The 144,179-nt window shown below is 34.9% G+C and overlaps 1 pseudogene; it reads right to left on the reverse strand.

The window, feature by feature from the left end:
- Positions 1-33,535: 33,535 nt before the first annotated feature.
- On the reverse strand, positions 33,536-35,379 carry LOC109026209 (afadin- and alpha-actinin-binding protein-like; annotated as a pseudogene).
- Positions 35,380-144,179: the final 108,800 nt, after the last annotated feature.

Raw genomic sequence — 144,179 nt, forward strand, 5'->3', positions numbered from 1 at the left:
TATGATTTTTAAAAAAACTGATATTCAAATGATTATAGAGTTTTTACTTATAAGTGCCTCAAACTGAAAATGACCCAAATGTCCCTCAGAAAGGAAGGATATACAAACTATGGTATACCCATATGATAGAATTCTACTCAGAAACATAAACTGGCAATCTATGAATCTGTGCAACAACATGAATATAATTTAAATGAATTATGTGAAATGTGAGGAGACATTTTTTAAAGTGACATTCTGTCTGATACCATTTATATGACATTTTGCAAAGGCAAAATTGTAGGAATCAGTAGTTTCTACAACTGAGGATACAAGTAATTGAGTATACCATGGCACACAGGATTATGAGGCCAATGGGACTGTTGTATATCTTTATTATGTTTGTAATCCCAAACATTATATGTTTGTCAACACTCACAAAATTATTCACTGAAAGTGGTGAATTTTCCTGTATATAAATTATTCCCTATTTTTAAAATAAAGTAAAAATAATTAGAAACAAAATGTTTCTAAGTAATTAGTAAATGTACTACATGAAAGTCCATTTATTTATAAGGTAAATGAAACTAGATTTTCTAAGAAGCAAGAAAAACATAGAAAAAAATGATTTACTATTTTTATAAAATAATCACAGCCACAACTAAAACATAACTTTGTTTACGGAAAAAATTATGACAATGACATTAATTCAGGCAAACACAAATAATATCATCTAAATGAGGTCTGTTTAGAAAGTTAAGAATACCTCTACATATGTTATTAACAGATACAAGAAACAGTTCAAATTGTCACAGTAAAGGATGAGGCAGTAGCAGTAATAGAAAATTTTAAAAAGTAAAGGGATAAGAAATGAAATCAAACTCAGAGGAGGAGGAGAAACAAGTGGAAGTATTTGAATGTTCCTAAATAAATGGGCACATTTCCAAAATATGAATAACATAAATAAAATAAGATATGATAAACTAAAATAAAGCATAAGTAAATACTGACATGTTTCTAAAACCAGTGTGTCCAAATGTTAACAACTAAAAAAATAAAGAAAAGATATGTTCTACAGTCCTCTAGATTTCTATGAGAAGGACTATGGCAGACCAGTACAAAAAATTCAATTGCAACTTCTGCCATTTCAGTCCAAATCTAGGTGCATGTTCTATAAATTTCATGTATCTTCTCTAAGATTCATCAGTTCATAGGCATATATTATCTACTATCTGTTGATGTCCTGTGCTGGGTGCTATGGCATAAACAAAGTATTACAGGATGTAAAGGCCAGAGTTTATATTTGTGGGAATTTAAGTAATCCACAAGAGACACTTCAAATCCTTTCTCTGTAAGAAAAAAATACACGCCCACATCCACACACCCTTTCTCTCTCACACAATCACATACATACACACACATACATATATATTCACAGACATATACACATATACAAATGTATAAATATGACCCATATTATCAGTTGTAGCATATGTATCAGATACAAAAATAATTATAGTATAAGAGTACCAAGATACTAACTATACCTTATTATATATTACATATTTTGCATTTTACTATAATCTTATCTGGTTCACATATATAATGTAATTTAATCTTTATAAATTTTCTGTATTTTGATCATTATTTTAGATAGTTATTTATTTTTAAAGGTTATCCAATAAACATACATGAATAACCCAAAATAAACCAAATACTGGAATTCTTAGTCCATTGTTCTCTTCGCTCTGCTACTTAGCTTGATACAGGCAATAAGTATCATATGGAAATATGGAGGAGAAAACTGCAAACAGGAAATAGTGACTGGCTAAAATTTTGTCATTAGAAATGTTCAAATTTCTAATGGTATAAAAAAAGTGAAATATGAGGAGATGACAGATACTATAGCAGGCTTGGAAGAGAAACAAAACTGCTAAGCATTAGAGAAGCTACTGGAAAAAAGTTAAGAAGGAAAAAATATAGTATTTAATGATGAAAATAAGTACAATGAGGAAAATGAAATAATAATTGGTTTTGGTGATCTGGCATCATTAAATATTTTTGATAGAGTTGTTAGAGTATCAGGGGAACCTGCCCCCAATATTTCAACATAGGTTCTTTCTGTTTTCCATAACTGTCAGCAGGCTGAGAAATAAGGAGAAAGAGTACAAAGAGAGGAATTTTACAGCTGGGCCTCCGTGGGTGACATCACATATCAGTAGGACCGTGATGCCCACCTGAGCTGCAAAACTAGCAGGTTTTTATTAAGGGTTTCAAAAGGGGAGGGGGTGTACGAATGGGGAGTGGGTCACAAAGATCACATGCTTCAAAGGGCAAAAAGGAGAACAAAGATCACATGCTTCTGAGGCCAATAAAGATCACAAGGCAAAGGGCAAAGCAAAGATCACAAGGCAAAGCACAAAATAAAAAACTCCTGATAAGGGTCTATGTTCAGCTGTGCACGTATTGTCTTGATAATACAACAACAGAAAACAGGGTTCAAGAGCAGAGAACCAGTCTGACCTCAAATTTACCAGGGTGGGGTTTCTTCCCCACCCTAATAAGCCTGAGGGTACTGTAGGAGACCAGGGCATATTTCAGTCCTTATCTCAACCACATAAGACAGACACTCCCAGAGCGGCCGTTTATATACCTCCCCCCAGGAATGCAATTCTTTTCCCAGAGTATTAATTATCAATATTCATTGCTAGGAAAAGAATTTAGCGATATCTCTCTTATGTGCACATCCATTTATAGGCTCTCTGCAAGAGAAAAATATGGCTCTATTCTGCCCGATCCTGCAGGCAGTCAGACCTTATGGTTGTTCTCGCTTGTTCCCTAAAATTGCTGTTATTCTGTTCTTTTTCAAGGGGCACTGATTTCATATTTTTCAAACACACATGTTTTACAATCAATTTGTACAGTTAGATAAAATTATCACAGTGGTTCTGAGGTGATGTACATCCCCAGCTTATGAAGATAACAGGATTAAGAGATTAAAATAAGACAGGTGTAAGAAATTATAAAAGTATTAATTTTGGGAACTGATGAATGTCCATATTAAAATGAAATATTCACAATTTATGTTCCTCTGCCACAGCTCCAGCCAGTCCCTCCATTCGGGGTCCCTGACTTCCCACAACATTAGAGTAAAAGATGGTTGCTCAGATGATTTACTAGAATATGTGAAGTGGAGGCCTTTGTTCCAAAGCTAGCAATATGCATTTTCCAACTTTTTGGTTTCTATTTGATATTGTCTTCTTCTGATTTAGTGATTGTATTTAATATTTGTGTTGATTACATTTTATAAATAAAAAATGTGGTATTGGTGTTCATTCATATTCATAATATATGTAGATCTCTATTCCTACAATTAACCACTCTTTCTCCATACAGCAAGATTCCTCCATTATCTCATGTCATGTTTGAAAAGAGAAACTAAATGAGAAAGTTAGTTATAAGGGATTATCTAGAGCAGTAAAGATGTATAAGAATGTATAAGGATCATGTGCATCAGGCATTTTTTTTTTTTTTGAGAAAGAGTCTCACTCTGTCACCAGACTGAAGTGCAATGGCGCAATCTCGGCTTACTGAAACCTCTGCCTCCAGGGTTCAGGTGATTCTCCTGCCTCAGCCTCCTGAGTAGGTGGGACTACCAACATGCACCACCACATCCAGCTAATTTTTGTATTTTTATTTGAGAAAGCATTTCACCATGTTGGCCAGGATGGTTTTGATCTCTTGACCTGGTGATCCACCCACCTTGGCCTCCCAAGGTGCATCAGGTAGTTTTTAAAATTCCACATTACTAGTTCTCTTATCCAATATTCAGAAATCAAAATCAGGTTGGGAAGGTATGAATACCACAGATTTTTATAAAATTGACTAGGTGATTCTAACACACAGTAAAATACTAGCAGCATTGCTCTACTTTATTTCCTCTACTACCATGATTTCCTTGGGAGCTAAGAATGAGGTTGAAAGATCCAGAAGCATTATGAGAAATGTGCTTCTGAGATTGCCCAAATGACTTAGTATGCATGAATAGAAAAAGTAGACAGAAACTCTAAATATCCACTTTCTCCATTGCAATCCCCCAAATGTATATTCTCTAAGCAAACAGTTATGGTAACCTTAGTGATTAGAAAAAATAGTATGCTCTGAAAATATTCAGCTCTTTACCTAAAATGGAATATGATGTTAAATTTGATGTTTGGTTTGGAAACTTGAATGAAAATGAAATGAAACAAGTCTATGAAGATTTTCTGCTAAGGATTCTCAATCAGTGAAATATATCCTCCGTGTTTCTCTTTTACTCCATTTTCTGTATTCAGTATTGCCCCAATTTAAAGTTTTAATAAGTTGATTGTATAAGAGAGTTTGAAAATATCATTATGATAATGGGGTACCAAAGGACAAAAAATCCCGTCAGCTTTAAGGCTTATGTCCACAGGATGTTAGTAGACATAAGTCCTCAAACTAATTTGCTGTTCTTTCAAGGTTTCTTTGTAATGAATCTTTCACAGACTTTTCCTGTCTCCTCACCCATCCATAGGAAGGAATTAAGCTATCGAGACTAGGGATCATCTATGTTTTGATCTTTTCAAAAAATACACAGCAACTTTATATTATGACATGATATTAATAAATATGTACTTAATTATTGTTACTGTAAAATGTTTACCTTTGTCACATCTTGAGTATAACAATAAGAGGTGGAAAAAAGTAGGAATTTTAACAGTGCGTTACTTCTAAAAGATAGAATTATAAATTCTTAAGCATACTGATTCGTTTTCTAAATAGGAGTTGAAGGGATACTACATTAGTGTTAAGAGAGACATTCTCAGATACTTTCAAACTTTCAGGTTGTTCATTAATAATTATTCTAGTGTTGTGACACATAAGAAGAAAAAATATATTGTCCTAATGTTCAGCAACATTTTCATCTTCATAATGGCTTGAGTACCTCCCAAGACTATTCATATCTTATAAGTGGATAAATAAAACCCTATCCCAAAGCATGGAAAAACAGCAAACACATCCTGTATGATTCCCCCAAAGATTCTCCCTTTACCAGTTTTATTTTTAAAATCTTGAAAGAAACAAAAGTTGATAAGCTGGTTTCATTCCAGGCTACGTGTTACTGCAATAAACCCTACCAGGAAAGACACATCAACACTTGTGCTAAGTGTTTCCCTGTCCAATAATAAAAATAATCTGTCTTAATTCATTTGTATTAAATCAATGGTGAGCTCTGGGGTTTCCTGTTAACTAACTAGCTTCATAGATTTTTGCTATATCAGTGCTAAAAATAATTTGAGACCATCTTCTCCTACTATTTTGCTAGTGGTGTAAGAAGGTGAAATTAAGAAATTAAGTAATTTATTCAAAACTTGATAGATAATCTGTGTTAATGAGTAAAAGTTTATCAACAGAGATTTTTGTTTTCTCCATTTGTCAAAATATGTCCATTTTAACCTACACATCTGGAGCCAATGAAGTCCCCTGTACTCATATTCTAACTCAAAGGAATGTATTCTTTCATTGGAAATGTCAGGCCAGTTAGAAAGAGAAGATGGTTATAACAAGCTGTTAAAGACATAATACCAGTAATCACCGAACTTTCACACTCAGCTGTTGAGAAGCTGTAGGCCACTGACATTAATTTTTTCCTAGAAACAGGATTAATTTTCCACAGAACGCTAGAGAACAAGCTCAAATATGCAGAGAAATCACATTGTTTAAGGATACTTCCAATAGATTTGCCTAGATTCTCTATTTCCTAACTTTCTGCTTTGGGCTCTTTTTCTTTCTTTTTTGGAGATGGGGTTTTGAGTCTGTCACCCAGGCTGGAGTGCAATGGTGCCATCTGGACTCACTGCAACCTCCGCCTCCTGGGTTCAAGAGATTCTCCTGCATCAGCCTCCAAACTAGCTGGGACTACAGGTGTGGACCACCCTGCCTGGCTAATTTTGTATTTTTAGTAGAGACAGGGTTTCACCATGGTGGCCTGGCCTGTCTCGAACTCCTGACCTCAAGTGATTTATGTGCCTCGACCTCCCAAAGTGCTGGGATTACAGTCATGAGCCACTGTGCCCTGCCTATCTTGGCCTCTTCTTGATGTCCATCTTGTGAAAGTTATTTAACCTGTCTTAAATTCCTTATCTGGAATGTCAGCACAATTATATCTACTACATACAGAATTGTTGTTAGGATATAATAAATGTATTGAGACAAATGTGTGAATTTCTTACCATAATGGCTAGCATATATTAGATGCCTAATAAATGTTATCTGTTGTGATATGTCTTAGTTCTTTCTGGCATTCAGCCTTTAGCATAATGCACACATTAGGTCCTGGCTTAATGTGCACTGATTATATGAATATATCTCACAACTATTTCTCCAAACATGTCCTCCTTATTTTCCTGTGTAATTTCTAAAAATATTTCTTTTATCTGGCAAACTCTTTTGTAATGAATCCTAAGCAAAACAGTCTGCTGACAGTCTTTATGATCAGGAACATTGTTTTAAAATTACTTTCATTCTGTATGGCAGTTTGGTTAGACATCCCATTATGTAATTGCTTATCATGAAAAGAATTCCAAAAGAGTTGAATTATTTCTGAAAAGATAATAACTCTATAGGAAAATATACTGTCAAAACATGTGTGTATGTATGTGTGTGTGAGTGTGTGTATTTTGTTCACACAAAGGAGTATATTGTCTGGCTTACATACTATTATTTCTGGGAAATTTTTGTTTGGAACTCACAAAATGTCATCTTTATTATGTTATCTAAATGTTAAATTTTTAAGTTAATTTTTGGTATCTTCTCATTGTACGTTTGCTTTAGCCAACTGCTCAGCTTTCTTTTTATTGCTTTTCAAAGTCCATTTGGCATGTTTCCATGCTCAAAGCTTTAGTTCTGTTCAAACACACATTCACAGTTCCATGTGTTTATTTGAGTTTTCTATAACATGAAAATATATGCTTTTATTCCTCTTACATAAAGCATACTTTTACTTCTTAAAACATATTAGGTTTTAGTTAACTTCTCGGTCTTTGAAATTTTAACTCCCAGGTTAATTGATCTTTATTTTCTTTTACTTTGTTTTTTGATCTTGAAAGAAGAAATGTATACGGATGAAACTATAATACAGAACATTGATCTCTCATTATCTCATTTCTTTCTTCTTTTCTTATATCATTACCAAATTAAATTAAGAAATCTGTAACCTCTTTATTTTATGTTATTCAGAAATATTTCATTCACATTATGTTTATTATTAATTATCATAATATACTTATTTAGTATTAGGATGTTATAAAAGGGACCTGAGATAAAATTATATTTAAACTATGGTAAAGGTTACAATCCTAGTCATCCACACTGACTATCTATCCACGTACTTTTGAAAATATGGTAGTAAATTAAAAGCTTGTTTTAATTGGAGGCATAGAGAAAGGCTAAATTATATCTACCAGCTTTTTATGACTATAACAACTTTTTAAAGGTTATATAGTCAAAGAATTCTGATCTCCTGCCTTCAATTCTATCATACGAGCAAATAAATAGACAAAAGGTAAAAATTCTATTGTTTCCATCTCACCTTGCCTCACAGGGTTCATTCATCTTGCATTAAGGGAGTTATACAAATTAAGCGTGATTGTGGTATGTTAGTCTTATAATTAGTATTTTCTAATTCTATTCAGAAGAGCCAACAACCTAGTGTTCTTAGTCACATTTGATCTACAAAGCAAGAAATTTACATGTGGTAAATGGCAGCACTTTCCAAAAGCAGTTAATCATTAAGGGAGAAGAAAGCCTCTTGGCATTTATTGTTCACAGCACAAGAGAAAGGTATTAATATGGCTCTAATTTTTCCATTCCAAAGGAATTTCTCCACAGTTTAACACAGATTAATGTTCAAATGCCATTAAGTGTTTCTATACCTTTCTGTTAAAGATTGGAGCCATTATTATACAAACTGATGAAAGTTTTGTGCTGAAAATACAGGTCAGGTAACATTTGAAGGTACAAAGAAGCAATCAGAGATTTAAAACTATTGCTTTGTTATCCTGCAGAGAAACAGGAGAACTTCTATTCTAGGAACTAATTAGCCACTAAATGAAAACGTCACTGACAAGTTGTCAGTAGTACCTTCTGCCTCTAGTTACCTGAAAAGAAATGGTCATGTCAACCTTAAATAACGAGATTTAGAAAACATAATTAAATATAGAGTTTATTCAAGCACAAAGCTTGAGGATAGCTGCCCAGAAACACCAACTCCAGACGAATAGGGTCAGCATTTCAAAGTGGAGAAGTTAAGTTTCACTTATATAGGCAAAGACAGAGAAGCTTCAGCACGAGTACATTTTCTATAAAACCAGTGTATATGCCACAGTGATTTGATTGTTCACCAGTTGTAACATTCCAAGAAATGTTACTTGATTACTCTGTGAGGAGAGGCAGTGATCTGAGAGGGCCTTGTCTCTGCCACCACTTGGTCCTCCTAATTATTTACAAGAAAAAAAAAAAAGCAAAAGTGGCAGCCACATGCCAGGTGACTCTGGCAGTATAGCCACATTCCTCTCAAGGCTCAGAATAATTTAAAGTTCCAACACCTTTATCTTAGAATTATTTTAGGTTTGTGTTATTTAAATTCACACCCATCATGGATGACTTTAATTTTTTTGAGACAGGTAAAGACCATTTTAGCAACTTGGACAAGCAGGAATTGCCCGATTTTTTCTGTAGCAGGAATTGAAACAAATGAAAGACTCACCATCAACCTAGCTATTACTCATGTATAGCAATGTTAGCCATTGACTTGTAAAATTAAAGTGGTAAAAGATGAAAGTAGGAGAATATACTGCAATTGAGAAGAAAAGTAAGCACTTCTGTAACAGTGATATTTTGAAGTGAAACTGAAATCTGATTACTTTTCATCTCTCCAGGTTTCAGACTTTGTGGTCATTTTCAATTGTGTTATTATGAGGTCAATTTTTTTTTTTCTTTTCCTTTATTCTCTTTTACCACCTCTTGCTTTTTTTGCCTTGTGTCATTAGTCCCATTTTTTTCCCCTATCCAAATGTCTACATTCTCCCCAAAGTAATGTCAGTGGCAATGTTTAGGTATGCTACTCTGCGAATCTGTTTTATAAGTAAAAAGGTCAATCACACTTTAAATAATGGTGACCTGACGTAAGTTACGTATACATATATTATATATGTTATATGTATATGTTATATGTGTGCGTGTGTGTGTGTGTATATATATAGATAGAGAGAGAGAGAGAGAAAGAACAGGTTGGCAGGTTGGACACAAAGAAAAGAAATGGTGGGACAAATTTTCATACTAATCAGCATTACTATTTAATGCTGATAATAATCAGCTTTAAATATAAATATCTTTTAAAATCAAGATGTCAGTCTTCCTCCAAGGACTTCTTGTGAAAGTGCTTTAAAAGTCTATTTAAATATAAGTGGTGTAAACTCAAAATAAAATTCTAAGCCCCTAGTTGACTAAAGAGACCATCTCTTAGCAAAGGGACCCCCTGGAGTAACCTTGAAAACTGAGTCATTGGCCATGATGCAATAGGGGATTGGAACAACCTCATTATACCCCCACCCTCCCTACGTAACCAGGATTAGCCTTTCTTGCCTAAGGACTTAACGGAAACCAGCCCTTTCAAAAGACTACACCAATGATATCAACAAACTACCTTATGCCACTCCTTTTTTTGCCTGATAAGAGACCACTGACCATGAAGTGGTTCTGGCCAGTCTGTAGACCACTGACCATGGAGTGGTTCTGGCCAGTCTGTAGCGAGTAGCGAGTATGCAGTAAGGGTTTTCATGATGCACCTTTTTTTTTTTTTTTTTTTGAGACGGAGTCTCGCTCTTTCGCCCAGGCGGGGGTGCAGTGGTGCTATCTCGGCTCACTGCAAGCTCCGCCTCCCGGGTTCACGCCATTCTCCTGCCTCAGCCTCCCGAGTAGCTGGGACTACAGGCACCCGCCACCACGCCCGGCTAATTTTTTGTATTTTTAGTAGACACGGGGTTTCATCCGTTAGCCAGGATGGTCTCGATCTCCTGACCTCGTGATCTGCCTGCCTTGGCCTCCCAAAGTGCTGGAATTACAGGCGTGAGCCACAACGCCTGGCCCATGTTGCATCTTTTGATGTCAGAGGGCTGAATACTCCCCTCTCAGATTATGCTAACACCATCACTTTTTGTACATGGGATCCATGAAGGGGCATAAAACTCAATTGCACATGCACACATTTCTCTTTTCATGAATATTAATGAATCCTCCTATGGCTTATTAAATTTGTATATTTGTCCACCTTCTGCAGCATAAATTCCTGTTCCCTTTGTCCATCCCTTAAAATGTCATTTCTGGCTTCAGGATGGAGGCTATGCTTCCCAGCCTGTCAGAATGTCCACCCTGCAGGCTGCATACCTTTAAAGCTCTCTTTTCTAAATGTATAAACCTCATCATTTTTTAGATCAGAGTAGTAATGTACATGTGCTGTTTCTATTATTAGTGTTATTTTTATGTCCCCTGATGCAAGCTAGATATATGATTTCCTCCCTTTTAACCATGCTCCATTTACATGTTTTTCTACATTGTAATATCAACCAGTTTGTAAATAAGGGCAATAAGGAAGTAGCTCCCATGTTATATTTCATTATTTTTGCAACTATTTAATAAAAAAATAAAAAATATTAAAGCAAACTAAGAAGAAAATGAACATTAGAATGAACCCTATGTTTTGGTACAGAAGTAAAGCTTGCTATTTGTGTTATTGAACAAGGTATTTGATCTTTACAACCTTTAATTTCTTCATTTCTAAATATAGAAATTGGCAGAGCTCAGAAAGCACTACCCCAAAGGACTTTGAGCTGAAAGAGATTGTGACAGCTTCAGAAGCAAGAAAGTCACTCTGACCTTTCCCCACCTTTCTCTGTAAGAGCTGGTCATAAAGGAATTTTCTGACCTACTTTTCCTGAAAGTTAGCCATTCCAGAGGGACCCTGAGCATACCCAGAGGGAAGGAATGCTACACAGAGAGGCCAAGAAGAATCTGGTTACCATAGGCTCACATAGGTAAGGGTAGGCGGGGGGACGGAAGGGATAAAGACAAGTTGGTTAATGGGTACAAAAATATGGCTGGGTAAAAGGAATATGTTGTAGTGTGCAATGGCACAATAAGGTGACTGCAGTTAAAAATAATTATTGTATACTTCAAAATAGCTAGAAGAGAGGTGTTGTAATGTTCCCAACACAAAGAAATGATAAAAGTCATACGTAATGGATATTACTCTGATTTGATCATTACACAGTCTATGCATGTATCAAAATAACACATGTACTGCCTACATATATACAATTATTATGGAGCCATAAAAAAGCAATAGAAATAGACAGCTCTTCCTATGTTTTCCATCCTCAGTCTACTACCATCAGATTCTAACTTTAGTCTAATCACATTTCTACATGGCTTTCCATTCTTCATCAATCCTAAGCATACATAACATTTTCTCTAGATCTTCGGGTCTTCATTTCTGAAGACTCTCATGTCAAGTAAAATTTTGATTGAATAAATTTGCTGTTTTTCTTTTGTTAGCTTGCCTTTTGTTGTATGAGTTGTGCAATGACCCTTATGATGACGAAGGATTGGTATCACACATTTTTGCCCCTACAAAATAATACCTAACTCAAATTCCTATGAAGCAGATTACATATGATGATTTTAAAATTATGCCAGACACATAATAGGTGCTTTATAAATACCACTAAAATAGGAATCAACCAATATTTTAATTTAATATATGCAATACTGACATAGAGTGATTCACTACCATTTTAGACATTTGCTTAAAAATTTTTGCTTACATTGTTGGACAGATGGAATCCAACAATTTCAACTGTATTTTCTAAGCACTGAGTGTAGAGCTCCATGCATTTGCTTTCAAAATCAGCTAGTAAATATAGCTCTTTGAGTATTTTAAAACACATACATACATATGCAATGCAAGTCTTTAAGAAGAAAAATATTAGTCTATGCTTCTTAAAAATATTATTTAAAAGAATATAAAACAAAATGAATAATAAGGATAACTTCAACCTGGTTAAGAAATCAAGAAACATTTATAATATCAAAAGAAAATAATATTTTCATTTTTCATTTTAATGTTAATTATAGTCTTGTTTACCTGTTGCTTTGCTTTATCCCGCAGGTCGCTATTCCTGACACATATTGATTCTTTTTCTCTGCTAGCATCTGATTTTACGTTATGTAACTAATTTCCGAGAAAAAATATTTGTTTTCTATATTATAATCATGTTGCCTCTTTTTGTTCAAAAAATAAATTCAAATGGACACTGGCTAAGATGAAGATTAAGTATAAATGTTTAATATTTCTATTTCTGAATTTTACTGGAATCAAAGGACAAAAAGAGAAGGATAATAAATTCTATAAAAATAGCATTAAAATCACCATCTGCTCTTAAAACTAAGAACGTCAGTTATATGCTAGATACTGAAAAAAATGCTATCAATAATTAAAACTACCTTCAGGTTAAAGGAAGTATTAAGCAGACTGTTAACACACTATGGCGAACAAAATTAATATTATTTTGAGAGGTAAGTAAAAAAATGTGGTAAAAGAAACTTACTAACACTCTTAATCAGGTAAAGATCAGACTGCTGAGCACTCCGTGGATTAGCCCATTCCCTGGGGCAACAGAGAGCTTCTTCCAGTAAACAAGGATCAAGTATATGCACAGCGATGTTGGCCACAGCAAGCTCTTTCCATAAATACCATCTACTGGTCTGTAGCTTGGACCCCATGGCCCAATATAAAACCTGCCAACAGAAATGCATAAGACTGCAAAAGCAAAGTCAATACATCTTAATCAGCATTCTCTTCAGTCACACCCTCCAGGGAGTGGGGAAAGGGAAAAAAAAACAAATCCTATCTGCACTGAAATAAAGACAAAAGTTAGAAGTACCAGTGTCTACAAATGAGAAGGAACCAGCACAAGAATTCTGGCACTATGAAAAATCTGAATGTTGTGACACTACCAAAGGATCACACTAGCTCTCCAGCAATGGTTCCTAAACAAAATGAAAATGCAGAAATGACAGATAAAGAATTCAAAATATGAATTGCAAGTAAGCTCAATGAGATCCAAGACAAGGTTGAAAATCAACACAAAGAAACTTCTTAATTAATCCAAGGAATGAGGGAAAATATAAAGATCTTAAAAAGTAGGTAATCAGAGCTTCTGGAATTGAAAAACTCACTTACGTAATTTCAAAATACAGTTGAAATCTTTATCAATAGACTGGACCAAGCAGAAGAAAGAATTGTAGGGCTCGAAGACCAGGGTTTTGAAATAACACACTTAGACAAAAGTAAAGAAAAAAGAACTTTTATAAATGAACAAAGTCTTTGAGAAATATAGTATCACGTAAAGTGACCACACTGTGAATTATTGGCATTCCTGAGAAAGAAGGAGAAAAAAATGAACAACCTGAAACACATATTTGAGGGAGTAATTCAAGAAAATTTTCTTAATATTGTTAGAGAAGTGGACATCTGAATACAAAAAATTCAGAGAATACCTATAAGCTACTACCCAAAATGAATATCACCAAGGCATATAGTCACCAGACTGTTCAAGGTCAACACTAAAGAAAACATTTTAAAGGCAACTAGTGAGAAAGGTCAGATCATGTATTACAGGAACCACATCAGGGTAACAGTGGACTTCTCAGCAGAAACCTTACAAGCCAGAAGATATTGTGGAGCCTGTTTTTGGCATTCTCAAACAAAAGAAATTGAAATCAAGACTTTCATATACCACCAAACAAAGTTTCATAAGCTATCAAAAAATAAAATAGTTTCCAGATAAGCAATAGCTTAGATAATTTGTCACCACTAGACCAGATCCTTCAGGGAGTTTTAAATGTAGAAATCCAATAATTAAACCTGTTACCACAGAAACACATTTAAGCACATAGCCCACAGACCCTATAAAGCAAATACACAATAGAAACTACAATGCAACCTGCTAACAACTTTATAATGGGATCAAAACCTCATATATCAATATTAATCTCAAATGTAAGTGATCTAAATGCCCCATTTAAAAGTCTCACAGTGGCAAGTTGTAGAATACAAAAAAGACCCATCCATCTACTGTGTTCAAGAGACCCATCTCACATGTAATGACATCCATAGACACAAGGTAAATAATTGAAGAAAGATACATCATGCAAACAGAAAACAAAAAAAGAGCAGCAACCACTATTATTATAACAAATAAAACAAACTTTGAACCAAAAAGAGGTAGTAAAAAGGGAAAAAAAGACGTTTTACCTGATGATAAAAAGATCAATTCAACAAGAAGTCTTCACTAACCTAAATACATATGCACCAAACATCAAAGGACCCAGAGTCATTAAACAAGTACTTACAGACTTACAAAAAACTGTAGATAGCAACACAATAATAATAGGGGATTTCAACACCCCACTGACAGCATTAGACAATCTCTGAGGCAGAAAACTTAAAAAGAAATTCTAGACTTCAATTGTAAACTTGCCCAGTGGAATCTAATAAACATCTACAGGATACTCCACCCATCTACCACAGAATATACATTCTTCTCATGTGCACACAGTACATACTCTAAGCTCAACTACATTCTTAGCCATAAAACAAGGCTTCATAAGTTAAAAAAAAAAATGGAAATCATACCAACCATCCTCTCGAACCAATAGAAAATAGAAACCAATTCCAAGAAGATCACTCAAAATGATACAAGTACATGCAAATTATACAACTTGCTCCTGCCTTACTTTTGGGTAAACAACAGAATTAAGGCAGAAATTAAAAAATATTATTTAAAATAAATGAAAACAGAGACACAGCTACCAAAATCTACGAGATGTAGCAATAGCAGTGTTAAAAGAAAGTTTATAGCATTAAATGCCTGCATTGAAAAGTTAGAAAGATCTCATTTAATGAACTAAAATCACACCTACAGGAACTAGAAAAACAAGAAAAAAATAACCCCAAAGCTAGTATAAAAAAAGAATTAATTAAAATCAGAGTAAAACTGAATGAAATTGAGACCCCAAACTCTTACAAAAGATCAATTTAAACAAAAGCTGCTTATTTAAATAGACAAACAAGATCAATAGACGGCTAGCTAGGTTAACAAAGAAACAAAGAGAGTAGATCTAAATAAGCACAATCAGAAATGACAAAGGTGACATTGCCACTGATCTCACAGAAATACAAAGGGTCCTCAGTGACTATAATGAACACCTCTAGGCACACAGACTAGAAAATCTAGAGCAAATGGATACATTGCTGGAAACGCACAAGCTCCCAAAATTGAATCAAGAAGAAACTGAAACTCTGAATAGATTCTGTAATTTAATCATTAATAAAAAACCTACCAATCAAGAAAAAGCCCTAGACTAGATGACTGTACAACTGAATTCTACAAGGCATACAAAGAAAAAATGGTACCAATTCTACTGAAGACATTCTGCTCTCCCGCCCCCCCAAAAAAATAAATCAAGGAAGGCCTCCTTTCTAAGTCATTCTATGAAGCCAGCATTACCCTGATGCCAAAAACCTGGCAAAGACACAACAATAAAAAAACTACAGGCCAATATCCTTGACATATATGCAAAAACCCTCAACAAAATACTAGCAAACCTAATCTGGCAGAATATTCAAAGTTAATTTATCATGATCAAGTAGACTTTATCCCTGAGATGCAAGGTTGCTTCAACATATACAAATCAATAAATGTGATTCACCCTATAAATAGAATTAAACCCAAAAATCCCATGATCATCTCAATGGAAGCAAAAGGGTTTTTGATAAACTCCAACATCTCTTATGTCTTTGACATCTTTTATCTCTTCATGATAAAAACTCTCAACAATCTAGGTATTGAAGGAATATACCTCAAAATAATGAGTCATTTATGACAAATCCACAGCCAACATCATACTCAATAGGCAAAAGATGGAAGCATTCCTATTAAGAACAGGAACAAAATAAGGGATGTTTATTCTCACCACTCCTGTTCAACATAGTATTAGAAGTCTTAGCCAGAGCAATCAGACGAGAGAAAGAAAAAAAAGGCATTCAAATAAATACAGAAGAAAAACTCTCTCTCTTTGCAGATGATATTCTTGCATACCTAAAAATACTAGGGACTCAATTAAAGGCTTTTAGAACCCATAAACAATTTCAGTAAAGTTTCAAGATTCAAATTTAATGTACAAAAATTTCTATACTCCAACAGGTTTGAAGCTGAGAGCCAAATCTAGAATGAAAACTTATTTACAATAGCCACAAACAATAAAATACCAAGGAATACATTTAGCAAAAAAGGTGAAAGATCTCTACAAGGAGAACTATAAAACACTGCTAAAAGAAATCAGAGATGACACAAATAAATGGGAAAACATTTTATACTCATGGAATGAAGACACAATATTATTAAAATTGCCAAAGTTCCTAAAGCAATTTATAGGTTCAGAACCGTTTCAAAGGCATGACATTACCCAATTCCAAACTACATTATAAGGCTATGGTAACTCTAACAGTATGGTAGTAGTACTAAAACAGACACACAAACCAATGGAACAGAATACAGAACCCAGAAATAAAGCTGCACACCTACCACCAACTGATTCTTGAAAAAAGTAAACAAAAAGTAACAACAGGGAAAGGACCACTTATTCAATAAACAGTACTGGAAGAACTGGCTAGCCATATGCAGAAGAATGAAACTGAATCCCCCCCACCCCATTTTTACCATAGACAAAAATTAACTCATGATAGATTAGATATTTAAATATAAGACCTCAAACTACATAAATTCTAGAAGAAAACCTAGGAAATACCATTCTAGATAGCTTAGGCAAAGAATTTATTGCTAAGTCCTCAGAAGTAATTCCAACAGAAGTAAAAGTTGGCAAGTAAGACCTAATTAAATGAAAGAGGTTTTGCACAGAAAAAGAAACTGTTAACAATGTAAACTGACAACCTATAGAATGGGAGGAAATATTCACAAACTATGTATCTGACAAATGTCTAATATCCAGAATCTATAAAGAACTTAAACACATCAGCAAGCAAAACCCAAACAAACAATAACAACAAAACATTTTAAAATGGGCAAAGGACATGAACAGGCACTTCTCAAAAAAGACATACAAGTGACTAACACACATATGAAAAAAAAAGTTCACCGTAAGAGAAATGTCAATCAAAACCACAATGAGATATCATCTCATACCAGTCAGAATGGCTATTGCTAAAAAGTAAAAAAAAAAAAGTAATAATAACAGATGTTGGAGAGGCTGTGGAAAAAAATGACATGCTTACACACTGTTCGTGGCGATGTAAATTAATTCAACCACTGTGGAAAACAGTTTGGAGATTTCTCAAAAATCTTAAAGCAGACCTGATATTTTACACGGCAATTTCATTACTGGGTATAAACCCAAAGGAAAATAAATCTTTCTGCCTAAAAGGCATGTTATGACATGTATATGTTCATTGCAGCACTACTCACAATAGCAAAGACATTGAATCAACCTAGGCACCCATGAAAGGTTGACTGGAAAAAGAAAATGTGACACACGTACACATGGAATACTACCTAGCCATAAACAAGAATGAAATCATGTCCTTCACATCAATATAGATGCAGTTGCAGGCTAGAATCCTAGGCAATTAACACAGGAACAGAAAACCAAATACTGCATTTCTCGCTTATACATGGGAACCAAGCACTCAGTACCCATGGACATAAAGATGGAAGCAATGGACACTGGGGACTAGTGGAATAGGGAAAGAAAAATGGGGTGAGGCCTGAGAGGACTGCCTATTGGGTGTGCTCACTGGGTGTCAGTGTCATTTGTATAACAAACCTAAGCATCACACAGTGTCCTAATGTGACAGGCCTTCACATATACCCCCTGAATCTAAAATAAAAGTTGAAATTATTTTTTTAAAAGAAAATGTGGTATGTATACACACAAGGGACTACTATTCAGCCATGAAAAGGATGAAATGTCATTTGACACAACTTGGATGAACCTGCAGGATATTATGTTAAGTGAAATAAGCTAGGCACAGAAAGACAAACACCTCATTATCACACCCATATTTGGAATCAAAAATCTTCATCTCATTGAAGTTGAGAGTAGAACAGTGGTTTCTAGAGCTGAGGAGAGGGGGGTTAGGGGAGATGAGAGGAGGTTGGTCAACAGGTACAATGTTACAGTGAGATAGAAGGAATAATTTCTGGTACTCTTGCATAGTATGGTGACAATAACAGTAATGCATAGTGTATTTCAAATAAGTAGAAGAATTCTGAATATTCTTACAATAAAAAGATGATAAATATCTATGGTGATGTGTGTGCTAATTATCATGATTTAATGATTATGTGTATATACATATTGAAACATTACATGTATACCATATAAATATGTATAATTATTATGTGACAATAAAATGTATTTTCAAATAGTATCATTTCATATATTCAGGGTTAAAATATATTACTAAAATTAATTTTATTTGTTTTCTCTTACTTTTTTAAGTAACTTTTTAAAATTACATGTGTGGCTCTATTTTGGGACTCACATTGTATTTCTGTTGGATGGTAGTTCTCTACAAAACAAAAACAAATAAAAATTGTCATGAACTTGATTACCCCTTGACAGGATAGCAACGTCAGGTAGAAAGCATGGGATGAGGATAGCGCCGTCAGGTAGAAAGCATGGGATGAGGATAGCGCCGTCAGGTAGAAAGCATTGCTTCCAAGATGTCTTAGTGATGCAGAGACAAATGAGCACAGGGTCCTGGCAAAGCAACCCTGGCTTATCTAACCGTTTCCATTCTTCATACGGGGGTTAAACACTCAGGACAGGAAACAACAGAATTTTACACATTTCATCTTAATTTCTAATGCTGTGTGAGTGTAGAATTCCTTGTATAAGTATGAGAAAACAGAATGCAATTATCAGATATATGAAAACATACAGCAATTCAAAAGAAGACACCGTGGGAAGAACCAAATCAAATGTCCAAATGTCTTTTTATTAAATAAAATCTCTTCATTCACAAACAAGAAGATACAATAGAACATCGTATCTATATAGCTAGAAAATGCAGACAAAGAGAAAAAAATGGACCAGGACGGAATGTGTGAAGACAAAAATATTTAAAACTAATATATCAAATATAGTGAAAGCAGAGGTGAATTTTCCAAAGAAATAATAAAGCTTAAGCTTTGGGGGCACCTCCCTAGCCAAGTCCGAGACTCTGGAAGATGCCTTGCAAGTTTGTATTAATGTCTTCATATTTGTTTAAAAAAAAAAAGAGAGTCCTCAGTTGTGTAAACATGAGGCTCTGCAATGCCTGTATCAGACCCTGGCACAGTGAAAGGCTAATTGTAATCTGCAATCATATATCTACCTCTACCCACAGATAGTCACTGAACACCTGATTTATATCAGGTAATCTGAGGAAGAGGTGGTGAGCCAATACACTGCTGACCTAGCCCCAATGGAACATGCTTTCTATTAAGTTGGTGCAAAAGTAATTGTGGGTTTTGCATTACAAATAAATACAAGTAATAGCAAAATCCACAATTACTTTTGCACCAACATAATGGATGGAAAAAACAGATTATACACATGCTATTGTAAATAAATAAATAAATAAATAGAGATCTACAGCAAACAAAACTAGTATAAAGAATTCACCTACCCAATATATCGGCTCATTCCATTTCTAATTGCCCAGTATTTAAAATATCCAATTGGGCTTCCAAGATATAATACACACATAAGTTAATTGATTCAATGTCTCACAGTAGACTATGTATTAATTTGAGAAATGAACACCATGAGTGATTCTCATAGTTTATGTATGTAAATACAAGTAAACATGAGTGCACAAATACACACAAGTATACACATATATGCACACATAAAGTTTCAATTTTATTATGGGGTTTTGGATATTTCATTTATCTTCTTTGAACTTAACCATGTTTTCAATAATTTGGGTACTAAATTGGTATTATGCTTTAATCAAAAGAAATATTATTAAAACCCTAAATTTTCTTCATAAAAAGTATTTTTCCTCTCAAAATGTCCTACTAGAGGAGTAGTGTGAATTTGTAAACATTGCTTGGAGTTGTATAGGTATGCAGGCAGAATTTCATAGACCATGTCACAGTTACAAGCTTGCCATGATTCCACAGCCATCTTCACATGCACTATCAATTTGCCTGGCCAGTTGGAAATAATAGATATGGAAGAGAAAGGAGGGTGGTGCTCCTCCTTTTCTGCTTCTCTAATTGACTGTGAAAAATGGATTCCTGCAACAATGTTGATCAAGCTTACTCTATTTGATATTATTTACCTGAAGAAGGGGACTTCTTTCAAAAACAAAGGGGAAAATGTAATGCAAAGGTAAATATATCAGCACATATATTAAATATTTTTATTTTATTTACCAAATGGAAGAAAAGGAAAAAAGAGGTAGGCTAATGGCACACCGAAGAATAATTGAAAACATGTTTAATCATTTGTTTGTCCACAAAGCAAAGGACAAATGCAAATTTGATTACAAAGAGTGGTGGAAAAGGTAAACAACAGTTTGGAAATTATTTCTAGTTATTCTTCAGAATCAGTGAATAAAGAAAAAAAGTATGAAAATAATAATGAATTAAAATGTGTGTTTCCTTGTTAAAGTGAAATGATTTTGGGGTGCTGAAAGTGAACCCCATATTTCTCCCCACTTTCAGATAATTGCCTGATTTATGGCTACTGATACAATGATTGCCATATCCAGGTTTTAGAGTCAAATAGTTTATGACTCGGTACTGTGTGCTGCCAGGCTAATCTTTCCTGTTGGCAAATCTCCACATGGTTTGACTGAGGGTCACCAGGTAGCTTTCCATGCTCAAAATTTGCCTGCTCTGTAGGTGTCAAATAACCAGACATTCTATTAGGGGGAATTCTTTCCTATGGAATAAAGTATTAAATGCTAATATGAGGAAGTAGAAAAATATAAAAGCACCGTCCACATTTAATACATGATTAAAACATACTGAATACTTTGCAAGTGGTTGATAACCAAGAGCAAGAACTCACTTGGAATCGGGGTTACAGCAAATAAGTTTTGATAGGCAACATGTGGAGAGACCAAGAAGAGCCTCAATGTGATGGCAAAGTTGAGATGGAAGAAACATGTCAGGGATAGGATGGGGACCTAACTGTATAAATGAGGATAATGAAAAGGGAAAGAGGTTTTATATATGGAAAATAACTTTATCTATAGCTAGCAGTAACTGAGATTGCTTAGTCTAATAAAAGGTGACTGGAAGTAGGTGATTGGTAGAGGTTAAAAAATAAAAGGCAGTCTGGTAGAAAATGGAGTCAACTATTTGAGAGTCCTACAAGAAAAATTCAAAACGAATATGAACAGACTATATTGAGGCAAGTAAATATCAGACTAAAACATTCAATTAGCTTACCAGTGGCTTCCTTTTCTATCACATATATTTCTCCTTTTCCTCTAGACATCTATATACACATAGCTGATCTCTCTGTGGGTAGAGGGAGACTTATTCTGACCCTCTTTAATTTCTCTCTGATTCAATGATGGCAATGAAAAATGAAACTTAATATCATCTTAAGAGGAGAAAATACCAAATGATATCAATTTGTATACGTCACATGTTAGGTCCTAGAGAAGCAGATGCTGAGACTGAGTTTTTAATGCAAAATGTTGGTAAGGGATCAACATCAGTAAGCAGAAGGGACGAAAACAGATTGAGTAGAGGGAGGAGTGAAAGTGCATCAAAGGCCAAACAAATAATCAGAGAACTTGGTGAGGAGCTCTGGAGCAAGGATTGTCTACAACACTGTCGCACTACAGGCTGAAATAGATGAGATCTTTTTACCAGGGGTCACCAGAATATGGTCAGCCTGCCACATGTTTTTTATAGTCTGTGAGCTAAGACTATTTTTTTTTTTACATTTTTAAATAGTTAAAAAAGGCAAAAGGATATTTTCTGACATGAAAATTATATGAAATTCAAATTTAAATGTGCATAAATACAGTTTTATTGGTACATAGCCATGCTCATCCATTATGTATTATCCATGGCTGTTTATGAGCTACAACAGCAAAATCGAGTAGTTTGTGGCAGAGTCTCTACTGCTCATGTACCTTAAAACACTTGCTGTTTGCTTTTTAATGGGAAACATTTGTAAATTCCTCCTTAATTCTCCTGCTTTACTGGGTCACAGGTAAGAGTAACTCTTGGGAGAAAGCCCTCTGCTACTGAGTCAAACCCTGAAAAAGCTGACAACCAGAAGCTGTTTTCAGATCGCACTCCAGAGCTGGACAGCCAGCCCTTCTTTTAAAAGGTTATGCTGCCATAACCTGTCTACCATAATGCTAATTTCCACAGATCACATACTAAATGCCAGCGATTCCAACTAGCTTTTGACGAATACACTATTGTCAAATAAAATCTGTTTTGCAGTTATTCCAACATATGACGTGATCAGAGATTTTAATGTAATAGAAAAACAAACTTTTTATTCAAGATGTCTTTCGTCAAAGAATTTGGACCCTATTGGCAATGGTTAGCATTTTAAAGACTTAAAAATCTGCTTTCCAATTATATTATTTTGAAAGAGATTTATTGAATAAGTGCAGAAGTTGTTATAAAAAATATGTGGACATATTTATCTTCAACAAACGTTTAATTATTACACATAAGAGTGCTATAAGACTTGTCAAATATCAAGTATTGTACTGTTTTTATTGAAGAACTGGCCTTGCACATTTTCCAGAGTTCCAAAAAATGTCTAATTGCTTCAGAGTTTTCCCTCCCTGATTATTATTTCCTCTTGTTCCCTTAGTTACTTTCATGGGTTCTATTTCAAAGCTTTTTCCTATAATAGATTGTGCTTTTGTCATTATTTTCTCTGAGAAATCAGATTTGGCTCTCCCATTTTTACCCCTAATTAAAATTTTTGGTCTAATTGCAGTGTATTTCATTAGTTCTTACAGAACACATGAGCTTGAAAGAGGGTTTTCACTATTGGTTTAATGTTGAATAATATGCAGGCATCTAATAAGCACTGTCCATATTAAGACTATTTTGTCAAAGTTCTCCTTAGTCCATTTGCACATTGGCCAGGAAGACTGCATCAAATTCCAAGGAAGAGTTTGGATTTCAGGTCCCAAGATCTAAAGAGTTAATTCTAAAAGTTAATTTTCATTGGATTAAAAACAATCAAGAACGGCAAGATAATTAGGTTATTTAAATGCAAGTCTGACAAAGATGGAGGTAAGAAGTATTGAAAGGATTAAAAAATTATCTGATAGCTAAAACAGTAAAGTCATATTATTAATTTGTCTTTTGAAATTAGCACTTTTAATTCAACAATATAATGTGGAAATTTGAGAAGAAATAGTTTGCAATTGTGTTTACTTTACAATTGGCCAATGTTTCTCACTGTTCCTCATTCTCAATCTGTATTTTCTTCTTCTTTTCAGAGGTAATTTTTACATAAACTTCATGTACAATTAGGTGTGGAGAGTAGCTTTATTGCCTAAAGAACATGCTCCCTGCTAGAAGAGAATCAGCCAAGTCAAATAACAGAAAGACTCTACAACGTTAATGAGATTAACAATGACCCATTGGGAGATATAGCTAATGCTAGATGACGAGTTAATGGGCGCAGCGCACCAGCATGGCACATGTATACATATGTAACTAAACTGCACAATGTGCACATGTACCCTAGAACTTAAAGTATAATAATAAAAGACAAAAAAAAAAAGAATTAAACTGTCTCAACCTAGAATTTAAATGACAGCAAAAACAATATAGTTCTGAATAGCCAAGCAAGTTATTCAATATCCTTATTTTAAAAAAAATAGAGAATCTAGTTAACTGGGGGAAGAGTATGTTTTTTAAAAAGTAAGATTCTTTTGAATAAACCAATTGTAATTTTAAAAAAAACAATAAAACAAAAAAACAATGACCCAGTTTTCAGATTACACATATCCTATTTGTTGATTCACCTGACACTATTTTTTTTCATTTAATGACAATGTTAAGTGCCATGTGCATGTTTGAGAGAAGAGCTTTTCAAGAAAGAACAACTACTGCAAATTTCCTGAGGTAGGACTACGAGTATCCTAGGGAAAGCAAAGGGGCATTGTGGATGGAACTCAGTAAGTGATGCAACACACAGTAGGACATTGAATAGGACATGAGAATGATTCGTGAGAGAGTCAATGGATTAATTCATGCACAGCTATAGGTGATTGTAAGGGTTGTTAAAGACTGCTAAGGGTTAAGGTTTGACTTAATTTACAAACTAATAAGTGAGCCTGCCTCAGTTTCAGAGGTGTTGAGAGAAGCAATGAGACTTCTGCGTAAGAGAAAATGGACTTTATTACTCACAGAAAGGCAGGCAGTATGCACTTCATGTTCATACCTGTGTCTTACGCTTCCTAAGTCTTACAGAAGCAATATCAAGTGGCCCAGATGGACACTGCAAACACAGTAGCATAGTAGCTACAGATGAGAAATCCTGAATTTAGAAAACTTCTTTCTTAGAGTTCTCCAGATAAACAGAACCAATAGGATATATACACACATATATGTATATATCCTATTGGTTCATATATACATAATTTTACAGATATGGTTTTTATATCTATATTATGATTTTATATATATGATTTTTACATATATTTATGATTATATGTGTATAAATATAATCTGTTTATGTGTATATATATATGTACAGAGAAGACAGAGAGGATTTATTATAATCATGTAGGATTTATTGTGAACACAGAGGCTAAGAAAGCTCACAATCTGCTGTCAACAAGCTGGAGACCTAGGAAAGCTGGTGTCGTAGATCAGACTGAGTCCAAAGACCTGAAAGCCAGATGACAGACAGTCATAAGCTGAGAGCTGGAGAAGCCTGATGTCCCAGCTCATAAGTTAGGCAGATAGCAAATTCTTCCTTCCTCCCCCTTTTTGTTCTATTCGGGCCCTCAACAGATTCAATGATGCCCACCCACATTGAGGAGGGTAGTCTGCTTTACTCAGTCAACCTATTCAAATGCTAATCTCATCTCAGAAATAAGGTTTAGCCAATATCTGGGCACCCCATGGTCTAACAAAATTGAAACATAAGGTTAACCATCAAAACTTCCAATCATATGAGGGGGCAGCTAGCAAACTGTGCCAACTTTTACCCTGAAAGGAAACAGTATCTTTTATTGTCCTGTTTCAGAAACAAATATTTCCTCTGCCCTAGAGGAAGACACTATCTCTATCATCCAAGGATGCTTATTATGCAAACAAGAGATCCATCGACAACTGTTTCACAAAAAGGATTTTAGCATTTACTGTGGGTAAAATGAATAGCCGTTGCAAGCATTTTCTTTAAAAAAAAGAGTGACATGGTGTGATTTTCGTTTTAGAAGATTTACTCTGGCTACTGTGTTAAGAATATACCCATGAGAATCAATGGTAAAAGCTGTGAGATCAATAAGGGCAAAAGATGATAGCACATCGACCAGATGGTAAAAGCAGCAATAGTAAGAAGTACTTTGATTGTGTATATAGTTCGAAATTAAATCCCATAGGATTTATTGATGGATTGGTCATGGGGTATAAGAAAAAGAATGGAGCAAAATTTGAAGTTCCTACTAAACAAGATTGGGAGGATTTTAGGTGAAGAGGATTTGCAAGGGAGTGAAATAATTTCAGTTTAAGTCACATAGAGTTTGAGATGTGTATTAGATATCCAAGTGAGATATTAGGTAGAGAGATGAATGTGTTAATCTGGAATTTGGAAAAGAGATCTAGGTTGGACACACACACATACACGCACACACACACACGCACACACACACACACACACACTATTCTGCTTATCTACCTCCTGTCTGCTCTGCTGCTTTCATTTTATTGCTTGATAATCAGTTCTCATGGCTCTTAATCTACCACTTCTCTAAGTGTGTTCTTTGTGCTTCCTCCTAGAGTAGCCCCTCTTCAGATTATTACCTTTACATCTAAAGGACAATTATTTATTTTTCTCATTGATCCTCACAAGTTTGAGCTCTCTCGAGTACAATTCATATTAATCAAGCTCATCTGCTTCATTCCAGACTGGGCCGGTGGAAAGCTAGAAAACAGATCACTTTCGCAGGCCCAGATTTTAGGTAATGGGATATAATTATCTTAAACTCAACATGTTGGCATTTAGCTTCATTTCATTCCTGTTGCTCCTCTGTTCCTGGGATTTTTGATTGGTGTAAGTGAATTCTGTTCCTCTGGGATTTTTGATTGGTATATAAGTGTATTTCTGATTAAGTTCCTAGTAGCCATCTTGAACTCCTATTTTATAACCAACTTCTTCATGTCCTTTCCTATTTTTTGTTTGTTTGTTTTGTTTTTTGAGATGGAGTCTCGCTCTGTCACCAGGCTGGAGTGCAGTGGCGCAATCTCGGCTCACTGCAAGCTCCGCCTCCCGGGTTCACTCTATTCTCCTGCCTCAGCCTCCCCAGTAGCTGGAACTACAGGCGCCTGCTGCCACGCCCGGCTAATTTTTTGTATCTTTTAGTAGAGACGGGGTTTCACCGTGTTAGCCAGGATGGTCTCGATCTCCTCACCTCGTGATCCGCCCGCCTCGGCCTCCCAAAGTGCTAGGATTACAGGCGTGAGCCACCGCGCCCGGTCCTGTCCTTTCCTTTTTTTACCTTAGATTCTGATTTAGTTTTTAGGGTTTTGTTAGTTTCCTCAGGAGCTACATTCTGATGCTGAACCTGAGCCCAGTTGATGGGACAATGCCATCTATTTAAAAATTTCATAATTGTTTATCCTACCTAAAATGTTTTCAATTATTATTTAATATTAATGTATGCAAACTACTCATGTCTCAGTTACCAACATAATTGGCTATTGCAATTCAATTCTCTAGATTTCCTGTTGACTTTTAGTACTAATTGTTTTCTAGCACTATTATCTGTCATCTAGAACATGCTGTCTATTTGTCTGAACTGCCTTACAAAACTTTGAGGTAGACCTGTACCTCTAGTACCATCCCATCCCTGTGGTGGAGAATAAAAAGGAAATGGAAATTTAGATTCTTCTCTTCTCAAATAGTTGTTTGGGGATAAAATGATAAAGAAGATACGTATTAGTTTTATCATCCCAGGGCTTAATTTTTTTTTTACAACAACGCAACTAGACAAATAAATCAATACATTTATTGAATATAATTGTTACCAATACTAAGAATTAGATTGAGACTGTGATGAAAGCTTATGACAGAGATTTCTTACGTAGGGATATTGAGGCTGAGATGAGTGAGGGATAGTTTCCAGCAACTGTCAATATAACTTGAAACAAGGAGAAACAGAAGGTGGCAAAATAAAAAGTAGGGGAATGATTCCAGATTTCCAAGTAGAGTAAGTAACTTTATGAACACTATACAATACGGATGACTAAGACAAATGGAAGCAGCCAATTATAGTGGAGCAGAAAAAAAACAAAAAGAGTGCTGGAGAGAGTTATATGAGATAAGCTAAACCTAAGTGGTAAGTAGGGGACCCAAATATACAGGCCTTTGGAGTCCAGGATAAAAATTTTGAACATTATTGGGAAGTCCTAAATAATTTTAAACATGTCGTAATCAGGATTGCACTTGTAAAATTAATCTGGTTATATCAATAGAGATTAGATTAGGGTTTTTTTTTAAATCCCCTCAAAAATAGTGGATTTTGCAGAGAATCAAAAGAAAAAATGTGAGTTGCACTTCTATTATGGTACTGGATTTTGAGAGAAATGGATGGTTTCAAGATGACTCAGTAATTACAATAAATAGTATATGGCCACGCATGGTGGCTCACATCTATAATCCCAGCACTTTTGGAGGCCGACGTGGGTGGATGGCTTGAGCCCAGGAGTTCCAGACCAGCCTGGGCAACATGCGGGGAAACCTAGTCTCCACAAAAATTGCAAAATTAGTTTAGTCAGGCATGATAGTGTGCACTCAGCCTGGGAGGCAGAATGAGACCTTGCCACAAAAAACAAACAAACAAACAAACAAACAAAAAAAAAAAAAAACAGAGGAAGAAGAAGGAAAAAAAAGGAATAGCATAACTGATTAATGGGATATATTAGGTGAGGAAAAGCTAAATGTCAGATTTCTTCTTTGACTTCTAAAAAGTTGCCCCTGACTTTTACTAAGACAGGAAACAGTAGAGGAGGAGAAGATTAGAATAAGAAAGATAATTTACTCGTGGATGTATTGAAATTCATGTGAATGTCTCAACTTGAAATTCACTTCAGAGATTCTCTAATATCCAGATATAAATGAAGATTAAATAAAAATGGCTATACCCTTTTTTTAGGAGAAAAACATTTGTTTATTGCTAGACTTGACAATCACATTGCCATCATTTATATTGAAACATTCATCAATCTCCTATTCTTTTATTCTAAAACAGTTATTATTAATAACCTATTCATTTACTCTAAAGCACTTATCAATTTAGCTATCATGTTTAATTCATAGCAATAATACTACGTTATAAGACATTTTACTAAAATATTAGACTACTTACCTGCCCATTTTTTGATAAACTTTCTATTTTGAAATAATTTTATATTTTGCAAATATAGTTGCAAAAGATAGTACAGAATTCTGTTATACTATTTTATTATACAATTTCTATTCATGGAACTTATCATTATTATAGGCATATTTTTATTTGCACAGTTTTATTGATTCAGTGTGTTTTTTTCATTAAAGTATGAAGGCACCAGTCATACTGTCTTGCTCACCACTTTATACCTAAAAAATAGCAGGTATTCAATAAATATGTATTGAATTAACAAAAAGCTAAAAATATAAAGTTGTAAGCCATTTGCTTATAGATAATATTTGAGACCTTGGAATATATGAAATGATTGTGAACGCCGAATATCTGAGACAGCTTTCAGTTAATTTAGAAAGTTTATTTTGCCAACGTTGAGGATGTACCCGTGACACAGCCTCAGGAGGTCCTGATGACATGTGCCGAAGGTGGTCGGGGCAAGCATAGCTTGGTTTTATACATTTTAGGGAGACAGGAAACATCAATCAATATATATATAAGATGTCCATTGATCATGTCCAGAAAGGCGGGGCAACTCAAGCAGGGAGAGGGCTTCCAATTCATAGATAGATGAGAAAAAAGCAGTTGCATTCTTTTGAGTTTCCGATTAGCTTTTTGAAAGGAGGCAGTCAGATATGCATTTATCTCAGTGAACAGAGGGATGACTTTAAATAGAATGGGAGGCAGATTGGCACTAAGCAGTTCCCAGCTTGGCTTTTCCCTTCAGCTTAGTGATTTGGGGAGCCCCAAGACTTAATTTCCTGTCACATGACTTAACAAGGATATTAACGATATAAGCACGGGTAAAAGAATATAAGCCACAAATAAAAATAAAAATTACAGAAGGATCTGCCAGAGCAGGAAGGAAATAAGAAGCCTCTGTATCCTAAAAATAAAGAGTGTTTTATGAAGTAAATATTTGTGCTAAGCAATGCAGAGACTTAAAAGTCATGGAGGAATTTCTATATTCCTGAGAGATATATTGATGTGAAAGTCACTGTTTGTTTGTTTGTTTGTTTGTTTGTTTGTTTGTTTTGTGAGACCTGATATGGCAAAGTGATGGAGACAGAAGGCTAATTGTCGTGGGTTCAGAGTTGAGTAGGAGGTGACGAAATGGTTGCAGAGGTGGTTATGCTTTACAGTATGTGGTTATAAAGGAGAGGAGGGAGATAAGGAAGCTACTCAAGGGGATGACTGATTAAGAGCTTCTTCTTCTACAGTTTGCCTGTACCTATTAAGATGACTTTTTACCTGTTAAAATACATTTTATTTCACACTCTCCAGCTAGTGCATTTGAACAAGTTTCTAGCATCTGATCTTGAGTGAACAGAACCTTGATTATGACTCACAGGGCCACCTGTCAATCCTTAAGAACTTAATGGTTACATTGTGTAGAATTTCCCATAAAAACGTGTTATCCTTCAACATTTTCCTAGAAAGCACAAATAATTAAATAAATAAAAATACTTCACTTTGTTACTAGTAATGAGGCAGGAGAACAGGGTCTGGAGGCAGGGAACATAAGTCTTACTCTTGCTGACTTTCTAGAACTAAATCAAATGGAAACACTTCAACTATGACAGAAAATATCCTCTCCAGTTACCTAGGGCTCACACAGAGTAAATGACTTTGCAACTTTACTTCATCCTCTTTATTTACATAGGATGTAGACCAAGTAAACAAAGGAAACCACTAGAGGGTATTTAAACCTCAGAAAATTCTGTAACAGGCTCTTGAGCCCGTATGCTCAGACTCGCTCCCACCCTGTGGAGTGTACCTTCATTTTCAATAAATCTCTGCTTCTGTTGCTTCCTTCTTTCCTTGTTTTGTTTGTGCATTTTGTCCAGTTCTTTGTCCAAGGTACCAAGAACCTGGACATCTTCAACAAGTAACAGAAACGAATTTAAACTTGCGTTGAGAAAGTTCTTTCTGTAACTCTAACATCGATAAGGGTATTTTAGAGCAAGGCAACATTCCAAAACATTGTTCCCTATGCTCTGAGAAGATGTAGAATTAACCAACTTTTTGTTTTAAAGACACCTAAAATATCTGAAATCAAGTTGTTATTTATCAAGGAAATTGTGTTACTTTGCAATGGTGTCTTCTTAAAAGAGAAGGCTAAAATAATCTAATTATTTTCCATTAATGAAATGGAGATGCTTCAGATTAGCCTTTGAAGAAGAATGTTATGTGAACAGCAACACACACACACATACACACACACAGACACACACAATCTCATCAGGAATTTCAGTAGTAAAATCACTTCTAAATCAGATTAACCCTAAATTAGAGGGTCCCATGTTTTTCCAGGATAGATCTAGAGTGAACATTTTGTTTTTGACAGAACACAGTTAGCATGCTTCCTGAGATCCTAGAGGATTAGAAAGAAATCTCTTGAAAAAGGTATTCACTCATTGTAATATGTAATGATCCTCACCTTATACTCAACTGGGTAACAAATTAGTTGTTGATGTATAGCTGACTACGTGCATTATTGTCTAAATTGGGCACATTGACAATCAAAAGGAATTACATTAATTATTATGGCAAGAAAACAGGGGTAAACTGAGATTTTTCCAGGCAACCATTTTAAGTATAGTCACATAAATTATTTATGTACTCCTATTTTCTCTCCTAATAAGTGAACAATAGCAAGCTAAGATAACCTCCCTCAGCCCTGGTTTGACAGTCCGTAATATATGCACACTTCCTAGAGTAGTCATGATGATAAAACCTGAAATTTATTAAATAACTTCGAGAATACTAAAAACTCTCTGTATTTGGATTTATATTTGTATATGTATATGTGTTTTTGTATCTAAACTGCATATTTTTATTATTTAAGTTGTAAATACTAAGAGGGCAGTAATTTGTCTTACTCAGCACTGATACTGTGTAATATTTAGTCATTCATTTTTAGATTACTGACAATTTTCTATTACTTTTCTTCTAAATTCTTCAATGTGATCAGGCATAACTTTATCATTGAAATGAAAACTAACTGAATTTTTTTATGACTTGCAGTGTCTGAAAACTGGCAGTTATTTCTTTTTTGGAAAAAACATAGAAATGAAAATATCAGGAAGAAAGAAAAAAGAAGGAATATGAAATAGAACAAAAAAAGTCTTAAGAGAATGTTGATCTATTGCTCACTATACAATTTGCTAATTTTTGACGAGATATTTGAGAAACACGTTTATTCATTGTTAGGTGTTCAATACCACAAATGTGAACAATGTTAGACATTTTAAAATGAAAAAGATATAATTTTGGCTCCAGATAATGATCCAGGGTATAATTTTTCCACAAGTTTCTTGAAGAGGGCAATATGTTTCATGATGAAAGGATTCCATTGTCAAGTAAATTTGAAAAACCTTAATTAAGCAAATGTAAAGAGGTTAAAATTTCTTTGTTATTTTTGTTGACTTTCTCCTATATGATTTCTCAAAAACTTTAATGTTTAATGCATGTTGTTAATTTCCAGAGGGAAAGGAAATACGAGTCATTTTTCAAACTGAGTTAACTACAGAACACATTTTGAAGAATTCTCATTTAATGACTTGCAGTGCCCTCAGGAGTTCTCACTGTGGCCATACAAATCATTTGTCCAGACTTTGAAACTATGGCTGGGTAGAGGAAACCTGAATCATTTAAATTCTGTTTTCTCGATATATAGAAAGTTTAACTCCTTCAACTTCTTATTCTAACTTATGAAAATATTCAGTTTTATTACTCTTTACCTTTAAATTGTGACTAAAAATATCCAATCACAATCTATAAAAAATCCAATCACAACCTATATTTATTTCCATGACACCCAAACATTAGGAATAGTACTCAACATATTGGCTATATGTGTCAGCTTCTAAATAAAGCAAGAATATATATTTTCTTTTGCAAAGCTTGCAAGTCATCGTAGGTCTAAATCTCAGAATACGAAACACCCAAATAAAGAAGCTCTTCAGAGGGATTATTTATTTATGTCTTAGATTTTTATTGCTTGGCATTTTCCTATTTTCTTATGCTCTCTCTTATCCTGGAAGAAAGCAAAAGCATGGCTAGGTGAGATTATGTGTTAGCACTCTACAAAATCTCTGGCCTTGCTTTGCAAAATGTCTTCAGTATTGAAAGAGGAAAGACACATTTTTCACTGGTAATTATTTAGTAAATAAAGTATTCTCTGTCTGGTATAGACTCTATGATGCAATTTTAAATTACTCTGTTTGGGCAATTAATCAAAATATACAGGGGTGCTAAAATATTAATATTTTGGCTATTCCAAGATTATTTTCTTCATGAAGGAGTCTGGCATGCCACAGAGAGTTCTGCTTCTTGGGCCACAAGACTGTCCGTTAGTCCTCAAACCCTCAGTACCATGGGCTGCAAGAATGGATCAAGTTCTGCTGAGGCAAAGTTTTTTGCAAACATGGCTTTTCACAAGAAATTTAAATTGTTAGTTACTCTGTAGATATGTTCAAATCTTCTCTGCTGCCACTTTGGTGTAACTGATCTTCCTGCCTCTGAATGTCCTCCCCTCAAAGCCGATATACTGCTAAGTTATAAGCAAAGACCTGACCATGTAACCCTCCCCCTTAGCTCTGGTGCCTTCTTATTACCTACAGAGCAATTATATATCAAGGCTCGGCTTATGTTAATAACTTTACAGAGCTTTTTATTTCTTTTTTTTTTTTTGTATTAGTGGATATAATTGACTTCAACTTAGAAGTGAAATGTGGTGAATAGGTTAATGAAAAGAAATTCCAGTCCCCATGTCTAAGGTAAGTCATCTTTTTCTCCACGAGAAATTGTGTGGGTCAGGGAGCATGTAATATGGTAATCTTCCTATGATGCAGGTCTTGCTGTCATGCTTCATTTCTCGTTTGTAGATTCTCTTTCAACATGATTTGGTTCAGTTTATTCAGGAGTTATATTCAGTACATTTATTGAAGTATGTTCAGATACACAGGAATGCATCTGAAAAGAAATCTTCAGTAGAAGGTGAAGCAAGAAGACATTCAGTAAGTTTAGACACGCAAACTGGAGACCATTACGCGCACACTGAGGTTTCCTTTCCATTGCCTGGAGTGCACTGTAAGATTGTCCCGATCAGAACTTCCTCAGAAGACACTGAAAAGTTTAACATTTTTTGAGTTCTGGTGGTTAATGGTAGTCATATCTAAAAGCTGTTGCTTTAATCAACTGGCTCTTGTTTTTTTCTTTTTTTCTTTTTTTTTTTTTTTTTTGCAAACACGTTTCTCTCCAAACCTAGGTGAATAGCGGCTTCTGTAAAGCTTCATCTTTCTCTCTGAAAATTATTTTTTTGCTCTTTAAAAAGGGGCCATCATTTGTGGCATCCCTTTTCTTCCAAATAACAGTCTCATAATAGTGCAGTGGTATCATCATCACAACCAGTAGTGAGGTGTTGCTGTAAAAGTTGCTGCTGAGTTTTAATCATTTCTTTACATTTCTGAATTTCTAATTTGAGTTTTTCAGCTTCCTGTTCATGGTCTTGTTTTGAGATTAAATCTTCATCATTAAATTTTCTAAGTGTACCTTTGAAACGTGGCTACCAAGTTTTTCTCCATGACTTTTCAAAATTCCCCACTGTTTTCTGATGCTGTTTGTAGGCTGTTCTCTCACAGTTTCACAGGAAAGTTCCCAGATACTGTCTCTGCTCATTTCCCAGCATCTTCTTCAACATCTGAGATAACAGTTCCTGTACTACCATCTTCTCTTTCTCTAGGTTTCTTTTGAGGAGAAAGAAGAAAAAACATATCCTTTTCCATTTGGTGAAGAAACTTCTTCATTATCAGCATTTTCCATTAGGAATTGTTTGTGACAATACTCATAATCATTCAAGATAATTTTATACATTTCATCAAATTCCTGACTTCTGTCTTACCAGTTTTCCAGAGGCCTCTTTTTCCATCAGCTCTCCCCACATTATTTAAAATGTCTAAAGCTATTTTTAATTCTTTTTTGTTCATAAAAGGTTGATGTAGACTTTCCTTCAGTTTGTTATATTCACACTCTTTTCATATCATATCATGATAATACTGAATAGCTCAATTTACAATAATGTTTTGTAATTTCTGTACCTTATCCTTCTCATTTTTCAATAGCTGATTCAAATTCCTGTTCTTGCATTGTAACAGTCTCTTTCCTGAAGCTCAATCATTTCCCTCTTGGAGGTTTCCAGTTTCTTAAGTTTCATTTAGCAGTTCTGTAGATGGTCCATGTCACCTCCCAGTTCCAGGTTCTGTGTTTCCTGAGCTACAAGGTCCTTCTACTGAAGTAGTAGTAGCTCATTCATATAATTTAAAAGAGCTGCCATATTTATTTCTTTCTATCTCTTTACCTTTGGATCCTTCACATAATTGAGGAAAGCCAAAAGTAGTCAATTCTGGATCAAGATATAAATACTCTGTTAAATATTATCATTTATGCAGAAGGCACCAACAAAAGATGTGCACATTTTTAAATAAAACTATTGAGGAACATGACACTTGCTATAAGTATAAACTTGGTGGTGATATCTTTGCTTCTGAGCTATACTTAGAGAGAGTTTTGCTTTGTGAAGACAGACCTGGGTTTGTAACAGCCATCCAGTCTCTCATGGCTATCTCTATAGCCAGGATTCCTGAGGAACTAGTTCAACAGTGAAACATGTAGTCCAGCTGTTGTCAATCTTTTATGCAGGCATCTCTTCTTATGTTTCCCCTGAGGATTAAGTGAGATAATACATAAAATAGTTAGCACACTGCTTGGTTCATGGAACACAAATCATTAATGTTAGCTATCATCATCATCATCAGCTAGACACAGATCAGCTAGACACAGGACTGTTTAGTATAAATGACAGGATATTGAAACCTCCACGGCCGTCAGAAGTGGCAGTGAGTTGCTGCTGGGTGTCCTAGCTCACCTCCCGCAGCATTGAAGGGTCAGGAAAAGTGGAATGGAATGTAGGGCCTTGCGCTGGTGGCCCCTCCTTCCAGGCTTTTATTTATTTTAGAAAACTATTACTCCAAACCCAGCTCAGAGGTTTTTTATTTTTGTTTGTTTTTTTGTTTGTTTTGACAGTCGCCCAAGGCTGGAGCACAGTGGCATGATCTTGGCTCACTGCAACCTCCGCCTCTCAGGTTCAACCAATTCTCCTTCCTCAGCCTCCCAAGTAGCTGGGATTACAGGCGTGTGCCACCACGGCCAGCTAATTTTTGTATTTTTAGTAGAGACGGGGTTTCACCATGTTGGCCAGGCTGGTCTTGAACTCCTGAAGTCAGGTGATCTGCCTGCCTCGGCCTCGTAAAGTGCTAGGATTACAGGCGTGAGCCACCACGCCCAGCTGCTCTGAGATTTTTATGTTCTTTGATTTATCATTCATGCAATCAAAACTTTTCAGTTCATATTATTTATATTTAAGTCTTTATTCAATTAATGTTCATTGAACATCTCTTCTGTGCCTGGCACTTTTCAAGACACTGAGGATATATTGAGGAAAAAAGGAGACATAAAAGAAGATAAAATCCTGTGGCTTCATAGAGTTTAGCTTGTATTGGCGTAGGAAAAAAGTAAAACATATAAGCGAAATACGTAATGTATTAGAAAGTAAATACTGCAGATTAAATGTGAGGAATGACATTGGAGCGCACAAAGAAGTGTTTAAAGTTTGGTTTAATTTTATACTGGGTGGATTAGGATAAGTCTCCTGAGATGGTAGCATTTCAGCAAAGTTTGTGGGACAGGTGGAGGTGGGACACGTGGGGAAAGCTATATGGCTTTTTAGAGGAAAGGCCAGTGCAAAGGACATGGGGTGGGAAAAGGTCTCATATATTTGGGTAACAACTAGAAAATTAGTGTTGCTACATCAGGATGAACAAGGAGAGTGATAAGAAAAAAAATAAGACTCAAGAAGTAAAGAGGACCCAGATGGCATAGTGCCCTCTAGGTGATTAAAGCACTATGGGCTTTTACTCTAAATGAGATAGTAAGATACACCCAATGAGATGATAAAACCATAGAGTATTTGAGCAGCAGTGAGGACTGTTTTTCTCCATGTTTTTATTTTTCCTGCTATTTTGGTTCCACTAATACTTTGGGTGGCCATTAACAACAGTAGTATGTTTCTCAAGATTAGGTTCCTTGAAGAGGAGATTCATTTCTTCACACATAGTAGGGATTCTATAAAGCATTTACTCTATGACTATCAGTCGACACATTTTTATTAAGGGCAATTTCACATATTTAAATATTCAATTACCAAAAATCATGGAGTAACATTCTAATTAGATGACTAAAAATCAATTGAAGGAGAACAAATTGTTTGAAGCACTCTATCTAATGCATTTTATCTGCAGCATTTTTCCCCAGATATCATACTCTGTTAGGATTAATCACACAACAATCCCAAAGCAGTTTGCACTATATGAAGTACTTTTAAAATAGTTTGTTGTAAAAGTTACATTTTTTTCTGTTATAAATTATTCTAACTTCACAAATATGCCCAAAACACATTACCTAATATTTTGACCTGTAAACATAAAATTGCCATTTTAGAAACATTTAGAGGAGTGTTTACAGTTAAACTAATTTATTTTTTCACATATCCTATTATTACTTATTTATTTATTTATTTTTATTTTAAGTTCCAGAATACATTTGCAGAATGTGCAGGTTTGTTACACAGGTATACATGTGCCATGGTGGTTTGCTGCACCTATCAACCGCTCATCTAGGTTTTAAGCCCCACATGCAATAGGTATTTGTCCCAACGTTCTCCCGCCCCTTAACCCCCAACCCCTATGTTTTTCCCCTCCCTGCGTCCATGTAATGCTCCTTGTTCAACTCCCACTTATGAGTGAGAACATGTGGTATTTGGTTTTCTGTTCCTGTGTTAGTTTGCTGACAAAGGTGGCTTCAAACTTCATCCATGTCTCTACAAAGGGCATGATCTCATTCTTTTCTTTGGCTGCATAGTATTCCATGGTGTATATGTGCCATATACTCTTTATCCAGTCAATCATTGATAGCCATTTGGGTTGGTTCCAAGTCTTTGCTATTGTGACTAGTGCGGCAATAAACAGACATGTGCATATATCTTTGTAGCAAAATGATTTATAATCCTTTGGGTATATATCTAGTAATGGGATTGCTGGGTCAAATGTTATTTCTGGTTCCAGATCCTTGAGGAATCGCCACACTGTCTTCCACAATGGTTGAACTAATTTACACTCCCACCAACAGTCTAAAAGTGTTCCTATTTCTCTACAGCCTCACTAGCATCTATTGTTCCTGAATTTTTAATAATCGCCATTCTGACTGGCATGAGATGACACCTCATTGTGATTTTGATTTGCATTTCTCTAATGACCTTTGATATTGAGCTTCTTTTTCATATGTTTGTTGGCCGCATAAATGTCTTCTCTTGAGAAGTGTCTGTTCATATCCTTTGCCCACTTTTTGATGGGGTTGTTTGGTTTTTCCTTGTAAATTTGTTTAAGTTCCTTCTAGATTCTGGATATTAGACCTTTGTCAGATAGGTGGATTGCAACCATTTTCTCCCATTCTGTAGGTTGCCTGTTCACTCTGATGCTAGTTTCTTTTGCTGTGCAGAAGTTCTTTAGTTTAATTAGATCCCATTTGTCAATTTTGGCTTTTGTTGCAATTGCTTTTGGTGTTTTAATCATGAAGTCTTTGCCCATGCCTATGTCCTTAATGGTATTACCTAGGTTTTCTTCTAGGGTTTTTATGGTTTGGGGTTTTACATTTAAGTATTTAATCCATCTTGAGTTAATTTTTGTATAAGGTGTAAGGAAGGGGTCCAGTTTCTGTTACCCGCATATAGCCAGCTAGTTTTCCCAGCACCATTTATTAAATAAGGAATCCTTTCCCCATTGTTTCTTTTTGTCAGGATTGTCGAAGATCAGATGGTTGTAGATGTGTGGTGTTATTTCTGAGGTCTCTGTTCTGTTCCATTGGACTATATATCTGTTTTGGTACCAGTACATGCTGTTTTGATTGTTGTAGCCTTGTAGTACATTTTGAAGTCAGGTAGAGTGATGCCTCCAGCATTGCTCTTTTTGCTTAGGATTGTCTTGGCTATATGGGCTCTTTTTTAGTTCCATATGAAATTTAAAGTAGTTTTTTCTAATTCTGTGAAGAAAGTCAATGGTAGCTTGATGGGAATAGCATTGAATCTATAAATTACTTTGGGCAGTATGGCCATTTTCATGATATTGACTCTTCCTATCCATGAGCATAAAATGTTTTTCCATTTGTTTGTGTCTCATTTCCTCGAGCAGTGGTTTGTAGTTCTCCTTGAAGACATACTTCACATCCCGTGTAAGTTGTATTCCCAGGTATTTTGTTGTCTTTGTAGCACTTGTGAATGGGAGTTCATTCATGATTTGGCTCTCTGTCTGTTATTGGTGTATAGGAATGCTTGTGGTTTTTGCACATTGATTTTGTATCCTGAGACTTTCCTGACATTGCTTATCAGTTTAAGTAGTTTCGGGGCTGAGATAATGGGGTTTTCTAAATACACAACCATGTCACCTGCAAACAGAAACAATTTGACTTCCCCTCTTCCTATTTGAATACGCTTTATTTCTTTCTCTTGCCTGATTACCCTGGCCAGAACTTCCAGTACTATGAAGAGGAGTGGCGAGAGAGAGCATCCTTTACTTGTGCTGGTTTTCAAAGGGAATGCCTCCAGCTTTTGCCCATTCAGTATGATATTGGCAATGGGTTTGTCATAAATAGCTCTTATGATTTTGAGATATGTTTCATCAATACCAAGTTTATTGAGAGTTTTTAACATGAACACATGTCCTATTATTACTAATAGCATATGAGTCTGTAGTTTTACAGAACAAAAGAAACTATTTGTAACTTTGAACATTTTTCATTTTTATGTTTTAATTGAAAAAATTAAAAGAAATAAGAAGCATTTCTCCCTTGGGATTGAAAATAATGAAGAGTTTAAAGTAACATTTAGTAGTTAGCTTGGGGGTGACCAGTTCTGAAGACATGTTTTAGTCATTTTTAACTCTCTAACATAGATCTCTGTGACTAATATTTGTGCTTGTGTTTCTCTCACAATTAAATCATATATTTAGTCACAGAGTGTATAGCAAGAGAATATCTGTTATGTCCTCACTCATCCTGTCAACTTCACACTCAGCACATGAAAATGAGAATGGTTAATGTCATTGAAAGTCCAGCAGTGAACAAAACAAAAACAATATGTTTTCATAGGATTTATGTTCTAGTGGAGGGAGAAAGAGTAAAATAAATAAAATATATTACTGAATTATTTAGTACCTTATTTTGGTAGTATGTTGTTAATTATGGAATGTTAGTACAGGTTAGTCCAGGAATTGTTTGCTCTTATAGGGGTTACTAAAGTGTTATAACTTGGACTTATAAAATGGCTCAGGGTCTTTTCTTAGGCTGGGATTCCCTGAAAATAGAGTCTGAAGCAAAGCCTCATTCGTACTAACCTATTGGAGAGTGTGATCCCTAGGAGGAGGAGTGAGCGAATATCAGAATAAATTAGAGAAGGCGAGGGAGACCTAATGTGGGGATATATTGCTTAACTGGATATTGCTTGATATCAAGAACAACTGATTTCTCCCTTAGTAAAATAATCTTTGAAGAGGCTGTTTAAATGACTGCTCTGCAGACAGTTCCTCCAAAAGAAGAAAGAGAGAAGAATTTATCCAGTGGTTTCCATATCCAGCAGACCAACATTTTTTTGCCATGGTTACTCACGACTTGGTGTAGACAGGGAAGCCCAGAGCTAGAGGCCAGTGACTTACGGAGTGAGCGGAGTGAAGGCATTGTCTGGCAGGTCTGCATCATTGTAATGAGAACTCATGTAAAGCTACTCATCAGGACAACTGAAAAGAGAAGAGACAGGTGAGTCCAAAAATGTCTGAGTTGGTGCTTAAGAGGTGTCTGAAATAGCCTTCAACCCTACTTTAACCAGACAAACAGGAGGCTTTATTGGTTTTACATACATGAGTTTACCATAAATTTTGCCAAAAAAAAGGGAAAAGTTAAAATGACCGATCTGTCTCAAGCCTCAGTTATTTTAAAATGAAGAAACTGAGACCTAGAAGAGTAAATTGACTTAGTTTCAGCTAAATCAATGAACTGTCAGTATTGAGTTCTTCTCAGCAATATACAGTTTGATGTTTACTGAGAATGTGTTCTTTATAAAGCCCTTGTTGTTTGAATGGTTTTTGTTTTTTTTTTCTGCAATATCCACAGATTATAGGTAAAAAAGGAATCTTCACATTTATTTGATGCTCCAAGGGCCTGAAGTCTAATGCATCTTTAGTTTATATGATTCGCATAATATTCACTAGGCAAATTGGCATGCTAATGTTAATTGTAATTAAGATTCCCAGACTGAAAGTTTATTAATTGCACAGAAAGAACAACATAAATTGTTTTAATCAAAATGAAATATTTCCTGCTATCTCCAGCTGGACATGAGTTCTCTTCATTTCCTGTTATTTGCAGGCCAATTGTGGCCTTTAGCTACTTACTTATTAAGAAAAAAATGCGATTTTGGAGTTGTCTTTTTCTTCCTATAAACTTGTGAGCACCTGTATGTGTCAATGGAAGAACAGTGCCTGGTTTGGCAATATACAACACAAGTTTATGTCTCTACACTCCTATTCATACTGCAGATTAAATTATGTTGTTTCCCTGAAACTCACTCTTCTTGTTTGTAAAATTGTATAATACACTCAACACAGGGTTCATAAGCAGATCTCACGTATTAAACTGTGGAAAGCAGTTTAATACGAACTTCGGAAAGCGTTTTTAATGTGCTATTTGAATAGTAAGTTTCAAAGATAACAGCCTAAATAATATTCCATATAAAATAGACATTTTTGTTTGATAAATTGAGGCAAAGTAATATAAACAAAAAAACAGCGAGATTAGACCTTGGGCTCTGGTAGTTATTGATTGAGATTTTATTTGGCCAAAATGGAATAAAATTTAAACTTAAAATTTTAGAAGTATCTGCAAATGTCCTCTGCGGTTCTGACTGTAAAGGCCCAATTATAATTTAGTTATAAAACTTTTATGTTTTGGTAATCCTTCCATAACTCTTAGGCAGAATTAAGTATTTTAAGTAAATATGTAATGTTTTGTGTATAATTTTGAAAATCAGTGCAATAATTATCAGCTAAAAATTAAAAGTAAGCCATTTTCCAGTTTAAACTAAATATTTAATCAGTTTTATACTTAGACCATTTCTAGTGGATTGCAAGTTATCTGTATATTCTTTTATTAAAAATAACAATAACTGTATCTTTTTATATCTGCCAATTATTCCACATGAATGTAAATATTATACTGACAATCTTAAAATAGATCACTTTTTGCTGAATAAATTTCATCTATTTTCCTAAATTTAGCAGATCTTATTCTTATGCAAAATAATGCTCTGCACATATCTATTCCTTCATTACTTAATTCAATATCAGAGAAATGGTATTTTGGTGATTTAAAAAGTTGTATGTTTTTAAAGAGTATATTCTAATATACTAAGTCAATGGTTTTTTTGCTAACAGGTTTCTTGCTAATGCTTTTTTAATCTGTACTTAAAGGCAAACAATAAATTAATCAGATTAAACTCTCTTCCTTCTGCCTTTTGGAAAGTTGTGTCCTTTGGAAGGATGTAGATTGCCATAATCATCCATCAAGGAACTACACATACCAGAATAGAGCAATGGTCTCAAAACTAAACTTTCTATAGATAGACCAGACACAACAATTTCACTTCTGGTGATAGGGCATACATGTGTTTTAAAATCTAATATATCTTTGAAATGTTGTCATGTATTTGCCTACTTGCTATTCATTAAATAACAAACATTTATTGCATATCTACTTCCTGACAAATATTGTGATAGATATTGTGAATAAAGGTAAATGTGGTCAGGGCCTCTGCCTCATGGAATTTCTATTCTATACCAAGGACAGAAAAATAGACAAATAACTACAATGTTGGGTGATAAGTATCATAAAATATTTACCATAAAGGTTCATTTGATAAGTAAAATTCATTTGATTAGAAACATTATAAAACAAGATCTTTATAAACTTAAATGTATATTTTTGCTTAAAGCTTTCATAAGGGGTGTGTGTGTGTGTGTGTGTGTCTGTGTGCATGCATGTATGTTTTCTACATAGCATGTAAGAATTATTTTCCTGCCTCTAAATGCATACACCTATCTTGCCTCACTCTGTTTTTATTCTTCCTATCTTGAGTGACAAAAGATTCTGTCTACTCTTACCACTCTACTTACGTTTTGCAACTACCCTTTCTTATTTTCTTGCAAAACTCACTCTTGTGTTATCTTCTCTATCCCTTAAATGAAATGTCCACAAACTTTTTTTTTAAAGGCCAGATAGTATTTTCCTGTAAAAGGCCAGTATTTTAGGCTTTGTGAGTCATGGAACCTCTTTTGCAACCATTCAACTCTGCCAGTGTGGTATTGAAGCAGCCATAGGCCATATGTAGATGAATTAGTTTAGTTGAGTTCCAATAAAACTTTATTTATAAAAACAAATAGTAGCCTGGATTTGTCCCATGAATTATAGTTAGCTGATCCTTAAAGAATAAACTTCTCTGTCTGTTGGGTTATTTTTAACTTTAATCAAATGTATTCTAATATCAACCATCAAAAAAGGAAAGTTTACAAAAAGTTGTCCATGTAACATTAGTTCAGTATTTTAGACCTGTAATCAAGCTTAAACAAATAAAACCTGTCACATATATAACTTTCCTCCAATATTGACAAATATACTTTCATAAGCACCATGTAGGCCAAATTTGAATTCCGAATTTGGGGCTTTTCTGGAGTTCCACATCAGAAATGATGGCAGAGAGACCAAATGCCATTCATATTCTCTTTCATTTGTTACTTCCTTCCTTTCCATCTGAAGGACATAAGTTCTCACCTCCTCATGACTAAAAGAGTTTGACTTGCTTTTAGGAAGGTGAACTTGGAGATTAATTTCCTTCAAGTTCTGGACCAAGCCTGGGACCATGTGGTCAGACAAATCTAGGTTCCAAGGTACCAGCGCATGTTCGAGAAAGGGCAGTGCAGTGCTTGGGCGGGCACATTCTCTTGGCTACATGGTTTCCTTACTCTTTAGGGAAAGGTGAGGCTAGAGAAGGGCCAGAGTTGGGCCTGTTAAAGTGTAGGGTCCAGGGCAAGAACCCCTTTTATTGGGGTCTAGATGCACTGAGCCCAGGAGAACACTTGTGTCTTCATTAAGGAAACTAGATGATATTTTTTGGCTTTTGTTATAGGTTGAATTGTGCCTCCTCCATACCTCCAAATTCCTATGTTGAAATATTAATCCCTAGTACTCTAGAATGTGACCTTATTTGGAAATAGGGTGATTGCAGATGTAATTATTTAAGATGAGGTCACACTGGAGTAGGATGGGTTGTGAATCCAATATAACAGATATTCTTATTAAAAGGGAAAAGTTGGGCATGGATATACATACAGTGAAAATGCCATGTAAAGATGAAGGCAGGGTTTGGGGTGTTGTTTTTAATAAGACAAGGAATGCAAAATTCCATCCCGAAACAAACAGAAGCTAGGCTAGTGGCATGGAATAGACTCTCTCACACAGTCCTCAGGAGGAGCTAACCCTTCTGGCATCTTGATCATGGACTTTAAGACTCCAGAATTGTGAGACAACAAATTTCTGTTGTGTAAGCCACCCAGTGTGTTGCACTTTGTCATGGTGACTCTAGTAAACTAATACATTTCCTTAAAGAGCTATTCTTGACAAGTGCTTCTAAATAGTTACCTTTCATTTAGTTTTAGTTATTGTTCTCTTGTTTGTTACTCTTGGAAATAGCAAAAAATTGTAATTATATCTTATCTATTCTTGTATATTCATTTGTTAATGTATGTCTCTGTCACTGTATAGCGTTTCTACATTGTAGCTGCACCTGGGCAGGATCAATGTCTGTTTGATCGCTACAGCCTTAATGGCACGTAGTAAAATGATGAGCATTAGACAGAATACATGCAACAAACCTTTTGTGAATAAATAAAAGAATGAAAAAGAGAAAGAAAGGAAGAAAAGAAGAAGAGAGAAGAAAATGAAAAAAAGACATTTAGGAATATTATATGACTTCAACTCATTTATGTAGAACCATCCATTGTTCCTCAACATTTAATATTAATGCATCATCCTATAATTCTGAAAGCAAGGGAAAGAGCCATGGGTGTTAAGACTTTATTAAGTGAAGAACTGAATAAACAACTATCTCAGAGTCCTAGAAGTAGTTGGATTAAAGGATTCATCAAGGGATCAATTTAAGCATAAATAAGTCTATATTAGCCAAACTGCCAACATCTTATATAATTTTAAATTATGTAACATGACCTATGTCATCCAAGCTACACTCATGCACTTATTAACTCATTCATTTTTCCTTCATTCATTTGAGAAATATTTTTAAGTTCTCAAATACTTTCAGATATGGAATAGATGAGTGGAAAAATAAAACAAAGGTTCTTGGAATTTATATTTGATATAGGTTAGGGCAAAAATATTATACATAAATAAGTTATATAATAATTTCAGAGGTGACTATTCCTATATAAAATGGAAAATAGTAAGACAGGATAAAGAGGCAGGGTAGTGTGGTTTGTGTTAAAATTTTGAATGTGGTAGTCAGCAAAATATTCCTTTTAAGGAGCTGATAATCAAAGATGTGAAGGAGGTGACACAGTTACCAATTTTTCTGAAGGAAAGATAAGACAATCAAAGTGAAGACCCTAAGATGGAAATATACAGGCATGTAAAAACAACAACAACAAAACAGTAGGGAGGGCAGTGTGGTTGAATGGAATGAAGGAGCAGGAGATCACTGAGGTGTGTTCAGAGAGGTAATAGGCTTGGTGGGGAGAAGACTGATCATGTAGGGTCTCACAGCCCTTCAAGTATCTACACTTGGCAATATAAAAATAAAATTCATCAGAACATATTTGTGTTTGAGGGACTTTAATAGTAATTTAATCTCTCTTCTTTTTTTTTTTAACTTTATAAAGAAAATGGAGCCAGAGACATTAAGATGAATGCTAAAAGTCACATGGCCTTTACCAGGCGCGATGGCTCACACCTGTAATCCCAGCACTTTGGGAGGCCGAGGCAGGCAGATCACCTAAGGTTGGGAGTTCAAGACCGGCCTCACCAACATGGAGAAAACCCCTTCTCTACAAAAAATACAAAATTAGCTGGGCATGGTGGTGCATGCCTGTAATCCCAGCTACTAGGGAGGCTGAGGCAGGAGAATCGCTTGAACCGGGGAGGTGGAGGTTGTCGTGAGCCAAGATTTATGCCATTACACTCCAGCCTGGGCAACAAGAGCGAAACTCTGTCAAAAAAAAAAAAAAAAAAAAAAAAAAAAAGACACATGGCTAATTTGACCAGGCACTGAAAGCTGTCTGATAGAACTGTGTACTGTCCCAAATATTGTCAGTACTGGTGCCTCTAGCTCAGTGGTTGCCAAAATACAATGTGATTAGAATCACCTATAGGGCTTGTTAAAACACAGAATGTTCAGCTCCATGCTCAGCATTTCTGGTTCATTAAGTCTTGAACTGGATCCTGAGAAGTTTCATTTCAAACAAGTTTTCAAGTGGTGCTCATAATGATGGTTTGGGAGCCACGCGTTGAGAACCACCATCTAGAATAAATTATAAATTGACATTCTATATCAGCAATAGAACAGGAATTACATGTTTTGATTTCATACAAAACTGTAGTCGTTTAAATAAATTGTAATGTCATGGAAGTGAAAAAATCTTCCTTGTATGTCCTTTGCTAATCTAATATATCTTCCTTCCAGGTATGGTAATCTAGAACTTGCACCATCTGTTTCTTTTCCACCTATCTGACCTCTTTACTATCTTCCATTTTCCTAATTACCAATTTCCAGCTTCCTTTTAGAATTTTGTTTTTTAATCAGACTGATATATCCCAGAATTGACAACAGAACGAAAAAGAATATATGATATATGAGTTACATGGTATTGAGCCCCAATTAGTTCATTGTCCCTAAAGCAAGTCAATATAGTTTTTTTTCCATTTTACAATTTTAAATTCTCTTGGAAATGCATTAGCATGAGAACATCTAATAATTTTGTCTACAGCAGAGTAGATAACACAACTTTTCCTCAAGATTGGAGAATATCCAGCCCTGTATGGATTTTTATGTCATTATATAAAGCTATAGGAGCCAAACATCAATAAACAACATTAAAAAAAAAACAGTCTTGAGAATTACACCAGTGTCATCCAGATAGAAAGCAATTTCAAACCAATCTGGGAAAATTGTTTTCCAGGCTCTTAAGCAGTTTCAAGTTTTCTTGGCCAGACACTTTGGAGGACTTTTCTGACATTTTTCTACATTAAATCTACATTAAATTTCTACATTAAAATCTAGAAAGTCAGAGGAATAAAATAATTTGAGTAAATTAAATACAGACACTACTTATCTAATGGATGTACAATAAATTATCAGGTCTTGTTATTTATACTTTCTAACCATTTTTAGGATTCTTCTCTTCCTAAATATTCCTGATTCCCTTATCTTTTTCTTGGATATTTGTAGTATCTTCCTTCTTCAAAACAAATTATTCAGCCAATTTGAACTACTTCTGTATTCATGAATACACCATACACTGTTTAATGCTTCAGATCCTTAGTACAGTTGTTTACTCTCCCTAGAGCACCCTTATTCTGTCTTCATGGAAAATCATTATTCATCCCTCAGTTAATACTGGTATATGCCGGAAGGCCACATGTGCCATATTCTATTTATCAAACCTAGTCACAAGATCAACTATGACTTCAGGAGGTTAGAAAACTAGATCTCAAAACTCTGAATATAAGGAGTATTGCAAGGTGTGTGTATACTGCAATGGGATGGATTTTTAGCCTTTAAACAATCTACTACTATCTTAGTCTGTTTTGTGCTACTACAACAGAATACCTGAGACTGGGTAATTTATAAACTGTAGAAGTTTATTTGGCACACAGTTCTAGAGGCTGGGAAGTTCAAGATCAAGGGGTCACATCTGGTGAGAACCTTCTTGCTTCATCATATCAGGGTAGAAGGCTGAAGGGAAAGTAAACATGTACAAGAGAAAGAGGAAAAGAGGCCAAAGTCATCCTCTCATCAGGAATCCACTCCCACAATAACTAACCCACCCTCACAATAAACGCATGAATCTGTTCATGAAGGCAGAGCCCTCATGACTGAGTCACCACTTAAAGGTCCCACCTCTCAAAACTATTGCATTGGGGATTAAGAGTTCAATACAAGAACTTTGCGTGGGGCGGGATGGGGGTCGTCACTTTCAAATCATAGCAATCACATTCTGCCCTTTGGGTACAAAGTATTCACATTTACTCCACAGGTGATATTTGCTAAACCTTTCCCAGAACACCTCCTAATATCATCCTAATTATAGCATTAGGCTCAATATTCACAATCTCATAATCTCCATCATACCCAGGTATGGATGAGATTTGTGTGTGGGGGTGGGCTGGAGGGGCTTTTCTTTGTCAAAAATCTGTGAACTCAAAAGCAGCATACCTTTAAATATTTCTGAGTTCTTAAGAAATTGACTTGCAGCCATGTTGTTAAGTGCTCTTTACCCTAAATTCAATTCTCACCTTGAAAATCTTTCTGAAATATATATATATATATACATATAAATATATGAAATCTTACCTTAAAAATTCATTCTTACAATGAAAAGTATGAGATACAGTTTTTATTTTCAAGGAAAAAGTACGTATGGAGCCTTCTATATTTCTGCTAAAGTCTACTTTCAAACTGAATAGGACCTTCTTCAGTTTAACTCTGATTTCCTGTTCTTATTATACAAAATGTAATTAAATGAATAGAAGGCAAAGGATTCTTCAACACTCTTCCTGAACATCTTTTTTAATCATAGCCACAGGATATATTTTCTGTCTTCCAATTTACTACGTTCAAGTGTTGAAATCTTTTCCACCACTATATAATACAGGCCTTTCTTTTTCTAACCTTAAAATGAAGTTTTCTCACTGTTCTTCCTGATTACCTACCTCCCAGTTTTCATTTCTTTCTTTTTTCATTTATTACCAGTTTTTTTTTGTTTTTAGGGTTTGTTTGCATGTTTGTTTTACCAATATCCCAACTTTAAGTACCGGTTTCTATAACAGTTATCTCTACCAAACCACTCTGAAATCTAGTTTTAAAACAATGTCATACTATCTCTCAGTGTCCTTTGAATTACAGTGGTTCCTTATTGTTTTTATCATCACTGTTTCATTTTTACCTGGGAAGCTGCATTTAGCTGAAAGTTTAGTTGGGCTGGAAAATTCATGATAGTGTGACATACATATTTGGTCACTGGTGCTGGCTGTCATCTGTAATGACTTAGTTATTCATATGTCTAATAATTGTAACGCTTCAGGTTCTTGCCTAGCCATGCCAAGGAATTGGTGTGGTGGCTGACTGCGGCGAGTGATGGAGACACGGACCGATAGAGAGAAAACGCTGTAGGCTTTATTGAGCAGAGTGACAGTGCAAAGCTTCCACATTGTGGAAGGGGTCCCGAACAGGTAGCCACTGTTGATTTTAGGTGATTGCCTTTTAAACTCTAACGCGGGAGATACGTGAGACGGGAAGCTGTTACCAGAGCAAGAAACAAAGACAATTAACCATTTGTGACATGTCTTAGATCTTGAGGAAAACCGGAATTGCAACTTAGGTTTTATCTACTTTATGACTTCGCAGTGGCGTGGCAAAAGAGACAGGATCTTACAGGACTTTACAAATTATGTTTACAAGAATTGGAATTGGGAGCATAGACAACGTCCGCTGGTCACAGAAAAACTGGCAGTTAACATTCTGTTTACTTTAGTTTCCGGGGAGGGGGAAGGGAGAGAGGACACAGGGAAACTTACAGCAAAATTTTCGCTATTTATAGCTTTCTTGGGGAAGAAAACACATGCACAAATCCTGGTGTTAGAAATATTTTAAGCATATATCTTCAATATTATCCGTCCAGGACCGAAGTAAGTCCTGATGCAGGAAATGAGTGAGTTTCACAGCTTTCTGAGGACCTACTCGACCCAGGAATGCCCGCTGGCCCCTCCTCTCATAATCTTCCAGTAAAAGTGACCACTTCCCTTACATGACCTTCTTAGGAAAGCATTCCAAGATGAAGAAGGCAGAAGAAGCAAGGCCTCTTGATGCTAATACTCTGGAAGTTGCACAGTATTACTTACGCCAAAGTCTATTATTTAAAGTGTATCAAAAAGTGAGCCCAAAATTAAGAGAATAGAGGAAAGGATTAGACCTCGGGATAGAAGGAGCAGAGATATACCATTATACAAAAGTGCTTTTACTGAAATTGTAGGAGTTTGTGGCACTAATAATGTACCACAACCCCATTAACCAAAACTAATCTTAGTAAAGAGCCCTATTAAATAATTGACAAAATAAGTGATAATTTTGTAGTTTAGGACAAATTCAGCTGAAGCCTAAAGCATTCTTTTAATGGTAATGGTCTGACCCAGTGTTTTCTTTCTCTTTTTTTTCTAGCTTTACTGACTTATAACTGACAAGTAAAAATTGTATGTGTTTGGGGATACAACATGGTATTTTAATATATGTATACATTGGAAAATAATTACTGCAATCAAGCTAATTAACATATCTATAATCTCACATAGTTACCTTTCTCTGCATTGGTATAAACCCTTAAGATCTATTATCTTAGCAACTTTCAAGTATACAATGCATTGTCATTAGCTAGTATTTTCTGTCCACTACTCAGGTGTGGGCAAAGCTTTGTTATCAATCTCACTGCTTTTATCTCTTGCCGTAAGCTATTATGGCACGAAACTAATGCAACCATTTTTAATTCTTATAATGAAATAGTATAAAAAGTGTGCCTTAAGCGTGAACCCAGGAGGCGGAGCTTGCAGTGAGCCGAGATTGCGCCACTGCACTCCAGCCTGGGCGACAGAGCGAGACTCCGTCTCAAAAAAAAAAAAAAAAAAAAAAAGTGTGCCTTAAAATTAAAGTATGTTAATAATATTTGTATAATATAGTTGAAGCATAAATATATACATTTCAATAGCTTTTGGGATACAAATGTTTTTGGTTACATGGATTAATTGTAATGGTGGTGAAGTCTGAGTTTTTATTGCACTGGTCACTGGAGTAGTGTACATTGTACACAATATTTAGCTCCCCTTCTACCCTTCTCATTTATGAATCTCTGATATCTGTTAAAGCACTCATCTAGCTTAATTCTCACTTATGTGTGACAACATATTTGTAACATATTTGTTACTTCACTTAGAATAATGGCCTCCAGCTCCATCAAAATTGTGTAAAAAATATTACTTTATTTGTTTTCATTGAATTTATTCTTGATTAGTCAGTAATAGAGCCCCCTGTGTTTGTGTGTGTGTTTGTGTTTGTGCATGTGTGTATTTTGAGCTTATTCACGTTGCAGAATCAATAATAATATTAACTTTGTAAGTCACATTTATTATCTGCAAGCATAAAGTCATTATGAAAAGGACTCAGATTTTTGTATTATAAATGAAATGTTTTTAATATTCGGTTGTTGTTAACTTTAATATGGTTTATTTGGTACAAATACATGAATCATGGGGGTAGAGCTGGAAAGAAGTCTTTCCAAAAGAAATGTTACAAATCTTCCTCCATATAAAATTCACTTTTTAACAAGTAAAATTCTGATTACAAGTTAATGTCTCCTTTTAAACTGTGCCATTTGTGAAATGATCAACAACGACTTGATGCCAAAAGCATTTTAAAAGTATACAGAAGCATCTTGTTGTGATCTGTCTGTGTCCACTCCAAATTCATATGTTGAAATATTAATCCCCAAGAGGATCATATTAGGAGGTGGGACTTATGGGAGGTAATTAGGTCATGAAAGTGAAGCCCTCATTAATAGGATTATTGCCCTTATCAAAAAGGCCCCAGAGCACACTGCCTTGCCCTTTCCACCATGTGAGGACACAGTGGAAAGGCATTATCTATGAAAGCGGGCCCTCACCAGACACCGAACCTGCCAGTGCCTTGATCTTGGACATCTTCACTTCTCAGACTCTAGAAATGTGAGAAATATATTTTTATGGTTTATAAACTACTAAGTTTATGAATTGTTTTTTTTTAGCATCCTGAATAGACTAAGACACATCTCTTTTTTTTCTTTCCTTCTTTTTTTGATGGAGTTTTGCTCTTGTTGCCCAGGCTGGAGTGCAATGGCGCGATCTGGGCTCACCACAACCTCTGCCTCCGGGGTTCAAGCAATTCTCCTGCCTCCCAGATATGTGGGATTACAAGCATGCACCACCATGCCCAGCTAATTTTTGCATTTTTAGTAGGGACAGGGTTTCTCCATGTTGGTCAGGCTGGTCTCAAACACCTGACCTCAGGTGATTCACCCACCTCAACCTCCCAAAGTGCTGGGATTACAGGCATGAGCCATTGCGCCCAGCCAAGGACACATCTTTTATATAAAACATACTTTTACTTCATATTCTTCAAGATTATATATGGTGATTTCTTAGAATTCACCTTGATGAACTGCATTGTAATAGTGAATCCTGAGATAAGAAGATATTTTAATTTCTTAAGCAATACTTTTATCAAAGAAAAAGGTATTAATATTCAAGTTGATTTTGAGCATCTTTCTAATGTTCAGAAGGATCAATACCACCCTTACCCACTGTTGCAGGAAGTCAGGAACCCCAAACAGAGGGACTGGCTGAAGCTGTGGCAGAAGAACATGAATTGTGAAGATTTCAAGGACACAAATTAATATTTTTATAATTTCTTATGCCTGTCTTTACTGCAATCTCTGAACATAAATTATGAAGATTTCATAGACATCACTTCCCCAATCAATACCCTTATAATTTCCTATGCCTGTCTTTAATCTCTTAGTCTCGTCATCTTCATAAACTGAGGATATACCTCCCCTCAGGACCCTGTGATGACTGCTTTAACTGTACAAATTGTTTGTAAAACATGTGTGTTTGAACAATACGAAATCAGGGCACCCTGTAAAAGAATAGAATAACAGTGATTTTCAGGGAACAAGGAAAGATAACCATAAGGTCTGACTGCCTGCGGGGTTGGGCAGAATACAGCCATATTTTTCTTCTTGCAGGGAGCCTATAAACGGATGTGTGAGTAGGAGAAATATCACTGAATTCTTTTCCCAGTATGGAATATTAATAATTGATAACCCTGGGGAAGGAATGCATTCCCAGGGGTAGGCCTATAGACAACTGCTCTGGGATCGTCTGTCTTATGCCATTGAGATAAGGGATGAAATATGCCCTGGTCTACTGCAGTGCCCTCAGGCATACTAGGTTTGGGAAATTCCAGCCTGGTGAATTCTAGTCAGACCCGTTGTCTGTTCTCGAACTCTGTTTCCTGTTAAGATGTTTACCAAGACAATGTGTGCCCAACGAGACATGGACCCTCATCAGTAATTCTAATTTCGCCCTTGCCTTGTGATCCTGCTCTGCCCTTTTGCCTTGTGATCTTTTATTGCCTTTTGAAGCATGTGATCTCTGTGACCCACTCCCTATTCGTACACCCCTCTCCTTTTAAAATCCCTAATAAAAACTGGCCGGTTTTGCAGCTCGGGCTTGCCATCACGGTCCTACCAATATGTGATGGCACCCTCGGAGGCCCAGCTGTAAAATTTTTCTCTTTGTACTCTTGCTCTTTATTTCTCAGACTGGCCAACACTTAGGGAAAATAGAAAGGACCTATGTTGAAATATTGGGGTCTGGTTCCCCCGATGACCCACCATCTTTAAAGTCTAAGCTAAAATTTCCCATTTTGGCTGCAGTGGTTGAATTTAGGTGTCTCAACTTTTTAATTTGGTATATAAATTATTCATTTCTCAAAATGCATAGGCCTCCTTTTCTTCAGATATTCATATCAAGAGTACAAGATCTCCCCATAGAAGCATGTTTTTATCCAAACCAAATCAAGTAAACTAAGTTTCAGAGTTTTTCCACTTAGATAGATTTGCTTAGGTAGATTTTGAATCTAATTCCAATATCAAAGTGTTAAATAGCTTCAGATGGAAAAATTCAGGTGATTAAGCCTTGTCAAATATTTACCAAATAGTACGTTGATGAACTGAATGCTTTTAATGAGTTGTTCTAACCAAAGATTAAAATTGCAATTTGCTGTGATAAGTAGAAATCCTACAAAATTCAATATTGACAACTAAATCATCAATTTAAGGAATAGTAGAAGTTATTTTGCATATCATTTAGCAAATAGATAATTAGAACAGAATTGTATAGTTTACCTCTGCATTTGTTGCTATTTAGCATTTTTTAAACACCCACTGTGGGCCAAGAGATGCACTGGAATATACAATAAAATGAGCACCCACTGTTTTGCTACATGTAAATGGAGAATTCAGCAAGATATATAGAGTTTAAGGAACTATCATTTATATTATTTTTAAAATATAGCAATTGCATTTTATATCCCCACCGAATTATATTTTCATATTTTGTAAACTACATTAAACTCCTGAATATATAGTTCTGGAACTCAGCAAAAGGTAATATATAAAACTGAAGATCAGGGGAAAGGCAAATGATACAGATTTAGTTGGAGGCCAAGATACAGTAATCAGAATGGATATATAGATGTTTTTAAAATCCATCAAATATTATAATATTTAAATCCACAGGGGTAAATGCAACTAACATGAAATAATATGTATGGTAAAAGAAGAATGTTAAAAAAGTATTTTGGGGATAACATCATGGGCAATGGTTTTATTGCTGTGAGAGAAATAGAACTACAGAAAGGAGACTAAGATGGAGAATGGGCAGAAACTGAAGATAGAAAATGAGCTGAGATGTTGTCACTGAAGGAAGGAAAAGAGACAGCTTCAAAGTGGATGAGAGTCAGCAACGGACTGCACTAGTTTAAGTTAAATAGAAAGAACTCATGTTAACAGCAGAGAGCTGGGTGATATATTGATACGGTTTCAGTGGAGTTCTTGCCTACAGCATATGATTAACAAGCAGTGTGAAAGAATGAATAACGAATGGCATATGAGAATGTTCGAACTGGATAAGTACACACTTCATTCAAGGGTCATAAGACAGGGTGGTAGGTAAAGGCCAGTGTGAGGAAAGTTTTTTGTTTGTTTATTTGGTTTTGTTTTGTTACTTTTTATATGGGATAAATTTGAGCCTGTTTAAAATCTGAGTGGAAAGATTCAGTTGTGAAGAGTGCTTGAAAAGAGGGTATAACTGAAAAATCAATGACCTTGAAGTATGAGGGGAAGTAGAGACTGACTGGTGGAGAAGCAAGAAGAACAATATAAGGGAATATCTGCATAAATGAAATCTGTCCCTTGCTTCTGGTATAAGTATAGAGTCCCGCTTGGAGGGCTCATATTTTCTTTAGAAAGTAGAGAATTGAAGGGTAGGAGACGTTGTCAAGAATAAATGACAACTGAAGAAGAGTGTGTGTGTGTGTGTGTGTGTGTGATGTCAGCAGACTAGTTTACTTTTGGAATGAATGAAAATGTACTATTATAATGTGTCAGCTGGGAACTAAAACATAACAGGAGAGAAAGAGGAGCCCTTCCAAGAGCAGTGTTATGGTGGGGAGACAGAAATTTATAACAATGACTAGACGCGTGGAGCAATCTTCTTAACAGTTCTAGAAGTGATGTGATGTGTGTGTGTGTGTGCATGTGCTCTCACGTGTGCATGTGTTAGAGAAAAGAGGATATTATCTATCAGCTTAAATACACAGTAAATGATTTAATATAATTTTATTCAATCAAAATTTTTGATACAATGACAAATATTTTCTTTCTTCAGCAAGAATGAAATACTTTAGTTTGGATGCAAGCATTGAGTATATACTGGTTGTTTAGTGTCTAGGCAGAAATAAGGTTGAAATATAAAGTGTCTTAATATCCAAACAATATTCATCCAAGTAACTTAGTTGTTCATTTCATTTCAAAAATGAAGACCAATACACCTGTTCAACTCTGAATTTTAGCCTTGGGAAAACGTATTTTTGTATAACACATTTTAGATTATACATGTTACCAATAAATTGTACTTAATCACTCAATCTAATATTTTGGAAATATTTTTGACTCTACTTCCTTGAATCTCACATCTATTTTTTCTCTAAATCTCCTGTAACTTTTCAAACATTTTCACACACTACTGCCATCCTAACTTGATTGTGAATAACCTCATACCTACAACCTTACCCATATAACTCTTGTTAAAAGTTTCCTAATTGATTTCTGTAGAATCAGTCAATGGACAACTCTTACAAATAACCATCAGATTAATCTTTCCAAAATGTTTGTTCAAACGTGATAGTCTTGTTTGGAAATCTTTCTTAAGTACTCACTAAAATATCAGAATTTTAAATCCTGAAGGTACCTTGAAGATTTGGCTTTTGATACGTATATATTTTATTCTTGGGAAAACATATTTTTGTAGAACACATTTTAGATTATACATGTTACCAATAAATTGTACTTTATTACTCAATCTAATGTTTTGGAATTATTTTTGACTCCACTTCCTTGAATCTCACATCTATTTATATGTGTATATATATATATATATATATATACACACACATAGGAAAATGAAGCCTATAGAAAGGAAGTGAAATTCCTATTAAGTTCCAAGAACTCTTTTAGTTAGGTACTATGTATAGAGCATTGGTAAAAGAAATAAAGTCCTTAACCTCACAGAGCTTATACAAAAGAAGGCAATAAGCAATAAATAAATTAAAATATATAAACAGATAAGATAATGACAAGGTGTTGTTAGTGCTATGAAGAAATTAAAACTGGGCAAAGGGAGAGGGCATCATATTTGAGTGTGTATGTGTGTCTATGTATGCCTCTGTGTATGTCTGTTTGTATGAGTGTATGTATGTATGAGTGTGCGTGTGTGTGTGTGTGTGTGTGTGTGTGTGGTCAGGGGAAGCTTTTCAGAAGAGGTGCTCTTTGAGTGAACATGGCTAGTGAGCACTGAGGGTATCTGTGAGTGTTTGGGGAAAGAGCACTTCCAGCAGAGGAAAGTAAAATACAAGGCCCTGAAGCAAGAAAATAATTTACCTTTAAAAGAATAGCAAAGAGACTAGCGTGGCTAGAAGAGATGAATCTTGGGGGTGAGGGGCAGGAGGAAAAAAAAATTATGTCAGAACAATACTTGGGGGTAGATTATATAGGTAAACCATGTCAAAAATTTACTTGTATCCTATCTTCGATGGAATGCCATTATATGATTTCAGGCAGGGGATGATATCACTACACTTACTTCTTAAATATTGCAATTAACTATGGCAGGTAAGAATGGAAATCTACGTGAGAGGTAATAGCAATAATGGTGGTAGTGCTAGAAGTGGTTAGATTTAGGTATTATAAACAATTTTTTTTGCAATTGTATGGAGAGCTTTCAGGAAGAGAAGGATCAAGAGAGAATGCAAAGTGTAGGGGCAAGAAATTGAATAAATGACATGGGGAACCACAGTAAGAGTAGGTTTCTGGGTATAACTTATGATTTTAATTTTGGTCAAGTTTGAGTAAAACAACCATTGGCTACCTAAGTGGAGGTGGCCAGTAGGTAGTTGGAGGTATTCAGTAGGTAGTTGGATGATCTGAGCCAAATTAAATTGGAGCCCTCAGTATATAAAATGTTATAGTAAAATTATCCATTGTCTATTGGATATCCACTAACTAATTTTACTTAACCATCAGAATACTCTAATTAGTGGAAATACTATGTCCATATTAAATATAAGGCATTTCCTAGCCTACTTTCAAGATTGGGTTGGTCGGTGAGATGTACCCATCAGTTGTCGGGTGAGGCTTCTACGAAGACCCTTTAACAGAGTTAATATTGCAAGAAAGCTTAATTATGTGGTGTATTTTTTCCTCTACCTATCCACCCTGCAACTGAACACAGGAAGGTCCAGTAGCCAAATTGTGACTTTGAGAAAGGAAGAAAAACTGTAAGAGCTCGGGTCGTAGATAAATGTGAAGCTTCCATGCCTACTCTAAACTGGCTACTTTGGGGCTTTTTTAATGAAAGAGAAATATTTTGCTTACTTTAAGCCACTTTTTGTGGCAAATTTTTGTTTGTAGGAAGTCAAATCTAATTTAAAACAGGCAGAATACATTTAAAGTCACAAGACTGCATGAGGTCCCCAAGCAAGTGAATGTAAACAAGACAGAAGAATGCTGAGGGAGAGCCCTGATGCATCCTCATTTAGAGGACTGAACAATGAAAGAAATCCAGCACTGGACACCAACAAAGAGCAGAAAGGGAATGACAAAGAAAAGAAAGATGGTGTGATGTAGCAGGAGCCAAGTGCAGGAAGTGGCCAAGAAGGAGGCAGGAATAGCTATGTCAAGATGCTGAGAGGTCAGGTAAGATGAAATCTGAGAAATTACTACTCAGTTTAGCCATTGGTGGCATAGATAATTCGGCACTTAGTGAAGTGGTAGGAAAGCAGAGTTATTTAAAAATCATGTACAATTATATATATATGTGTGTGTGTGTGTGTGCATATATACACACATTCATTATATATACTATATATGAAATTGCATATATATATATAATTGCACATAATCACATATACACAAAATTACATGTATTTTTACTTAGCTGTTTTAAGACCATTTTTTAAATTGGAAAACTCATGAGGAATAAGTCCCTAATAGAGACTTTTATCTTTATCTCATTATCTAGACATTTCATTTACAATTTCTGACATCGTCTTGTTTTGTTTTTATTTGTTTCAGGAAATTTGTGTTAGAGAAGGAGTATACTAGTTAGAAAAGAAAAAGAAAAAAGAAAAACAGAAAAAGGTAAAATTGGTATCCTACTGTATATACCATTTTGTATCATTCATTTTAAATTTCAAAATTTGAGTAGACATTTTATATGTCATTAAATTTTTTACTAAACCATACTTTTAATGGATCACATTTACAAATGTCATATGGTTATATCATAAATTATATTAGCTTAAAATAAAAATATTCATAAAAAATAAATTCAAAGAATAAAAATGAAAGGGATTTGAAATATTGTCATTCTTGATCAAATTGATGTATAATTCTCTAAGAGTAGTATTCCACATATTTTTATAACACAGCTTACTGAGTTTAGAAGAGCTGTTCTGAAACTACTTGGTTTTGTCTAATGATTTCAGAATTTAGATTAATTTTCCCTAGATGTTCATGGATATTTTTATCTAGTTTAATGGAACTTAGTACAATGCAAATATTCTTAAAGATGAAAAGTCCAATTGACTTTGCTTTTAGTTTTACAAAGGGATTTCAGCACCGTAGACTTAGGACCCAGATCCTCATCTACAATATACTTATTAGAGAATAGAAAATTCACCATTTCAAAAGCAAAAATGCACAGCTAGTCCCATGTAGGTAAAAAGAGGATGTTATATAGTCTATGCTGGCAAATTCTTTCCTACTTATATAAATCATCTCTGAAAATTAATCCCCATTGCCTTGATCTTCCCTAAATCCATCAGCTTTACAAATTCCAGTGCAAGCTGCACCTGCTAGCTTATACCTTCTTCATTAATTTTAGCCAATAGTTATCTTTCTACCTCTGACTGTTGTCCTGGTTGACCAGGTAACACATATTTTGATATTATATTTTATTCTCTTCCACTTTATCTTTAAATTGTTACACTTAACATAAGTCATGATACCATACTGAACTCCTCTTGTTCACACGTGGCAAGTCTTCATGTTTATTCATGGGTATGAAATACTATCTTATTGTTTATAATAGTTTATCTGTTATTTATTTCTCTGACATTTTCAAGTGTTGGTTGAGAAAAATATTCTTCTGTAATAACTCATGAAATAATTATATCTTATTATTCCTTTTTAACTCTCAAGTTAAAACATAGGCATTCCTCAATGATTTCATTTTTCAAACCATCAATCACTACCAGAGAGAAAGAGACAGAGAGGGAGACAGAGAGAGACAGAAGGGTGAATGATACCTCCAAATTTTGCCAAATTTGTTTCCATGAAAAGTCTCTGATCATCATCATTAGACGATTTGCTTTTTCAAGCTACTCCTAGCCATACCTAAACATGCCAACATGTTACTGAGAATGTTAATCATTGAATCACATTTTCTTAACAATTCAGCAGTTATTATCTGTGTGTATTGAAGTAGATGAATATCTGGTCTTGATTTATCTTATTAATTACATTGGTAGAATAATATTAATTATTGGTTCTTTTTCATAGTTTACATTATTATTCTGATTTCTAGCTCTTCTCTGTCAAAAATAGTCTAATGAGATAACAGCTTTATTTTGTACAAATATCTTTCTTTAAAATAAAGGATACTAATTTCCAGTAGGTTGTTTGGCTGAACATAAGAGAAGCTAGTTACATAGTATTTGGTAAAATAATATATAACATATCTATATTATAATATTTTGAAATTTTGATGTATCCATTAAACGGAAGTTTCAGCAGACCATTTAATGTCATGAGAATCTATATTACCTTCTTTCATAAGATAAAAAGGAGGTTAAAATGTTATTGTAGTAGAATTACAAGTTTATAAATAAAATATAGATTTAAAAAATATAGAAAGAAGTGATAGTCAACTTTAGATTTAAAAACATCTTCTAGTTTCCACAGTGTATAAGCACTACTTTTACATTTTAAAATATAATATATATATGATTAAATAAAAACAAAATAATTCAGTGTGCTAAACAGTTCTGGATCATATGATTTTGGAAATAACCATCCTTACTGGCTCTGAATCTGATGATCTGTTTTTGCTTTTTAAGTACAGAGCAGAATACATGTCTTGAATTCTCAGAGAGTAAGGTTGGAATGCATGTGCAGATGGCACAACCCACAGAGACATTTGTTTCCTCAGGCACCTTTGTGTCTGCTTTCAAGATAATGTCAACTTGCTATTTTGGAGCAAAATCCAGATATCATTTTCAAATGATGATGTCACATGTGCACAAGGTTTCACTATTACTGCTTCTGACTAATTATAGTAAGCGTCAGTGATGCTTACAGAATGTAATACATATGTAGACACATGCCCCCCCCCCACCCCACACACACAAGCAGATGCACAGTAACTTAAATCAGTAATTTACAAGCAGGTCTCCAGTCTCAGGGGCACTGTATGAGGCTTTGAAATGTTGCCTGGGATTTGGTGAAACAAAGGCGGTATTAGGCATTCTATGACACCCGGCTGATCCGTCCATCTAGAGACCTATCTTATTTTGATGCTATATTTTACTTTTCCCTGAGTGTCTGAAAATCAGAGAGTGTGAAAAAATGCTCCTGAGGATTGAAATTCAATGTAGAAAATGGCACAATAAATAAAACTCTTTGCCACCTGTAAACAGTTTTGATCATCCAGAGCACTCTTGCTAATGGTTCCAAGATTTAAGACCCAAACCATGGAAGGCATTTTCCAGAAAGAGCCCTTGGCTTTGATATTCCCATTCCATCCTGATACAGTTCTAATTTACAGATGGTCAGAATTTGTGATATTTCTACTTCATGTATCACTGTCTAATTGGCAGAGTGGATTTTCTAGGATAAAGTGTCTTGTAAGCCTGGAGGTTTCTTTTTTTCTTTTCTGGACAGGAAACCTAAAACATGTATTTATTTAGAGTTTACAAAACCTATTCACTTAAATATTTTGGAAAATATGATTTTAAGATGAGTTTACTTCATCATTATAATAGATACAATAAAATTAGTAGTTTTATAAATTTGTTTACTTCATTTTGAATTTAATAAGACTTCTCTATGTGAATGAGGTTCTAAAATGTTATGTTTCTTTGTAAAGAACTTTTCCAGAAATATCATATCTTTATTCAAAAATGTATCTTATTTAGCCTGCCAGGTATCTTGCAATAATGTAGGCATTTGCTTACAGCAACAGAATCCATTTAGGGAATAAATAATTGACTGATCTTATTATACTGAGCATTTTCCTTCAAAAAGTTTATATCTCTGATATTTACAGATGCTAAGAAAATTGACAAATCGATTAAGTTGTGTCATCACATGAAAAGAATCCATTTTAATCAAAATGTTTCATCCACATGTTGCAAAACCTATAAACACTTAGATATACTTAGATCTAATGATCTCCAAGGCAGTGATTTATTGAGTGCTTAAAAATTTATGTACTGAACAGGCCCTTTATATATGTTATCTGTGTCACTACAACTCTACAAAGGGTGCTGGGTTGGGTTTATTAGTTCTCATGTTTGAGGTTTTTGTTAGCACTTATCAGCTATTTAAGTGTTTTATATCTGTTATTGACTTCAAATTACAGCAAAGCAGCACTTTAGAGATAAGAAAAATGAGAATCAGAGAATTTAAATGAGTTTTCCAAAGTCACACAGCACATGGTAAAGAGGTAAGTCAAGCCAAATTTGTATGACTAGGTTTTTTTCTGCAATGATGTCTTCCATTTATGAATTTCCTTCTTCAGTATTATATACCAACATTCCAGAAGAGTATGTGAACATATGATGAAAAGACCATGTCCCATTTATATTTATGTTCACACAGCACCTATAAAAGTGCCTTATACACAGTGGGCTTCAGTGAATATTAATTAAATCTAAAGTACCATTATGAATAATCAGCTTAATACAATTAACCATCCCCAAACATACTGATCATTAATCACTTAGATGTCCATAATTTACTTCATTACAAAAGGTTTTGTTGAGCCCACAATGTGTGTTTATGAATGGAGGGGAATGTGTGTATTTAATATTAATTCTAAATTAATTTAATGCCAACACATTCAAAAGATCTGTTCTTGCAGCTATTCCTGGATAGCATGCAACCCATCTTTACCAGACAACAATTTACTATAAATAAGTAGCTGACCCATGTAGGGAAAACACTTTATTTCACCACAGTCATTATTGCTTATTTTCTCTCAGAACCAACTTGCTCCCACGATAAAATTTCGGTTACCTTTCTAGTCCTATAGGCAACTGCATTGATTATTTCCTATTGTGCAATTGCATAGAACCAGGTATTTCCTAAGTAGCCACATTCAGCAGAGATGTTTTTAAAAAGAAGAAATACTCACAATCATGCTGCTTCAAGTTGTGGTAGTTAATATTTGTACATCTTATTTTATTCCTGACATTATTAAAGAATATTTAAAAATAATATTAAAGCTGCTCTTTAGGAGGATTCTGTGTCCAGGTTTTTACAAGAGCTAGGCGGAAAAACAACGCCAGTTGGTTTTTGTTGTATTTTCACTTAAAATACAAAAGCAATTATGTCTCAGCTTTTATATGTGGTTGTAATGAAATAGCAGATGAAATATACTCTAGTGGAGGGTTCTCTCCATGAGTAAGGTACTTAGGATGGCACTGGGACAACAGGGTGGGGATTCAGAACATGGTCATAAAATGGCAACACCTTCTCTTTCTATGCTTCACTAAATGACAGAGCATATCAGAGCTTTCTTGAAACATATTTAGATGTTCATGGGCCTCTGCATATTCTGACTCCTGGCTAACACTAGTTCTTGTACTTCAGAATTCCTTTATATTATTTGAATAAATATAACTTCTTTTTTAGAACAGAAATTGAACATTGGATAACCTCGTTTCCACTTCCACTTAAAGAAATGCCTAAAACACAGTTTTATTTTTTAAATGAAACTGACTGAATACCCCAGACACAGAAGATTATTCACATGTTAAGTTAAATATATGTAAAGTTTGAGTGACAAATTTTAATAACAAAAATGTTCCAAAATCTCAAATCTTGAAAAAAGATTAGAAGGGATTAGTAAGGATTTTTCTCTTTTCACTGTCACCACCAAGGTAAGATTGCACTAAGATGCTATGCATGTAAAAGCATAAGAAAGCTTAATATGAATGGTAAGAATTTTTTTTGAGATTCTGTAAAGCATCTATGTGGGAAAGTAGATATTTAAGCCTGCTAAAAAGCGTGCATTACTGATTGCAGGTTTTGGTTCTATATGATCATTTTTCTTTTTTGTGGTGTAGATCTACATCCACTAATACTTGTGGGGCGATTAATCAATTGGAATTGATAAAAATGGTGATAGTCATATGATTTAGGAGTTCATCGTTCTCAAACAACTCATCTTTGCCACTCAGCAAAGAATCTTAATGAAGTCTAGAATTGCTCTAAGAAAAGTCACGTATTTAAGTATCCGTACACTTTTTCTTAGCTTTGAGACTGTTTTAACTGTGATTGAAAAGCCAGTTTAGTGTACTAGCCAAGGCTTTCTGGGATTCAGTTGTCTCATCAACCGATGGGAATAATTACACATTACTGGTCTAAAACTGGGAGCTGGATTCATAGAGCTGGCAAGATCCCTTAGATATATGGATTTATCCAAACTGAATTCTTAGTGATCAATGCGTGTAGCCATCTTGAAGAATGTGTTTTTATTCTGAACTTAGCAATGGTTTCACACACATTCAAGATCACAGTACGACCTAGCGTAAGCATCAGTTTTTTTTTTCTTGGTAACCACCCTTGCTTTTTTCTTAGTCTATTTGTACTCAGCAGGCACACATTATGTAGTTCCCAGATCTTTCATGCAATGTTTTTTCATTCTTTTTTTTTTTTTAGCAGAGGCCTAAAGTAAATTCAATGTACAAAAAACCCAAAAAGCTATGTAAATAAAAATCAGTATTAGTAACAGAAAAATAAAAGTAATAGATAAATCAAAACTGCTTAAATTCAAAAATTCTGATAGAATAACTTAGGACAAAGGACACTCTAGGCTGACCTATTATTTCCAAGCCTCTCATACTCCAGCTTCTTACATCTTACATCAATTTACAATGTACTTTTATTAATATCTCCATAAGAATATGTATTAATTTCCTTTTATGCATTGCATAACATTAAAAATAGCCCAAATAATTTGATAAAGGCAGATATTATCACAATAAAAATATTAAAATAGTCATTCCACTTAATAAGAATATTGAAATAGTCATCCCACTTCATAGTTGTACTTATAAAACAGGGCAAAAAAAGAAATATTTTATCACCTAATTCTTTTTCCAGTCTAGTATTCATATGCTATGGATTTCAACTGTACAAAATTCACAATCTTGCAATAATAAAAAATTACTTTTGAGTGCACAATAGTAAAAAGTACCAAACTTTTTACTAAACAATGTACACATCAATCTGTTCTATCTTTATCATGAATATTTTTTATTATGATAGTTTTAATGATGAGGAAACTGACACACAAAAAACTTTTAGTAACTTTACCCCAGTTATGCAGCAGTAAATTTGGACAACTGGAATTTAAAAAGCGTGTATCTGATTCTGCAGTTCATAATCTCTTCATCAGGTCAAACAGAGAAAGAATAATCTACTGTAGAAAGGAAAGTATCTTCAAAAATAGAAGTTAAAAAAATAAAAGATGCAAAAAAATTAGATATTGTAATATAGGTGTGCATGTATATACATATGTATACTTATATTAACAAACCAGTAACTGTAGAATGGCAATTTGAATTTTGTAATGCTTTCTCAATTTTGTTTTCAACTATTTAAACTTTGTAATTTAGCTGCACCTAGAATTAATTAGTTTCTTCAATTATGTAAAACATCCTAGCATGGTGAAATCATCTCTACCAAAGTGCATTTGTGATTGATACAACTCTTTATGTTTCAGTTACTGTAAGAAACCAAAAAATCTGTTCATCTCAAAATGCTATCCAGCATTTTTATATTACTACTTTATTAATTTTATTGAATGACATTTGTATCTATTTTTGTTTAGTATTTCTTACAAATGTCAAGGAGAAATTAAGATTGTTATATACTGAAATCTCAACATATTGAAAGAAAAGTTCAACTTTTCTAGAAACCGAATCTCTTTTGGTAGCCTTAATGTGGAAGTTAAACTATGCTTAATTTGTTTTGGTTTCATTCTACAATCTTGTAAATAAACAGGTACTGAATTCCCTAAGGATGTAGTCATTGTGAATCTAGTGAACATGGGACAGGTAGAAGGAACAACTGCTTACCATCGTGATTCTTTGGGGGTAAAACTAGTGTCATGTTAGTGTTTGTGTCCCCAGTGTTTTGTGTCTAATAGATAATCAGTAATTATTGACAGGGTATGTAAATAAATAAATGAAGGTAAACATTTTTATTTCTCCATAGATAGAAATATTATTGCAAAATTTCACAGATTAAAAATAGAAAAAAATCATATCTTCAGCACTCTGAACTGTGTTCTTGAGGAAAAAATGATTTAAAATGTGGTTCTTGTCCTCAAAATCTTACATAGAGAGATACAACATAAATACTTGCTACTTGGAGAGTGCCAAAAATGACCTAAAAAGAAGTTCTGAAAAACAATTGTAGAAATGTTACTTGGCAGTAACCAATCTATTGCCAATGACAGAAACTTGCCTTGATATAAAGCTCAGAAGTCTAAGTTATCTGCTCAGGCTGCATTGTCTATGGGAAGCTTTTAAAGAATCAGTAATGGATTATTAGTTTTGAACAATGGATATAGTGAATCTAAAAGAAGAGGACAAAAAAATGTCATTCTGGTTGATGGGATAGTAATCCATAGTGCAGTTTTAAAAAAGTACCAGTTCTGTTTTGAGAAGTAATAAATCGGTTTAGGGAATGGAGTACTATTTGATAAGAATAAGAAAAGAATAGCATTACAGTAGGTTGGATTTTAAATATGAAATAGTGAACACAGTCATTTCTAACGTTTAGCTTGGATTTGAGAGCAAGATATACTAAAATGCTATTATAGTAACCTGATTTCTTAACCCGAAATCATTGTGTTGCTTTGTCTCTTCCTTTTTCCTTACTATTTTATAAAATTGCCTATGCTTTATTTTCTTTTAAAAGTAGATCCAATCGCAGAGTATTAATATTGTATATTTAGGAAGAATTAGTACAGTCCATTGTGAAGTAGCATTGAGGTCTGTAAGAAATATGCTACATACAGTTGAAAAATGACATTGCCAAAATATAATTTGATACCAGGAGCTTAGTGCACATAAGACAACAATAAAATTTCTGTTAATACCATGACAAAAATTAAAAGGAAAGGAAAAATTTTAAAACTCCCATCAGAGATTATATTAAATTGCAATTTAGAAAACAAAATAAATCTTTTAAAATTGAATTGCTTTGATTGTATCAGTTTTATCTGCATTTTTTCACCGTCAGTAATAAACCTGACAGAAAAAAAATGAAAAATTGATGATAGCATATCAACAGGGGAATGAATGTCTCAGGTGTTTCACTTATGAATAACTAGCTAACATAATTCAGTCACCTTGGGCCCATTCATTAATGTTCCAGCTATCCCAAAAGGAAATGTCAAATACAACAATTTGTTCTCCTGTTCTTTCACTTAAACAAAAGTTTAAAAAGTCAGAAATTTTGTCTGATTAGTCCTTCTTTGTATTATGTATAAGATTTGCTTGTATATAAGGAAAGATTTAAAATAGTTTCAAAAATTTATGCTTCTCCATTTCTGTTAAAATCAGTCCCAGGAAAATTTCAGTAGCTTCGCACCTTGTCACAAATCTTTCAAAATTTTCTAGCAAATATCTGACTGTCTGTTATAAATATAAAGATCTCTAGTTTTTTGTGTATGAATTGCCCTCATAAAACTATGGAGAGAACGTCAACTGTCATATGTGCACACACACGCACACACACAAAAAATCTATCTATTTAATTTTTATTTAGAATTTAGCCTAAACAAAATTATCATACAGGTTTAGATGGTTGTTGGCAACTGAATTACTAAATATTTCCCTAATATTCCTGGTTCAAGATTAGTCTACCATAACCAAATTCCTTGGCTTTGGCTCTTATTGTAACCCTTGCACTACCTCTTGCTTTCCATCAACATATTTGTCAACAAATTATTCCCTCTACTGGAATAAGTCTTTCCTTCTGTTGTTTCATAGTACTTTGATTAAACCTCTCTAAATACCCCTTTGTATTGTTTTATATTGTGTCTACATATTGTGTACTGCATTATCTTACATTGTATACACTCACGTAAATGCTTCTATTCAAAATTAAGCTGAGAAATCTCCTTGGAAGAAATTGTACTTTTGCCTCTTTTTGAAAAATTACTTTCTGCTATACTTACGAAGAAAATGCCAAAAAACTAATTGAACGTTTTCTTAAGTCAAATTAATTATTAATCAATGAATATATTTACTATTACTGAGGGGATAATTGCTTTTCTACATTGCAACTAATACAATTTGTAGTTACTTTGTTTGTATCTTTGTTTCATTGACTCTCCTGTTGGAATATAAACTGTGAGGCCAGAGACCATGTTGTCTTTTTATCTTTGGTTGTTTTTTCATCTTTAAATCTTTTAATGCATACATTTTTTTCTGGCATGGGAACACATGAAATAAACAAATAAGTGTGAAAAGCAGACAAGTTTCTAAGAGGGTGAAGGAGATTAATAAATAACCAGATGATTGTAGCAAGTGTTGTAATAGAGGTGCCAGAGCCAAGCACACCACAATTTTTGACATAGATTTCCATCATTAATTGTGCATTACAAAGAAGGATGTATGTGGCAGGGTGGGTGGCTGGGAATCTCCTTACCTTCACAAACCTCAAAAATTGGCATTAAAAACCTAAAAAAATTAAATGTACTTACTCTGCCTTAAACATTAGGTTATCAATTATTTTTGTATGTGACTTTGATCCAGAAATAGGACATATGTATATAACACTACAGTTTGCTTTACATTTAGAATTATGGAAATATTATCATGATTCTCCCAAGTTCACAATCTCCAAGTCTTTCTTAGTATTATTACAATTAATATTTTCTTTTACCCTATAGGTAGCACTACCCTTTATTTGACACTATTTCAGAGTAATTTTTAACTCAAATGAAACTTAAAAAAAATATTTTGTTTAATTCTTCTCTATAAAGCCTCCAGAAGGTGGAAAAACTGGTGAAGGCATTGTTTACTTCAGTAGTAACCTTTGTCATTCTCTCAGTTTAGATTGGTTTAGCAAGCATTCATTGCTAACCTACACTGTGCCTGGCATTGACCCAAATTCCAGAAATTCGAAGAAAAGAAGAGAAGAAGGATCCATTCTTGAGGCTCTCATAGTCTAGCTAGACTACTGTTATGCTGTTGTAACTACAGGTTTCTTTCCTCCTCCTTCTGCTTGTTCTTCTCCTTCACCTCCCTCTACTTTCCCCTTAGCTCCAACCATTGCCTTTATCTTCTGTGCTTTTCTCCTTCTCCTTATAGGTTTGGTTAAATGTAATATCAAATATTTGGTAAAGTGCAAACTAGATTATCAAACATGGGTAATTAAAGTCTTATAGTCTCATCTGCAATGAAGAATCTGTAGAGTTATAGTAGATTGTAAATTATTCTGCATAAGAATTTAAAGTTTTAATGATCAAAAAGTTTTGAAAAACTACATGCCCAAAAATGTTAATATATTTAAATTATAAGTGACTTAAAAGAAGACCTACTTATCATCATTATAAATGTACTTATAGTGAAAGCTCAAGAGCAAAATATAAACATATGCACATATATGCATATACATATATATATTCTCTTTGATGTGCTCAGATTTATAAGCAAGGCTCTGATTAGCATTAATGGAAGTTTTATATGGACATAAAGGTTTATTCTTTTCTATGTAGTCAGGACCACCTCCTTCCAGTGCTTTTAGTCCTTTCTATCATCACAGATGCTCAATAAAGTATTTTAAACTGTGTGTCCACAGCCAAAGGAATCTGGAAATTTTACTAGTTCCAAAGCATTCAGATGTACTTATCATACACTACAGTCATCCAAGTCAGTATATCTCATGCTTTAATTCTCTAATTTGCTTCACAATTTTGTTTCCTGGACTAGTTTAGTTTTTTATCTTGATTCCTATATGATTTGTTTTGATCTACAAATTTGAATGCTAATGGCAGCTCAGTTTGTTGTGTATATGTATATATCTGTGGAAGAGGTTTATGAGGTTCCCATTCCCTAGATTCTGGAGGTTTAGTTGCTTTTTTCTGTTCTCTGCATTTAATACAAGAAAGACCTTTTTCACACCACCTGAGAGCTATAACCTGAGCCATTGGTGGCCTGGGTATTCTAACTCTGGAAGTCAAAAACCAGAGTTTAATGTAGGTGGCCACTCAGGAAGCTGGACTGGCAGAACTCTAAGAAGTCTTACCACCGTGTTTCAATTGAGTAATATGTGACATGATAATATGAGTAGAAATAGTATTCTAAAATTGATATAGAATATAAATTTTATATTTTTGTGGTGATGAAAAAAATTATATGCTGAGAAAAATAAAAATATATGGTAATTTGAAGTAGAATAGATTTTTACCAGAACCGTTTAAATTTCTCCTCAGTGTTCTCTGAACTGAACTGAAACAAATTGGTATACTTTATGTGTTTTGTTTGAGTTCCTCTTTTATCTGCTGCTGTCTCTGCTTTGTGAATTCAGAAGAGCTCTTCACTTATAATTTTCTCCTTTCGTCTCCAGTTAATTCATGTTAATTCATGTAGTAGGCAATGTTAACTGTTGCAATGCTCCTTCCTATGCTTTGCCCTACTTGCCCATTCTCTAAAGTCCCTGACATGCATCAGTAGTGAAATTCACAATAAGTTGGAGACATATATATGATGATCACCCCTTAAATACGGTAACATTCTCTATCGCTCTTGTGTATATACCATAATACTTATTCACCATTACTGCCCCTTACATAAGTCCTACTATATACATAGACTCACTTCACTAGAGTTTGTCCAATGCATGTCCATGATGACCCGTAGGCATTAAATGTTTGATAAGACCAAGAAATAAGGTGCTTTGCAATATATATTATCAAAAATAAAAATATATAACATTGTGTTAAAACTGTGAGACATAGTGATCAAGTGATAATAAACAGAAACAAAATTTTCAGTAACCATTATCACTGATAAAATAGTTTAAATGTCAGTTGTAATTAGCCAGGTATGGTGGCAAGCACCTGTAATCCCAGCTACTCAGGAGGCTGAGGTAGTAAAATCACTTGAACCAGGCAGGCAGAGGTTGCAGTGAGCCAAGATCCCGCCACTGCACTCCAGCCGGGGCCAACAGAGTGAGATTCCGTCTCAAAAAAAAAAAAAAAGTCAACTGTAATATCTTAATTTAGCACACATTCTATGTTGTAATGTTCATTAGACAAATACACATAAAAGAACCTTCCTTATTTTACTTTCAATCTCTGTTTTACAACCCTTTATTTTATATTATTTATTTATTTCAGAGGGAGTTTCTCCCTGTCACCCAGGCTGGAGTGCAGTGGTGCGATCTCAGCTCACAGCAACTTCCACCTCCCGGGTTCAAGCGATTCTTGCACTCCAGCCTGGGCCAACAGAGAGAGACTACATTACAAGAAAAAAAAAAAGTCAATTGTAATGTCTTAATTTAGCACACATTATATGTTGTAATGTGCATTAGACAAATGCATATAAACGAACCTTCATTATTTTACTCTCCATCTGTTTTACAACCCTTTATTTTATATATTATATATATATATATATATATATTTTTTTTTTTTTTTTTTTTTTTTGAGACGAAGTCTCGCTCTGTCACCAGGCTGGAGTGCAATGGCGCGATCTCAGCTCACAGTAACTTCTGCCTCTCGGGCTCAAGTGATTCTCCTGCCTCAGCCTCCCTGAGTAGCCAGGATTACAGGCGCCTGCCACCACGCCAGGTAATTTTTTTGTATTTTTAGGAGAGACGGTGTTTCACCATGTTGCCCAAGCTAGTCTCAAAGCCCTGACCTCAATCCACCTCCTCCTCTGAAAGTGCTGGGATTATGGGCATGAGCGACCACGCTCTGCCAACAACCCTTTATTTTAGATAATAATAATACTACACGAGATGGAAGACTTCTAATGTGTCAGGTACTGTGTTAAGTACTTTAAAACATTGAGTTGTTTAATATTCATACCAGCTTCATAATGTAGGTGCTAATTTTATCATCTCTTTTTCCTGTTTTGGAAACTTAAGCACAGAAAGATAGAATGGTTTCTACCCAAATCGTACAGCAAGTAAGTGGCAGATCTAGATTGAAAACCAGCTGTACTGGCTCCAGACTTAGTCCTCTTAAAAGGTCAGTGACACTGACACTAACCATTCATTCATCTCAGAGATGCTGTCAGAGAATTTTAAAGAAATAAGGTGGTATAGTAGCAGTAGAAAATGCTGAATCTAGCACAAAGAAGAATACAAATAAGTTCAGAAATATACCACCATTCCCCAATAAAACTTAGTCAAAACGATTTCAAGCCACCTCAGAAGACAATCTGCATTTCTTTCACATTTTCATAGTTTTGAGCACTAATACAGTTTATAAAATGGCAAATGTTTTCGTAGCCTGTGATATAAGAAAGGCACTCTGAGAGTCTAATTCATGTTTTCCCTTGTTTAAGCCCTATGCCAATTCCTCAAAGTATTTTCAAACAACCATATTTTACGAATAAAGAAACTAAGGTTCAAGAACGTTATGTGAGCTGTTCGAGGTCAAGCACTCGATCAACCATCGTGCTCAGATTCAAATATAAGTCTTTCTAACGTCATAAAGCCACTTGAGAATTACTATAATGATAAGGAATAACTTTCTCACTAACCCCAGGTCTCATTGCAGTAGCCAATTTATGACAAAATAAGATTTCTTGCCTTTCCCTAATAAAATTTTATTTCTTTTTATGGAACTTATAACTACATGATAATATATTTTTATTTTCTTTTTTTTTATATGTTAGAATTTAAGCTGGAAAAGGTTGGGCAGCTTATTTTTGTCAAGGCCTATATGCATGAATAGAAACTAAAGAGGAATGTATCTCGGCAAGAAGGACTTCAGTGCTAATTAGCAAGGTAGAGGCAACTTAAGATTTTACACTTGGTTTCCGTTTTCAAGACAACCTTAATGCTCTGGCTGATTCCGGCTTGGAAAAGCTCTGCTTTACTTGTCAGATTGAAAAAAATGTTTTCTTAAAAATACCTTTGTATGTTTTATATTAAAATAATTGCACTAAAATTGATTAATCAGATATCAAATATCATACGTAGAATAGTAATGACATAGAGAAGACAAAAATTGGGTTTCCATAAAGATAATGAGTCATGCCATAGATTATGACCAAAAGCACACTGTGGAATAGTAATTTGTCAGCATTGCATATGTTAGTAAAAAGCAAAGAACTTGGGGATGGGTGATGCTACTTTTGAAGTTATGTATGAAGCTGACGATAAACAGAGCTTTCAAGGAATGGAAATAGAGGTAAAGAAAAAGTCCATGTAGTTTGTAGTAGAAAGATTGTGAACATGACCAGATTCCTAACCCTTTTTCTATGCACTCTATTGCAATATGTATTTGCTCCTTCTTCATTAAGAAATAAATCCATTTCCCCAATCCCTGAATTTGAGCTGGCTTTGTATCTTGCAACAGAAGTGAGGGTATATGAGTTACAAACCAAAGCATCAGTAGGTCTTGTGTGCATTCAATCACACTTTTATAATGCTGCCCCTAATATGTGGACAAGCTTGGGGTGAAGGAGGAAAGACCACATGGGGCATAGTCAGCCAAAATGGCCAAGTCCAGTGTCCAGAGATGTGAAAGATTCCAATCAAGAAGACATGAACGCCAGCCCTCAGCCAACCCATCAGTTGACCATAAATGCATAATCAAGCACAGATGAGAACAGTTGAGCCCAACCTGGAATAGAAAAATAATGGCTCAGATAACCTACAGACTAGTAAGGTAATAAATGTTTATTGTTTAATTGTTTGTTACATAGCATTATTATTGCAATAGATAACTAGCACAATAGTAAAATAGCACTGAAAGTTGAGTTACCTTAAGTATTCTAGCTCTGTCATCAACAAATACGGTGAATATAAATGAATAACACAGCTTCTGTTTCTCTCTTTTCAAAATTGCAAAATAAAAGAACACGTTTTTAAGATAATTTCTAAATTTTTCTTTTTTCCATATTCTAACTTTCTAGGAAATTTGAGGAAGTAGAATTTAAAAACACAATCCGTGAAATTAACTTTTTAGATATAAATATACCATGTCTCTTAAAATATTGATTAGAAACACCATTTGTTTCATTTATAATGTATCATTTACAGTGATTACTAATAAAAGCAATAAAAAATAAAACCCTTGTAACTGGAAGATATTTGCCAACAACAACAACAACAACAACAAAAAAGCAAATGAGCTCTTTGTTTAGCCCCTGGAAGAACAAAATCAAACTAAAACATTGGAAGTACATAAAAATGCTTATGCATGAAAAAGTTTGGTATCCAGGCAAAGGATATCAAAGCCTCAAAGGATTCTAGAAATATATTTGTCTCTCTGAGACAGTAAACAAATATATTCAATTTCAGAAAAACAAATTACTGGACTTCTAAAAGAATGGTGAAGATTCTTACGTTGTTAGTAGGTACTACATTAACATGATGTCTTTCTGGCTTTTTAATCGAAGGAATCTGTATCTCTTAAAGTAAGCGAATAATAATGCATATTTATCCAAGTCACTTATATTTTTAATTCTAAATTCACAACAGCCTCTAAGCCTTCATTCTTAGTAAAAGACATAGACCCAGAAAAATTATAACATAGGTAATGTTGATTTCCTCTGTGGGCTTTCACTTAAGTGGCTGACTAGCTGATTTTATTGATAAAATGATTTAAGGACAAGGATTGCTGAGCAATAGATCTATTCCTTTATGATAAGGTTTTAACATTTTAACAAGGCGTCCCAGGATCTGAACCCAAAGGAATAAAAGTTGTGGGATAAATCAGCGAGAATGACATTCCACAGTGACACTGTTGCCTGCTCATTTTACACCATCATGAGACTCACTATATAGAAACATTTATGTGGGGAAAATAACACGAATAGAAACAAATGAAATTGTTTTTTACATTATCATGTTTATTGATTACATGACTTGGGAACGTTTTCCCCAGGAGAAATATACGCACACACACATGCATACATTTTTAAGAAGCAATAGGGGAAATAAATTATCAAATGGCCTTAATCTGTAAACCCATCTAATATGAAGTTCAGAGGTACATCAGATTTCAATCTTTGGATTTGTCAGTGCTTCCACAATGTCGTGCTCTTAATTTTGTATCCTTGGGGTCATTAATTCCAAAAATTGGGTCCCCTGTTGCTCAAAACTTACTGCATTGGCAAGTGAGACTTGATACTTTCTTACTTCCCTCTGAGTGGGAATAGGTCAGGTGTTCATCCAGGAATCAATAATTTTGGACAAGTGAGTGACACATGCTAATTGACTTAAGCATAGGCTTCTGAATCTTTTATTGTCAAAGTGATTGGAATTCCTGTGGTTAGTTTGGTCATGACAAATCTCAGGACCTTGTGGGTGGTATCTTTTCTTGATAAGCATGAACTGCACGAAAAAATAAAAGTAGACAATTGAACAAAATTTAAGCTCTATCATGAAGCAGAAAGGTAAGGATGGATGATGGACAGTCAAACAACCATGACCATTAAAGGCATTTACTTTAGGCTGGGCATGGTTGTTCATTCCTGTAATCTCAGCACTTTGGGAGGCCGAGGCGGGCAGATCACTTGAGGTCAGGAGTTCAAGACCAAGCTGGCCAACATGGTGAAATCCCGTCTCTACTAAAAATACACAAAAAATTAGCCGGGCATGGTGGCATGCACCTGTAGTCCCAGCTATTCTGGAGGCTGAGGCAGAAGAATCACCTGAACCCAGGAGGCACAGGTTGCTGTGAGCTGAGATCTGACCACTGCACTCCAGCCTGGGCTACAGAGCAAGACTCAGATAAATAAATAAATAAATAAATAAATAAATAAATAAATAAATAAATAAATATTTTAGAGTGTCTGAGAAAAGACAGTGTAAGTGTTTTCAAACATTAATGGGCTACAAACTGAAAATGGATTTAGTTGTTATAGCTGTTAGGACAAAACTAAGAGCAATGTGAGGAAGACGTGAGAGGTGAGCTTTAGCTTACAATTACTCTTTCAACAAGGAAATCTGAAATATTGTGACTAGAGAAAATATTTTTAGCTGGAAGAGTTCCAGTAGAAATTGGAGGAGTACTTGTCCAGTTGGTGACAGAGTGAATTTCTGCACTGAGTCCAGAGGCATCATACGCACTGATTCTGACTGCAATGTGAGTTATGTTTTACACACGTTCTAATTGAAATTGTATATAGCTCTCATAATTATTTTGGTATCTTTTAATAAACAATTGCCATTTACTTCAATGTGATTTGTTTATTGATTACTTAGTCTTCAGGCCAATGATTTGTAAGAGATGACCAATTCCTTTTAAATGACATAAATGTTCTTATTTTTTCTAGCAGGAGATTGTGTGTGTGTGTGTGTGTGTGTGTGTGTGTGTGTGTGTGTTTTCTTACAGTACACAGTTGGTTTTCTTTAATATGAGGGATCTTTATTTTTTCATACTTAATGTTATAAAAGTTGCACTATGAAGATAAAAATGATTCAAGGAATAACACTGCAGTGTCAGTACTTTTGTTTTTATTTGTTTTGTCATATCTTTTTAGCCTCCAAATGAGTAGTGAAACACATTGACAGAAATGAGATAAACCATGAAATTTACTTCACCATTGAAAGGAGGATGGGATTCTTTAATTATGCCATATGAAGGTATATTAGAAATATGATATCGTTGGAATAAGCGTCTCCTTAGATGCATTTGGTACCCATGCTATCAGATGAGATGCAAAATGCTCACATCTCCTCATTATAAAAGATTTCACTAATAGTTGCTTACTGTTTTCAAATGCAGTTATAATCAATTAAATCAATATTTTTAAATGCATTTTGTGGAAGTTTGATTGGCTGTGAATATCTTACTGTTCATTTCTTCCCTTACGTATATAAGGTGTAAACCTGGCTTTGTATAATGTGTACTGCCTCTTTCTGGAGCTCATATTCTTAAAAAAATACAGAAATTCCCTTTCCTGAATATCATAATTTGACATGTAAGTTCAAAACAATGTACAGAAAATGTGTGAAAGAGGAAATAAAATTATTAAATCAAAGAAAAAGAATTTTAAATAATTCTTATTTCTGTGTGAGATAAATATTTGTCCTAAGAATGAAGAGAAGTGAACCAGAGTACCTATGCTATGACTAATGCTTAAACACTCTGGGTATTCATATAAGCATATGCCTATAATCAAGCAGGCTTCTTATTAATTAATTAAAATTTTAATTATAAATAATTTTGTTATGTAAATACACGATTGTAAAATGCATATAATAACTTGTTTTAAATTGTATTTTAAATAGGAGCTGTGTCTAAGTGCTGGCTTTAGTCTTAACTGGCTATGTGAACAAGGGCAAACCTTATATCCATGTGGTCCACAGATCTTCAGTGTGTAAGGAGATTATTCAAATTATCTCTATTGTCTCTACTAGGTTTTTAATCAGAAACATTTGTAATTAACCTTAATAAAAATATTATGATTAAAAACAATAGGGTATAGCTATGATACTGCTTAATTGGCTACCAATGCAAGTTGGTGCATTCCAGTTCTCCAGAGAATGCTCTGGTTAGTGGTCAGATATAGTTTAATTTATCTTTTAAATTTTCATATTAGGTGTCTTTTTAAAGAAAGAAGTTTGGAATATCTTTGATATTTTTAAAAATTGTGTTACTAGTAGTAAAAATAATTACAATAATAAAAACAAGCATAAATATCTACAAATAGTTTCAAAACTAATAATGTCTTAAATACACACCTACTACAGATGTTAAAGGAAATGTTTCTATCATTTTTACAATTAGGCACACCATTTGCTGTAAATTTTAAAATATGTATTCTCAAAAATTTAGGAATTTTTATCATGAATAATTTGAAGTGTAAACGAACTATAGAGTAATATTGAATGTAGTTATACACACATTACCTTGATTTAACAGTTATCAAATGTTGACACGTTGTTTTGTCTCTCCCTCCTAGTCTTTCCCCCTTCTTGGCTGAAATATTTTAAAGCAGATGCTAGGCCTCAGGTCATTTACCTTCTCAAACTGTTATATGTATTTCTAAAATATATGGACATTTTTCCAATGACCAAAATGCTATTATCATCTGTTAAAAAAATAGCAATTATTACTTGGTATTATTGAGATCTCATCTTATGTTTAAATTTTCCTTATTGTGTCAAAATATTATTTTTACAGATGGTTTCCTGCAATTAAGCTTCAAACAAATTGCGCATTTCTCCCTCAAATTTTATGACATTGTGGTATTGAATAAACCAGTCAGTTTTCCTGTGTTCTAGATTTGTCAACTTGTTCTTTAATGGTATTGTGTAACTTTTCCTCTCTAGTTTCATGGATCCTATAAACTGGAAATTCATTCTTAGTTCTATGTTTTTTATCTTTGGACAAGAGCATTAATCTACTGTGACTTTTCTCAGCAATGTTTTGTAACATTTTATACATAAATTTACAACATTTTTTCTCATTTATCTCTAATTTTATGTGATTTTTGTTTTGTAATTTAATGGTTAGAGACTGCAACTTAGAGTGTGTTTATGTGTCTGTGCATGTGTGCACACATTTAGTTTGTTAATATCTTGTTTAGACTCAATAATATTAGCTGGCAATTTTTTTTCTTACATTGTCTATGTTAGTATCAATACAATGCTGACATAGTAAATTAGTTTGAAAGAATTTTCTCTGCTATTCTTTATCTCATTATTTTGTTTTGAAGTCAATGGACATGGCAATGTTTCTTTTTTTTCACTTTTTTTAAAAATTATACTTTAAGTTCTAGTGTACATGTGCACAACGTGCAGGTTTGTTACATATGTACACATGTGCCATGTTGGTGTGCTGCACCCATTAATTCGTCATTTACATTAGGTATATCTCCTAATGCTATCCCTCCACACTCCCCCCACCCCACGACAGGCCCCCGTGTGTGATGTTCCTCTTCCTGTGTCCAAGTGTTCTCATTGTTCAATTCCCACCTATGAGTGAGAACAAGAGGTGTTTGGTTTTCTGTCCTTGTGATAGTTTGCTGAGAATGATAGTTTCCAGCTTCATCCATGTCCCTACAAAGGACATGAACTCATCAATTTTTATGGCTGCATAGTATTCCATGGTGTATATGTGCCACATTTTCTTAATTCAGTCTATCATTGATGGACATTTGGGTTGGTTCCAAGTCTTTGTTATTGTGAATAGTGCCACAATAAACATACGTGTGCATGTGTCTTTATAGCAGCATGATTTATAATCCTTTGGGTATATACCCAGTAATGGGATGGCTTAGAACTTACTCATGTAAGTCTCAATAACTATTATTGTGTGTTTCTTCTTCCTTTGCTTTTGCTTAAAAAAAATGGGTGGATCTCAAATATTGCTCAAATGCCTTTAATGATTATAATCTGCCCAGGATTTCTATTTCTTCTCTTGTTAGTTTTAGTGAGTTATACTTTATCCAGGTAATTTTATATGTGGTTTCATATTTAAAATTTAATATAATAAAATTATTGAAATATCAACAGACTTTTTAATCATGACTTTTTTGTAATTATTGACACATTCAATTATTAATTTTTACTTCTCTACTTTTTAAGTAATCCCAGAAGTCTGTTTCATTAGATTTTTCAATATACAAGTTGGTTTGCAAATCTTCCCTGTTTTTTTCCTTGAAATGTCTTTTCTCATGTTTGTTGTTATTTGCGTCTTGTACACTCAACTGGAGTGAGATGCTCAGCTCTTTCATGTTTAGCCTTTCTTGTGGTCAGATATAAGTGTTTAATGCTATGTATTTCAAAAAATACACTGCTTAAGGTGCATGCTACAAGTAGATAAATTGTATTTTCATTAGTTCTTACTCTTCAGCGCTGAAGAGCTCTCCTTGATGTGATTCTATTTTAACCTTTGTGTTGTTTACAATTGTGTTTTTAATTTGAAAACAATTAATATAATACACATTTTTCTATTGTTTTTCATCTAATTAATTTGTTTAGATAAATATGATTGATACCAATTCACTGAAATTTGTCAAAAAGTTATTTATTGAGTAATGCATAATTTATTTTTGACAAATAATTCTTAAAAACTTTATATGAATAAAGTTTATTTTTCCTTAAGTTCTGACCTCTATAATTAAAATGTGTTTAACTACCTCTTACTATGATTATGGATCTGTCCAGTTTTCTCATAATTTTGTGAAAACTTCTGACAAAGATATAAGATAAACATATTTAGAACTACTGCCTTTCTAGTTAATTGTAAATTCATCATCATAACAATATGACACTATATCTAATAATGCTTTTTTGCATAAATTCATTTTCATTATATGTAGGATTATACATATACATAGCACATATTATTGTATATACAATACACACAGTTTTTTTGTTTGTTTGTTTAGTTTTCCTGGTATATCTCTGTTCCTTCTGTTACCTTTGCTAATCTTTATCTTCTTTACATTGCATTTCACTTCTGAACACCATGTAATTCAAAACGTCCTTTTAAAGACAAATTTGACAATCTTTGTCTTTTAACTGGAAAAATCAGCACATTATGTTTCTTATTATTACTGATATGCTTAAATTTATCTCACCAACTATTTTTAAGATTTTAATGTAGTCCTTCTTTTGTATAACTTTTTCACTTTTATTATTTTTGAAATTCTAGCTTATTTTAAGTATATTATTCCTGAAATATGTTCAAAATATATATCTATTCTAAGTCTCTTCAAATACTTTATTGTAAATTTTCTCTTTTTGTCTTAACTAACATTAAAAGTCATCAATATAACAGGTCTCCTTCTGTACAATATAAAAAAAAACCTCTTATTTAACAGATCATTCCACAACATTGTCCAGTATTTCTAGAATCATCTAAAATGTTTACTTCATAAATTAGTATTGCCAAGTATTATTTTTATTCATTAAATATGAGTTGGTTTTACCCAAAAGTTTTTCAGGTTTTATGGCACTATATCTTTCTTTATCTAGCTTCAATGTTTTTCTTAAAGTATCTTAACGTATATGTACTTCATAAAGTATATGTTTTAGGGAATCTTTGAGTTGGCAACTAATATCTAAAATCTTAATCTCTCTCTCACACACATATACACATCTCTTATCTAGTTTGGTCTGAAAATATCTTAATAGTGCTATAGTTTTTTTAATAACCTAATCTTGGTATACAAGTCCAGATTGACATCAATTCCAGTTTATAATGTTGAAAGTATTATAACACAGGCTTTTTGACTATTGTTGCTGTTGATAAATCTCTTATTTTGATTGCTGATCCTGTATAAATATCTCTCTTCCTTGGTTGTTTAGAGTATTTTTCTTTGTCTTTCACTCTGCAGTTTTACCTCATTATTAAAATAATATAGAACTTGTTATTTTTGTATTAACTTGCAATTCCTTGATGACTTATGATATCAAGCATTTTTTGAAATGCTTATTTGTCATACATGTATCTCTTTTGGTGAGGTGTCTCTTCAGACCTGTGTCCAATTTTTAATTGTGTTATTTATTTTCTTATTATTAAGTTTTAAAAGGAATTTTTATATTTTGGAGACTGGTCAATCCATTAGCAAATATGACTTTTGCAAATAATATCTCCAAATGATTCGCTTTCTTTTTCTTTTTCTTTTCTTTTTTTTTTTTTTTTTAACATAGCAGAGGTTTTACCTTTTAATGATATCCAACTTACTATTTCTTTTTTCATGACATATTCTCCTGGTATTTATCTAAAATGTCACTGCCAAAACTCAATATCACATAGATTTTGTCTAATGCTATCTTCTAAGAGTTTTATAATTTTGCATTTTACAGTAGGTCTATGACCCATTTTACATTTTTTTAATGAAAGGTAGGAAAAAATCTGTGTCTAGCTTCTTTCTTTTTTTGGCAAGACATGTTTTTAAAATGCTGATACATTTATTATCATTACTATTCATCACTTCTCTGTCTTTTAACTATCTTTCTCATAAGCACAGACATACAGGTACATACAACTCTTCATTGGTTGGATTTCATAGTATTCCACTATAAATACATCTACCTCCACTCTATTTTTGTGCATCATTTATATTGGTCTTCATTTCTTTCTTGTAAACATACATATTGCTGTCTGCTCTAAGTCCTTTTTCTTTCACTTTAAATATTTTCTCCAAATCACCTCCTTTGGCTGTTTAAATCTTTGGGAGTAGCATGATTCGTTTTCATGGAAGATTTTCTTCAGTTTTCTACTTGTGTCTCTACAATTCATCGACTAGGGACACTCAAATACACAAATATGTCTCATTAATATAATATCAGTTAGAATGTCATATTTATTTATGTGGTCAGTTAATTCATTTATTTCCCTTGAACTAGACGATACCAAAGTGTAAAAATCTTGTTTTATTTTAGTATTTCATTTTACTGATCTTGCCATTGTAGTCCAAGTATTGTTACCACATATGACATGTAATATTTGGTTTAAAACGTTGTTTTTACTTAAAATGGTCAATAGCTGAATGTGTCCTTTGGCTTTGTCTTGTAGGTAGTGTAAACATTGTCTTCATAGAGATTTTCTATCATCCTTAATACTTGATATAATTCCCCGGTAAACTTTCTTGTCTCAAAGCAATTAGTACATTTTTAACAATATATATATTATTTGTGTTATTGTTTAATGTCTATTTACCCCACTAAGGTTTTTGTTTCCCCTACTGGGGCTGAAAATTGTTCTTCAAGACTCCTTTAATCATTTTGACTGATTGTATCTTATGATCTTATCTTCAAACTAACTTAACTTACTTAACAAATGAGTGTACCTAGTTTGTCAGATGTGTTGGAATATGTTTTCTTTGCACTTCTGTTACTGAAGCCCATAATAGCAATTATAGACCACCTAGTATTTTTGTACATATTAGTCTGTAATACTAGATTTGATCTATTTAACAGAATAAATGTTGACATTCTTATTCTATCATTAATAATAATTCTTAGTTCAGTGTCCTGTATGTAGAAAACATTTGATATATACATATTACATATAATTAAATTGTGCTACATTTTAATTTGTTTTGTAAAATAAATGGCTGACAGTTTCTATAAGGATGTTTCTTACTTTCTCCAATATTTATCTTTTTGAATTTAGAAGAAAATTAAAAGAAGAATTCAATTAACCTAGGTTCAAAAAAAGTTAACATTTTTCAGCTTCATTGGGTTTTGAATAATACAAAGATGGTCAATATTTTGCTGGAATGACTATTGTATTCCATGAGACTAAAGATTCTTGCTATTATCACCAAATTAGATTACAAACACATACAGGAATTATGGGCTTATGAACTCTGGACTTATCGGCATGTCTGTGGAATTGTGGTTAATACTGGGTAAAAGTAAAGTCTGGTTACTAGTTAGTACTATAGTCTCACTTAACACTAATTAGTGAAGAAATACATATCTGAAAGCTCCATTTTATATACAAAAATTCATTTTGCAAGAGGATTATTTCATTTTTGGTAACTCCAATCAAGAAAACTTAAAGATGATAGCTGAAAAAAGGGATTAAAATAATCATAATAGATTAGTGTTGTGAAGGACAGACAAAAATCAGAACAAGTAGGGTATTAGTTGGAATAGGAGGAAGTATCAAAATAGCTCTGTGCCTGTATGGTTCTCTTAAAACCGAGCTTCAATGCTGAGTTGTATTATTCAGCTGAAGCCATGAATTGCGATAATCATTTCTTCCTTTTCTGAATTGCTAGATACAAACTGTTTTTCATCTGCAAAAAATTCCATCTTTTTTATTTTTCAATTAAGTGAATATCCACTACCCCCATCTATTAGTCAGTGTTCTCTAGAGGGACAGACTAGTAGGATAGATATATAAAGGAGTTTATTAAATATTAACTTACACAATCACAAGTTTCCATAATAGGCTGTCTGCAAGCTTGAGAAGCAAAGAGAGCTAGTCCAGGTTTCAAAACTGAAGAACTTAGAGTCCAATGTTTGAGGGCAGGAAGCATCCAGCATGAGAGGAAGATGTAGGCTGGGAGATAGGCCAGTCTTACCTTTTCACATTTCTCTGCCTGCTTAATATTCACTTAATTCACCACTGATTAGATGGTGCCCACCAGATTAAGCGTGTGTCTGACTTTTCCAGCCCACTGACTCAAATGTTAATCTCCTTTGGCAACAGCCTCACAGACACACCCGGGATCAATACTTGCATCCTTCAACCCAATCAAGTTAACACTCAGTATTAACTATCACAAGCCCACCCCTTGTCAACTTGAACCCATACATATATCCTGAGATCACACATAATATTTAAATAAAGATGATAATAAAGTCATAAGTATGCCTAACATAATATAACTATTCTTCATACAACAGGAAATGCAGTAATCCCCAACCCAAATGCTATTACATAAAGTTAACCATACTTAAATGCAGATATGAAATCAATAAATCTTATGACACACGATAAAGGAGAAAGGAAATAAAATGAAGATATTTTCTCAGTACAACTGTATACATGCAGAAAACATGTTTTTAACAAAAAAAAGGAGGAAATACCCATGACAGTTACAATCCTCATATCTGCAGCTGGTCACATGGTTGTGACTGGTACTGATGATGACCTTCTTCTACTACCAATTTTGTATTCCCTTTGCTTTAAGCAAGCACATCAGCAGGTCATGTTTTGTTTGTTTGTTTGTTTGTTTGCTTTCCTGGTGATCCAAACCTTAATTCCTGAGGGGTCTGGACCGTTTGTAGTCCTGCCTGGAGTGGGCTGTTGTGGTTTCCCATTGACCTTAATCACAGGGCATGTTATGGATCTATGCCCTGATGGAACTCCTGTATTTCATGCCTACTCTTCCTTACCTCCATTATGGACTAGTCGACTGATTTCATCTTGATAATCTGGGTCAATCACCCCACCCCAGCCAACACTGTAACTTCCTTCTTATCATGTTGACTTAAAGGGAGGAGGAGCCCAAAGTGTCCAGGTGGCAATCTTAACTTCCAGTCTAATGGGATCATCATTGTATCTCTGAGTGGCAGTACTTCTCACTCTAGGCTTCTAGGCCTGCAGAATGTAATGTCACAGGAACAGGAAGCAAAAATTTTGCTAGTGGATCACTAGGGGTGATGGTGAGTGGTGACACTTCCACTTCCACCCCTTGATTCCAGGACCTGTGAATTCTGGCTATGGGAGAAAAGGTACCATATATCAGACACTCATTCAGAGCATCCACAGCTTTCTGGAGAACTTTTTCCCAGCCTTGCAAAGTATTGTCAACCAATTGGGATTGTAATTGTGACTTCAAAAGGCCATTCCACTGTTCTATCAATCCAGCTGCTTCAGGATGATGGGGAACATGGTAATAGCAGTGAATTCCATGAGCATTAGCCCACGACTGCACTTCTTTAGCCATAAAGTGATTGCCTTGGTCAGAGACAATGCTGTGTGGAATACCATGATGGTGGATAAGGCATTCTGTGAGTCCACAGATGGTAGTCTTGGCAGAAGCATTGCATGCAGGATAGGCAATCCCATATCCACAGTGTCTATTCTAGTGAGGACAAACCTCTGCTCTTTCCATGATGGAAGAGGTCCAATATAATCAACCTGCCACAGAGTAGCAGGCTGATCAGCCCTAGGAGCAGTGTCATACGGAGGGCTTAGTGTTGGTCTCTGCTGCTGGCATATTGAACACTCAGCAGTGGCCATAGCCAGGCCAGCCTTGGTGAGTGGAAGTCCAAGTTGCTGAGCCCGTGTGTAACCTCCATCCCTGCCACCATGGCCACTTTGTTCATGGGCCCATTGGGTGATGCAGGGGTGGCTGGGGATAGAGGTTGAGTGGTGTCCACAGAACAGGTCATCCCATTCCCTTGATTATTAAAATCCTCCTCTGCTGAGGTCACCCATTGGTGAGCACTCGTATGGGATACAAATATACAGTTTTTGACCACTCAGAGAGGTCTATCCACACACCTCTTCCCCAAATTTCTTTGTCACCAATTTTCCAAAAATGCTTCTTCCAAGTCCCTGACCATCCAGCCAAACCATGAGCTACAGCCCGTGAATCAGAATATAATCGCACATCTGGCCATTTCTCCTTCTATGCAAAGTGCACAACCAGGTGAACTGCTCAAAGTTCTGCCCACAAGGAAGATTTCCCTTCACCTCTGTCCTTCAGGGATGTCCAAAAAATAGGCTATAGTGCTGCAGCTGTCCACTTTTGTGTGGTATCTGCATATCGTGCAGGACCATCTGTGAACCAGGCCCTAGTCTTTTCAACCTCTGTCATCTGATCATAGGGAACTCCCCATGAGGCCACTGGTGCAGGCTGGGAAAGAAAAGGCAGGGTGGCAGGAATAGAGACCATGGGCATTTGAACCACTTCCTCATGTAACTTACTTGTGCCTTCAGGATCTGCTTGAGCCCAATCACATATATACCACTTCCATCTGATGATGGAATGCTGCTGTGCACAACCCACTTTATGACTAAATGGGAAAGAAAGCACCCAGTTCATGATAGACAGTTCAGGTTGCATGGTTACTTGATCACCCAAAGGAAAACATTCAATTTCTACCAAAGCCCAGTAACAGGCCAAAAGCTGTCTCTTAAAAGGAGAGTAGTTATCTGCAGAAGATGGCAGAACCTTGCTCCAAAATCCTAGAGGCCTCTGCTGTGATTCACCTACACGGACCTACCAAAGGCTCCAAACAGCATCCCTGTCTGCCACTGACACCTCAGGCACAATTGGATCTGCTGGGTCTTATGGCCCAAGTGTCAGAGCAGCTTGCACAGCAGCCTTGACCTGTAGCAGAGCCTTCTCCTGTTCTGGACCCCACTCAAAACTGGCAGCCTTTTGAGTCACTTGATAAATGGGCCAGAGTAACATACCCAAATGAGGGATATGTTGCCTCCAAAATCCAAATAGGTCCACTAGGCACTGTGCCTCTTTCTTGGTTGCAGGGGTGCCAAATGCAGCAACTTATCCTTCACCTTAGAAGGAATGTCTTCACAGACCACACACAACTGGACCCCTGGAAATTTTACTGGGTTGGAGGTTCCCTGAATTTTAGTTGATTTTATTTCCCATCTTCTGGCATGCAAATGTCTCACCAATAAGTCCAGTGTGTTTGCTGCTTCTTGCTCAGTGGATCCAGTCAGCATAATGTCATCAGTGTAATGGACCAGTGTGATATCTTGTGGAAGCTAAAAGTGATCAAGGTCTCTCTGAATAAGATTATTACACAAAGCCAGAGAGTTGATATACCCCTGAGGTAGGACTGTAAACATATATTGCTGGCTTTGCCAGCTGAAGGCAGATTGCTTCTGGAAAGCCTTATGGACATGAATGGAAAAAAAGCATTTGCCAAGTCAATGGCTGCATACCAGGTATGAGGAGGTGTGTTAATTTGCTCAAGCAATGAAACCACACCTGGTACAGCAGCTGCAATTGGAGTCAACACTTGGTTAAGCTTACCATAATCCACTGCCATTCTCCAAGATCCATCTGTCTTCTGCACAGGCCAAATGGGAGAGTTAAATGGGGATGTGGTGGGAATCACACCTCTATGTCTTTCAAATCCTTGATGACGGTACTCATCTCCACAATTTCTCCAGGGATGCAATATTGTTTTTGATTTACTATTTTTCAAGCTCTAATGGTTTCCATTGACCTTTCCCACCACAATAACCTTCACCCTATCAGGCAGGGAGCCAATGTGGGGGTTCTGCCAGCTGCTACATATGTCTGTGCCAATTTTGCATTCTGGCACTGGGGAAATGATCACAGGATGAGTCCGGGGACCCACTGAACCCACTGTAAGTCAGACCTCAGCTAAAACTCCATTAATTACCTGACCTTCATAAGCCCCTACTTTAACTGGAGGACCACAATGACGTTTTGGGTCCCCTGGAATCAGCATCAGCTCAGAGACAGTGTTCAGTAGTCCCTAAAATCTCTGACCATTTCCCTTTCCCCAATGCACAGTTACCCTGGTAAAAGGCCGGAGGTGTCCTTGGGGAAGGATGAGAGAAAGATTCACTGCATACATTGTTGGTAATGTAGTGCGGTCGTCCTTAAGGGAATCTAGCCTCCCCTTCATTCAAGGAGTTCTGGGTCCGTAAACTGGTTTAAGTCTGGAAATTGATTGAGGGATCATGATTCTCTATTTTTGTAATTCAAATTAGTATTTTATCCATTTGACCTAGAAGTTTTCTTCTCATATAAATTAAGTAGGAATGCAGTAGGCTTCCTACAAATTTCACTTCTAGGAAAACAGTTATTAATTAGCCAAAGTGAGAACTCTATGTGAGTCAAATTATTCTGATGGCTGCTTTGTCTCTGCTGTCCATTATGGTAGCAAGCAAAGGCTCACCTTGCCTTTGACTGCTGAGAGCCACCACTTGGCCCCTGCCATCTTGGGATTCTCCATTGTATTTACATTTTGTAGTTGAGTGACTGTGATTCCCACTTTTAGATCTGACATACAGAGAAGAGCAACAGGGCTCTTCAAATATGAAGACATACAGGGCTCTCCAAAGATGCAGGTGCTGCCCTCACAAATCTATTTCATAAGGCATTGGTCAAGGGTATATATTCTGGATCCCCCCAGCTGGCATGAGTAGGTCTAAAGTGACTAATCCACTCCACCATCCCAGTGTCCCTAAGCCTTTGGATCCCTTCCTTTACATTAAGCCAAGGGAGATCAGAGATGTCCAGCTCACTTACAGTGGGCCATCTTCTAATTCATATTTCAGCTAACCAAGCAAATAATCTATTAGAAACTTTTTTAACTCCCTGAGCTGCATTAAAAGCAGAGTCCCTACTTAGTGGGTCCGAATCAATAAATTCAGCCTGATCCAACTCTATGTTCCTTCCACCATTATTTCATATCCTGAATATTCATTCCCATGCCTGTTATCCAGATTTCTGTTTATATAAATTAGAAAACTCAAGCAGTTCTTTTTGAGTGTAGCGCATCTCCTCATGGGTGACACTCTTAACCTCACCTCTAGGGGCCCACCAGGGCTTTAGTCTAGTTATAGGTTTAGAAGCAAACAGGGGTCTTGGGGATGGCTTCTGAGGAAAATCAACATTATTTTGCCTGGCAACTGCCTCAGGGGAGGCCATCGCTGTTGCCTCAGGCAGCGCAGGGTTTATCACCTCAGACAAAGGTGGAAAGGCTGATGGCAGCATGGGTCGGGTAGGGGATGTTGTCACTACTGGGGATAGGGAGGCTGTTCCATCTAGCAAAAGAACTTCATCGGAGTTTACAAACTCTATGTCCCCAGCTTCATCAGGGTTCTCTCACACATCCCCATTCCAAGTTGCAGAGTCTCATTCTTTTCCAATCAATGCCCTCACTTAGACACCTGGCGAGGCTGTGCATGCACCTTTCATTGCAGGTCAGCCACTCACATGATAAGAGCTTGTGTCTGTTTTTCCACAATTTCAGCTCTTTCTCTTCAGGAGATAAGAATCACTCAGGGCAATCTTAGCAGATTTGAGGCTCACTATCTGCTCCTGATGCTGGGAGACAGAATCCTTGAGTTCATCATTTTCTTTCATCACTTTGTCCACTGAACTTAGGAGCAACCAACCAGTTTCAATATGTTCCTTGGTTCTTCCCATATGGTCAAATATATTATGTATAGAGTTACTAACCTCCTTGCCTCTGATAAGTGGTGAATCAGGAGTGTCAAATCATTTATTTTGCATAACTTTCTAAACAGTTCATGCCAAGGACTATCAATGTTCTCCATACTATAAGTAGAGTCCTTAGCATTTTTGAGTCAATCATATTAAGCAGCCAACTTCAGAAACACCAAAACCAATGAAAAAACTCCATACTTAATATTCTGTTCCTCTAGAACCACTCCTGGTACCAAAATCTGTATTAGTCAGGGTTCTCTAGATGGACAGAACTAATAGGATAGATATATAAAGGAGTTTATTAAGTATTCACTTACGTGATCACAAGATCCCACAATAGGCTATCTGTAAGCTTGAGAAGCAAGGAGAGCCAGTCTGAGTCTCAAAACGGAAGAACTTGGAGTCTGATATTTGAGGGCAGGAAGCATCCAGCACGGGATAAAGATGTAGGCTGGGAGGCTCAGCTAGTCTCGACTTTTCACGTTTTACTGCCTGCTTTATATTTGCAGAGAGCTGATTCAATTGTGCCCACCAGATTAAGGGTGGGTTTGCCATCCCCAGCCCACGGACTCGAATGTTAATCTCCTTTGGCAACAGCCTCACAGACACACCCAGGATCAATACTTGCATCCTTCAATCCAATCAAGTTGAAACTCAGTATTAACCATCACACCCCAACATGACAGTGCTGTCCAAAGTTCTGAGGCTAATACTCCAGTATAATTATATGTATTTGTGTGATTCCTGTAATCATACCAGTATATGTGTATTACTTTAGTAGAAACTTTAGCTATAGATACATCAAAAGAAGAGATACAAAGAATTAAAATTATATTAGAAATATGTGTCAACCTTTATCACAACAAGCTAAAATATTTAACTATTGAGTTAGGTGCAGTAGAGAGAGTTTAAAACTTAGAATTTCCTTGATTTCTAAGGAAAGGGGATTTTGCATGGACGATCTGAGATATGGATGATTTCTGTAGTTGAAGACAGGACAAAGCTATCATCACATTAAACAAGATGATGAGAAAAGAGTGAATTGTGTCAGTTTTCAGGCAAATTAAGCATTTTAGATTATCATGGTGTCACTTCATACGTGAATAAACACAGATTCATGGCCCATTTTCCTTAGTAAATAAAGACGAAAAGTGAGTAAGTCGTTACCTAGTCTAAACACTTGCCTAAAACATCTTAGTAGTTTTAAATATTTTTAAGCGAGTTTAATTTCTATTTTTTTAAATTGATTATACATTATTCAATCCATTTCAATATGACTTTGAGAATATTTATAATATGCAAAATTAGCTAATGGACACATTTTAAAAATCTAGTCATTAGAAATCTTCATGTGGAAGATCAGAACACTTTTAAATCTGTGATCCATTCAAACATAGTTTATGATCAAAATGAGCAGATGTTGACTTTTTTCAAAGGAGAAGTTTCTATGCACACAGATCCCATGTTTCTGACATGACATCTGTATTCTCTTAGCAATTATTGTGAGAGTTATGCAGCTGCCATGGCTTCAAACCTTATCCCAGATTTGGAATTACATCAGTGTACACAGCTAAAAGATGTTCCAAAATGTGCAAGTAGAGGAAAATATGAACTTTTTTTCCAACTTTGAAATGAATAACACTTTTTTTTTTGCAGAGGTTTATATCAAATTCTTAGAGTGATAAGGTAAAAGAAACGGATTAACAGTGTTGTAATAGTCCAAGTCAAAATAAAAAAATAAAAACTTATAATGTGATATTGAGAAGAAGCATCCTTGTAGAGGTTTGTACCTATACCTTCAAAGCTTAAAAAGTGAAAAATGTCTAGGCACAAACAACAATAGGTAAGAGGCAAGAGGTATATTAAGCACACTGAATTATATTTGTGGAATATATTATATTCCACTTTATTTTTGGAAGAAACTTGAACTTAGAAATTAAATCTGAATTTTGAGAGTTTACATTGTATTTATTCTGACAAAATATGATGTGTTATTGAATTTAGAATATTACTAAAAGATGTCATAAAGGTTCCTTCAGAGTGTTAAATATCTACCAAGAAAGGAACTTTGGCAACCAAATATAAACACCTAAGGGGACAAATGGTATTTAAAAAGGTATTACGTATTTCTCAAGCCAGATGGCTGACTAGAGGTATTGGACACTTGCTGTCTCCAGAGGAAAAAAAAAAGCCAAAATTACAAATAGATAATCACATCTGGCATAGAGCATCTGAGAGAGAACAATGAAATTCAACTGATAAGTCATGAAAAACAATTGAGGCATGGCAAGAAAGGAAAGTGAGGCACTCAGCTCTTCTGGGATTGGCTGGTTGCTGGGAGAGGCTCAATATTGTGGAGAAAGCTAAGTGAAACCCTCAGTTGTCCACGTTTTCACCACAGACTACTCTGATCCTAGCCATGGGAGAGTTCTTCTACACACACAGGCCCTGGGGCTGTCATGGGTGGCAGCCTGGGGACCCCATGTGGACATTGGTCTATAGAGGGAGTCTGCACTGAGTCATATATTCCCACCCTCAAGACCTAAGCAGCTGCAGCACACTGTAATTTTGACAACTCAGCCTCCACCAGACAGGATTCTGCTTTGGGACTCAACAGTCCCTGCACCTCTCCATCCCCAAAACCCCCAGTGACACCCTGAGCATCCACCTGGAGATCTGCACTGGCACAGAGCTGGCACAGTGCTGAGGTCCTGTGGGGTCCTCAACACTCTAGACCAAATAGAGTCCTGCTCCCCAGAGAAGTGGCAATGCAACACACTGACAAGGCTGCCCCAGGACAAAGGGAACCAAAACATATACTTTCCAGAACCTGAGAGGTGCCTGCCTGAGACTATGGGCAGAGAAGCCTCATCTCCCACTTTTGCCCTCACTAGTAGCAGACCTATGAGCTTTACCTCCTGGATAAGGACCAGATCCTGTTCCTGATCACACACCGCCACAACTGCTGCTGACACCAGAAAACAAAGCAAATATTACCTAAAGTCTAAGAGTTGCGTGTCTGGGGCTGTGGAGTGCAGCCTGGCCTACACCAGAAGCACAACTTCTGGGCTTGAGCTAACATCCAGACACCAGGATCCCTCCCCATGTCACACACCAATGCAGTTGCTGCTACCAGCTACCAAAATGAGCAGTAGCCTGAGTTTAAGAGCTGCCTTTCTGGGGTTGTGAAGAGCAATCCTCTCTCCAACATCAAAATGACCTCTGAGCTCTAGCATGTGCCCTGAGATCAGGCTCTCCACAACCACCATTGCAGATCATCCGGCCATACCTACTACAGCCTGTGACTCTGGACACCACTGAGGGCCTAAAGTCAAGCCCGCCTGGCCTGGCACCACACCTTTAATGTGCAAGCGTGCTGCCTGTGGACATGGAAATCTCCCTGACCATTCCTCCACCTTAGGCATATGTGGGCTCCCCCTAGAAACCTGAAGACATGCCCACCTAGCCTGCCACAAACACCACTGGCACCCACCAGCACATGCCAGCTGAGTGCCTGGGAACTGGCCTGCCCAGCTCATTGTGGCCACTACTAAAAGTAGTGAGTGCCAGCTGTGAGCCGAAGGGTTGTCCTACTACTGTTACTACCATCACTCATGCCACACACAATGTCCAGGGGCCTGAGGACCCACTTGTCCAACTGGCCCACTTCTGCCACTGCCAACACCTGAGCAAACTGTCTGGGGGTCCAAAAATTGGACCACATGCACCTGCTAAAACTAATGTCTACATATGCTGCCCAGACATGAAATGACAGGCATGCTCGGGCCACTACTGTAATCACCAAGGCTTGAGGACTGCCCACCTGACATTCTCTCCCCAGCAAAGCCTCACCACGGCCTGTACTGAGAACTGCAGCCAAGCCACCAAGGAAATCACAGACATCACTGATTCAGTACACAGTCAGTGAAATCATATGAAGACTACCCTACTGCAAGAATCCAGAACCAAAGCTGAGGTACACTTCCCAACCATCAACATAGGCACATCTTGAGAAAAAATGTCTTCCTCTATAAAAGTTAGCTCAAATATTAGAAAATGCTTTGTTCTTTTTGCTTAGAATTGCTTTGCCAATTCAGGCTCATTTTTTACTTCATATAAATTCTACAACGATTTTTTCTAATTATCTGAAGAATGATGTTGGGAGTCTGATAGGAACAGCATTGCATCTGTAAATTGCTTTGGGCAGTATTGGTATTTTAATTATATTGCTTCTCCCAATCCATGAGCATGGACTATATTTCTATTGGTTTGTGTTGGCTCTGATTTCTTTCTGCAGTATTCTGTAGTTCTCCTTGTTGAGATCTTTTACTTCCCTGGTTAGCTGTATTTCTAGGTATTTCATTTTCTTTGTAGCTCTTGTAAATGGAATTGTGTTCTTGATTTGACTCTCAGCCTGGATATTATTGGTGTATAGAGATGTTACCAATTTTTGGATATCAATTTTGTATCCTGAAACCTTACCCAAATAATTTATCAGTTCTAGTAGCCTTTTGGTGGAGTCTTTAATGTTTTCCAAGTATTGAATCATAATGTCTGTGAGGAGAGATAATTTGACTTCTTCTTTTCCTATTTGGATGCCTTTTATCTCTTTCTTTTGCCTGATTGCTCTGGCTAGGACTTCTAGTCCTATGTTGAATAAAAGATGATGGTAATCAAAACATCATGGTACTGGTACAAAACCAGACACATGCACTAATGGAACAAAATAGAAAACTCAGAAATAAAGTCACACATCCACAATGATCTGATCCTTGACAAGGCCAACAAAAACAAGTAATGGGAAAAGAAAACCCTATTTGATAAATGGTACTAGAATAACTGACTAGCCATATGCAGAAAATTGAAGCTGGACCCTTACCTCTCACCACGTACATAAATTAACTCAATATGGATTAAAAATTTAAGACCTAGAATCTTAAATGTTAAGACCTCAAACTATCTGCATCCTAAAAGAAAACCTAGGAAAATACTCTTCTTGACATTGGCTTTGGCAAAGAATTTTGGGCTAAGTGCCAAAATTAATTGCAACAAAACCAAAAATTAATAAATGAGATTTAACTAAACTAAAAAGCTTCTTCACAGAAAAAAAAGCTATAATAAACAGACAAACTATCAAATGGGGGAAAAATAATAGCTGTTTTGACTGAAGTGAGAAACACAAAAGTATAAAACTCACTGTTAAAGCAAATAAATGAAAAAGAAAGAGAAAGGTCTCAAATGGTCCCACTGCAAAAAATTACCGAAGTACAATGACAAATAATAAGAAAAAAATGAATAAAGTATATACAAAACAGTGAGAGAACAATTAACAGTATGACAGGAATAAAACTTCACGTATCATTGATAACCCTGAATATAAATTGATTAAATTTTCCAATTAAATGATACACAGACTGGCCAAATTAATTTTTAAAAAGTGATGCAACTATATGCTGCCTACAAGAAACATACTTTATTCACAATAGAGCAGAAGTAGCTGTACTTAATATGAGATAAAATAGACACTAAGGCAAAAACAGTAAAAAAAGAAAAAGAAGGTTACTATAAAATGATAAAGGGATCAATCCAACAAGAGGATGATCTAAGTCTAAATATATGTGCACTCAACACTTGAACTCCCAAATACATAAAGCAAATATAATTAGACCTAAAGATAGAGTTAAGGTCCAATACAGTAATAGTTGAGGACTGTCACACTCCACTCTCAGCATTAGATTAATTATCTAGACATAAAATCAACAACAAAAAAATCGCATTGTAATTGAACTGGAATTTAGACCAAAATGGACCTAAGAGATATTTACAGAATATTTCACCCAAGAGCTGCAGAATACACATTCTTGTCCTTGTCACATGGATCACACTCTATAACAGACTATGTTAGGCCACAAAATAAGTCCCAACAAACTTAAAATAATTGAAATCATATCAAGCCTTTTATCAGAACTAGATGGAATAAAGCCAGAAATTAATACCATGAGAAACTTTGGAACTGTACAAATTAATGAAAATTAAGCAACATTATCTTGAACAACGATTTGATCAATGAAGAAATTCAGATGAAAATCCAAACATTTCTTGAAACAAATCGAGATAAAAACACAACATATAAAAACCTTTGGGATAGAGCAAAAGCAGTCCTAATATGGAAGTTTATAGCAATAAACACCTACATCAAAAAGTAGAAAGATTTCAGATAAACAATCTAATGATATATCTCAGTTAACCAGGAAAGCAAGAACAAACCAAACCTAAAATTAGTAAAGAAAAGAAATAATAATGATCATAACAGAAATAAATGAAATAGATACATAAAATAGTAGAACATCATGACAAAATGAAAAGTTGGTTTTTTGAGAAAAAAACAAAATCAATAGGCTGCTAGGTAAATGAAACAAAAAAGAATAAGAGAAGATCCAAATAAAATAAAAAATGAAAAATGTGACATGATAATTAATAGTACAGAAATAAACAGAACACCAAAAACTATTAAGAACACTTATATGATGACAAACTGGAAAACTTAGAGGAAATGGATAAATTTCTGGAAACGTACAACCTACCAAGACTAAATTAGGAAGAACAGAAAGTCTGAACAGACCAATAACAAAAAAGTGAGATTTACTAAGTAACAAAACTCTTCCAACAAAGAAAAACCCAGGACTGAATGGATTCACTACCAAATTCTATCAAATGTGAAAAGAACTAATACCAATCCTTCTCAAACTATTCCAAAAAATTGAAGAGCATGAAGTTAGGGAATTCTACCTAAGTCCTTTTACCAGACTAGCATAACACTGATAACAAAACTGGACAAGGACACAACAAATAAAGAAAACTACAGTCCACCATCCCTGATTAACAGACACAAAACTTCTCAACAGAATACTAGCAAACAAAATTGAATAGCACCATCAAAAAGATAGTACACCATGATCAAGTGGAATTTGTACTAGCGATGCAAGGATGGTTCACCATGTACAAATCAATAGACAAAATACATCACATCAAGTAATGAAGGACTAAAACTATATGATCGTGTCAGCAAATACAGGAAAAGCATTGATAAAATTCAGGATCTCTTCATGATAAAAACTATCAACAAACTAAGCACAGAAGAAACATACACTAAAATAATAAAGGTCATATATGATTATATGGTTTGGCTGTGTCTCCACCCAAATCTCATCTTGAATTACAGTATCCATAATCCCCACGTGTCATGAGAGAGGCCCGGTGGGAGGTATTTGAATCTTAGGAGCAGTTTCCCCATTCTGTTCCTGTGGTAGTGAGTGAGATCTCACGATATCTGATGGTTTTATAAGGGGCTTTTCCCGCTTTGGCCAGCACTTCTCCTTCCTACCACCTTGTGAAGAAAGATGTGTTTGCTTCCCCTTCCGCCGTGGTTGTAAATTTCCTGAGGCCTCCCCAGTCCAGCAGAACTGTAAGTCAATTAAAGTTCGTTCCTGTGTAAATTACCCAGTCTCAACTAGTTCTTTGTAGCAGCATCAGAACAGAGTAATACATATGACAAACCCACAGCCAACATCACACTGAATAGAGAAAAGTTGAAAGTCTTTTCTCTAAGAACTGGAATAAGACAAAGAGGCCCACTTTTACAATTCCTATTCAACATAGTGCTGGAAGTCTCAGCCAGAGAAATCAGGCAAGAGAAATAAATAAAAGGAAGCCAAATTGGAAAAGAGGAAGTCAAATTGTTCCTGCTTGCAAACAATATGAACTTATATTTAGAATAAAACATAGACTGCACCAAACAATGCTTAGAACAGATAAACAAATTCAGTAAAGTTGCAGGATACAAAATAAACATACACAAATTAGTAGTGTTTCTATACACCAATAATGAAACAGCTGAAAACAAAATCGAGAAGGCAATCTCATTTACAATAGCTATGCACAGAAAAATAAAATACCCAGGGAGAAATTTAACCAAGGAGGTGATTGACCTCTACAAGAAAAACTGTAAAACACTGATGAAGGATATCCAAGAGGACAGAAACAAATAATTAGACATTCCATAATCAGGAGTGGAAAAATTAATATTGTTAAAATGACCATACTACCAAAATGCAATCTAAAGTTACAATTCAATCTCTGTCAAAATCCCCATGTCGTTTTTCACAGAAATATTTTAAAAATTATAAAATTTTTATGGAATTGAAAAAGAGTCCAAATAGCCAAAGCAATCCTGGACCAAAAAACAAAACAAAACAAAACAAAACAAAAGCCTGAGACATCACACTTCCTGACTTCAAAACATATTACAAAGCTATTGATATAGCTTGAATATTTGTTTCCATACAAATTTCGTGTTGAGTTGTGATCCTTAATATTGGAGGTGGGGCTTAGTGGGAGGCATTTGAATTATGGGAGTGCATCACTCATGGCTTGGTGCTGTCTTCATGATAGGGAGTGAGTTCTCATAAAATCTGGTAATTTAAAAGTGTGTGGCACCTTCCCCTGCACTCTCTCTCTCATTCTCTCCTGCTTCTGCTTTTGCCAGGTGATGTGCCTGATACTCATTTGTGTTCCAACATGGTTGGAAGCTTCCTGAGGACTCCCCAGAAGCAGATGCCACTGTGCTTCCTGTACAGCCTGCAGAGCCATGAGCCAATTAAATATATTTTCTTTATAAATTACCTAGTATCAAGTGTTTATCACCAAAAGAAAGAAGTATGTGAGGTGATTAATATAATTGTCATGTTAATTATCACGTTAATATGTTAATTATCATATCCATCACCTCACATACTTATCATATTCTTTTGGTGACAAACACCTGATTTGATCATTCCACAATGCATGTATGTAATAAAACATCACATTGTACCCCATAAATATTTATAATTATTATTTGTAAGAAAAAATAAAATAACATTTTTTAAAAAGATATAAACTTTTAAGCATTTATATGACAAAGTTTGTCCTATGATAAAATAGGGTAAATAAATTTATATATGTGTGTGTATGTATGTGTTTATATATACATGTATATTCCAGTGTACTTGTAGCCCAACTACCAAAGGAGCAAGAAAAGTAAAAGTTTATTGGTCTTAGTAGAAAGGTCTTGAGGATATGTAATTTGTTATAGTAATTGTTTTAGCCATGGTTCTACAGAGAAATGGATAGAATATGTATGTATATATAGAAATGAATTATTCTGAGGAATTGGCTCACATGATATGGACATTAGCAAGCTCAAAATTTACAGGGTAGGCCAGCCAGCAGGTTAGAGGCCAAGGAAAGCTAATGTTCCAGCTTAAGTCTGAATGCCATCTGCTGTAGAAACTGGGAAAGTCAGTGAAGTCCAAAAGCAGTGTGCTAGATAATTTCTCCCTTGCTTGGGGGAGGACTTTCTTTTTGTACTAATCAGGCCTTCAACTGCCTTCTACATTACTGATGGCAATCTGTTTTCTTCAAAGTCCAATAATGTAAATATTAAGCTTATCAAAAACACCATCACAGAAATGCCCAGAATAATGTTGGATCAGATATCTGGGTACTCTATGACCTAACCAAGTTAATATATAAAATTCACCCTCACAATAATTGTTTAAATGATCAGCATGAATTGTCAGTTGATGTGAACCCCAATAATTAATATTTACTGGCTCTACCCAACTACAAGTCAGTAAGATAACATATACATATATATATATATATATATATATATATATATATATATATGACTAATTTACCTAGTCTTTAAAATGGGGATGAAAACATACATAACTCACAGATTTACAGTGATGATAAAGAGTGTTATTTATTATATTTATTTATTTATTTTTATTATTTTTTATTTTTTGAAACAGAGTCTCACTCTGTCACCCAGGTTGGAGTGCAGTCACACGATCTTGGCTCACCGCAACCTCTGCCTCACGGGATCAAGTGATTCTTATTCCTCAGACTCCTAAGTAGCTGAGATTACAGGTGTGTGCCAGCATGCCCAGCTAATTTTTGTGTTTTTAGTAGAGACGGGGTTTCACCGTGTTGGCCAGGCTGGTCTTGAACTCCTGACCTCAAGTGATCCGCCTACCTCAGCCTACCAAAGTGCTGGTGTTACAGGTGTGAGCCACTGCACCTGGCCAGGACTGTTATTTATAATATTTTTAAAAATACTTGGAAACATATTCAGCACATATTAAATAATATAAGGGAATTAGCAAGGAACACAGACTATTCTATTAATGACTCACTGTCTGAATATCCCAGTGGAATAGTTGAAAAAATGAATGTCAAAAAAGAAGGAATGATGATACCTTTATTTCCAAAATATGAACTGCATTGACTATTTAAATTTTTTAAAAATATGAATGAATGAATAAAAAATTAGTTTGTATGTAGAAATCGGTCCATTTATAAAACTAATAGTTTTTCTGAAAATTGGCAGTTGAAGTCCACCTAGGTGGGGTTAAAATATATTTTAAGAATATGTAATTTATAAATAAACATCATTAAGTAGACATTATCTTTAAAAATTAAACAATTAAATTAAAGGTTAGAAAAAATAAATTATTTATGTGTGAACTTACTATTTTTCAATTTTTAAAAAGTTATTTTCTTAAAGCCATGGAAGAAATTTTTCATTTAACTCAGAAAATTTCTGCTGCTGACTTCTGGACAATCTAGTCAGTTTGCAAATTAACTAGTTTCTAAATGTGGTTTTTAAGATCACAAGATACTGGCAAGGAACAGAGAGAATAATATAAATACACTGCTGATTATCATTTCTGTTTGTCATATTAATGATTAATTACTATACAATTGAGTGTATCCATTAGGCTGGAAATCAAATTGGCAGCTAAGCCATTGATAAAAGTAGTATTCTATTTTTAGACTTTTGTACCAGAAATATTTGGAGTAAGTCATCCAAAATGCCTATCATTCAGCTCTTCTGAGGTTCATTTTCTTCAACTATTCCATTGGGATGTTCAGACGGAGGTATTAATACAACACTCTATGTTCCTTGCTAATTACTGTACATTGTTTACTATGTGCTGAACATATTGGGTATTTTTTCAATATAATACTCTTAACTCTAACATATGATAACATATAATATATGTTATTATATCAATTTTAAAGTCTAGGTAAATGAGGCACAGATAGGTTAATTACTTTCCCAAGTTCACTGAGATAGAAAGAGTGGCAGACATACTTCATATCCAAGTAGTCTGACTGCAGACTCTGTGGTCTTAAACACTGCTTTGCTACTTTTACATTACAAGATAGCCATGCAGTTTTGTTGCTGACTGCTCATACAACCTCTTAAGAGTTTGTTTTGTATGGCATAGGATACAAAGATGCAAAAGATATAGATACCTATATGTCTAAAAAGGTAAAGTTTTGTGCATATATAACAGGGAAATACAAAATAGAGCCCCAGAGAGACACTATGTCATACCTACCACAATTGGTAAAATTTAAAATGTGTAATAACATCAAATGATAGCAAAAATGTGGTAAAATCTGAATATTTATTTGCTGTTGACAGAGCTTCGAAATAGTGCAAGCCTTATAATGAACAGTATGGAGTTTTTATTAAAATTGAATTTGGTAAACCCTCTGTGTATGCCTCTGACTTTTGATACAGCAATCCCACTCCTGGCTATGCAAACTAGAGAATGCAATTGTTGAAAGTATTACACAATTTCTTCATCAAATTTGCAGTCTGGTAAAATTTAGTAGGACTGATTTTTGTCTTTTGGGAGACTTCCAGGAATATTCCTTTTCAAAGTTTCCAGGTGGTATTTTCTGGAAGACAGATTGTGATTTGCGTCCCTAGCATGTACAAGAAAACTGCTAACAGCTTTGTTATTTCCTGATGTTATGTTTGGACGTTTGACTTATTCTGTAGCGAAGAAGCTTCTGGATCCTGATATCAGGAGATTTTCTCTAACATTGGCATTCTATTTTACGCTGACAAAAACGCTGGCTTTCTAAATTCTGCTCATGTTCTTTTAAAAATGTCTTCTTTTAACTCTACATGTAAGACGGCCTGTCCACAGTATTCAAAAAAACAGCTTGTTGTATGGGTAAAGGGTGATTTTTAAAAATGCTCGCAGAAATATCTGATAATTCCAAGCAACATACTCATTAATAAAGCTACATTACAGAATACTTAAAAAGAAACCCTTATGTGAGAAATTTCAAGCATTTCTCAGTAAGCCCTATGGATCCATATAGTAGTAGTATGAGCTTGGTGGCAAAATTAAGATGAAGACTAAAAGCAATGGAGTTTTATACATAACAAAGTAGAAAATAATCAGCATACTTGCTAAATTTTATTTTTAATTTACTTCAGAAAAATTGTGCAGAGTGCAGTACAGCAGTCTCTCCTTATCCATGAGGAATACCTTCCAAGGCATTCAGTGGATGCCTGAAACCTCAAATAGTTCCAAACTCTGTATAAAACATGCACAAATTACTTTTTCATTCTTCACAATTTCATGGACAGAAGATTTGTTCTTACCATAGTAAATTTTGATAACATCAGCATATGATTTTTTTATTTCCTTATGTTGAGAACTTTCACCTCTTCACTTTTAAAGGAAGCACGTTATGGCTTCTCTTTGGTATATCCAAATTGCTGGCATCACCACTCCTGTACTTTGGGGCATTCTCAAGTAAAGTAAAGGTGACCGAACACAAGCACTGCAATACCCTGACAGTTGATCGGATAACTGAGACGGCTACTAAGTGACTAACGGGCAGGTCGACAGCATGGAGATGGTGAACAGAGCAATGATTGATGTTCGGCAGCTGTGGGGCAAAGAGAGGGCATGAGATCTCATCATGCTGCTCAAAACAGCACACAACTTAAAACTTATAAGTTGCTTACTTCTGAAATTTTCCATTTAATATTTTCAGAAGCCATAAAAAGCAAAATTATGGGTAAGGGAAAACTGCTGCACAACAAAAGAGCACAAAATCTGGAACCAGAAGAAAGGCCTTTCTTCAGTTTGTGCTTTTATAGCTTGGATATTACTGATCTGAAGCTGTAATAACATGTAGGAAAGAAAGCAATTATATAAGTTGATTCAGAGATTGAGATAGTACATATAAGCCAAAAATATTTAAAAATTAGAAGTACTATAAAGAGATATAAAAATTATTGTCCAAATGAGAACATGATTTCTACTTCAAAGGGGCATTTGTTAAAACATTTTCACTCTTTTTTTATCACCCTGGGTACGGAGCAGTAGTAGGTCAGTGCGTGAATACATGTAGTATTCAATAATTCATAAAATTTGAAAGTCTGAATAAGTGAGCATAGCATGAAATTTACTTAATTATGACATGTGGTTTACATAATTCAAAAGTGAATTTTGCATTACTTACTTTAAAATATAAAAATATATGATGGAATGATGAATGGTAGAGGAAAGAATACATATGTAATACATGTGTTAATATCTGGGTAGTAAGCATGTGGGTGCTCATTATAAAATTATTTACACTTTTCTGTATGTTTGACATTTGTTATAATAAAATATCAAGGGAAAAGGAATAGTAGCATGTGTTAGGGTTTAAATTGCTTTTGTTCTGACTGAGATCCTGAAAGATGACTTGCCAGGAGAGAATGGCTGAGAGAACAGGCTGCTTGACAGGGGGTGACCTTCCTTGAAGGGAGCAGGAAAATAATAATAAAAATGAATGTGTGTCTCTTATATTCTGGATTGCCTGGAAAAGATCACAAGCATTCCAAGCCCTCTGTAGGTGTGTTGTGTGTTACAGAAATTATGAACCATTTAAGTTTATGAGTGGGTCTGTGAAGGAATTCTTCAACATAGAATTTTTGACTCAATTCAAGGCTTTGCAATCATCAATTAATCCATATTCCATCTATTTTAAAGATTCTTTGCCCATTTAAAAGATGCACACACATTATGTTTTGTCATTTATTGCCCTCTAAATCATTATTGCATATCACAACTGGGCTTTTTGCCAATGACATATAATTATAGTAGAAGGCTTAACTTACATTGTTTCTATAATCATAAATACAGTTACATCTTGAAAGCACACACACACACATACACAAATCTAAATATACAGAGGAATGACATGAAGATGGAAGGATGAAAAAATAAATATTAGCTTCTACTTAGAATGTATCTAAGCAGCAAATGTCAGTTATGTTTAAATGGGTGAACAATTTAATAATTTCATTTTGGGTATTATTCAATTTAAAATTTAAACTCTGTATTGAGGTTTGTTATTCTTTCTCACCATTTTTTCTCTTCCTTTTCCCTTCAAACCATGTTTAAGTTAAATTTGTTTATCAGGCAAACTTGCCATGGTGGTTTAAGGACGCTGGCTCCTGGACAGTGATTACTCCTTATCTCAGACTGTTTTTGAGTTTTGACACATGCCACTATATTTCTTCCTGTAAACATCTGCCCTGGCTGTTGAGGTATTCACTACTGTTGTAACTAATCTCCTGGTACACCAATGATTTGGTTCTTTGCCCCACCCTTCCAAACTCAAGGTTAAGGTTAATTTGGCCCACTTCCATCAGAGCAGTACAAATACTCTAAAACCAATGAACCATGTGCTTCACCCCATTCTTGGCTTCAGGAGTTGACTGACATTTATTCTTACAGGATTACTTCACCCATCACCAAGGCTACACCATGGCAGGTGCACAGGTTTTCAATTCTGTTACCTTTTACATAAGAATATAGTATCATTCCTATGTCACATGCAGACCTAAATGCCTGACAAATGCACCCCCCTCTGCATGAAATACAGTATTTTGTGATGTCCTTTGTTCCAGATTCATAAATGTAAAAAAGACCACATGCCCGTTTGCTGTTAGCTTTCCTCTCTATTTATCTGAGGTTTTATCCTCTCAATATTTCCCAATTTCCTCTTTTGTGCCAAAGCTTAGAAGTGAGAAATGATGAAATTCCAGTTTACTGATAGATACAGATAGGCTGTTAGTCTGTTTATTCCATTCAAAGCCCTCTCTGCTTCCCTCACAATGAAGAATTCCTTTTCCTTCAGTTTCTAAGCAAAATCCACCCATCTTTGCTATGAAGTGATGGAGTATTAGAGTCTTCTCTTAGGATGGGAGTACTGCAAATATTTTTTACAAATTATTGAAGGAAACATATCCAGGGATTTCACAGAATTATAGCACTATAAATTGTATTATAATTTATAAAAATAAAAGAACAATTTATAGAGCTCCTTTTACAAAACTATCATGTACTAACATGATAATCTATTTTCTTCATATTTATATCAAAATGTATAGAATGTAAAAGTAAGTCAAGTTAAATTACCAATAAGTATATGTACTAATTCAAAATTCAATAACTCAATTTACTATTCTATAGTGTACTATAAGAGACATATAAACTCTATCTGTCTCTGTCTCTAGATCTTGACACAAAGCTCCTAAAACTTCTATAATTTCCTGAGTGAAAGGAGCGCTGACAGTTTCTAAATCCCTTGGAATTTCCTGAATAATTCTTAGGAGCATCTTTTGTTTTCATGAGGCAACTCTTGATGGATTACTGGATAGCCTCAGGATAGGGAACTTGTTGCCAGGTGAAACATCAAGTGATTAGAGGATTGAAACTTTCAGTCCCACCCTCCAACATCCAGGAAGGTGATAGGAGCTGAAGGTTTAGTTGATCAAAAATGGCCAATAGAGTAATTAGTCATGACTATGTATTGAGGCTTCCACAAAAGCCCCTCATGACTGGGTTTGTAGCACTTTCATATGGCTGAACACCAGGAGGTGCCTGGGAGGTGATGCACCCTGACAGGATGTGGAAGCTCCATGCCCCTTCCCATATACCTTGTCCTTCATAATCTCTTAATTTGGCTGTCTATATGTATACTTTGCCATACCTTTTGTAATAAACTGGTATCCTGACAAATTAATCAAACTCAGGGAGAAGGTAATGGGGATCCAGATTTATAGCAAGGTTGTTCAGAAGTATAGCTGACAATCTATTACTTGCAACTAACATCTGAAGTGAAAAAAGTCCTGTGTGACTGAGCCCTTAACCTGTGGGATCTGACTAACTCCAGGTAGATAGTGTCAGAATTGAACTGAATTATAAGACACCCAGTTGGCATCCACTGGATAACTCATTGGATGTTGGTAAAAGAAAATCCTACACACACCTTGATAACCAGAAGGGAAATAGTGTCTGTTATGTGTTGACTGTGTAAGAAAAGAAAATGTTTATCTTACACAACTTTTAATATAATGCTGACAAAATTCAAGCTCAAACCTATAAATGTTTCCACTATATAGTTCTGAATATTGCTTTCTTATACATAAATATGTTATGCTTTCCATTAAAACATCAACTTACAATTTACATATGGGCCCTCCATATGATTCAGCAATTCTGCTCCTAGAGATCTACCCCAAAATGAGCCCATGCGTTGATGAAAAAATACGTACAAGAATTTTCACATTCACTTTATTCCCAGTTACACCAAAACTGGAAAAACCCAAACGTTGGCCAAAAATTGAATAATAAAAATGTGATACATGACACATTGATGGATCTCACAGATATTAGTCGAGAGAAGAAAGAAAAAAGCACATGTAGCCTGGTTCCATTTATATGAAGCTCAAAAACAGATAAAGCTTCTTTATGGTCATAGGAGACAGAATTTACATTATTTCTGAAGTGCCAAGAAGTGGGGAATGAAGAATCTTTTGGAGAGCTAGATATGTTTCATATCTTAGTCTATGAAGTAGATACATGATTGTCTATATATTAAAATATTATTCTAGCTATATACTTGAAGATTAGTGCATTTTGTATTTTGCACATTTTACAATATCAGTGTAATATAATACTTCCTCAAAGAAGAAAGAACATTAGCAATAAGCTTTAAACTGATTTGTTGCTTTGAAGAGATTATACATTATGCACAAATCTGAACATCATGGCACAAATACATTTGGAATAGTTCATAATAGGTGATTATTGAATGATTAATGACATGTTACACTAGGAAAAATAGTCTTCAATTAATTATATAGGTCTTTGTCCATGCACATCTACTTTCAATAAGATATTGAAATTAAGGCATATGAAAGAGACTTCATAACAAAATATTAACCTTTTTTTCTCTACAAGGTTAATCATCACTCATAGACTATCACATTAGTATCTGAACTTTTTGCAACCTTTCTCTTTTATTTTAGATGATATTAATATTGAGAATGCTGACATGTAAGGCTACATAACTCAGTGTTCAGAAAATTTTAAATTTTTGGTAGTTAGAAAAGTGTATGAAGATTTCAAGACCTTTGGGGTTAGTGGTCTAATATATGAGAATGTTGCTGTCTTATGTTTCAGCTGTGTGAACTTGAGCCAACTTTTAACCTCATGGAGAGGATCCTTTAGTTTTAATGAGAGTGTGAGTGGGCTGAGAGCTGATACAAAGATAGATAAGATGGAGCCTGTATTCTTATCTACTTACAATCAGTCATAGTGAAATAAGTACACATTATATATATATATAATTAAAGAAATAGACAATTATACAATGAGTTATGCAAATAAGTAGGGGGATGTCTTCATGACTTAATCGCCTCCAAATGCCCCACCGCCTAATACCATGACCTTGGGGGTTAGGATTTCAACATATGGATTTTTGCAGGACACAAACACTCAAACTTTACAAGGGGATTGTATTAGTCCATTCTCATGCTGCTATAAAGAAATGCCTGAGACTGGATAATTTATAAAGGAAAGAGATTTAAATGACTCACACTTCTGCAGAGCAGGGGAGGTCTCAGGAAACAAAATCATGGCAGAAGAGGAAGCAAACACATCCTTCTCACGTGGCAGCAGAAGGAGCAGTGCTGAGCAAAAGGGAAAAAGCCTCTTATAAAACCATAAGATCTCATGAGAACTCACTACTATCATAAGAACAGCATGAAGGTAATCACCTCCATGATTGAATTACCTCCCACTGGGGTCCCTCCCGTGACACATGACATGGGGATTATGGGAATTATAATTCAAGATGAGATTTAGGTGGGGTCACAGCCAAACCATACCATTCTGCCCCTGGCCCCTCCCAAATCTCATATCCTCACAATTCAAAACACAATCATGCCTATCCAACCAGTCCCCCAAAGTCTTAGCTCATTCCAGCATTAACCCAAAAGGCCAACTCCAAAGTCTCATCTGAGACAAGGCAAGTCCTTTTTGCCTAGGAGCCTGTAAAATCAAAAGCAAGTTAGTTACTTCCTAGATGCAATGGGGGTACAGGCATTGGGAAAATACACCCATTCCAAAAGGGAGAAATTGACCAAAATTTAGGGGCTACAAGCCCCATGCAAGTCCACAATCTAGCAGAGCAGTCCAACCTTAAAGCTCTAAAATTAGTTCCTTTGTCTCCACGTCTCTTATCTAGGTCATGCAGATGCAAGTGGTGGGCTTCCACAACATGGGGGAACTCCACCCCTGTGGCTTTGCAGGTTACAGCCCTCCCTCCCAGCTGCTTTCATAGGCTGGTATTGAGTGTCTGCATGGCTTTTCTAGGTGCACAGTGCAAGCTGTAACTGGATCTAACATTTTCAGGTCCAGAGAATGGTGGCCCTCTACCCACAGCTCCACTAGGCAGTGTCCCAGTGGGGAGTCTGTGTGGGATATCCAACTCCACATTTCACTTCTACACTACCCTATCAGAGATTCTCCATGAGGGCTCCACACATGCAGCATATTTCTGCCTGGACATCCAGGCATCTCCATAGACCCTCTGAAATCTAGGCAGAGGTTCCCAAACCTCAGTTCTTTACTTCTGTGCACCCACAGGCCCAACATCATGTGAAAACTGCCATGGCTTGGAGTTTGCACCCTCTGAAGAAACAGCCTGAGCTGTTCATTGGCTCCTTTTGGCCATGACTGGAGCCGACGCACCTGGGATGCAGGGCACTATGTCTCAAGGTTGTACCGAGCAGAAGGTGGGCCCTGGGCCCAGCAGACAAAACCACTTTTTCCTTGTTGGCTTCTGGGCCTTTGATGGGAGGGGCTGCTCTGGAAGGTCTCTGACATGCCCTGGGGACAGTTTCCCCATTGTCTTGGTGATTAACTTTCAGCTCCTAATTACTTATGCAAATTTATGCAACTGGCTTGAATTTTTACCCAGAAAATGTTTGGTTTGGTTTTGTTTTGATGACATCAGGCTGCAAATTTTCCAAACTTTTATGCTTGACTTTCACTTGAATGCTTTGCTATTTAGAAATTTCTTATAAATCATGCTGCTATAAAGACACATGCACACATATGTTTATTGTGGCACCACTCACAACAGCAAAGACTTGGAACCAACCCAAACGTCCAACAATGATAGACTGGATTAAGAAAATGTGGCACATATACACCACGGAATACTATGCAGCCATAAAAAATGATGGGTTCATGTCCTTTGTAGGGACATGGATGAAGCTGGAAACCATCATTCTCAGCAAACTATTGCAAGGACAAAAAACCAAACACCACATGTTCTCACTCATAGGTGAGAATTGAACAATGAGAACACTTGGACACAGGAAGGGGAACATCACACACCAGGGCCTGTTGTGGGGTGGGGGGAGGGGGGAGGGATAGCATTAGGAGATATACCTAATGTAAATGATGAGTTAATGGGTGCAGCCCACCAACATGGCACATGTGTAGTTAATGGGTGCAGCCCACCAACATGGCACGTGTGTAGTTAATGGGTGCAGCACACCAACATGGCACATGTATACATATGTAACAAACCTGCATGTTGTGCACATGTACCCTAGAACTCAAGGTGTAATAAAAAAATATATATATATATATATATATAAAAGAAATTTCTTTTGCCAGATACCCTAGATCATCTCTCACACATTCAAAGTTCCACAGATTTCTTGGGCAGAGGCAATATGCCGCTGGTCTCTTTGCTAAAGCACACCAATAATTACCTCTTTCCAGTTTCTAATAAGTTCCTTATCTCCATCTGAGACCACCTCAGCCTGGACTTCATTTCCATATCACTATCATCATTTTGGTCAAAGCCATTAAACAACTCTCTAGGAAGTTTCAAATTTCACACATTTTCCTGTGTTTTTCTGAGCTCTCCAAACTGTTGCAACCTCTGCTTGTTACCCAATTCCAAAGTTGCTTTCACGTATTTAGGTATCCTTGTAACAGCACCTTATTTCAAACATGTCCTTCTTCATATGGTGGCAGGAATGAATGCTAAGCAAGTAGGGAAAAGCCCCCTATACAAATCTCAGATCTCGTGAGAATTCACTCACTATCACAAGAACAAGATGGAGGTAACCACCCCCATGATTTAATTACCTCCCACCAGGGTTCCTCCCATGAGGGAACTACAATTCAAAATGAGATTTGGGTGGGGACACAGCCAAACCATATAAGGGATTAAACATAAAGAAGCATCTCTTTTCTGGGAATCAGAAAAAATCATCTGAGGGTCATATTCTTTTAATGCAGTCTTTTACATGTAACAGATGTCTACACACAAACAGTATGTAGATGGCATAAATCTAAGAAGACACAACACTTTTAAGAAACATACAATGAGTTCAAATTTAACATAAATATTTTATGTACACAGTAAATAGCAGAATGTAAAGTAGCAAGTATGGATCATAGGCATATTATAAAATAACAATAGTTTCATGCTAATATTGAAAACTACATCCATACACATTTTATAAAAAAACAAAATTATTATTATGTTTTCTTCTAAGCTATAGAATTTAAGCTGAAGATATTTCATACAAATACAATAAAATACTAAGTATGAAGATTACATGTGGGAGTATGCACAAGAAATATATATGTAATTGACCTTTGTAGGAATGAAAGAAAATCATCTGTCTTAGTCTGTTTAGTGTTGTGATAAAGTAATAACTGAGATTGGGCCAATTTATAAAGAAAAAAATTTGGCTGGGCTTGGTGGCTTACACCTGTAATTCTAGCACTTGGGGAGGCTGAGGCGGGCAGATCACCTGAGGTCAGGAGTTTGAGACCAACCTGACAAATATGATGAAACCCCTGTCACTACTAAAAATTAAAAAAATTAGCTGGGTGTGGTGGCATGCACCTGTAATCCCAGCTACTTTTGAGGCTGTGACAGGAGAATCGCTTGAACCCAGGAGGTGGAGGTTGCAGTGAGCCAAGATCGCACCACTGCACTCCAGCCTGGGCAATAGGAGTGAAACTCCATCTCAAAGGAAAGAAAAAAAAAGAAAAGAAAGAAAAAAGAAAAGAGAAGAGAGGAGAAGGGAAGAGAAGGGAAAAGCAAAGCAAAGCAAAGCAAAGCAAAGAAAAGAAAAGAAAAGAGAAAAGAAAAAAGGAAAGGAAAGGAAAGAAAAGAAAAGAAAAGAAAGGAAAAGAAAAGAAAAAGAAAAAGAGTTTTATTTGGCTCACACTTCTGCTTACTAGAAGATTGGGATCTGGTGAAAGCCTTAGTCTGCTTTCACTCATGGTGTAAGGCAAAGGGGAGCCAGTATATGCAGAGATCACATGGAAAGAGAGGAAGCAAGAGAAAGGAAATGGAGGTGCCAAGCTCTTTTTAACAACTACCCTTCTGGGAACTCTCACAAAAACTAACAGAGTGAAAACACACTCAGATCCTCCCAGGGAGGACATTAATCTATTCATGAGAGATCCACCCGCATAATTCCAACATCTTCCATTAGGCCCCATCTCCAATACGGGGACCAAATTTCAACATGAGATTTGGAGGAGACAAATATCCAAACTGTAGCAACAGCCTTCTTATCACTTTCTTAGAGATTTTTTTTTTCTGTTTTAATCTTCACATCAATGAAAAGGTTCTGAAAGCTATCTGATGGGGAGAAAAATGCTGACTGCTAAAACTGGGTTAGATTTACTGTCTGGATCTATGTTTAAATTTTGTTTAATATAATTTACAAATTTCTAGGCTGATCCTATTCAGCAATAAGATTTTGGGGCCAGAGACCTTAGGATTCATATATTGAGACAGGTTAGACTCTGATTTCCTCTGAAACTCCTATAAAAATGGCAATAATATTTTAATTAACTCAGCAGCTGAGGACTCCAATGTCTACTCTCTTTTCTATGCTTTTTTTCCTCCTAGTTTAATTTTTAACCTGCTCCCAGGCCCCTCTACCTCTCATACCACCTTCCTCAAACATACAAATACACACATGCGCACGCATGCACATTTTGGCAGGAGATGATAAAACCATTATTTTCTATTTACTTGACAAATCTACAAATACAATTTAACATCACAAGTTAAGTGTAACATACTTTTTAAGTCAAGATTTTGCTTATTGAAAAGTAGCTATTGCCTTTCTCCAGGTTAGCAGCTCTCTTAAAAATAATGACTATTGAAGGTATGCTACAGGCTTTTAACATTAGAAGTACAAATAGTGCTGCAGTTCAACTGTTTGTGAACAATTTCTGATGAGCATTTCTCAGTTTGATCTAAAAGCAATTACAGCAACTCATTATATTTCTTACACAGAGACTGACAAATATCACAGAACACCTTGAAACTGAGGGCTTCAAAGTGCTTTTTTAACATGGAGACAGAATGATACTATGGAAAAGTAGCGTAAGTACTTGACAATGATGACAATAATGTTTTGTCAATTGTGCCTGTTACTTTAATCTAAGCTATAATATTTCCATTGGAAGATATAATTTTTGTGAGCCTTGAAGCCTATAAAAGCTGTTGGGCTCTCAGTAAGAAGAGAAAATTGTGAATACTATAAAATTAGGCACATTGGCATTAGAAGGACAAATGTAATGGATAAATCTTAAAGTTCAAATCTTGTTATTTTCAGGGAATATACATCTAAGCACTCCATCAAGAATGTGGATAATTAATTTCTGACTATACATAAAACTTTGGTAAGTTTTTCTTAGATTTTCTGTGGTCAAAATCTTTTGAGGAAGTTCATAAACTAAAAACACATCCCGTTTTTTAATAGAGATCTCCTGATAAATATAATAATTTGAATCTAATTTTAAGGTAAAATAGCACTTATTCAATGTGTATTTTTGCCTTACACACGTCAGTGTTCTTGCCCTTTATTCTGATTTTATTTGAAAAAAACACCATTTCTACATATTTTAATAAACATAGAAGCATATTCCCCTTCAGGTGACTTTTGATTTATTATTCTTAGCTGTGTAAGAATAATAATCATTTTCATTTTTAATTGAAAAATGTCTTACATTTTGCTTCTCTATTTTAGAACATAACACATTCTACTTATTGTTCAATTTCATGACATATGAACTCCTGACCTTATATAAAAATAAGATTCCTACAGTGATTATTTACCTTTACTATATGAGAGAGTCTGGGGAAAACAAAAAACAAACAACAACAACAAGAAAAACGTATTGACTTCTAGTTGGTTTTGATTGCTTTCTTGTCCATCTTTTTTATATTCAGAAATGTCTTCATTTTTTAACATATCAATCAATTCCAGGCAAAAGCTTTTTCAAATTGGAACTGTATTGAGTTTCTCTACTTGTCTATAATCAAATACTTCATTCAAAATTGTTCTAAAGAGAGAATTTAGCTAGATTTCTTGGCCCTTTAGCTTTTCACTGACAAATAGTACTTTTTGTTTGTCTCTCAGGTATCCCAACTATTATTCAAAAGATATTTACAAAGGTCTCACAGTTTTAAATATAGGTAGTCCCTCACTTATTGTCACCATGGAAGTCTGTTCAGCTCATTATCATGAATACCATTAAATTCCCACTGAAATAATATTGATGATTGTAACAAGAGTAAAACAAAGTCCAAAAAATACATTTCATGAGATTCTGAATTGAAGGTCTCCACATGATTATATTTATTAAGCAGATGAGTGAAAAACTTAGTAAATTAAGACCTTAGTATATTTGTCCACTCTCCTAGCAGTAAAACAAAATTTTGCAGCAGTCGAGTATAGTTATTATACTTCTAATAATATAGAAGTGACATTAAAAATTATTTTAAGGTGAATATGGTATTTTGCATTTCAAAAAACCTTGAACATCAACATTTAACGAAGTTTAAACATCTTTCTTTGGTAAATGGCAAATTTTACTGGATTGGATGGTTGGCAAATCTTTATAGGCAAGGTCTCTATCATTGAGGAGATTACTGTATTTTGAGGACATCATGTAAAAATAAAAATAAAACAAATTGTAAAAAATATTTTACTAATGTCTGAAAAATGTTTTCAATCAAGTTCTGCACAATGTTTTAAAGTATCACATTTTGGCTGGAAGCAGTGGCTCACGCTTTAATCCCAGTACTTCGGAAGGCCGAGGCGGGCAGATCACCTGAGGTTGGGAGTTGGAGACCAGCATGGTCAACATGATGAAACCCCATTTCTACTAAAAATACAAAAATTAGCTGGGTGTGGTGGTGCATACCTGTAATCCCAGCTACTCAGGAAGCTGAAGCAGGAGAATTGCTTGAACCTGGGAGTCAGAGGTTGCAGTGAGCCGAGATCGTGTCACTGCACTTTATCCTAGGTGACCGAGCGAGACTCTGTGTCAAAAAAAAAAAAAAAAAAAAATCACATTTTGAAAAAGAAAGTAATTATTCAAATATATTATTGTGATAAAATTTCTACATATCTGAGCTAAAAGATGTAAGTCATATTAAAATAGATTTTGGATGAATGCATATAGCCTACTGATTTTAAAGCAAATGTTTACATTATTGTGATTTTCTTCTATTCAGAAAAAACTCAGTTTTTAAGTAGAATGTTTTCCCCTCAGTTGCTAAAAATAGTCTATTACATGAAATGCCAGGAAAAAAGGCAATATAGTGACATCAAAGTAAATTGAGAGATTTGATACTGCAAAAATAAGCTGTAATTTTTACAAGTAGATTTATTATATTTTTTACTGATACATATTAGATATACATATGTCAGAATCCATGTGATAATTTGATACATTCATATAATCAAATCATGGTAACTGAGATATCTTTCATCTAAAATATTTTTCTTTACACTAGAAACATTCCACTTACTCTTTTCTAGTTGTATTGAAATAGACAATCAATTAATATTAACTGAGTCACCCTACTATTCTATTAAATATCAGATCTTATTTCTTCTAAGTGTGTATTTGTATCCATTAATAAACCTCTCATTATCGTCTTCTTCCTTCTACCTTCCCCAGCCTCCTAGAACCAGAAATTTACTCTCTATCTGCATGAGATCCATTTTCTTAAGTCCTACATGTAAGTGAGAACATGCAGTATTTGTCTTTCTGTGTTTGGCTTGTTCTACTTAACTTAATGACTTCTTCCTCCCATGTTGCTGCAAATTTAATATTTTATGGTTGAATAATATTTCATTATTTGTATATAGTACATTTTATTTCTCCATTCATGCAGTAATGGACACTTAGGCTGATCTCAGGTTTTGGCTATTGTGAAAAAAGTGCTGCAATAAACATAGGAGTGAAAATATCTTTTTGATGTATTGTTTTCCTTTCTTTTGGATATGTACCCAGTAGCGGAATTGCTGGATCATAGGGTAGATTTATTTTTAGTTTTTCGAGGAACACTCCATATTAGAGGCCATGCTAATTTACATTCTTATCAACAATGTATAAGGGTTCCTCTTTCTCCATGTTCTTGCCAGCATCTGTTATTTCCTTTTTTCCTTTTTGATAAAAGACATTCTAACTGGAGTGAGATTATATCTCACTGCGGTTTTGATTTTCATTTAGCAGATGATTAATAATGCTGAGCATTTTTTCCTATACCCTTTGGCCATTTGTATGTCTTCTTTTATTAAATGTCCATTCAGGTATTTTCCCTTTTAAAAAATTAGATTGTTTCTTTACTACTGAGTTGTTTGAGCTCCATATTGGAGGAAGCTTTTTCACTTGATGTAATCACATCTGTCTAGTTTCACTTTGGTTTTCTGTCTTTTGAGGTCTGACACAAAAAATACTTGCCCAGACCAATGTCCTGGAATGTTTCCTCAATGTTTTCTACTAGTAGTTTTATAGTATCAGGTGTTAAATTTCAGTCTTTAATCCATCTTTATTTGATTTCTGTATATGATGAAAGATAGAGGTCTAGTTTCATTCTTCTGCCTATGGCTATCCAACTTTCCCCAAAACATTTATTAAAGAGACTGTCCTTTTCCCATTTGATGTTCCTTGCATTTTGTCTAAAACGAGTTGACTGTAAATGGATGCGTTTATTTCTGTGTCCTCTATTCTGTTCTATTGATCTATGTGTCTGTTTTCATGCCAGTAACATGCTTATTTGGTTACTATGGTATTGTAATATATTCAGAAATCTGGAAGTGTGATGCCTCCAATGTTGTTCCTTTTGCTCAGGATTGCTTTGGCTCTTTGGGGTCTTTTGTGGTTCCATACAAATTTTAGATTTTTCTTATTTCTGTGAATAGTGTAATAGAAATACCATCTTATTCATATTTTGATAGAAATTGCATTGAATTTGTAAATTTTGGGGGGTTATATTGCCATTTTAATATAGTAATTCTAATCTATGAGCATGAAATATCCTTCAATTTTTTCCATCCTATTCAATTTCTTTCATTAGTGTTTTATGGTTTCCCTTGTAAAGATCTTTCACATATTTGGGTGAATTGATTCCTAGGTTTTTATATTATTTGTATGTTTGCAGTTGGTGTATATAAATGATACTGATTTTTGTAAGTTGATCTTGTATCCTAAAACCTTACTGAATTTATCAATTCTATAAGTCTTTTGGTGGAATCTAGCTTTTTCTAAATATAAGATTCTGTCTTCTGCTCTAATGCTAATGTGACCTCTTCCTTTCTAATTTGGATGTCCTTTATTCCTTTCTCTTGTCTGATTGTTCTGGCCACAACTTCCATTATTATGTTGAATAAAAGTGGTGAAAGTGAGCATTCTTGTATGATTCCAGATCTTAGAAGAAAGGCTTTCTATTTTTCTACATTCAGCAAGATGTTGGCTGTGGGTTTGTAATATGTGGCCTTTAATATTTTGAATTATAGTCATTCTATAATCAGTTTGTTAAGGGATTTTATGATAAAGGAATGTTGAATTTTATCAAATATTTTTCAGCATCTATTGAAATGATCATATGGTTTTTGTTCCTTGGTTATGTTAATGTGATCTATCACATTTACTGATTTGCATATGTTGAACCATCCTCATATCCCTGGGAAGGATACCACTTGATCATAGCGAATGATTTTATTAATATGCTGTTGAATTCAATTTGCTGGAATTTTGTTGAAGATAGATATTTGCTTTCATGTTCATCAGTGATACTGGCCTGTAGTTTAATTTTTTTGTGGTTTCTTTGTCTGGGTTTGGTGTCTAGCTAATGCAGGTCTTTTAGAATGAGTTTAGTATTCCTTTGTTTACATTTTTTTTTGAAAAGTTTGAGAAAAATTGGTTTTAGTTCTTCATTAAACGTTTGGTGAAATTCATCAGTGAAGCCATCAGGTCCTGGACTTTTTTTGATGAGATATTTTGTTATGGCTTCAATCCACTTACTCATTGCTTTGTTGAGGTTAACTATTTCTTTGTGGTTCAATCTTCATAGGCTGTATGTGTCTGGGAATTTATCTATGTCTTCTAAGTTTTCCAACTTGATGCTGTATATTTGTTTGTAATACTCTCTAATGATTATTTGTATTTTTGTGGTCTTAGTCATTATGTCCCCTTTTTTGTGACTGTATTTATTTGGGCCTTCTCTCCTTTTTTTATTAGTTTAGCTAAGGTTTTTCAATTTTGTTTATCTTAAAAAAACAACTTTTCATTTTGTTGGTCTTCTGTGTTCCTTACTGGTCTCAAATTTACTTTTTCTGATCATTTAATTCTTCTTTATTTTATTCTACAAATTTTGAATTTCGTTTGTTCATGCTTTTTGAATTCCTTGAGGTACATAGTTAGGCTATTTATTAAAGTCTTTCATCCTTTTTGATGTATGCATTTATTGATATAATCTTATCTCTTAATATTGCTTTTGCTGCATCCAATAGATATGTTGTATTTCCATTTTCATTTGTTTCAATATTTTTTTAAATTTCCTTCTCAATTACTTTATTGATCTATTGGTTATTTCAGAGAATGTTGTTTGATCTCCATGTGTTTGTACATTTTTTGACATTCCTCTTGTAATTGCTTTCTAGTTTTATTCTATTATGGTCAGAAACGATACTTGATATAATTTCTACTTCTTTGAATTTGTTGAGATTTGTTTTGTGGCCTAAAATATGGTATATTCTGGAGAATGTTTTATGTGCTGATGAAAATAATGTGTACTCAGTAGCAGTCTGGTAAAAGGTGCTGTAAATGTCTGGCCTATTTGGTTTTGTGTGTCATTTATCTATGATGGTCCTTTGCTGATTTTCTGTCTACATGATTTGTCAATTACTGAGCGTGGGTTGCTGAAGTCTTCTAGTATTATGGTATAGCAGTCTATTTTTCCCTTATATCTGTTAATGTTTACTTTATATACTTGTTCCAGTGTTGGGTGCACAAATATTTATGATTATTATATCCTAAGCCTATAGTGACCCCTTTATCATTATACAGTGATCTTCTTTGTCTCTTTTTAGTCTTTAATTAAAGTCTATTTTAACTACTCCTATTTTTTTGGTCTCCATTTGCATGGAGTACGTATTTTCAACTGTTCCCCTTGAAAATATGTGTGTCTTTATAGGTGAGGTGGGTTTCTGATAGCCAGCATATAGTTGGGTCTTGTTTTCTTATTCATGCAGCCACTTTCTTTTAATTAGAGAATTAAGTCCACTTACATTCAGTGTTCTTACTGATAACTAAGAACTTACTTACTGATAACTAAGAACTGCCAATTTGCTACCTGTTTTATGCTTGCACTGTAACTCTTCTCTTCCTTTCTTTTCTTCTTACTGTCATCCTTTGTGATTCAATGATTTTCTCTAGTAGTATGTTTTTGTTTTTTGGGTTTTGTTTTTTTTTGCTTTTTATTTTCAGTGTATCTATTATTGAATTTTGCACTGTGGTTACCATGAGCCTTTTAGAAATATCTTAATTGCTCTAAACATTTATTTTAATAAGATGACAACTTATCTTAGATCACAAAAAATATTTTTAAAAAAGAAAGAACTTAAAACAATTCTCTAGATTTTAACTCTGATTTCCCGTCTTTTAACTTTTGGTCATCTCAATTTATGTATTTTTACATTGCCTGTCTCTTAACAAGTTGATGTACCTATTATTGTTTTGATGTACTTGTATTTTAGTTTTAATACTAAAAACTATTTTTAGTATGAATTGCACATTACACTAATAGTGTTGCAGTATTCTGTGTTGTCTCTTTGCACATTATTTTACCAGTGGGTTTTATACCTTCAAATGTTTTCTTTTTGTACATTAGTGATTTGGCTTCTTTTTCTTGTTTGTGTTTGTTTGTTTGTTTGTTCAGAGTAAAGAACTCCCTTCAGCATTTCCTGTTAGATGGTTCTGGTGATGATGAATTATTTCAGCTTTTGTTTGTATGGGAAAGACAGTGTCTCTCCTTTGTTTTTGAAAAACAGCTTTGCTGGATAAATTATTCTTGGATGACAGTTTATTTTTTTTTCCCAATGATTGGGAAATATCACCCACTTTCTTATAGCCTGTAGGTTTCTGTTGAGAAGTCTGTTGTCATATTAATTGGAGTTCCTTTATAAGTTATATGCTTTTTTTTTAACTTGCTGCTTTTAAAAAATTATCTCTTTGTTCTTGGTCTTTGATTATTACATGCCCTAGCATAGACTTATTTGGGTCAAATTTGTCTGATGTTCTCTGTCCTTCCTGTCTCTAAACATTTATGTCCTCCTCAAGTTTTGGAAAGTTTTCTGTTGTTAATTTTTTTTGAATAGTCCTTCTGCCACATATTCTTGCTCAACTTTCTCTTGAACACCAATAATTTTTAGATTTGGTCTTTTTAGTTAATTACCTATTTCTTATAGGTGATCTTTGTTCCTTTTTATTCTTTTCCTTTCTCCTCTGTCTGTGTAATTTAAAACAGCCTATCCAAGCTTACTGATTTTTTTCTCACTTGATTAATTATACTGTGAAAATACTGCAATAAGTTCTTAAGTTCAGCAAGTGTACTTCTCAGTTCCAAGATTTATGTTCAATTTTTAAAAATTATTTCAATCTATTTGTCATATTTCTCAGATAAATTTTTGAATTGTCTTTCTTTCTCTATAAAATAATTTTGGAGATTGCTGATTTTTATTATAACTGCTATTTTGAATTCTTGGTTAGATAACTCATGTATTGGCATCTTTTCAGGGCCATTCAGTGGTTCTATGGTTTGCTTGTTTGGGAAGTCATGGTTCCCTGTTTTCTGTTGTTGCTTGTGGATGCATGTCTATGACTTTGCAATGAAAGATTATTTATTCCAGTCTTCTCTCTCTGACCTGATTTGGTTTTTATTGGTTATCTTTGCTTAGAGAGTCTTCGTAAATTGTCTGTTGAATTTCTTATATTTTATTATGCTAGGTCACTTCCTCTATTTTGGGACTACATGGTGCCTAAAGACCAGGTTTGTCTCAGCTCTTGCAATCAACCAGACCTTTGCCAATAGGGAAAGGAGGAGGTCCCAAAAAGAAATCATCAGTGTGGTGGTATTGGCAAGGGGCTTGTGCTCAGGAGCCCTGTGTGGAATGTACCTGCTAACATGTGTTTCTGCTGAATAGCCACGCTAATTTGCCATTTCCTTTGGCTGAGTTACAGAGCAGAGGTTTCAGGGCCTGGATATGATAATCCTGCCTCTCTCATTTGTCTCTGACTATTGTTAGAGCCCAAGATGGTTGGGAAGCTAGTCATCCTCCTCAGTCTTACTATTTCCAATGAAGAAACCATAAGTTTGGGGAAATTTCCTTTGTGCTTGGTGCCAGGCAGGTTGGGGAAGGAGTATCATTTATATAAAAATCCAATTCCCTTACCCTCTGCTTGAAGTATTTTTATTTTTCTGTGGCCCCAGGAACGGACTCAACCTCATATTTGAGTTCTGGGATATTGCTGATGTTAATCTCAATGCTATATAATTTTCTTTTGGTTTTCTGTGGGGATGAGTGAAGCCAGCTTTCATCTATGCCACCATTTTGGAAACAAGTATTTTTTTTAAAAATTGTTTCAACTTTTAGTATTCACTGTCATTTAAACCCAGAAGGGTTTTGCAAGTTAAAAATATTTAAAATGTAAAAGATTTTCACAGAATCTATAACAACCTAAAAATTTAGAACAAACTTATAATAAAATTTTTGAGACAACCTGATAACCCACTTGTCAAAATCTTATATGTATGGCATTATAAACACCCTATTATCTCAAGAAAATATTAGAAAATAAGTTTTGTAATTAAAAATCAGCTATAAAATAGATAGCCAAAAATAAAAATTTTACTTTTATGAGCAATATGTTCAAATTGAGAAGAAACCCATATTGGGCACATGAATTAAACTCATTAATGTGATATGAAAATCATTCACTGGTAGGATTTCAAATAATTTCCAAAAAGGCATTATATTACAATGGAATTTATTATTATATATGATAGTTTGTACTATATAATGTTTTATATTTAATATGCAATAAAATGGATTTGCTTTCTTCTTTCTGATGTCGATGTCTTATTTATTTATTTATTTATTGTCTAATTGCTCTAGTTAGTACTTCTAGTATCATGTTAAATAGTAGTGATAAGAGTGGGCATACTTGCCATATACCAGGTATTAGAGAAAAAGCTTTCATTTTTTTTTTCTTCTAATTGTAATATAAATTGTGGGCTTTTTATTATTGGCTTTTGTTATGTTGCAAAAGTCTGCCACATGTCTGCTGCCTTCATCGGCAACAACACGGCTATCCATGAGCTGTTTAGGTGCATCTTGGGGCCATTCATGGCCATGTTCAGATGCAAGGATTTCTTGCAATGGTACTTGAGTGAGGGCATGGATGAGATAGAGTTCACTGAGGTTGAGAGCAGCATGAACAACCTGGTTTCCAAGTATCAAGAGCACCAGGATGCCATGGCCAAGGAGGAGGAAAGTTGGGAGGACTGGGCTGAGAGGGAAGTAGTCTAGAGTCTTCTGTAACTGGGTAAAGAGTAGAAGCAATTTGAAATCTTTATTCACTAAAAATCTGTTTTATAATTCCCACGTCTCACTATTTGTTCACTTGCTGTTTTTTTTTGTGTGTGCGTGTTGACATTGCACTCCAATAAAAGCATTTTCATAGTGAAAAAAAGTCTCTGATATGGTTTGGCTGTGTCCCCACCCAAATTTCATCTTGAATTATGGTTCCCATAATCCTCACATGTCATGGGAAAGACCCCAGTGGGCGGCAATTAAATCATGGAGTGTTTACCTTCATGTTGTTCCTATGATAGTGAGTTCTCATGAGATCTGATGTTTGTATAAGGGGCTTTTCCCCTTTTGCTCACCCCTTCTCTTTCCTGCCGCCATGTGAAGAAGGATGTGTTTGCTTCCCCTTCTGCCATAATTGTAAGTTTCCTGAGGCTCTGCAGAACTGAGTCAATAAAACCTCTTTCCTTTATAAATAACCCACTCTTGGGCAGTTCTTTACATATAGAATGGATTGATACAGTAAATTGGTACCACAGAGAGTGGCATGTTGCTGTAACAATACCCAAAATTGTGGAAGCAACTTTGGAACTATGTAACAGGAAGAAGTTAGGGCTCAAAAGAAGACAGAACATGTGGGAAAGTTTGAAACTTTCTAGAGACATGGAAGGTTCAGAAGACAGAAAGATGTGGGAAGGTTTAGAACTTGCTGGAGACTGGTTAATGGCTTTGACCAAAATGCTGATAGTGATATGGGCAATGAAGTCCAGGCTGAGGTGGTCTCAGATGGAGATGAGGAACTTGTTGGGAACTGGAGTAAAAGTCACTCTTGGTAGGCATAGAAACTAGTGGCATTTGGCCCCAGTCCTAGAGATCTGCAGAACTTTGAGTTTGAGAGAGATGATTTAGGAGCAGCAAAGCATTCAAGATGTGACTTGGGCACTGTTAAAAGCATTCAGTTTTATTTATTTACAAAGATATGGTTTGGAATTGGAACTTGGGTTTAAAAGAGAAGCAGAGCTTAAAGTTTGGAAAATTTTCAGCCTGACAAGGGGTAGAAAAGAAAAGCCCATTTTCTGGGGAGAAGTTCAAGCTGGCTGCATAAATTTGCATAAGTAACAAGAAGCCAAACGTTAGTCACCAAGACAATGGGGAAAATGTCTCCAGGGCATGTCAGAGGTCTTCACAGTAGCCCCTTCCATCACAGGCCTGGAGGCCTAGGAGGGAAAATGGTTAGGAGGATTGGGCCCAGGGCCTTGCTGCTTTATGCAGTCTTGGGAATTGGTGCCCTCCGTCTCAGCCATAGTGAAAAGGGCCAAAAGTAGAGCTCAGCCTGTTGCTTCAGAGGGTGCAATCCCCAAGCTTTGGTGGCTAACACATGGTATTGGGCCTATGGGTGAACAGAGGTCAAGAATTGAGGTTTCAGAATCTCTACCTAGATTTCAGAGGATGTATGGAGATGCATGGATGTCCTGGCAGAAGTTTACTGTAAGAGTGGAGACCTCATGAATAATCTCCGCTACGGCAGTGTAGAAGTGAAATATGGGCTCATAGCCCCACACAGAGTCCCCACTTCAGTGCTGCCTAGTGGTGCTGTGAGAAGAGGGTCACTGTCCTCCAGACCCCAGAATGTTAGATCCACAGACAGCTTGCATTATGTGTCTGGAAAAGCCACAGACACTCAACACTAGCCTGTGAAGGCAGCTGGGAGAGGGACTATACCCTGCAAAGCCACAGAGGTGGAGCTGCCCAAGGCTGTCGATGACCTGTTGCATCAGCATGACCTGGATGTGAGATATGGAGTCAAAGGAGATTATTTCAGAGCTTTAGTATTTAACTACTGCCTTATTGGATTTCAGACTAGCGTGGGGTCCGGAGTCCCTTCAATTTGGCCAATAGCTCCCATTTGAAATGGGTGTATTTACCTAGTGCATCTATCCCCATTATATCTAGGAAGTAAATGACTCGCTTTTGATTTTACAGGCTCACAGATGAAAGGGGCTTGCCTTATCTCAGATGAGAGTTTAGACTTGGACGAGACTGTGGACTTGGACATTTTGGTTAATGCTGGAATGAACTAAGACTTTGGGAGACTGTTAGGTAAGCATTATTGTGTTTTGAAGTGTGCAAACATAAGATTTGGGAGAGGCTAAGGTGATATATGGTTTGGCTGTGTCCCCACCCAAATCTCATCTTGAATTGTAGTTTCCATAATTTCCATGTGTCGTGGGAGGGACCTGGTGGGAGGTAATTGAATCATGGTGGTGGTTACCCCCATGCTGCTGTTATCATGATAGTGAGTTCTCATGAGATCTCATGGTTTTATAAGGCAGTTTTCCCTCTTTGCTCAGCACTTCTCCTTCCTGCTGCCATGTGAAGGAGAAAATGTTTGCTTTCCCTACCACTATGATTGTAAGTTTCCTGAGACCTCCCCAGCCATATGGAACTGTGAGTCAATTAAACCTTTTTCCTTTATAAATTACCCAGTGTTGGGCAGTTCTATATAGCAACACGAGAACTGACAAATACAGTCTCTAACCTAATAAAGACCAATAATGAAAGACTCACAGTTTTTATTATAATTAATCTGAAAAAAAATGAAAGCTTTTTCTGTAAGATCTGGTATAAAGCAATGATACTCACCCTCATCACTACTATTTAACATGGTACTAGACCTATTAGCAACCTAGTTTTTTGAGCACTTTTATTATGAAACAATGTTGAAGTTTGTCAAATATGTTTTCTATATCTACGGAGTTTATCATGTGTTATTTATCTTTCTTTATGATACTATGGTGTATCTCATTAATTGCTTTGCATATGTTGAACCAAACTTACATCCCAGGGATAAATTTTGGTTGTTCATGGTATACAATCTTTCTAATGTGTCACTGAATTTGGTTTGCTAGTATTTAGGATCCTTGCCTCTAGATTTATTACAGATATTTACCTGTAGTTTTCTTTTTTTTGTGGTGTTTTTGTTCTGGTATTAGGATGATGCCAGCCTCATAAGTGAGTTTCAAGTTATTATTCCTACTTCTATTGTTTGGAAGAGTTTGAGAAGGATTGGTATTATTGCATATTTGAATATTTTGCAGAATTCAGCCATAAAGTTTTCTGGTCCTGGGCTTTTCTTTGTTGGGAGGTGTTCGATTGTTACTTTTATCTCTTTATTTGTTAATAATCTGTTCAAGCTTTCTCTTTCTTCTTAATTAAGTCTCTTAGACTAAAGTTTCTGAGTATGTATCAGTTTTCTCTAGATTATCCAATTTTTGGATTATAATTATTAATAAGATTTCCTTAAGGTTCATTTTATTCCTGTCTGCAAGTTGACCTGACCCTATGTATAAAAAACCCTAAAGATGCCACTGAAGAACTGTTAGAATTAATAAACAAATTTAGTAAAGTTTCAGGATATAAAATAAACATACAAAAAATAAGTTAGATTTTTTACACCAATTAATGATATATTCAAAAAAGAAGTCAAGAAAACAGTTCCATTCACAATAGCATCAAGAAGAAATAAATACTTAGGAATATATTTAACCAAATAAGTGAAAGATCCTTATACTGAAAACTATGAAACATTCATGAAAGCAATTGAAAAAGACACAGTAAATGAAAAAAAATCTAGTTTTTGTGTATCGGAAGAATTAATATATTAAAATGTCCATACTACCTAAAGTGATATACTGATTCAATGCAATCTTTGTCAAAATTTTACTGACATTTTTTACATGAATAGAGAAAACAATTCTTAAATTTGTATAGAACCACAAAAGACCCCAAGAGGTCAAAATAATATTAATAAAGAAAGTTAAAGTTGAAGCCATCACACTCCCTGATTTGAAGTTATATTGAAAGCAATGGTAATCAAAACAATATGGTACTGACATAAAAACATATGTCTGTACTGGCATACAGAGCAATATAGCAGAAAAGACAGCCCAGCAATAAACCCAAGCATATATGCTTAACCAATTTTTGACCACACCCCAATAAGACACAATAGATAAATGGGAGGCTCTTCAATAAATGGTGTTAAAAAAACTGGATATTCACATGCAAAAAAAATAACAGAAAAATGAAAGAAAGAAAATGGACCTTTATATTACACTATACACAAAAATATGCTCAAAATGAACATTGAAGAGCTGAACATTAGACCTGAAACTCCTAGAAAAAACACAGGATTAAATTTCCTTAATATTAGCCTTAACAAGGATTTTTGGGTTATCTCACCAAAAGCACAGACAATAAAAGCAAAAGTAAACAAGAGGGACTACATCAAGCCAAAAAGCTTCTGCATAGCAAAGGAAACAATAAACAAAATGAAAAGGCAGCCATTCATTGGAAGAAAGCATCTGTGAGCCATATATCATGTAACAGGTTAGTATTCAAGATATCTAAGGAACTCACATAACTCAAGATCAAAAAACAAAATAATTTAAACAAATTGATGCAAGGACCTGAATAGGCATTTCTCTAAAAAAGAAGTAAAAAATGGCCAACAGTATAGGATAAGCTGGTCAGTATTAGGAATCATCAGGGAAATACAAATTAAAACCACAATGAAATATTACCTCACACCAGTTAGAATAGCTATTATCAAAAACACAAGAAATAATAGTGTTGGCAAGGGTGTGCAGAAAAGAGAACCCTTGTACTCTGTTGGTGGGAATGTAGATTGGTGTAGCCATTGTGGAAAATAATATAGAGATGCCAAAGAATTTAAAAATGGAACTAATGTATGGCCCGGTAATCATTTTGCTGCATATATACACAAAGGAAATGAAATCACCACCTCATAAAGATGTACGCACTCTATGTTAATCACAGTATTATTCACAATAGCCAAGATATGGAAACAACTGAAGTGTCTATAAAAAGAGTCCACAAATAGTGTCCAGTGAATTTGTGGACACTTCAGTTGAGTGGATAAAGAAAATGGATACAGAAAAATATTTGCGTGAGTGTCTGTGTGTGTACACATAATGGAATATCATTAATTCATTATTTAAAAAGGAAATACTATTATTTTGACAACATCAATGGAGGACCTAGAGGACATTATGCTAAGTGAAATAAATCAAGCACAGAAAGAAAAATACTGCATGATCTCACTTATGCGTGGAATCAAAACACATATACACACACACTCAAATGTCTCCACTAAATTCTCAAAGAGATAGAAACAGAGAGTAGAAAAATGGCTTGGAGGATGGGAAGATCGAGATTGAAGGGTACAGTGTCAGGGAGGATAAATAAGCCTTGAGATCTAATGTACAGCATGAGAACTATAGTTAATAACATTGTGTTATACACTACTGGAAGTTTGCTAAGAGAGTAGATTTTAGGTAGTGCTACCACACACACACACACACACACACAAAGGGTATAGACGGATATGTTAATTTACCTGACTGTAACAATGGATATCCATATGATCGATATATTAATTTGCTTGGCTATAACTATCATCTCACTATGTATACGTACAGTGATACATCATGTTATAAACCTAAATATATACAGTAAAAATAAATTTGATAAATTTCTTTTTCTTATTTGTGCTTATTTTAATTGTACCCTTTTGATGATTTTTCTTTCATTTTTTAAAAGAAGTGTAATTTCTTAAAGAGAAAAATTATAGGATGTTAAAGATAATGCAAATGGGTCTTATTCTTATACCAAACTAGGAGCTAAAAAGAACTCTAGTTTTACGTCAGACTCCACGACCTCATTCACGGAAGGTGGAGTCCCGATGATTAGTTTTTGCATGGAATAAACCTAGACTTAATTTTAGATTTGGGGTCCTAATAGAGTTACAGTTGTTCATCTGAAGCTTAAAGATGACAAAATTGTTTCATGAACTAATAAAAACCCATGTCAAAATCTGCCCAATTAGAATTATAATCATATGTTCTTTATATATTTTGAAAATATTAATTACTTAAAGCACTGTTCTAATATTCAATCTCTAAATTCAACCTTTAAATCTTATGTCAATGCAAAATTGGTCTTTAGCATTAGTAAAAAAACCATCATCAAATTGAACCATGCATCTTGAAAATAAACTACTGAATTATTAGGGGTCTTTGATATCTCTGGAGACTGAGTTTTTGGACTAAATTTTAAAATGTGAACATAGAACATGAGTTTTGATCAATTTAAATTATTACTGATTTATTCGTGGTCCCAGTTGTGTGTGTGCAAAGCATTAACAGAAATGTGGTTCAATAGAGAAATGCCTTTTGCAACTGAAACAAGGCAGCTGAGACAAATTTGTAAAGTACTTCCTACCTCCAGTCCAGAGAAGCTAAGCCATTACTAGTTCTATTCTATCATACAGTATAGTGATTGCAATAAAGCTAAAAGCCTCGCCTGTGATTAGATAACGTGTCGGGGAAGCTTCGTTATCCATTGGCCCCACTAGGAATGGCATAGAATGCAGAGCAAAGCTCCTGGCAGTCTGTGGCATGTTTCTGAAAACAATCTGCTAGTTCAGAGAAAAACATATGCCTCTGGGCTGAAATATGTATGCCTTTTTGTTCTCTCTACATCCACCAAGTCACAAATTTAGATCAAATTCTAATTCTAGAAACTTTCAAAGGACGTTTAGTATTTTTTGTTTTCTTGTTTTTAAAATCCTATAGAACATGTCAAATTCATAATTATATTTTATTTTGTCTTTTTCTAAGGAAAACTATATATATTTTATTCATAAATATTATATAAACAAAATACCCAAATACATGGAATAAAATATAGCTTTGTCCCAGTGAGGTAAACAGTTTATCAGCTCTCTTTTGGGGAATCTTTTTAAAAATCATACATATCATTGGGAATGAGATGTGAACAGGAATGCCAAATGTTGAGGGTATTTGGGGATCTGAATATTGGGTGCCTAGCTAGTAGCAGTGACCAGAGTCCTACTGTTTTGCTAGAAACGCAGAAGAGTAAGTGATGCCCAAGGAAAAGGGATTGCTGTAAAATAAATTATTAATATGAAAATGGTGGTCTTTCTTCTTTTTTGTTTTTCATTTTGGTGTTTTTGTTTTGTTTTCCCTAAAGTACCCAAATCTCACCTAATCTCTTTTAACAGAAACAGAAATATTTATAAATTAATGTATACTATTAAACTAGTGAAATAATATATTATTTCTCATTAAGAGTACCTCCATGTCATTTTAGAAATAAAGAAGACAGGACTTAACAGAATGACAACATAAATTATTATGGAATTTCAGAATTTAGCAAGAGGGGATAGATTTGGATGACAAACTTTCAGGCTCATGTCAAGTCTCCCTGTGCAGACCCCTGTGTATGTCGCCTTACTTTAAGAAAATCTCATAACGCAGCCAAGAAATGTGGCATGAGCTTTCTGATGAATTAGCCAGTAGCATTTGATCCCATGTATTAGAGTACACAGAAGCACTTTGGCACTTTGTGATTTTTGATTACTCATAGTAACTACATCATCGTCAAGACTAAAGGTAATTTACTTCCAATATTTAATTCTATTTTAGTATATGCCTGAAGAACTCTTTGTAAACCGTCCTTCCTCCCTAGTTATACTGGTCATTATTCTCATCTAGAAATTCAATTATAATGAAGTAGACTAAGCACTGGTGTCACTTAATGTTAACTAGAGCCTGGCTTCTTTCTCTAACATAAGCTATTTCACACAAAATTGTGAAAATGCAAGATATACCTGCAATGCCTTCTGTCTCCTTATTCATATTTGGTATCTTCTTTTCACCCTACACTACATGTAACCCATTCTGCCAACCAAAAAGAACCGTTGGATAATAAAGGATTTGATCAATGAATTCAAGCTGAGATATTAATTTCTCAAGATGGATAATTATAACTTTTGAATACTGATTAATAACCAAAAGGAGGGTATCTTACATATCATTGCTTTCTTTTTCCTGAAAGTACACTTACGCAAGACAAATATGTTCACATCACTTACCTCCTTGTTTTCCAATTCCATTATGCATTATATCACTTAGAGGGCCTTATAAACTACAGATAATGAGACCTCTCAGATAATTCGGTACATCTGAGAGGGAGCCTGGGGGTCTGTTTCCTGAAACATAAACAGGTTTGAAAACATCTGATTGTCACTCCTCCGAATAGTAGTTTATTCTGCATGAATTTAAGACTGGTGTGAGTGATTGGGTTTATACCTTATAATAATATTTACTATGAATTTGCTTTATTGAACATTTTGATAAATTCAGGAGATACTGAACATAGAATTAGTAATGAGTAAGATGAGGCAAGGAAGGGTTAGCTCATGATCTACGATTATGATTTCAGCTTTTACCAAAGTCAAAGGATTCCCTCTTTTAAAAAGTCATTATCACTGTACCACAGCAAAAAGATAGTTCCCTCTAAATAGCTTAATACATACTTAAAAAATTTTTTTTAAACATGAAAACATCAGATTCCCAGATGTGGTTTTAATGAGAAAACATACTGGCAAAAATGCCTATAAATGTAACAACATTTAAAATAATGTTTTGATTGTATTCATTGGAGGAGCATTTGCATACATTTTCACATGGGGCTATATATTTGAGAAATAGTCAATCAATTAGAGAAAATGCTTGGGGCACAGATACCTTCACTAGAGGCTAATATGTATTTAAAATCTGTCTCTTCCCCAACTTGCCACCTTAATTTAAGGTATTACAGAAATTTTCATTAACTAGACCACAGCAAGTTTACCTAGATATGTTTATTCCCATCAATATGCCTTAAAAAAAGAGAAAAGTCACACTCTAAGTAGCAGATGGCATCCTCGGTGGCAGGCAACTGCAGTAGTTCAGAAAGTGTTTTATTTAACATTCAGTGTACCTCTCCTACAAGATCCACGCAATTTTTTGTTTGTTTTAATTTTGCTTCACAGTTGAGTATCATTGTATTATTCTTTAAGGGTTCAGTTTGTTCTCACTGCTCATCTGTATCATGCTCAACTATTTTCTGTAACTAGAGAAGTCTCAAAACAGGTGTTTAAAAATGCTGCTATTTTCCATTTGGCTTGCAAAGAGAGAACAATACAAGCAGCCATTTCCCTTAGCTTTGGCTCTGCACCAGTGAGAAAGTGCCATAACAGAAGAAATCACTCAGAGAGAAAGTAACACGCATTTCCTCTTTTGGGAAAGCTATGGGGCACTTGAAAGATGATTGGTTTGTGGGACTGGCACTATGAAATTGGAATGCTCAGATTCCAGCTGTGATGAGGATAGAAAATCAGGAACAGGTGGATATACATATATGGGTGTATATGTAATATTAAAATATGTATGTCTAAATGACCCTATTTTCAGTGTTTCATTATGTATTCTATCTTTTTTATATTAGTCAACAAAAGAGGGCACTTTATCCCATGAGCCCAATCTCTGTATGATCGTCAAATATTCTGTTCTATCAATCTCGCCCTTACCAGCTCCTGTAACTCTTTACCTTTCCTTCTATTCATGGTTTTCAAACTCAAGCTGTTTTCTGATCGTCCTCATAACTTTCTCAGTCTAACAGAAACTTTGCCCCCTCTTGAAGGCACTTGTGTTCTCCGCAGCTTTTTCAAATTCTATCAGGTTTTGTTTCGTTTCTCCCGTAATTCTCATAAAACTGAGCCTAAAATTAAGTTAGGTGATCTCCTTGCAATTTTTTTTGATGTTTAGTCTTCAACAATTTGCTAAAACTGTTCTTGCAAGTGCCATTTTTAAAAAAATCTAATTAGTTTTGTTCATCTCTATGAGTCTTCGTCTTTATTGACCTTTAGGTGGCATTTGACCTCGTTGATGATTGTCTCCCTTTGATGCACTTTCTTCCCATTGCTTTCGAATGCCACTCTCATGATTTTCCTACTTGATCACTAGTTAATCTCTGTCATTCTTTTGGGGACCTCTTCTCTTCTTTATGGCATCAGTTGACATGCCATGGGACATTAGAGTTACAGTTATCCTTAAAGCAGTTCTTGGCCTCAGTCTTAAATTTGACATTTAGGTCATCAAGAAATCCTATTGGGTCATCTTCCAATATCTCCAGAACATGACTTTAAGTGTAACTTCCTATTACCAACCCCTCCTGCCTGCATTAGTGGAATAGGCACAGAACTGGGCTATTTGCTTCCACTTTTACCCCTTAAATTAGATAGAGATGAAAGAGAGAAACAGGGAATTACGTGTTTACAAAACTCTTGAAGAAAAATAGTCTATGTGATTGCCTTAATTTTTAATTTTACTGTCACAAAAAGGCAGAACTGCTGCTGTCTTGGGTCAAAAAAAAAACTGTAGAAAACAATGGATAACTTTAAAACATCTTTGCAATTCTAAGGTGGACGAAATAGCAGGGAATCATAGAATGTTAAATTTTACATCTGAGGAGCCCATGTATCTTCTCACAATTATCAACAGAGGAAGAAGAAAAAACATTGCTCTGTCTCTCCTGTGCTTTCTGACCATAAATCTTAAGGTCACTCTACTTACACAGTAAATTTGTCGGTATTAGACCCAATTTCCTTTACTGATTTTTATTCTACAGTTCCTGTAATTCATAGTAGATAGTATTACTTTCAAAATATTAGAAGTTGATATCCAAGCACAGAATATCTTATATTTAAAAGAGTTAGATGATCATATAACTTGACATCAACAGAAGTATAATTTCACTGGAATAGTGCACTCAGAAAGGAAGTTATATTTTATCAAATCAGTAATGACAGATACTTACTGTTTTGATACTGTAAAGATAACATGGATTGCTATAGTTATTTAAGTTGGAGCAAGCAAATGTAATAATTTATAATTAAGCAGTGTACATTTGCATATCAACTATAAATACTTGAGTTGTCTGAAATACATTTTTTCCTTCTCCACTTTACTGAATATTGTAAAAAGACAAAAATAAATAGGAATTGTAACAAATTAAACACTATGAATTTGTAAACAAGAAGTTGATAATATGTCTTTAATCATTCAAGTTCTAACTCCCTAAAAATTAAAATCATATTTAGTATGCTCTTGATTACACAATTGTCTATCCTCAAAAATATTGAAATACATGAACATATACATACTATGCTTCCTTGCACAATGAAAACAGAATAGTATTAACACATTATTATAAAGATTGATTTATTAAATTGTAAAATAAATTATGGTTGTATCTCTGATAAATCCATAGAAATATAATTAAGTCTTTAAAATCCATACTGTTTTCAATTATGTATGCAGCATATGTCATTTAATTATTTTTTATTGCAGAACATTCAGATTTTTGCACTTCTGAAAAATGTTGTTATAAAATTATAGAAATAGATATATAGATTTGAGATGACAGGTAGACATTGATATAGATATTTGCTTAGCTCCTTATCTATAACAGCTTCCATTTATGTGAACTCGTGAAAAATTTTATATTTTTCTGTTTCCACTGCAATTTGAGTACAATTAATAGTTTTAATTTTCTGTCATAATGTAATTGACTTGTTTAATGTGAAACTATTAACAGCATTTTTCACAGACTTTATTTCTAATAAGCATAATACATTAATAAAATATTTTTACATTAAAAAAACTAAGCAAAGAATGTTGACCTATTAACTCATCCTTAAAAATATTGGACTTTTTAATGAAGTGAGATGTCTAGTTTTTATTATAGACATTGGTGTATGTAACCAAAATGTTAAGTGGATACTGAGCTTGTCCGGTATCTAAATAATATAGTTTCAAAGAAGCACAAATCAGCAAATAGTATGAGTTAAAACTCATTTTAATCATTAAACCATACCTTGAGGACATGGAAATCAAAATGAAAACAATCATAATGCATAAAAAATATACTTAATACTTTTCTCAAATTCTCACCCACCGTCAATTTTCCCTACTTGTTGATGATTCCCCCTCAAATGTTAGCAGTCATATAAAACTCTGTTTTATCCAGTTCATTTGGCATTTCTTCTTAATTCCACAATTTCCCTAGAGCCCTCTTAAGTAATTTCAACTCTATTCTGAAAAAAATTTCCCTCTTTGCCTCTTCTTATTATTTTCATTATTCAGTTTCATAAAATGCCAAAGAATATGTTGGAGAGAAAGGTAGATGTTAAGAATATTGACACATTATTAATTTTTGTCCCAATCATATTGATCATTAGAAGTTACACCTTTAGTAGTTGATTTCATTCTGCAGATCTTCCCATGGTGGTCAACTTATTAGAAATGTGATAATTTAGGAATGATTCAGTTATTCTTCACTATTCAAATAATTTATGTGTTTACACTGCTCACCTGCATGTAAGCATTAATATTTTCATAAGCTAAAGAAACATAACATACATGTTTCTATAACATGTGGTAAAAAAATATAGTGTAAGGTACTATGGCAGAATGTTCCATCAAAAAAATTATATATATATACATATATATGTATATATATATAAAAATGGGGAAACTACTAACACATCAATTAATTATACTTTTATTTTCTATTTCTATTGTAAAACATAAAGCATCTTTTAAGTAAATCCTATCTATTTAGAAATACGTATATAAAAATATTGTCCTAGAGAGAAGGCCTGCTATTAAGGTAAAACGATTTCACTCATACATAAATGGACAAAAATCACTAGTCCATTTGGAGATTTTTGTTCCAATAAACAGATTAATTATTGTATAAATTCTCATAAGTTTAAAAATAATTACTATTAAGATAATCTTCTAAAGTCATGAAGTAATTTTCTATTATTAGATATAAATAATACTATTATTAATAATAATTGCTATTATTTGATATTCCATTTATGATTGTTTGTATTTCTTATACACCACTAATGCTCTGTAATTTAAACAAATTAAAAAATAGTAGTTGGGTCAATTATAATCTCAATATAAGATTTTAAAATGTATCAAACTTTTAAACAATTGAGTTTAACAGAATCAATATTATTCTCTAGAATGTATACTTAATAATAATCACCTAATATAATGAAAAGATTTTATTCATTTCATTATCTAAGGAATTTAATTGGTAAATTAATTAATTAATTAATTAATATTGACTCTATAACTTGTTTGATAAATGAGACCATCATACCATAGTATCGATACCAGAAGAAATAAAAGATAATTCAATAAATCAGGATTGATGAGGGTGATCCTTTATTAGAAATCCAACAGCTTTTTGCTCTTAGATAATTCACTTTATTCTAAAGGAAATTCTAGTTCCTATGAGGAAATTGTTGAAAGTGAATACAGTCAATAGACCAAAATCTTACAAAATGTAATTTACAAATACTTAATGAGCACGTGTTCTTAAGGCTCTCTGTGAGGCACATCACAGTCTTTTGACAAAGTTCTGAGTGAGGAAATCCTAAACTGACAACTTCTAAAGTTGTTACTATGAAGTCTAGAAATCCCGTGCAGTATTTTAGAAACTACACATACAACACACACAGGCACATATAGGCACACACAAACAATTTTATAGTAATGACAAGGTAAAACGTGTATACACTAAAGATAGTGTTTGTGTCTTTGGAGTGTATGTTCTTAATTTTTTTGTTTCTCTTTTCCTAGGAAATGAATATGGTTCTTCCAGTGTAACCTAATTTATCCTGTGACGTTTGTTTGCTTTCTACAAGAGATTCTATGATAAGCCATTCATTCCATAATGTAATCTAGAAAAACATTGGAGGTGATTTGTGGTTGCTGTGGCCATTGTGGTCAAGCAGTATTATGAAGTAGAGTGAAAAAAAAGCAACCACAAAACCCTCTTTGTAGAGTATGGAATGATAGCTTGTCTTTGGATTTTGTGCCACCTGTCAGTGCTGACTTTATTCATTGTAGCTTGTACTACCCATTAAAGCATCATTAAAATAAATTCTCTGAAAAAGCACACTCATCTTTGCCTCTGATTACGAAGAGTGGAGATTGTATATTAACGCAGATTTTAAGCATTCGTATCATAATTGGACACAAGCTGCTCTGAACATCTGTTTGTTATCAAGAATAAGAATGACATATCTCTTGTTATAGATTTGTTTAATGACCAAATTTTGAAATTATTCCCACAGTATACTAAGAATTTGAGCTGAGCTAGGAGTTGCAGGAAATTGGTATGTGAGAAAAACAATGCTGCCCTCAGCACATATAGATAGTTTTGGTTCCAGAAAGGTATCATTTATGAAGGAATTTTGATTTAAAGTATGACAGTCTCAGTTTTAAACAGTCATTAAAACCATGTTGACATCAATACCTAGGTGCATAACCCCTCTGCCTATTTGTATCCTCAGAATCTATTAAAGTTGTCATTAGTAATTACATGTTCCTGTTTTTAATCATTTTAAATCAGTTTTTATAAAGCCTGCCATGTATGTATTTGTTTTCCATTACTTTAACAATTTATCACTGGTTAGTTAAGATGCATACTAATAGCTGTCTTTCTTTAAAACTCCTAGTTGTATGTTATATACAGATTTACCCCCATTACCTAGTGATGTTTGGGAATTCGTTATGCATAATCCTTTAAAGTATAAATTCATTCATTTATTTCACAAATACTAGCTGTGTGTGTGTGTGTGTTTGACAGATATGTTCAGAATGAAGGGGACAGTACTGAGCAAGATGTGACCCTGATTTTATAAGATGAGGGGAAGAATTAATCAAGTAATCAGAAGCGATGTATGAATACAAACTGCTACAATTGTTGTAAAGGAAAGGGCCTCTGTCCTATGAGGAAAGATAACAAAGATTAATGACCTAGACTCGGAGGTCAGGGAAGTCATTCCTACATGATTAAAACTTAAGCTGAGGTCTGAGGGATCTTTCCAAAAGGGATGGGAAAGGGGCAGAGGTGATGTAAGAACTTTTCAGTGTAGGATAACATGTGCACTGTTCATGTGGCAGGTCAAAGCTTGACACATTACAGGAATAAAAAACAGGACTAGTGTGATTGTGCTATGTGGAGCTAAGGAGAGACATGGTGTGAGATGAGGATGGATAAGTAAACAATGGCTATCATGATGCTTATGTAAAGATTTAGGTCTTTATCCCCAGAGCAATGGGGGTTTAAGGATTTTACATAGGGATTTGCCTATACCATATTTAAACTTTGAAAGTATTACCTGGGGGATGGCATGAGAAGTAAGGGTTGGAGGATATACACAGTAAATACCTGAAGGGTAGTTAATGTAAATACTTCATGTGTGCCATAAAATATGATGGCAGATGAGAAAAATGTGCTCTATATTTAACTTTAAGAATAGCTACTGGGCCCGTTTTCTCTCAAATTGCCTCATGTTCCCACTCATCATTTACATGAGAACCTCAGCTTTTAGAATCACTATATAATTAGGGGAGGAAAGCAAGTGAAAATCTGAAGGAAAATAGCCTGATCCCTGCTTGTTAGAGACAATAGATGTCCTCTCTAGCCCACTGTTGCTTCATGCTTTATCCTTTCCATGCAAATGCTTTATTACTTTAGCCTGGAATCATCATGATTTTGTCCTTGGAACACTTTAAATAGATTAGAAAATTCCTATAATCCTTATTTTATTGATTGTTGAGTTTTTCAGAAACAGACTCACCATGGATGATTACATGTGTTTGTTATATGATAGTTAATGATCTTTACCAAAGAGATAAAATGTTCCTTAAAAAATTCACTCCCAAGACCCTGCCCCATGTACTTATTTTCTTTTCTATAATGGTATTTTGCAATGAATTTGGACTGCAAAACACTTACAGAATACATACTCTGGTGCTTCGGTTGAACTTTGAGTTTTTAGTGGGCAACTATGCCATATGATGAATTATATTTGCTCAATGGTATAGATAAAATAAAGTTTTAAGGAGACAAAATTCTCCAGGGAAACAAATATGATCAGAGTCAATCAATCCCACGTCTGGTTATATTTGCAAGAAAGTAGACAAAGTAATACAAAGTGTCTCTGTTGAACAGTCACAGATAAAGAACAATAAATCAAAAGACTGAGGGCAAAATTAGGTTAAAATCTTGTCTTTTGCTGATGATCTCTTATATTTTTATACCAACCCCAGGGTTGAATTCACCAATTGTTATCTTTTTCCTGTATTTAGAGTCAAGATTTCAGAATCAAAAAGTTACAGTTCTATGCAAGTCTAGACTGTAAGGATGTTGGAGTAACCATCTCTCTATCAACCAGTCAATAGACTATAGGGCATATCCAAGTTTTAAACTTTTTCAAGATGATAACTGTGGTGGGCTTTTATCTACAGAGCATCTAGGTTTGGGAAAAAAAACCTACAAATATCTACTCTTGAGTCAACTGCTTAACACACCAAAGGGCTATGTATATGAAATTCTATCCAGAAACAGAAAACCATGCTTTAGTAAATGGGTTTGGTTTTGTGTTAGTTGAGATGAGCCAATGCAAATGAACATCTGCTTAACCATCATTTTGTGCCCTATAGAGATAAGATTGATTTGGGGTACTATGTCTGGCAAGTTTTGAAGTCCAAGTTTTCTGAGTCTGAACAGAATCTAGTAACAATATGGGAAATCAGCATACCCGGAGACCTAGTATTTATTCATAAGGCTTCTTTACTGATAATAGCTATTGGGAAAACAATACAAGGAAATATTTCTCGAGTGTCTCATGTGCCAGTCTGGGATCACCCAACTGATAGATATTAACCCCACAACCCTGGCTGACTTATTTATTTATTTATTTTTTGAGACGGAGTTTCACTCTTGTTGCTCAGGCTGCAGTGCAATAGTGCAATCTTGCCACACCGCAACCTCCGCCTCCGGGATTTAAGTGATTCTCCTATCTCAGCCTCCTGAGTAGCTGGGATTACAGGTGCCCACCACCACGCCCGGCTAATTTTGTATTTTTAGTAGAGACGGGGTTTCTCCATGTTGGTCAGGATGGTCTCGAACTCTTGACCTCAGGTGATCTGCCCACCTCAGTCTTCCAAAGTGCTGGGATTATAAATGTGAGCCACTGTGCCCTGCTTAACTCTGGTTGACTTTTATGCCTTCCTAGCCCCATACTCCTACATCCTGTGTTAGTGTACTAAGACTACCATAACAGAATACCATAGACTGGTTTGTTTAAAAAATATAGGTTATTTTCTCACAGTTCTGGAGCTTGGAAGCCCAAGATTATAGTGCTGGCAGGGATAGTTGCTGGTGAGGTTTCCCTCCTTCATTTGCAGATGGGCATCTTCATTGTGTCCTCCCATAACCTTTCTTCTGAGCATGCACACTCGTGCTATCTCTTCCTCCTTATGTAAGGACAAAAGGCTCCACTGTTATAACTTTCATTTACCCTTAATTACATTTTAAAAAGCCTATTTCCAAACAGAGTCACACTGGGGATTAGGGCTACAATATAGAAATTTGGAGGCGGGATACAATTAAGTTCATAACATCCCCCAACCTTATACCAACTTTTAGATCCAAGTTGTAGTTATCCTTGAACATACTCTGTAGTGGCCTCAGAAGGGAAGTTTTCCCAGTGTTTGAGAATAGTGTCTACATATTATGTTGTGAGTTTCATTGTATTTTCACCATTTCACTCTTTCAAGCAATTCAAGCATCAGTTGAGTGTCTGTGCCTTATAAAAAGTGTAACTGATTCTCAACTTATATACATTCAACAAAGTGATAAACCTAAGTAATATACTTCAACCCTAGGAGTCAACTATGGAACAAACTACTTGTTTCATAGTTTTATGAAGATTCAAAGTTGAGGATTTTATTGTGTGTATTTGTTTCTGTCTTTAGGGGCACTACAAATGTTGAAGCTAAGGTCTACTCCATCCATGGCCACAGGAATATGATATGCTATTTCTCCCAAGTGAGAACTTAATTATAAGCATATGATATTTTAATATCAATGACAGGTGACCACACTCAGTCACATTCTGCAGAAAACTAGTGTATGAAAAAGGAGTTTCAGTAACATAACGAGCAATGTATATTTCATAGCCCGTATGTGACAACTAAATTATTTGAATTGTTAACAATGCCCAGGTCCATTCATTCATTCACAAAAGTATTTGCAATTATCAGGTGTAGTTTTTATGATTTCTGGTGATAATTATTTTTATGACAGGAATTTTCTTATTTCACACACACACAAATTTATTATCAGCTGATAGCTTTAATTTTTCTCTGTAATAGGATTGAACTATCTTGATTCTACCCAGAATCTGGCTTAAGGAATATTCTTAAATTCTGGCCAGGGAAGGAATAGAGACAGAGCCCTGACTGAATTTTTTAGTGCATTGTTTTTCAAATATTAATGTACTACTCACCATAAAGAAATAAAGAAAGAAGGAATTGCCTATTTCTTCCACAATAGAGTAAGTCACATTTGAATAGGATCCAAAGAACAACCCAGTTGTCACACTGTAAACTCACATTGTACACTTCACGCAGAATTTAGTCATATAGCCCTATTAGTGGCAAGGGCAAGCACGTTACTTTGATAAAGTTGTGCTTTCGGCATTTGTGACAACTACTGGGCTTGGTTGTGGATTCCCTGGAGTTCCACTAAGGAAGGAGACAGATCAAAGATTATAATCCTTGCTCCAGGCAATCTATGCTGCATAGACTTTATTCCAGGCCCTAATTTTTCTTTCCTTCCTTTGAAGATAAATGCTCCAAGTACTATTATTTGTCACTGTCACACACTTAAATATACCTTGACAAATACTGTTACTATTTCAGTAATTTTTGATTCCCTCAATTTAAAGAGCAATTTTCAAGAATGATCAATGTGAGTTTTAAGAAAAGCTCTAACCTCAAAATTTCCATACTTATTTCAGTTAAGGCTAGTCACATTATTGGGTTATGTACCAAAATATTAGTAATTTTAAGGAATCATATTTAAGTAGTATTCTCAAAGCTCCAAGATTTAACTAGGTTAAACTGATTTTTTTAAATGGTCATAAAACAAAGTATTACCTGTATTTATTTTCAAAGTATTTTAAAACACAAATAGGTTCTAAGTGATCATAACCAAATATTCTCTCACTTTTAATTGAAGAAACTTACACCAGAGGACAACAGAGACAATCTGATGTCACACAACTAGTTGACATGAAATCACTTCTATAGCCTACTTCACCAAATCACAAACTGAAAGCTATTTTCAAGTTTCAAGAATATTTTTTAAAGAAAATTCAATGGAATTGGGTTTTACCACAGAAAATAGTTTTGTTTACATTTTTTTCCTGGCAAATTATCTTTCTTTACAAGATATGAGGATTACAAAAGATCAGTAGACAATTAGAGTTTTATTTACAAATATTTACAGAATACTATCAGAAAAGCATCTGTTTTAACTTAAAGGAAAGAGAACACAAGAAGAGCAATAGGCAAAGAGATGAGAGGATTAAAAGGAAAAAGACATTAAATTCAGAGTTGTAAGTGCTTTGCCTGCATTCAGTCATTCCATCTGACATAATACTCTAAGGTATTTGCCATCATTATGTTTTATGTACAGATAAACTAAATCTTAGGGAGTAGAGAGGTGAGTGAAATTGGTCAATATTACAAAATATTTGGCTGTGAAATTAGTATTTGAACTCAAGACTTCTGATTTTTAAGTTAACTCTCTTAATTCCTGCTCTCTACTATAAATGAGGAAGGCTTTATATATATATATATATATATATATATATATATATATATATACACACACACACACATATACACATATATATATATATACATATGTGTATATATATATGTATATATATATATATCTGTCCTTGAGTCCCATTATAGAGACAGTAGGAGGAAGAGAGTACCTCATGTTCTGACATAATACTGTAATACATTTACTTAAAATTCATTAATATTCCCATGGTACACATTATTTTTAAATGATGAAGAGAATGACATGAGTATGTGAGTGTATTAACTGGATATTTTTTCTGTCCATGAGCTATCAGTTACAAGAAATACTTTGTTTCTAGGTACAACTAGGCATATGCCAAAATCATGTTTAAAAAATTGTATCAGTGAGGTTCTTGTCATATTCTAGTCATTTCTTAATAACATTATTTTTTTTCAGTAAAGATAAAAGAAAAACAATGAGAAATCAAAAACAGAAACACAAAACAGAAACCACTTATACTAGCAAAGAATCCTGAAGAGTGCAACTACCAAATATTAAAACATATTATATGGGTCTTTTTCTAGTTAGGATATAAATGAAAATGAGTTATCATTATCACCATATAAACTTTTAAAAATCCATTCTTTTCTTTAAAACTGTAAGAGAGATCTGAAAATAAAGAAATATCGAAGCCCCGAATTCCATAAAGTTGAGCTATCCCCAGATAACTAAGGAATGAAAGATGTTTTTAGACTTGACACCAGATGATGTTGGGTACTAGACAGAGGAATAATCCTACCATGGAATGATACCTTTGCTTAGATTGGAAAACACTGGTCAATCTTTTGACATATTGGTTTGTGTGCTGGATTTGAATCTACAGTAACACCCAAAGCAAAGACAATGCTCTCTGCCAAATAATTATCCTAAATGGGGATTTTGCTGAGAAAGTAGAGACTAGAGACAGGACAGGAGGGTGGAAATAAATCATGTGGTCTAGAAATCTTGGAGTCTCCTGACATCAGTATCTGACAGTCCTGCACTCTTAATATCTAACTATCTCAAAGTCTCATGCAGTGTTGGAATCTCAGTGTGCAGTTATTCTTTTAATGTGCACTCTCACAATCTCACAGTTGGGATAATACAGTCCCTGATTTTCCCAGCCTCAAAAGCTCATGCTCTCATAGTCTTGAGGTCTATCAGATTCCCAGTGTGGCATCTTTGTGTTCTAAAAGTTTTGAAGATCATCTTATTTGTATTCTGACTGTTTTTAGATCAATAAGTTTCACAGTATTTTAGTTAAATAGCTCTCCTGAAGGAAAAGGCCTAAACTTACCTTTAAGTTTTGAAAAAGTGAGGTGATATATCCAGCCAAAATGGCATTGAAAAGCAAATTCAATTTCTAATATGATCAAAGATATTAATCCAGTGGAGAAACAGCAAGTTAGGTACTGTGCTGAAATTCAAGGAGAGACTTGCTTGCACTCTCAGGTTTTGCTTAAAGTAATTTAACTGCAACCCTTCTTCAGACAAACTCAATTTCTTATTGGGTCTCCCTAATCTCATTCTTTGTATTTACAGGAAAAATAAATGCTGATTCTTATTAAAAAAAAAAAAGAGAGAAAGAAAAAGAGGTAAATGGCAAAAAAAGAAGGAAGGGCAGGATAGAGGGAGGTAGAGAGAGAGAAATAGACAAAGAAATGGAAGGAAGGAAGGAAGGAAGGAAGGAAGGAAGGAAGGAAGGAAGGAAGGAAGGAAGGAAGGAAAGAAGGAAAGAAAAGCTTCAGCCTATAAGACTCATTAAGGCACAATGTCATCTGACTTATAATCAAAAATTATGAGACATGCAAAGAATCAAGAGAGTGTGACCCAGAGTCAAAATAAAACTTCAGATATATAGATTAGATTAATGTGGCTAAATTTTTATCCCCATAAGCTATCCCTCTGACCAGTGTAGTACAGTTGTATCCTAATACCTGGGGTTTGGTATTAGCTCAGAACCAATGTCCAACTTTCTACCTTTTCCTGAGTACCCATTAATATTTGTAGATGGACCCTAATCATTTTAGTGAATGTTGGGTGGAAAATGTAGAAAATATACCTAGGGCAATTTAAGAGGTTTTTCTCAAGATATATAGCTTCCCCTCAACTCATGGGGCCAAGTTCTGTGGAATGACACAGGTAAAAGAATTAGAAAAAGTTCCATAATTTTCCATTATAGTGATAGAATTCAGGACTCTGTTAGGAATTTTTTGAATTTTATTTTCTATTATTATTATTATTATTATTTAGTTGTATAATCAAGTATTCTTTTAGTAGGGTTTTCATCTATTTCAGTCCTGGTGAAGTCATGATTAGGTAATAGCAAAGACTACTGTGTGTAATAGTATTGTGGTCACTGCTGCCTCCCTGCTACCCACTATGATAATCACAATCTCCTAGTACGTGGTAGTTAAGTACTAATGCTTCTCCTCTGTTATTCTTGGATTATATAATCCTCAGTATAATCAAAGATCCCACATCGATAGTAACAGTCATACCTTTGCTTTCATTTTGCAGGAGACAGTCACAAGTACAAGGCCTTGCTGAAAAGAACATCTGTTGAGTCTTCCTGAAGATATTCTTATCAAATAGGTGGGTACATGACATCTCCCTTCAATAATGCTCTCAGCCTGCCTGTGGATGCTTCC

Source organism: Gorilla gorilla, chromosome 2 (genome assembly GCF_029281585.2).
Source record: "Gorilla gorilla gorilla isolate KB3781 chromosome 2, NHGRI_mGorGor1-v2.1_pri, whole genome shotgun sequence".
Classification (NCBI taxonomy): domain Eukaryota; kingdom Metazoa; phylum Chordata; class Mammalia; order Primates; family Hominidae; genus Gorilla; species Gorilla gorilla.